At 47.4% G+C, this 128470-nt stretch overlaps 4 protein-coding genes across 6 annotated transcripts; all 4 read left to right on the top strand.

The window, feature by feature from the left end:
* The first annotated feature begins 7036 nt into the window (after nucleotides 1–7036).
* Nucleotides 7037–32286, top strand: LOC149371266 (troponin C-akin-1 protein-like). 3 transcript variants are annotated; one of them, XM_089585047.1, is made up of 4 exons: nucleotides 16609–16696; nucleotides 26307–26402; nucleotides 26510–26548; nucleotides 31101–32286. In XM_089585047.1, exons 1-4 carry the CDS (start codon nucleotides 16616–16618, stop codon nucleotides 31497–31499), a joined length of 615 nt encoding a protein of 204 aa, XP_089441173.1. In that variant the 5' UTR covers nucleotides 16609–16615; the 3' UTR covers nucleotides 31500–32286. The 3 variants fall into 3 exon arrangements, with proteins under 3 accessions (XP_089441177.1, XP_089441173.1, XP_089441185.1); XM_089585051.1 differs by lacking the exon at nucleotides 16609–16696 and adding an exon at nucleotides 7037–7151 and having other exon boundaries at nucleotides 26307–26548; XM_089585059.1 differs by having other exon boundaries at nucleotides 26307–26548.
* Nucleotides 32287–44673: 12387 nt separating this feature from the next.
* Nucleotides 44674–49116, top strand: LOC149371265 (gamma-glutamylaminecyclotransferase-like). Its single transcript, XM_089585038.1, has 3 exons — nucleotides 44674–45036; nucleotides 45369–45615; nucleotides 48522–49116. The coding sequence occupies exons 2-3, from the start codon at nucleotides 45406–45408 to the stop codon at nucleotides 48912–48914; spliced, it is 603 nt and encodes a 200-aa protein (XP_089441164.1). The 5' UTR covers nucleotides 44674–45036; nucleotides 45369–45405; the 3' UTR covers nucleotides 48915–49116.
* A 10851-nt stretch (nucleotides 49117–59967) lies between these two features.
* LOC149371264 (troponin C-akin-1 protein-like) lies at nucleotides 59968–62399 on the top strand. The gene is made up of 2 exons (XM_089579657.1): nucleotides 59968–60195; nucleotides 62007–62399. The coding sequence occupies exons 1-2, from the start codon at nucleotides 59968–59970 to the stop codon at nucleotides 62397–62399; spliced, it is 621 nt and encodes a 206-aa protein (XP_089435783.1).
* A 36478-nt stretch (nucleotides 62400–98877) lies between these two features.
* LOC149371263 (sulfotransferase 1C2-like) lies at nucleotides 98878–102473 on the top strand. The gene is made up of 3 exons (XM_089585027.1): nucleotides 98878–99259; nucleotides 101313–101634; nucleotides 102172–102473. The coding sequence occupies exons 1-3, from the start codon at nucleotides 98907–98909 to the stop codon at nucleotides 102457–102459; spliced, it is 963 nt and encodes a 320-aa protein (XP_089441153.1). The 5' UTR covers nucleotides 98878–98906; the 3' UTR covers nucleotides 102460–102473.
* Nucleotides 102474–128470: the final 25997 nt, after the last annotated feature.

The raw sequence follows: 128470 nt of genomic DNA, 5'->3' as shown, positions 1-128470 counted from the left end.
TGGTGATGTGGGACAATGTCTACCACAAAAAGTAAAAGGAATAATTTTTTTTACTTCTCTCATTTAGTTGCGAAATCGCAGTCACTTATGCTTACTTGTCTACACGTACATGCCACACTGCCCTTGAGCCCAGTTTGTGCCCACCTGTCACACTTGTCTTGGTGATAAATAGTGTCGCCTGAGGCATTTGACGACTTATTGTTTGGGTGGTATCAAAGATAACATGTAAATTATTGGGGTACAAATCGGAAGGAAATTTTCCTAATACATTTTTGTGTGTGTGTCTTAGAAGATTTACCAAATTAGGAGTCTAGGGCGAAGCAAAGCACCGAGCTGACTGTGGTCCATAAAGCATTGAGCTCAAAAAGCCCGCAGCCAACAAATATCTCGTAACATAATGTTTTGTGCTATTGCTAAGCCTCAAGGTACCTTGTAATCACGAGCAGCAACGACAGGCAGGCACAAAATTCTTAGCCTATTTTAATTCCGCCTTTGCCGTAATCACAGAATTTTCTCTCGTAATTCTAAATTATAGGTGAGACCAGCTGGCGGCAAAAAAGAAATAAGGCGTTCATCGTTGGCGGTTCTAGCTTAGATTCCGCAGGTGCCTTTGTTAGTGAACATTCGCAGCTGTCTCATCCTTGCTCGTAATGAAATTGCGGTGCCTTGGCAACCTGCCTTCCTGCACGGTAGGCTCATCTTGCTGGTTGTTCTCGAACTCCTGCGTTCCGTTTTACGCTATCGCCATGGCTGCATCTATTGACGGGCAATGCAAGATAGTTTTCCAGGGCACCTGAGTTATTAGGGCCCTCGTGCGAGGAATGCACTAGGATTATCAACAGAGCAATGTGAACAAGGCTCCCGTGTGGAAGTCTCGGGAGCAGAAAAGTCGGCGCTTTTGTATTTTTCATCATGCAGAATCCTGACCAGACGGGCTTCCGCCGCAGCGCAAGTTTCGAAAGATTGCCGAAAATATAAAAAGAACCACTTTTAACGCCTTTTATTCATCACCAGATCAGACTTGTTGTGTTAGTCACAGCGAGATAAAATAAATACCTCGAGATAAAAATACCACGAGATAAAATTAAAAAAAAAATAAATACTTTGTTTCATTCCTGCCAACAGGCCTCAGAGGCTTTCAAGCTGCATGACTGGGAACGGATTTGGTCACAATTTAAACAACCTAGAATTGACGTAGACAAATTTTCGCTTGTTTCAGTGCTCGGAAATGCTTCAAGGTCGCGTCGACGCTTCGACCAAAGTAACGACATCTACAGTGTACAGTCGAGCGCGATTTGAAGGTTATCGCGCGAGCGTCGACCAGCCTAGCACTCCAGGCACCTGGCGGCCGGTTTTGGAATGGGAAAAATCATGACTTCGCACTCTCCTCTTCATCGTTCGCTGTTCCGTGCAAGCTTCACGCCCGCGACGAGATCACCACCATTTCTCTCTATTCTAAGCTTTCCATTGGTTGCGATAAAGTGTGGACTTGGTTACCTCTCCTATCTTGCGGGCGATAACAAAATTGGTGGGAAAGAAAAAATGGCTGAGGCTTAGCTAAGGTTAAGCCTAGTCAGATGCGAAGCATATTGATGGCTAGGCTTGGTAATACATGGCTTTCCTTGGTTGACGTTCATCCCTGTTTCTAGGCGGCATCCCAACACCTGGCCGCCCCGTAAGTGCCCGGAGAGCGAGGCAAGCTCAGCTTTATACCGCTGCTGTAGCGTCACGTGGTCAGCTGCAGCGCCTCTGATGTGGAGCCTCCACCGCCGCGGCCGACCGCGCGAGCCGGCAGCCCATCTCTCCTCTGCTGTGACGTCATGTTGTCACGTGGTCAGCCGCCGCGCCTCTGATGTGGAGCCTCCACCGCCGCGGCCGACCGCGCGAGCCGGCAGCCCATCTCTCCTCTGCTGTGACGTCATGTTGCACGTGGTGTCACGTGGTCACGCTAAAGGTCAATGGTAGCTCCACCGCCGCGCTCGACGGGCTGTAGTGTAGCTCTAGTGATATGCTTCGCATAATAAAAAAAAAACTGATAGCCCAGAGGAGGGAGTGACAGCTGCTGAAGGAACAGCAAAAAGAGTGAGTGAAGCTGGCCTGATACCTCCCTCGCCTCGGCAGAGAATTCTGGGCCATGGCGCTGTTCATGTTCTCGGCCGACGCTCGCGCGATAACCTTCAAATCGCGCTCGACTGTACTCTGAAGGCATTCGTAGCAGCTACAACTCGTGTTCCGCTGTTATCACGTTCTTGATGATATCGAAATCAAAAGACGCATAAAGGCAGGTGGGAGCACGTGTAAGTGAGAAGTGGTCATACTCAATGCATTTGTTTGTCATTTGACCGCAACAGCGTTAAGGCTAGCGTTATGCAGGAAACCTGGAGTTATCGTCGGCGTTGTGATAAAAAAATCCCCGGAGGAACGTCGTAGATGGGTCAAATAGGTCATCTGACCTTGTGGTGACATGATCGGATTGTGAGAAAACTGACCACAGTGGCAGGTGTCAGTTACATGAATGACTGGTCGCGAAAGGTTGCTCGGGAAGAGTAACCCGGGTCACACAAGCACAAACCGGTAGCAGCACCTGCTATCACAAGGCAGTGGCGCATCGCATAACCTCTGCACCACTGCGCCAGGAGGGGTATGAGGGCACCTAAGGATCTATGAACGTACAGTAGAGAATGACCAATTGCGCATATATAAGCATTAACCCATTAACGCCTACGCGACACACCCTTGAGGCGGAGCTAAAGTGTCCGCTCAAATTTCCTTAATGCTCGATCAAATCTTGCGTTCTGAATAGTACTTTTCCGCCGAACTGTGTTAGAACAAGAGCCTGCAGACGGATTTCATGAATAAAAGCCCATCGCAAGTTCAGGGTGTTTATAAGCGATTTGCCTCCTTCAACCAAATGCAATCTTGTATACTCTGTATAAATACTAGGAAACGCGGGGTAAAGAGCGACCGATGCTCCTATTTTCGTGTTTTAGCGATGCGGGAGCATTCTTCGTTCAGCACTATATATATGCTTACCCGGGATCGTATGCTCAACGATGTTATCGTGTGTCCCTTTGTACTTCAAAGGCAGTTTATATGCTCCTGATTGGAACTGTATTATACTTTGTAATTAATTCCCCCCCCCCCCCCCCCCACCCACGCCACAACCTGAGGTCTAAACGAGACGAAACAGAAATGTCCATATACTTCTGCCAGAAAAGCTACATTGATTCACTTGATACGCATCTTTGGAGTTATTCAGCTGTGCACCGCGTAAGAGCCCTTTGTTCACACTCCTGTATTCGTTCTCGAGCGCCCACACCTTTTTAGAGTTTTTTAGGGTGCGACGGTCGCCTTTGTAATGGCGTGACCAGGGCCTTCAGGAAGCAGTTCTCGACGCCGACGTTAGAAATACACGCCTAGCGAGCACTCCCTCTCATTGCGAGGTCGTACTCTTTTATTTATTTATTTATTCATTCAACATACCCCTAAAGGCCCTCATTCGAGGGTATTACTTAGGGGGGGGGGGGGGGGGTGTCATATGTAACAGGAGCATTATTAACAAGCAAATGAACAATAAATAGGCTAAATATAAACTGGGAAAATAATTAAGCACCAGAGGATAAAGGAACGGGCTAATAGAAAGCAATATAATAATATGTTTAAGAAAACAATAAGGCATAACAGAAATGGAGAAATGGAAATGGACAGACGCAATCACATACATTTCAATCGACAGTATATTTCAAATGCCAACGTCGCTGCGGATGAGATCGAGAAATGTGGAGGCGTTAGATCCAGTGGCTATGTGTGCTGGTAGATCGTTCCACTCTATAGTGCGTGGTATGAATGACTTCGCAAATGCAGATGAACGACACGCGATGCGCTTAACTTTGTGCGGATGGTCGAGCCGTGGAAAGAAGGCTGATGGTGATAGGAAAAAATCGTGGTGGAACGATGGATGGTGATATAGTTTATGGAAAAGAGCTAGTCGTGATAATTTGCGGCGGAAAGACAAATCTTCTAATTCGCTCACGTCGTGCCTTGGCAAATTGTACGAGAGAAACGTCACCAGGCGAATTCAACAATACCTGGAAGACGAAGAACAGTACCCGCACAGCATGTTCGGCTTCCGGGCGAACCTGTCGACGCAAAACGTCCTGCTGCAGATCAAGGAAGAGATCATAGACACGGCACCTAGAACTGGCGAAAACATTATCATGGCCCTGGACATCAAAGGGGCCTTCGACAATGTTAGCCACGAGGCCATTATGGAAGGCCTAAACAACGCCAACTGCGGAAGAAGAACCCACGACTACGTAAGATCCTTCCTGTCAGAACGCACAGCGACAGTGGGATTGGGAGACCTGCGAAGCGACACCTTTACCACCCCACGTAAGGGCACGCCGCAAGGATCCGTAATCTCACCAGTGCTTTTCAACATTGCAATGATCGGACTGGCCAGAAGACTCAGCAAGATCGATGGCATCCAGCACGCGATGTACGCAGACGACATTACGGTCTGGGTGAATCGAGGCTCGCTAGGACAAAAGGAAGAGAGACTGCAAGAAGCAGCAACGTGTGTAGAAGAGTACGTGAGGGAAAGGGGCATAGCCTGCTCCACGGAAAAGTCAGAACTTCTTAGGGTAGGGTCCAACCCTACCAAGGAGGAACTGACAGTAAAGTTAGAAGGCCAAAATATACCAGAAAGGGATATGATTCGCAACCTGGGCATGTGGATCCAAGGAAGCAGGAGATGTACCTACACAATTAGCCTACTCAAGAAGTCAACAGAACAAATAAGCCGCATGATAAAGAGGGTATCACAGAACAGAAGCGGGATGAAAGAAAGCGACACGATCAAGCTCGTCAGAAGCCTGATAGTCAGCAGAGTCACGTACTCGTTGCCATACCACCGCATGACCAAGAAAGACAAAGAACAGACGGAGGCGCTGCTAAGAATGGCGTACAAGACGGCACTCCACCTGCCAGGAAACACATCAAATGAAAAGCTGCTACAAATGGGCCTAAACAACACATTCGAAGAACTAACGGAAGCCCAGCTAAGTGCGCAAATAGCCAGGCTCCAGCAGACAGCCACCGGCCGCAAGCTCCTAAAGAGATTAGGGCACAATGTAGAAGGGATCGCAGATAGAACAGCTAGCATTCCAGACGAGGTCCGCCAGACACTGGACATCAGCCCTCTGCCGAGAAACATGGATCCCAACATCCATGCCGCTAGAAGGCAGGCCAGGGCAGACTATGTGAAGCGGAACCTAGCCACAATGGAAAACACAGTATACACAGACGCGGCCCTCTATCCATGGGACCACAGGACCAGAAAGTTCCGAGTCGCGGCAGCAGTGGTAGATTACATGGGGGAACCAATTAGCAGCGCGACATTAAGAAACTGTACGGTAACGGAGGGGGAGGAAGCTGCCGTAGCTCTAGCGGCGGCCGAAGGTTACCGTAGGAACAAGTCTTTAATAATCCTAACAGACTCCAAAGCAGCATGCAGGAACTACATACAGGGCAAAATAAGCAAGGAAGCGCTGAGCATCCTCCTCGAAGCAAAGCTTCCAAATAAGACCTTAAGACACAGGATTTTCTGGATACCGGCACACACCGGGATAGAGGGTAACTCGAGGGTAGACAGCCTAGTTCGCGAGATCACGAGCCGAGCAGGGCAGTCAGAAAACCTGGAGGACCCCATGACGGTGGAACCAACGTATGCAGAAATATTAAACTACTACAGAGGGCGGAGGTTCAAATACCCACCACCCCACACATCATTAACACAGCACGAGGCGGTCTGCTGGCGGAGACTGCAAGCAGGGACTTTCCACAATTTATACATACTACATAAAATGTTCCCTACACAATACAGGGACACATGTGCGTGGTGCGGAGCAACCCCCCCGCTATATCACATCACATGGGAATGCGAACGTAACAGAGCATTTCACAAGCTAAATGACCCGAATGCGGAACAATGGGAGGGCCTGCTGACCAGCAGCGAGCTCACGGCCCAAAGGGCACTGGTCCAGCACGCCTGCGAAGCAGCAAGACTCAGCGGTGCCCTGGAATAGGGGCGCCGACCTTGTGAAGAGGCCGAAGACATGACGACATCGGCCCACCGCTAAAACCTGATTTTTGGAGCAATAAATGTTTTTCACTCACTCTAATTCGGCACGATTTTTTAGGGCAGTGACACTGGTGGTATGTGAGTAGTCTGAAAAAATAAAACGCGCAGCACGGTTCTGCAAGGACTCAATGTTTGCTATGAGATAGGCTTGTTCAGGATCCAAGATGGCTGATGCATAATCAATCTTCGGACGAATGAGTGTGGTCCGTAGTGGTCCGTAGGATTTCAGTGCCTGGTTACTGTACGAGTTAGGCTTGTTGCCCCACACGTAAATGTTGCTGAAGCGCATGTTTGCCGAGTACGTAACGTCATTTTTCCGGTTGCCGATCGCTTATGTGACCACGTACAAAGAACCACCTACTTGCTGCTTTTGCAGGTGCTGCGAACGAGAAATTCAGCTAGAAAATGCGCGTCCCCGGACAGCTCTACATGGGTGCTTCGTCCAGGCAACCCGATTTTTTCGGAGCACCCACCACTTTCCTTACACTCCATTTTTAAAACCAGGTAGAGGTCTATTGATAACGCGGTGCTTGCAGGCACGGCACGTGTAAGAACCGGGTATATCTGGTTAACCGAAGCAAAACCTGAACAGCGCGACTAAGTGATTGTCCGGACAAAACGCTTCGCTGCGCACTAATATTGTCAGACTCCTCGGCAGTTGTGCGAAAAGTAGAAACAACGTTAAAGCTCATTTATATTTTTCCCCTTTCTCCCCTCCAGGTCTGATAACAGGCTAACACGTAAACACAATTTATCGCCGACTGCCGGCCGGTTATTCTGAGCGCTTATCGTTTCGCTTCCGTGTCGCCGTCCATTGTCACTATAGCGTCTGTTGCGATTGCCAGATGTTACTGACGTGTGCAGCAGGATGCAGAAAACACTGCAACATGTCAATGCGGCTACAAAAAGGCTGGAGGTCACTCATTACAGACCTGCACAAGGGGCTGACTTACTGCCGCACCAGCGTGTCGACTTGCATAGGAGCCAGTCTACGCTGCTACAAACAACTGTAAGCTAAGTCTCAGCCTTATTATGTCCTGTGAGTCACCCGGCCTGGTCAAGGCGATGCGTTTAATCTTCACTTCACATTGACGAATAACTCTTATGCAGTGTCTGGATTGTGATTAGTTCTGTTCACGTTAGGGCTAGAAGATTAAAAATGGACACTTTCCTCTACGTTCGGGTTAGCTCAAGTATAGAGCTGCTAACGCTTAAAGAGTGTTGTCGCGAGCAGTACCTGCATCATTCATTTGTCACTTCGTTCTTTCATTGCTTCTGCAATTCATCAGTGCAATAATTAATCTGAAAAATGTTGCTTGATGATTTGGTATTTAGTTATTTAAAGAAATAAGCTAGCTGGAGTAAAATAACGTTAGTACCAGTACAAAGCTGCAAGTGCTCGAACAGTGTGGCGCGATTAGAATCTGCATAATTCATTCGTTCTTTTCCCCCATTAATTCGTTCATTAATTAATTAAGAAATTATTCAGTAGTTAAAATGAAATGTTACTTGAGGCTTTGCTGTGATCAGTGTACGAGCAGAGTGTGAAACCTTTTGTGGCTTGTGCATCAGTGAGGGTGGAACTATCATTAACAGCCCGCCGCGGTGGCTTAGTGGTTACGGCGCTCTGCTGCAGACCCGATGGACGCGGGTTCGATCCTGGCCGCGGCGGCTGAATTTCGATGGAGGCGAGATTCTGGCGGCCCGTGTACTGTGCGATGTCAGTGCACGTTAAAGAACCCCTGGTGGTCGAAATTTCCGGAGCCCTTCACTACGGCGTCTCTCATCGTCTGAGTCACTTTAGGACGTTAAACCCCATAAACCAACCAAACCATATGGACCATACCACATGTCCTTTAGTCTCTGGAGTCGCAGCATGACAAACACCTGCAGCTACTGTCGCCCTTGCTTACTAACTGCAAGTCATTTCTCCAAAAACGGTCCGGTGAAAAATCGCGTGCTTGAACACAAGAAGTGTGAAATTGCCTTCAGGACTCTTTGCTGACGTTTCGTACAGAGCCAATAACATCGCGATATCTACATTATTACCTGACTGCCCGGCACTCTGTTTTTGCTTACTTCTATCTGCATCCGCTGCTCCTTTCTTCATTGAACGACAATGGTTCAACGGGACAATGGTACGAGTGTGAATCGGCGCCGGAATTACTTTCGGTCCTTGCCGCCGAGCTCAGTCGGCAGCTGGCGCAACAGCGTCAGCCACGCACTGACTGTCAGTGCGCTTAGGGCATCCGGCTCAGCTGCGCTGCGGTAAAGGGTAGCCTTGAACGCAAAGCATCATAGCCAATCGATAACATTTGCGCGAATCAGAGCACTTTGGTATTATTCCACAGACAGATGGACGGACAGGCGGGTGGACGGACAGGCGGGTGGACGGACAGGCGAACGGATGGGCGGACGAGCGGACGAGCAGACGGGCGAGCAGACGGGCGAGCAGACGGGCGAGCAGACGGGCGAGCAGACGGGCGAGCAGACGGGCGAGCAGACGGGCGAGCAGACGGGCGAGCAGACGGGCGAGCAGACGGGCGAGCAGACGGGCGAGCAGACGGGCGAGCAGACGGGCGAGCAGACGGGCGAGCAGACGGGCGAGCAGACGGGCGAGCAGACGGGCGAGCAGACGGGCGAGCAGACGGGCGAGCAGACGGGCGAGCAGACGGGCGAGCAGACGGGCGAGCAGACGGGCGAGCAGACGGGCGAGCAGACGGGCGAGCAGACGGGCGAGCAGACGGGCGAGCAGACGGGCGAGCAGACGGGCGAGCAGACGGGCGAGCAGACGGGCGAGCAGACGGGCGAGCAGACGGGCGAGCAGACGGGCGAGCAGACGGGCGAGCAGGCGGGCGAGCAGGCGGGCGGGCAGGCAGGCAGGCAGGCAGGCAGGCAGGCAGGCAGGCAGGCAGGCAGGCGGGCAGGCGGGCGGGCGGGCGGGCGGGCAGGCGGGCGGGCAGGCGGGCAGGCGGGCGGGCAGGCGGGCAGGCGGGCAGGCAGGCGGGCAGGCAGGCGGGCAGGCGGGCAGGCGGGCAGGCGGGCAGGCAGGCGGGCAGGCGGGCAGGCGGGCAGGCAGGCGGGCAGGCGGGCAGGCGGGCAGGCGGGCAGGCGGGCAGGCAGGCAGGCGGGCAGGCAGGCAGGCAGGCAGGCAGGCAGGCAGGCAGGCAGGCAGGCAGGCAGGCAGGCAGGCAGGCACGCAGGCAGGCGGGCACGCAGGCGGGCAGGCGGGAGTACGAACGGACAGAGCGGTCGCCGGCAGGGCCGACTTCATCGGAGTGCTTACTGTTCCGGCGTCCAACAACGAACACGCAGCGTGGAAGCAACAAGAAGAAGAACGTTTATTCGGGATTGCTTGCTGGTATATATATCCTACAGGCGGCTGCATGATAACGGTCACGGGTTACAGATATCAGATATCACGGACCGGGCCCATACAAAGAGCGCATGCGCGACTGATACAATACATCTTCCTCGGTGTAGTCTTTAAAAGTCTGAGAGCACAATACGCGACACTTGCTGGAAATTCTGGCCGTAGTGAAGACGATTGGGCTGTCTCTTTTGTCGGGTGGATCGCCTTGGCATAAATTGCGTGGGCTGTGTTGTAGATAGTGATGCTCCCGAATTTTCCTGGGCTTGCGTGGTCTGTGTTGGAGACTGTGACGCTTCCGCGTTTTCCTGGGAAAGGTCTTCGCTATCAGAGTCATCTTCCGTTAACTCGCTTTGGAATGGCTCACGTGTGGCCAGATGTTGTCGGTTGCGTCGAAGCATTCTGTTGTCCTCTGTAAGCACGCGATAGGACCTTGGAGCCACCAGGCCCATAACTCGAGCCTTGCAGTCCCATGCATCCCCTCGTACTCTTACAACTGCATCTTTCTTGAGTTCGGGCAGATTTTTTCCTTTGGAGGGCATTTGCTGGCGTGGTAGGCGCCGGGACGTCTGTTGACTGGAGCATGACACGAAGTCTGGTAGCCGAGTGCGTAACTTCCTGCCTTGAAGAAGCTCTCCAGGGGAGCGGCCTTCGGCTAGTGGAGTCGAGCGATAACCGAGAAGGCCCAACCAGAAGTCCTCGTTGAGTTCGCCAGTCTTCTTCATTATTCTTTTGACAATTTGGACTCCCTTCTCGGCGAGGCCATTGGACCGTGGGAATCGCGGACTCGACGTCACATGCTTGAAGTCGTATCTAGAGGCGAACAAAGCAAATTCATGTGATGAAAACTGAGGACCGTTGTCGGTGCAGACTTCTAGCGGAATTCCATACCGTGCAAAAATTGAGCTAAGCTTAGCAATGACAGTGCATGACGTTGTGTCAGTAAGCTTTTCGACTTCAGGGAAGTTTGAAAAGGCATCGAACACGCACAGGTAGGAGTTCCCGCCGTACATAAAGATGTCAACACCCACCCTGTACCAGGCATGGTCTGGGATCGGCCTAAGCACCACTGGTTCGGTTTCTTGTTTGTACGCGTACTTTTGACAAACAGAACATGACTTCACCATGGTTTCAATGTCGGTGTTCAGTCTCGGCCAGAATACCAAGCGACGGGCTCTCGCTTTGCACTTATTTATGCCTAGGTGACCTTCATGAATGCGACCCAGTATTTCAGCTCTCATAATCTTCGGAATGACGACCTTTGTCCCCTTCATAATAATGCCATTAACCTCTGATAACTCAGGACCAAAAGGTTTCATCCAGCCTTCAATTTCTTCTCCATTCCTTAGTTGCCGCAACACTGTCTGCAAGTCTGGGTCAGAGGCTGTCGCTTCTGCCAGTCGATCAAACATTTTCTTGCTTACCAGCTCCGAAGTCACGCTCACTGCATGAACGTCGACGTCATCAGTGAAGTCATCACGTTCGCTTAGAACGGCTGGCGACGACCTTGAAAGCATATCGGCCAGGAATAGCTGTTTGCCTGGGACAAAGTGAAGAACGTAATCGTACCTTAGCAAGCGCAGGAAAAAACGTTGGAGTCTTGGTGGCATGTCACCAATGGCTTTCGAAGCAATTGCTATCAATGGTCTGTGGTCTGTTTCGATGGCGAACTTGCGGCCGTAAACGAAATGAAAAAATTTTTCACAACCGAAAGTAATGGCCATTGTTTCTTTCTCGATTTGCGCTTATCTTTGTTCTGCCTCCGTCATTGTGCGTGATGCATAGGCGACCGGCCGCCAACTATCACCGTAGTTCTGAAGAAGGGCAGAACCAATCCCATTTTTCGAAGCATCAGCAACGATCTTGGTCTCTCTAGCAGGATCGAAAATGGCTAGCAAAGGTGGACCGCTTAGTGTATCACAGACAGCTTGCCATTCTTTACAGTGGTTTTCAGACCATTCAAAAAGGGTGTCTTTCTTAATGAGGCTTCGTAGAAGCGTCGTCCTTTCCGCCAGATGCGGTATATATTTTCCGAAGTAGTTCACTACCCCGAGCATTCTGTGAACGCCGGCTTTGTCCTTTGGCTGAGGCATTTCACCTAATGGTGCGATCAGTGCGGGGTTAGGTCTTATTCCGTCTTTGTTTATGACGTCACCCAAGAAGTCAATTTCTGTGACACCGAATTTGCATTTCGCTGCATTGAGCGTCAGGCCGGCCTTTTTGGCTAGTTGCAAAGCTGTGCGGAGGCGAGTATCGTGCTCTTCCCTTGTGCTCCCCCATATCAAAATGTCATCGACATAGATTCGGACCCCTGGAGCCTGGTCGAATATTTCATTCATAGTTCTCTGGAAAACCTCAGGCGCCGAAGCAATGCCGAAGGGAAGTCGCAAGAAACGGTAGCGCCCAAAAGGTGTTCCAATTGTGCATACCTTCGATGTAGCTTCATCTAAGGGGATTTGATGGAACCCCGAATATGCGTCGATGCGAGAGAAAAAGGCGGCCCCGGCAAGCTCAGCCTCAATGTCATCACGTTTAGGCATTTGATAATGTTCTCGCTTCAGGCACTCGTTAATTCGCCTGGGGTCAATACATATGCGCAGTTTCCCATCCTTTTTTCTTGCTGCAACAAACGGGCTCACCCAATCAGTCGGTTCGCTGACTTTGACCACGATGCCAGCACGCTCCATCCGATCCAGCTCTTCTCGCAGGGGCTCGAGCAACGCCAAGGGCACCCGTCGCACCGGCTGAACTACCGGTGTTGCATCCTCGCGCAGAACCATGTGGTAATGGCGTGCTAGGCAGCCGATGCCCTGAAACAACTCGGGAAATTCCTGAACCACTTGGTCAGTGCTCTTCGTGTGCACAGCGTTCACAGAACGTGACAACAGACCTAGCGCTTCACTTGCAGAAAGTCCCAATATGGCCTGCTTGCTCTTCTTTACAATGAAGAAGTCGAAGTACCCCCTTTGGTCGTTCACAACCACTTGCAGCGTAGCCACGCCGATACGCTTTATAACGTCACCGGTGTATGAGCGGAGGACGGAATGGCTTGCTGTTAAACCAGACTTTGCTTTGAGCCTTTGAAAAACGGAGTAAGGCAATAAATTCGCTTGCGAGCCCGTGTCTACTTTCAGGGACACTACTTGGGAAGCCACCCTCGCGTGAATGACCCAATCAGCTCTGTTGCCAAGGCTGACGTCGAGTATTTCAAAACCTTCCTGCTCGCCGCGTACTTCACTTACTTGAGACACTTTTTTGCAACAGGCCGAAAAATGGTTAGCGCCACGGCACCGGAAGCATGTTTTGCCGAATGCTGGGCATCTGCCACGTTCGTGGAAGCGGTTGCACTTAGAACATTTGAACTGCCTGCGTGTTTTTATCCGGGCAACTTCCTGTTCTCGTTGGGCCTCGTCTAGCTCCGGACACTCTGAACACTGTTCACAGGCTGAAAATTTGCCTTGCTGGCGCGTTTCAATTCGTGCTACTTGCTTCTCCGCTTGAGCCCATGTATTGTTTTGTTCGGCGCATACCTCTTCAGCCTTGCAAATTTCCTCCCCCCTCAGTAGAGTAAGGTCCTTAACTTTCAGCATCTTTTCGCGCAATTTGGGATTATTTGTGCCAAAGACAACCTGGTCCCGACCATGGAGTCACTCAAGGTTCCAAAATTGCAGCTGCGTGCCAGTCTCTTCAAGTCCCGTGAAAAGTGTTCGAAGGGTTCGCCCTCAGCTTGCGTTCTTGAGCGAAAGACATAACGCTCGTACACTTCGTTTTGCTGCTGTTTGCAGTATTCCTCGAACTTCTTCGTAACTGTTTGATAATCTTCCTTGCTTTCGTTCTCCGAAAACACAAAGTTGTTGAATACCTCTAGGGCGTCTTCCCCGGCCACGGTGAGCAGCAGTGCGGTTTTAGCTCCTTCCGTCCGCGGTTCTTTCCTCGGCTCCGTGGCCTGCAGGAACAGCTCGAACCGCTGCTTGAAGAGGCTCCAGTTCTTCGCGGTGCTACCGGACAGCACCAGCGGCTGCGGTGGCTTCACTAAATCCATCGTGCAAAGCACAGGGACACCGCTTCGATCAGCGCGTTACTGCATACGTGAACGCGATCCCACTTCTGACACCATGTTCCGGCGTCCAACAACGAACACGCAGCGTGGAAGCAACAAGAAGAAGAACGTTTATTCGGGATTGCTTGCTGGTATATATATCCTACAGGCGGCTGCATGATAACGGCCACGGGTTACAGATATCAGACATCACGGACCGGGCCCATACAAAGAGCGCATGCGCGACTGTTACAATACACTTACTACTTGCTTCCGACAACTCCTCAACACGACGTACTCTTTATGTCCTTGCTTTATCATAACCTCTTCAAACATTTTAGACAGGTAGACTTCCAACGCCACCTGTGGCGATTCCATCGTCACCGCTGGTGCCCGCAAAACCGGTTGCTAGTATCTCTGATAGATATCGTTTATTATTCGCTGATTATTTTATTCTACTATTTTTAAAACGACGCTTGTGCTCTTAACTGTGCATGTCATAAAATTTATGCAGCTCGTTTAATATCTCACTCATTACACCCATTACACGCCGCCCAGGCGACGAGGTAGTCATGTCCGTAGCGTTGCATACGATGACTGTGTTAATGCGACAGCGTGAAAGGCCCCGTTGTTCAGAAAATGCGGTGTCGGCGTCGTCGCTGTTAGGGAAGAATCACCAGCATGACTCTGACAGGTGGTACCCAGAGAGTAACCTAGTAGGCAGGTGCTCAAGCTTGGTCACGTGACCCTGCGGCGTCATCACGATCTGCCCACCGTGGCAGGTGACAGTTAAATTAAGGATTGGTGCTTCGAGAAGAGCAACCTGGGCCGCACAAGGACCACCGCTGGGAGCACCTGCCATCGCAGGGTAGTGGCACATCGCTTTGCCGCGACACCACTGCGCCAGGAGGGGTGCGAGGACTTCCAGCGATCTATGAATGTACAGTATAAATTGACCTTCTGCATTTATAACAAATACGCTATCGTTTAATACACTTAAGACGGAGCTTAATGCCTCCTTCAATTTTGGACTATATTTCGGGTCCCGATGTTTGTGTTTGCAGACCATGATAAAGCGAAGCTACCACATGGTAAATACAGTTTTGAACTTTTCTAATTTGTTCCTCAGTGCCGCAGCCGGGTATTCATTCATTTGATCAAGGAGCTTTCGATTGGCGCGAAAAAAATGCACTGGATAAAAGTTAATAGACTACCTCTTTAAAGAATAGTTGTTTTGAAGTGTATTAGGCATATATCAGTAATTAGCGGCAAAATTTGTTTACGTAAACGAAGGCATTTGACGCAGAGGCAGGAAGAGAAAAAGGTAAATAAGGAACAAATTAAATGCAAATGAGGAACTGAAGTTTAATAGAGCATTTATAAAATCAAAGATGTAATGAACAAAGCTGAAAATGATGTAGCATCTCTGACTCGTATAGATTTCGACCCTGAAACCGACTGAGCACCTCCTAAACCGAATAAGCCTCTCCACAGCCACTATCAACGGCTTCCTCCTATTTTTACCCGCGGAAAATTTTATTTCTCTTTCTTCCGTTTTCCTTTTCGGCGCAAGAAATGAAGACAAACCACTTTTGGCATTGTGTGGAATGGAGTTTAAGGCTCCACCTGATCCTGGAAGTTATGCATGAACTGTGGACGACACGACTGCTAAGAGCTACGCATCTGATATTACAGTTGAACTTCGTTATAACGAAGTGGAAGGGGCTCAGTGATTACTTCGTTACAGCCGTAGCTTCGTTATAGCTTGTGTTGACCGAGGTTCCAAGGAGAATCGTCATTCCTTCGTTATATACAATATTTCGTTATAAGCCGTTTCGTTATAACAAAGCTCGGCTGTAACGGTGTCCCATTTTACGGCATATGTATTGCCGCGAATCCTTGTAGTGTTTGTTCTTTCTTCAAAGCTGCCGGCATGCCACTTTATCGCTTTGTTTGTGATGCAAGATGGGACCAGATTTATATCGGTTGATCGCATCCAGGCGGAGCCAATTCTACGTTGTTCCAGAATGTTCTAGTAACTTGGCATGCTTTGTCTCGAAAGTTCGCTGTCACCTTTAGATTGAGCGCTGCTGAGAGCGGCGGGCGTTCTGTTCGACGACCGCCGAGCACGCCTGTTGCTACACCGCCGCCGAGTCATTTAGTTGATTGCAGGCGCAAGTCAGCCCAAATAGAGAATTTCGTTTGGAAGCCATTCTCGCTGTTTTCCTGCGCTCCGGACTGCATTCACCACTAAGTGACAGCATGAAGGCGTTTGCGCCTACACTGGCTTGAAAACGTCTTGGTGTCGGCCTACAGCTGTGTAAGCGGACGCAAAGGTCAAACGGCAATGCCGACAGTTGTGAAATGCACTCTGCGTATTAAAAGGCGTCGAAGCTTGTAGACGGCTGCGGAGGACGTATCGATGTCTATTTCGGGAATAACTACATAGTGTATCTGTCATCGCCACAGAAACAGGGCAAAACAAACAACTCGCCCAACAAGTTTCAAATCTGTCGTTCCCCTCCTTACGTTCCTCGGGGTGCCTGGAAAAGCGGTTCGGAGAAGAATCAACAACTGAACGAGTTTTGGCATCCATGCATGGTTTTTCCGGAGCGAAAAATACCGCAAGGGAAAGCAGGGACGACAAAGCGCCTGTTTTGTCCGCTCTTTTTCCTTTGTTCCGGAAAAAAAAGAGGGGGTTAGCATCGCTGAGCACTCTTCAGCACTGGCTCTCCTAATTGGATTCTGTAGATCTCCCGAAGAGCAACGACCTTGCAGATGCCTTCATTTTTTTTCTTGCTACATTCCGCAACAAGCGCAACCGGTTTGAAATGCTAGGGGCAGCTTAAGAGCGTTGACATTGATCCCTACGGTCTTTAGTTTCCGGTGGAAAAGTGACAATAACAAGATTTATGACAAGTCCCGGCGGTGATCGTAAAACCACCTGTGCTCAAGCGGACAGCGCTCGCGAACTGAGATAGGCATAGCAAGAGTTCCTTTTACTTTTTTTTTTAGGTGCACATATGGCTGCAGCTTTTTCAAAACAAGTGGTAAGCGTGTGTAGATGTCGATGCGCTTAGTGACGTTTCACTTCTCCTCGGTGCGCCCGGGACGAGACGACATTCTGTCGACAACATTGCATACGGTGAGTGCGCTGTTATACTTCCATCTAACGCTCGACTCTCAAGCTATAGTGTTCGGTGCATACACCGGAGGTTGCTAATAATTTTGTCTTCGCTTTCCTGAGGGACCTGGAAGGATTGTAACAATATCTTCACGCCACCTGCCGAGAGGCGCCCCCCCCCCCTCCCCCCCCCAAAAAAAAAGAAAAAGAAAAAAGAAAGATCTTTCAGAAGCTGGGGTGCAATGATTCCTCGCTGCAAATTTTAGAGGAAGCCTAATGGCGAAACCTCAGCCTGGCTTTCTTGAATGAAATTTTGTGAGCGACATTTCCCGGAATAGAACGTGGCTTAAAGAACAACGTTTTTAAAAAGAGTTAATGATCATATTTTGGTTTGGAGGAAAGGTACTTCACTCAGATTGAGGTGTGAGAGTTTATTTTCACTAAGAGTGAGGTGTGAATGTTTATTTCATGCATTTCTTGCCATAGCAACTATTGCAAATTAAAGTACATTATTTCCACCCTGTTACAACAGAACGAAAAGAACAAATTTCTAAGGTTAGGCTTCCGAGGGAGGAGTATAGTTTAGTCAAACTTGTAATGCTTTTAATTTAAAACAAATTATACGAATATTGCCGTTGAGGTAACCGTGCCGACGTTCATGTTTTTCTGTTGAAGTTTAGAGTGAGGTTATAAAAAAAGTTATAAAAGCTAGGCTGCTCCTCGCTTTCGCAGCTTGGGTGGCGCTAGAAGGCAAAAGAAAAGTTAAAGAATTCAAGAAAATTGAGTCTGAGCAGCAACTCTTTCCTTCTGATATCAGCAAACGTTGGGCGATGACTTGTGATTCGCTATTTTCTTTATTCATTATAACCTGAGCCACGGGACATTGGAGATTGGAGTCGAGTAAGTATGGATAGTAGTTATAGAATGTTAGCGTAGGTATATTTCAATCTGGTAATTCTGCATAGTTGCTGTTGATAACTGAAGGCAATGTGGAGAGGCTCATGGCGAAGAAGCGAAGAAGGCTCAGTAAACTTTATCCCGTGCGATTCGAAAACCCCGCGCCCGCGGTGAGCGCTCGATTTTCGATTTGCGAAAAAAAAAACAAGGTCTTCGTTTTATTTTTCATGTCCTCATCCTATCTTACACTTGGTTGTAGGGTCGCACCTGCGATCTTCTATCAAAGCCATGAGGTTTTTCAATAAATTTTGAGTTGCAAGTAGCACCCTGCAGGTAGCTGTGGTTTTTAGTCGTTATGTCTCACCAGCAGGCCTACATCTTTACTGTCCTAAGTTCAACTACTACGTCGAGCGAGCCGCCTTCGTGATTGATACTGATCACGTGGCGCTGATGTAGCTGAGGCGCCTGGGCGAACCGAGCGGACGTCTAGAGAGATGGACGCTACTCCTCAGCTTTAGAGCTTCATCGTGTGCTACCGCGCCCGTCAGCCAGAGCAGCGCGACTGCCTCGAAGCTCACCCAACGTCACGAAGCAAGGGTCAACAATCCATCTTCCCAGGGCGAAAGCGTGAACCACTTGGACTTCGTCAGTTAATTGCTATTGGAGGCGCAGCGGGTGGATCTATTTTGTGGAAAAGTGTTCGAAGGGCTCAGGTAGCCGGGCGGCGCGGCCGCGGCGCACATGGGAGCGCTGGAACATAGCTGGTTATGATATGAGCGCGATGGATTCCTAACTGCTCGACTCCGACGGCATCCTGCTAAAATATATCTCCTCCGAGAAGGATACACATGAGTCAATCAAGGTGATGATTTCACGCACGTTGAGAGAAGCACTTTTACGCTCCTTTCATGAGACGCCCGCTCCTGCGACGTGTGACAAAGGTTGAAGCGGCTTGATGGACCGCCACCCGGGCTCATACAGCCAATCAAAAGCCAGGTTCCTTGGCAAATGGCGGCTTGTGACGTCATGGGACCTTAGCCCTGGACTACGAGTGGAAACTAATTTCTGCTCGTTGTCACAGGCCGTTTCAGCAAATGGGTGCAACTGTTCCCTCTCCAAAAGCTGACGGCACAAGTATTCATGGGGAAGCTGGTCGAGGTGGTCACACGATCCGGCTACCTCGGGCAGTTGATAACGAACAATGCGTCCTACTGCACTGCTAAACTATTCGCGGATTCCTGTGCGGCCCTTACAATAAAGTACAGGAGAACAACCACGTACCACGCCCTAGCGAGTCCCACGGAACGCATGAATCGCAACATCAAGCACATACTCGTTGCATTTACGAAGACGCACAGAGATTGGGCTTGCCCTCAGGTCGGCCGTGAACAGCTCGACTGGGCCCACACTTGCTGCTCTACACCTTGGTCGGGAGTTGTAGAACCCGGTAGAACTTACTCTGCAGGTTCGCAGCAACACCCTGATTGCTTCGTCGGCACACGCCGTCTACGAGACCGGGCTGCACACGAGGATGACTGGGGCTTTACACAAAGCACGAATGAATCTGCGCACTGCTCGGGCCCTGGAGAAAGCGCAATATGACCGCTCTCACCGGGATAGTCATTAAAAACCGGGTGACCTGGTGTTAAGGCTGAGTCACGTGCTGAGCGCAGCCAGTAAGAAGTTCTCATTTTCTCTGGCACCGAAATGGATGGGACCGTAACGGGTCAGGTTCGGGAGAAACTCTTCTCTCGTGTACAGGCTGGCGGATTTGACGTTAAGACCGACCGGCAGACCCGTCTGTGATCTGAAACCTTATTTTGACAGAGGGAACGAGTGGCTTGGGTGCAACGCCCTCACCGGCCACCAGGCAGCCGCCCCGAGAGGCGAGGCTCGACGACCGAGCCCAGCGACCAGTTACACCTTGCGCCCACGGCAGAACAAACTCTAGCTAAGGCGCAGGGGATAATTTCTTCTGCTTAATATGGATGGAACGCTCCATCGATATTTCGCACCGCAGCTCCCAGAGCAAGCATGCGCATTCTCTTCGGAAAACACCAAGCGTGGGTAGATTCTCAAAAAGAAAAAAGCAGAAGTAATAGAAAAATTAACCACAGAAAAAATACAGCCTTGCAGCTGCAGGCCAACCTTCATAGTGAGCCCGCAGGAGAGCCGGCGGATGCCGAGACTAGCTTTGTTGCTCTGAACATCCAGAGCCAGACTGTTTGGAGGATGGCCGCATTCCTGAAGTCATAGCCCGCTGTTACCGCCGAGCAACTAAGCCGAAAAACAGCTTCCGGTCGGCCACGGGACAGCAAAGTGCCTTAGGAGTATCTCTGACCCCGCTACTGTGGCTTCGCCCACGAGAGCTGCCCGGCGACCGGCTGCGCACGCCCTCGGAGACAGACGGAGGCCGATCGACAAGTTTCTTTCCTCTGCACCAAAGAATAGCCGCCAGGAGGGAAAATGGACAAACCAAGAGCGGGGAGTGTCAGACCAGCTGCTGTACGCTGTGAAGCTGGACTACACAGTGCGTAATTGCCCCGAGCCTGCCTGCCATCCGCGCTTCCCCAGAAAGCTGCCCTGGCCGACTGACCATCTGAAGAGGGAGTTGCGGTAATCGACCCGCTTCAACCCATGGCTCCACGGTCTTCCACGACCTTCGACGACGGCTCTGGTGGCTGTGAGGTGAAACTTTTTTCAATTGGTTTTAAAGTTAAACGGCGTTTCGCCGGTCCCCCTCGCTACACTCCTGGGTGAACACGGTCACTTCCTGGCTGTTGGGATGTTTTGAGGAGGGGGGCTGAGGGGAGGAGGAGGCGAGTTTCTGCCGAGGCTCGTGGGTCTTAAGGCCGAGTCACACTGCGGAAACAGTCCGCCAACCCGTCCGACAAAACAGTGTTTTCGTCGGGTTGGCGATCCTGTCACACCACGTCAACACGAACAGAGGGTAAACATGTCGCTGTCTCCCGCCAGCCTGTGTTGGCCACATGTGCGCCGCTTGTTCACAAACTCTCTGTCACACCGGAAAAACCACCTCAATCGCGTTCCCCGGCGCTTCTCTGCCTTCGCTCGCGCGCTCTCCTCCGTGCGTGTGCACAGCCGCGGAAACTGGAGACACCTTGCGCTGTCGTAGCTACTGGCGGTTTTGCAGAATGCCGGACGAACTATGATCGTGCGCGGCGGCTGAGGTGCAGCCTTGCTCGAATCTGACTCGGCCGACCAGTCGCCACCGCAGAGAAACCGCGCTGGATGATCGACTGGCTGAGAAGGGCGCCTGAGAAAGGCGTTTTCAAAAACTTCATGCGAAAGAATTAAACACGGACTACATGCGTCTACTTTCTGTGCCCTGTGTCTACTTCTACACATTTTGTGTTTTGCGCTGCTGTTCCACAATGCATTATCAACCCGGCCGGTCACTACAAATCACGCCACAATCTCGGCAGATTCATCGAGTTTGTTCCACGCTCTGAGAGTACTAAAAAAAAAGATATAATTGTACGCATCATTCTTGCAATCAAATGGGAACCCAGTAAAGTTATTCTGATTGCTATCTCAAAGAAAAAAATGCAGCACTGCTTTCTTCTTCATCTCAAGTTCAAAAATAGCAGGACAGGGAACTGGTAACTCGCGCTCACCTGTGAAATACAGTCCCAACTAGCGATCTCTTGAAACACAGATTCCTTCAGATCACACCGTTGATATTTTGGGTCTGTTATATCCCATGGAAAACGCCTCTCTTCAATCATCGCGATCAGGTCACTTTCCTGGCGGCACGAGTACGACGGCAGCATGTTCACGCGAGCAACTGGCACGCTCGTATGCCGGCTCCTGCTCGGGTGGTTCTCGCGCACAAAGCCGTCAAGAAACTTCTGGAACTCGCAGCCGAGGCAGTCCCTGGAACAGGACATTCCTTTTGGCTCCCTACAGAACCGCGTTCGTCAGAAGTGTACGCTTGCTCACAAGAATGCGACGGGGATCGAACGTGCTTCTCCACGGCGGCCGCACCTGCCAGCCGACGGTGGCCAGGGCAGCCTTCCCGTCTGTATGCACCCGCCTGCAAGACGCCGTACCGCAGCAGACAGCATTCCAACGAAAGGAAGCGCTCTTTTTTGCACTTTGCAAACGAAGTTTCCAAGCACGAAAGGCACAAAAGCGTTGAATCACCGCAAAGTGCTTGGTTTGTTCGTGCGGTGTCGCCAGGAAATTCGCCCGGCCGGCGAACAGCGCCAACCGTGTCCACGAACGCTGTTTGTTTGTTGTTCCGGTTCCCGGAAGCTGTCATACCGAGGGAACACCCCAGCAACTTGTCTCGTTTCCCTGCCGTTCGTGCAGTGTAACAAGAAGTTGTGGGACAAGTTGGTTGGGCGACTTGTTGACGGCTCGCTTGCGAACATGTTTGGTTCATGTCGTTGTTGTGTTTCCGCGGTGTGACTCGGGCTTTATGGCGGGAGCCGCACACACGGATCACACATCCGCTAAGGAGACCTCTGCTGCCGGCCACCATGTGTGACTTCACTGCCACGAGCCGTGAGCGACAGGCGACGAGAGATTAGCGGAACACCTCTTCCCCACGTTTCCTTGTGCATTCTCCCCTTTTGTGCTTTTTCACCCCCGTACGCAAGCGGAACGCTCAATCGCTACGGCGGTTTGTACGTTGCCGCTTGCATTGCGCGAGAGCAATAAAGGCTTTTCCGAGTAGACGACTCGTGTTTGTCCCCTTTCTCTGTAACCCGCCATGATGGCGACTTACCACAACGCGGTTTGGGGGTCACAGCTCTGACTGTTAGGGTTGCCAAGCTTTTGCTAGAAAGAGAGTAGCGTTTCTAACCCTTTGAACGTTATTACAGTAATTACCCCTGTAATGTTCGCATAGCACGCGTCACAGCCGGAGGCAAACGTTTATTGAAAAACAGCGTATAAGAACAGGGCACATATATAGTCGAGTGGGAAAAGGCGTCCAACGTCACATGATCACACACGCTAGCACACCAGATGATCTTTGGGCACGTGGCAGCAACACGGTACACAGAATGGCCATTTCGGCATGTTATCACACCCTTCCCCCTCAGTTAAAGCTGTAACGCTGCACAGGTCGTCGATCACGCGTAGACCGTCTAAGAACCAGTGGTGCCTCAGCGTTGGGTAGTTCTGGTTCTGCGCTTGGAGTCGCTAGGAACCTGAAGAAATCACCGGTTGCACCGGCTGGAGTTACCGGTTCCGACACCCATACCTTTCGCAGACGGTCCCGATGACGTCTAGCAAATTTCCTTGAGACGTCTGAATTTCGTACATGACGTGGCCTAGACGGCTCTTAGGATTGGGGCAGCGTGGTCGTGCCGGAGGAGGGGACGAGGAACACGGGAGACGGGGTTACGAAGGAGACAAGGAAAACTTTATACAGGCTATTTACATGATTTACAAAAGAGCAAATGAGAGTGACTCTCAGTGGAAGGGAACTTCTTGGCCAACGGGAGTCTTTCGGCCATACTCACAGCCGAGTTAAATAGGGCTTTCATTCCCTTGATTTCCTATACAGAGGACGGCCTCGCTCAGGAGGGAGTGGCCTTAACGTTCCCTTTCGCGCACAACCTCACACTTTCTCTCACTTGTAGCCACGCCCCTGTCACATGTTAAAGCTTGAGTGAGGAGAATGCCGGCGAGGTTGCGTGGGCTGCGGTAGGTCAGCACGGTGTAGTGCCGGAGCCCACATTTCGCTGGCGGGCCTGTCTAAACCAGCGCTGCGCGCCCGCCGGCGCTCAAAGCAGGCCCAGACTTTCTCGGACAAGTCGCGACATGCAGCGTGACTCATCCCGCCGCCGCGGCGCTGACACGGACCCTTCCTCCTCTCCTCCTCTCCGTCGGTGCGAACTCCGACGCTCGCCGGCTCTCGACCATTGGTCTAATTTGAACGGTGGCCAGTGATTGGAGGATTTGAACGGTTGGCTGCCGTAACCGTTACCAGCGGCTATAAAAACGGAGCCGCGCTGAACCCGAGCTGCAGACGGGCAGCAGAAGAGCCATCACGCCGGAGCTACGCTCGCCGCCGGGGCCGCCCTTCTTCTTTGTGCCTGCCCGTGGTGCTCTTGACCCTTGTATCATGTAAAATCCCTTGTACATACTGTACATAAACGTCCTTTTACTCACCGTCGCCTCGACCGTTTCCTGGCTCGGACACCCAGACCCAACAACGGGTTGTTCCATGGCCAGCTGATGGAAGACACGTGTTGCCGAAACCTGTGCTTAATAACACCCGACTCGTGGGGCAGGCACGCAGGAGGGCAACACCCGAAACAAGACCTTCGTATCCAGACCTGGCTGCGATCCCGGGGGAGATAACGCCTGACTGCTCGCTGTGGTGGCTGTCGGCACGTGGGGCTACAAAGGAAATTGGGTGCTTTTGAACCCCAAACTTCGGCCCGTCGTTTCTTTCAGTCAAAGAAAGCCGCGCATAGGGCTTGCGTTCCTCTGGTCGGCAGGTCGTTGCCCGAGTTGTGTGCGTTCGCCTTCGGCCTTCACCGGCCCTTGGCCTTCACCGCCGCCGCTGTGGTCACCCCGGTCGATCCGCTCCCATAATGCACTTAGGCTAAAAAGGGGGGAGGGGGGGATTCCCAAGAACAACACGGCGTAACACCCGAGCAGCTAGCCATGTAGGCCCTCGGCTGAAATTTCTCACGTATACAGCATTACCACACTCTAAAACCTTTTACGGCACACGTTGACAGAAGTCCGCGCTTTCCATGTCTGGGTGAAGTCTTGACATGGCTAAAGCGGAAGTTCCGTCCCAACATGAGCTCTGCTGGTGCCTTCCCGGTCTGAGAATGAGAGGTGGAGTGCTACTTGAACAAGAAACGAGAAACTGTACTCGTGTGCATTGTCCTTGCTTCTTAAGTGCACTCTTGAGCTCGCGAACCATCCGTTCTGCTCTTGGCATTGCTTGAAGGATGGTACGGTGCTGTGTACATAAAGTGGATACCGTTTAGCCTTAAGAATTCCTGAAATTCCTTGCTTGAAAAAGCAGTCCCATTATCAGACACTATCAGATCTCGCAGACCCTAAGATGCGAACATTCTACGCAACTTTTCGATCACTGAAGAGTACTGAAAGGATGGCATTATCTCGATTTCAGCCCAGTTCGAGAACGCATCCACTGCCACAAGAAAAAAAAAAAACGCCTTCGACTGGCCGTGCAAAATCGATACGTACCATGCTCTAAGGTCTTTCGGGTTTCGTCCAGAAATATGTAGGTGTCGTGGGATCACTTTGCCTGTCCTCTTGACATGGCGTGCAGTGCCGGACGAATTTTTCAATCTACGCGTCAATTCTTGGCCACCAAACATAGGACCTTCCGAGAGCTTTCATAGCCGTAATTCCTGGATGATTTGCATGTAGCATGCAAAGAATTCGCTTGCGTAGTCGTTCCGGGAGCACTACTCGGTTTCCCAAAAGGACGCAGTCGCGATCGGCGGATAGCTCATATCGTCTCGCATGGTAGGCAGAATATTCTGATGGCGCATTGTGCTTGGGCCAGCCGTCGATAATCCACGCCTTCACTTGAAGTAATTGAGGGTCTTGCCTGGTAGAGGATGCCACATGTTGTGCAGTTACTGGGGGGATACTTCATTGCCTCTAGCAGAAGAACGTCAAGTTTTTTTTCTGCCAGCAGCCGCTGCTGAACAGCGCTGTCCCTCAATCCGAATACCAGGCGGTCACGCCGCATTACATCCAAGGGCAGCTGTTTGTCGCTAAAGCCGTGGTTCTCGATTGCGTAAGGATGTGACATAGTCAGCTGCAGATTCGTCGTACTGCTGGTCTCACTTCGAAACAACGTACCTTGAGTACAACTCTGATGACGGCTTCGGATTGACGTAGTCCTTCAAGGCGTCGGCGATGACTTGGTACTCGACACTTGGCGGTCGTTGAGGTTTTACGAGGGTTGCTATTAGGGAGTACGCTGCCTCCCCTCAACAGCTCAATAAAGCTTCCCCCTTGACGGCGTCACTCGTCAGCCTGTTCACTGCGCAGCACAACTCGATACGCTCCACGTATTCTTTCCATGAAAAATTTCCATTTAGATTAAACGCGCCGACGCGAATGCCGAAAGCCATTTCAGCAACAACGTCTGTATTCACCCCGCATGGTTAGACCGTGCCTCGTCGCCACAGTAATGTTCGCATAGTACGCGTCACAGCCGGAGGCAAACGTTTATTGAAAAACAGCGTACAGGAACAGGGCACATATATATAGTCGGGTGGGAAAAGGCGTCCAACGTCTCATGATCCCACACGATAACACACCCGGTGATCTTTGGGCACGCGGCAGCAACACGGTACACAGAATGGCCATATCGGCACGTTATCGCAGCCCCCATATGGTGGACTAAGTATGTACTGCATCGAGGTGCGCCTCCTCATGCTTTAGATCCTGCTATGTACCTCTGTATTAGTCCCGCGTTGTATTTTTATACAGAATGCAATGCGCACAGTAATTGGCTAAGGCACGTTGGCTGATGTAGCCCACTCTTGCCTTGCTCCCTCCTTTTCTTTCCAGAGCTCCGTTGGCGGCAACTAGCCGAAGCACAAATACGTCCTAGTTCAAAAATAAAGGAGGCGCTGACAGGCCCTTTATATCGATATATCAGGACAACTTCCTTCCAGCGTTTGATAATTTGTGGTTTTCCGAGTCTATGCTGTTAATATCTTTCACTGTGACTTCGGCACATTGTGACACGCAGATCGCTCGACCAACCCGAACTAATCCACAGCTATGCCAGCAGAAGAGGCAAAAGGGGGTTGCCACTACGTGTTCGTCTACGGGACTCTCAAGAGCGGTGAGCGCTACAACCACTTCTTAGCGCGCCCATCCGATGGCCGGGCGTCACTGGTTGGTCCGGCGAGGACGGTGAAGAAATGGCCCCTGGTCCTCGCGTTTTCGCAGGAGATACCGTGCCTGCTTCCCTACGAAGGCGTCGGTCACGTGAGTAGATACAGCGGCGAAATGTCTTTGTAATCATTAGCGAATCGGTCACGTCCGTGGGAATCCACGCATAAATCAAAGCGTTGTTATCGGAAGTGGGTACTAGTGGGTATATTCGGTAGCGTAGAACATATAGGTAGCTGGTAATTCTGGAACACGGCGCACGACAAGATGGGGCAAAAATTGCGAGGACACTTTGACAACTAAAGTGTTGAGAGGCGTAGGCCGAGGACACTATGCCGTGACGACTTCCGGTGAATGTGACGTCACACCGTACCCGTGGCTATATCGATACCCAAAGTATACATTTTTCGGGGATCTTAAGCGTTAATTACGCTTAATTACAGTTTCCATCTAATTTGATACAAATCTGACGTTTTTCCGACCATTCTGTGATAATTTTCACTATGCCGTGACGACTTCCGGTGGGTGTGACGTCACACCGTTCCCGTGGCTATATCGACGTCCACCCTATTTCGACGCAATTTCGACATTTTTGCCTATAACTAATTAACTAATTATTTTATAGTCATAAAACTTGAATTCTAGGTTCATTTTTTCCTCTATCCTAAGCGACCATGATTTTTCTTCCATCTCTTTTAGTTCCCGAGGTAAACGCGTGTGACACGCTTTGTTAACGGACGACAATAGGAGCCATTGAAGATTTCGCCTTAAAAAAAAGAAGAGACGAGTTGAGGATAAATTGGTAGTTTGGACATGTTTGGCTTGAGAGGCATGGTCCTTGGCACAACTCGGGAACACAAGTTTCTAGGACGCGAGTTTTGGCCTCATCGGCAGCACTACGATGGGGACAAACTATGAAAACGCCATTGTGCTTACGTTCTTATGCATGTCAAAGGACCCCGCGTCGTCACAATTAATCCGGAGATGGCCACTGCTACACACGAGTGGTGGGCATATTAACGAGCCGGGAGGAGTAAAGATTCTTCAAAGGAAGGTTCGCAAACCCTTCCTCTAGTTAATTCGGCGTGGGGGAAGACCAGGAGGCATTCTTGTAGATGATGAGATATGTAGAAGAGCATATATTTCCAACATACATGTACAAAGAGTAACACTGGAAACAGCAGAATGAATTTACAAAAGGAAAACAAACTTTGCCCGACTTTACTCTTCGACCTAGCAGGTTAGAGCCTAAGTAGCAGAATGTTACATGCTAAGCATGGAGCCCCAGCTCAGGCTGGTCTCCATCCGTTTACTTCGGTTTTTATAACCGTAACAAACAAAGAAATAGGGGCGGTCATTTTCAGTGGCCCACCCCAAACATCAATTCCCCAATCAAGCATAGACCCACCCGTGGGTTGGGCACAGCCTCAAACCCAGGGTCTCGCTAAGAGAACAGAATCAAAAACAAACAAATACTACACCACTCTCTCGTCGGTAAGGACATGCACATCCTCTCCCGTCGGGGCTCTCCTTCTGACCTGTACCAAGCACACCGCCGCCCCCCTCTCCACTCGCACTGCAAGTCAAGTTCTTGGCACAGATGCGTACCCCCTGTCATCAGTGCGTGTCATATGCAAACAATAGATGAAAGAGAAACCGGTACGGCACAGACGGTGGGGCGCTCGGACAAGAGTGATCGATGAGCGGGCGGATAAAAGTGCGGAATGGATGTCGTTCCCCACGTCGCCAAAAAAACGCTCTAATCGTCCTTTTCTGGGGTCTCTTTGTCGGCTCGGCAAACCAGCTACGAAAGGGTTCCTGTTTTCGCCCACGACACCGTGAAGATAGCAGTGCGTCAAAAGACCAACTCCCTACTGCACTGTGCTTGGAGGGGCTTTCGTTCATAATGGACAGCCCCTTCCGCGGGGGCAGCGCCCTGCACAGTGGTTGTAGCTGGAAATGAGCAGCGACCTTTCAAGGCCGCTGTGGGCCATCGGGCGCCTTTCCGACGTTAGCGTATGCGTAAGGGGGGATAGGGGTGGGGGTGCCCTGAAGGTAGCGGCGGTGCTGTCGTTCACAATGGATAGCCACTTCCGCGAGGGCAGCGCCCTACACAGTAGTTGCAGCTGGAAATGAGCGGCGGCCTTACAGGAGGTCTAGCAGTACTTTATGTCGGTAATCTCTCAGTCCCTGTCTTGTAGTCCCGATAGCACGAGCATGAAGCACGAGCATAATAACTGCGCCAAATTGCATGCACCTAAGTATAGGTCACGCTGTAGCTATAGGTCACGGTGTAGCATGCGGCTGGATAGCAAATTCAGCCGCTCGTATTTAAGGCTTGATTTATGGAAAACTCTTGAGGAGTGTGGTTCTATTTCCTGAATGCATTCCTCAGACTTCCTCGAAAACCCTGGGGCCAGTGTGGTTTTCGGATATGAAATTTCTCGCTAAGGAGTATAGTCCTCTAGTCTTACTTAAAGTTGTCGAAAACTAGGCACACGTGTTTTTGCATTTCTACCCAATTACGCTTGTAAATTACCTTAAGACCCGTACAACCCCGAATCGTGTTCTATAACTCACGAGCCACTGCGGAACTCCGTAGTCGATGGACGACCGTGGCGGCTTCGAGATTTCTGCGGACCGTCTCTTCCGGAGTCGCCTTTTCCGGCATCAAAGATAAAGGGAATGCGCAAAGCTTCAAAAACTGGGTGGCATGGCGTCCGTCCTTGAAAGGCTTTCATGTTGCTGAACAGTGCCTGAGGTGTAGATTATAAAATTTTTAGGTAAAAAAAAAACACTAAATGTCGCAAAAAACAAAAGGAACGAAGGGCTGTGCGCGTATCGTGGGAAGTTTGTGCTTTGACAGATGCTCTCAGCGCTAAAAAAAAAAAAAACAACTAGAGGGGACACTGAAGCCCTCCCTTAAGGGTACGACGCGATAGCGTTCATAGGTTACTGCGCATATATGCGAAATTTGTAATTAATAATGCACTATCGGGTCAAAAGTGGTGTACTCCACGCGGTGGGAGCCGGAGCAATGAAAAATTGCGGAATTTTGGCGAGCTAAAGCACGAAACATTGAAACGAGCCCAGCGACATGCCTGCTGATGATAAAGGCCACGCATTGGCTGTCTCGATCCCAGATGACGCGTGTAGATGGCGTTGCGATTGCTCCGGCTCTCGCCGCGGGGAATACACCACTTTTGTCCCCGATAGTACGTTCATAGATACCTGAGAGTCCTCATACCACTCCAGGCGCAGTGGTAGAGCGGTTAAGCGATGCTCCACTGCCCTGCGATAGCAGATGCTGCAAACAGTGGGGCCTGTTCTACCGAGGTAGCTGCTCCTACGGTCAATCATTAATCTAACTGCTGCCACGGTGGTCAGTTGGCACACAATACGGTGGGCAGGTTGTGATGACGCCAAAAGGTTGCGTGGCCTAGGTGGCCCACTTAAGTTGCCGGTGCAGCCGCTTCCGCCGCTCAGGCTACGAGGCTTCAAACAGACGCCAACGCGGACGTCGGACAATTTTTTGCCAATGAGGACGCCAACGTTCTCGAGTTAAAATCATCGTTTTGCTGCGGGAGCAGCACATAGCACTTGGCGAAAATGCCGGCGTTGTCTGTGATTGCTTGGAGAGTGAAACCTCCACCGTACCTCTCCCGTATCGTACACCTTTCCCCCTCCTACCCTTCCCCGGCGCCATGCGCACCCCGCTCTTTCGGCCAGCTCCACGGCCCGCGCATGCGCTGAAGCCGCGGCGTAGATCCGCCCGCTCCTTTCTCCTCTTGGCCCGGCGCGCGTCCGTTCAAGGTCATTCCTGGCCATCTGGGACCTGCTCTTCTTCCGCTAGGTGCCTCTGGTCCTCCGCGGCGGATTATGGGCAATCTTCCTGAGGCCACCAGCACGAAAGGCACCCTGATAGCCTCATAGTATCTATATCAGCCTGACTACGCCCACTGCAGGACAAAGGCCTCTCCGATATCTTTCTAATTTACCCTGTTCTGCATTAGCTGCGACCAACATATCCCCGCAAACTTCGTAATCTCATCCGCCCAACTGACTTTCTGCTGCCTGCTGCTACGCTTGCCTTCTATTAGAATCCATTCCTTTACCCGTAAGGACCATCGATTACCTCGCCTTCACATTCATGCCCTGCCAAAGCGAGTTCTTGATTTGGGCTAGGATGCCATTAACCTGGTTTGTTCCCTGGCCCCCTCTGCTCTCTTCCTATCTCTTAACGTTGCACCTATCGTTTTCTTTTCCATAGCTCGCTGCGTTGTCTTCAGTTTAGGTTGAAAAACTCGTTTTGTTAGCCTCCACGTTTCTGCCCATGGGAGAGTATCGGTTAAGATACAGATATACTATCGATGAGGTTTCCATATGACTTCCATGTGTTGTTATGACGTTACATGGAGCTCATAGGTGTTTCGGCTTTTCCTCATGTGCTTTATATACGTATATTCCGTATATACTGAATATGTTCCATGTGCTTTTGATGTTAGGAATACGGGAAACACCCTGAATTATGGAAATATTTTCACAGAACGTTTCCCCATGACTGCTTGTTCTCGCGGTTTTCAATAGTTAAAAAAAAATGGCCAATGGTTCATTTCAGCACAAGTCATTCAATTTTTTCGCTACGCAGGAGGTTTGCGGCGAAGTGTACGAAGTTGACGACCGGATGCTAGAGCTCCTGGACCGCCTGGAGTCACATCCGGACTTCTACGTCAGATCGCTGGAAGACGTCTATGTGCTGTCACAGCCGCAGTCAGAGGACTCTGAAGTCAAAGCGACACTGGATTCGACTAAGTCGTCTCCTAAACCGCCCGGCAGCGATTCGGGCTTCCCTCTGCGACGAAAGGTCTGGATGTACTTTATGCGCAAAAATGAGGAGGATCTGTTGACGCTGCCCCACGTGTCCAACTACACGCTTAAAGCAGGCATCAAGTGGCCCGAGCTTACCGCAGACAAGGAAGAATCTCAGAGCTTCTTGGTCTCCGAGTTCCAGAATGTCCCCACGAACGACAGCTGCAGCAGCGGCTGATCGAAGCGCACAGCTGGTTTCTAGAAACGAGGCAGTAAGAAAAAGAAAAGAAAAAAGATGCCGCATTTACTGTGGGAGCAAAGGTTTTGAAAAAGGTGAAGGCGGAGTCGGTGCATAGTAAATTGCTGCTTCTTTTGCGACAATGCTCCATCAGACTGGCGTGAAATTCTGCTAACAGCTTTCTTCTTCTATAAATAAATGTGATTCTGATTATGTCTCCGTTAACTTCATTGTGCTAGCCTATAGCGTCACTTGATGTAGTTAATGCTGAGTATGCACAACAGAAAAGAAAATTTAAGTGAACAAGAAATCTGAAACCTAATGGCGACATATCAGATAGGTGCAATCAGAAATGCTTTACCAGAAACCATAGCAACACTGTCGGGAAGTCGCTTTCATGGGGTAGAAATCGGTCCAGATAGAAAAAGAGGCTTCATTGACGACATGCAGTGTACGATCTCTCGTACTTTCATACTTTTTTTTTTTTTTGCAGGCAGGTAAGTGTCTTTATATGGACGAATTCGAGCTATTTGTGCAGATGCTCACTTGCCAACGGGTGAACCCACCGCACGAAGTCAAGTTCACGGGACCCGTCCCGCCGCTAGCATTTCGATTGCCTCTGTAGCGTTATACATGCCCGAAACAACGAACTGCCATCGCAGAAATGTCAAGTATTGAATTCTTCTGGGTCATTAGAACGCTGCGGATGACGCGAGCTGGTGGCAATCTTGAAAATTAGATGGGTCCTTTTTGTGCAAGTATCGTGACTTACTAAGAGCGCTTGCTAATCCGAGAATACTGGAAGGCGTGATTGACGCTTTTTGGAATGTTCTTATGGCCAAATGGTGTGGCACAGCGTCAACAGCGCAACAAGTAACCCAGTAAAAAGGACGACTCGAGTGCGCTCGTCCTCTGGCCTGTGTTGCATTTCACTCTAACTTTTTGAACAAGCATTCGCTTGTCCAGTAGCATTCCATCCAGTAATGCGAAGACAGCTTAGCCAAACAGCGCCATGGCTGTAGTGTGTCGGCACAAGGTGCGGCCAAACAATCTTCTTATCTAGAGAGCGAGGCCGGGAAAGCTGGTACCCATCGCTAAACCGATGGGTTAACCTCTGGCGCTGGGGTTCGAAACCCGCACCTGCAACGTACGAGGCGGATGCGCAAATCCTTAGGCTGCCGCTACGGCACAAACAGCACAGCGGTGTTTCCCAGGCACTGGTGCATTATCTGGAAAACGTACACCTAGATAACCTTACAAAAACGAAGCGTTGGTATACCAACCTCATAAAAATGGTCTATAGACTGTCTATAGATAGACATCTTATAGACTCTATTGCCTTCCTATAGATATTTCGTTTTGTCGATTCATAGCCTATAGCCTGTCTATAGAAAAGGGTCTACCAAAACTTTAGGGCCATAAATCAAGATTATCTATAGGTTGTCTATAGAATTTGTGTTGCTTATAGACTAGTGTATAGGATTTTCCTTTCGAAAACCTATTCACTTTATAGACAAAAAGTCTGGGTACAGTAGAGTTTTACTTTTTGCATGGTTACAAACAGAATAAGCCGGGAACAGACAGAGACAGTCATAAAGCGTCTGCAGTGAAGCCTTCGAATCCGCGGTAGTGTTGAAAAGCCCTTGTTGTCATTCAGCAGCTTACAGCCTTGCTGCCGGCTGGTAAAGACTATTTAAATAAGTATTTCACATGTTTTATTCACGATGTCAAACGCATTTCCGAAGCTTATCCTGTCCTTGCGTGCAGTCGTTGCAAAGCCCCGTTCGTTATGCTTATGAACTAGCGCCGAAAGCAAAAGAAACCACATGGCCTCGAGCACATGCGAGGGGCAAAATCCTGATGTGAACGTTGGAACGAACACATGTCACCGGTGATGGCACACGCGCCGTGTTTCGGGCCCTACTTGCATCTGCTGTTTGCCAACGCCGAGCTGTCAGGTGAGGAGTTCAATGACACGAAGAACTGCACACACTTCTGACGCAGATGTTTGCTTCATACCCCCCGCAGACGCTTTGCCGGTAAGTGCTGAACTGCTTTACCATTACATTTAGGGAGCTCCGCTTTGAAATCGAAGACTCGAATGTAGCAAGTTTAAATGGTCACCAAAGGGAAACAACTAACTAAGCAAGACGGATAGATTATTCCCCGGGAACAGTGCCTGTATTTTTTTGCCCGGAAAGGTGGCTGCGTTGCCGAGAAAATATCAAATGAAAGTCCCAAAACCATTCAAGCAGACTGCGAGAAACGAGCCCAGTTACGTCATTCTTATGCAGCATTTGCAATGAAGCCTGACGACCAATCAAAGACGCCACTTACAATGAGAGGAAACGCGGCCGAAAGCCGTAAAACGACAGTCAAGACGTATCAGCAGTCACGGTGGAAGGGATGAAAATGCATGCCGTTTCGGCATCCTGCCCCCTCCCCCTCTTCACTGAAAGGTAGATGCTCTCCGCTGCATCGCATTCGCCTGCTTCTCTTTGCTACACACGCCTACCATAGAAATAGGCTCCATCGATGCGAAAGAAACTAAGTGAAGTTATCGAGGGCATCTGTAGTGCTGCAGACTACAGAACAGACTGTTTGTCGCGTGAGCTTATGGCCTTCGTTGCTCTGTTTGCTGGCGTGAAGTCTACGCGTAAGCTTCGAGGTATCCTCAAAAGCATGCAAGCAACAGTCGCGCTGTAACGTACTTTATTAAACACTCCATCAATAAACACCAAATTTTCTCCGACTTCACTATTCTAATTGGTATTTCACTAATTAACACGTCCACCCGCGGCATGGCTCAGTGGTTACGGCGCTCGGCTGCTGACCCGAAAGACACGGGTTCGATCCCGGCCGCGGCGGCTGAATTTCTTGAAGGCGAAATTCTAGAGGCCCGTGTGCTGTGCGATGTCAGTGCACGTTAATGAACACCAGGTGGTCGAAATTTCCGGAGCCCTTCTCTACGGCGTCTCTCATAGCCTCAGTCGCTTTGGGACGTTAAACCCCAATAAACCAATTAACACGTCCACAGTTTGCTCTAATCACCAGCAATCATTAAGCTTCAGTTAACACCACACACACGTCACCACTCTTCAACCCCAGCAAAGTCAACCTGATTACGTGGTCTAGTCGGCACCAGAGTTTCGATACGCAACGCCGGACGTGGAGCTTCGCCTTTCAATGGACATCGACGCAAGAATGCCTGGTTTTCCGCTGAACGGCAGCCTTAGAGCTAGGTTTAGTTTGGTTTATGGGGCTTAACGTCCCAAAGCGACTCACGCTATGAGAGACGCCGTAGTGAAGTGCTCCGGAACCTTAGAGCTAAGAGCTAGCGCTTTCTGCACGGGCGTTGCTCATCAGACGGCCCGTTGTGCCTGTCGATTATTGCTTGTTTGTTAACTGACTGCGCAGTATGTGTGATCGACTGCTGTTGTCGTTGCGATTTCTAAGGTCTTGTATTGCTCCCTGTGAGTTGTAAGGTGAAACGAATCAGAATACGTTGCTCCCAACTTTAGTCTGCAGACTGCAGACTATAGTTGTCAGCAGCGAATGCGCGCATATACTTGGACACCCGCCAGCTGCTTGAACGTTTTTTTCTCGTGGAAGTGCGTGCTATGTGCTGTTTTAATTATGAGTGCATCTTAAAAAAACAGCTCAAAGGACGCGGCAAGAAGGAGACAACCGGACGAGCGCCGACTATCAGCTGACTATCAACGGATAGTCAGCGCTGATAGTCTGTCGACTGACTATCAGCGCTGACTGACAACAATTGAGTGATAGTCAACTGCCTCCTTCTTGTCCCATCCTTTGCGCTGTTTTTTAAGATGAATGCACGCCAACTCATCTACGGGGCCGAAACGTGCAGGCTAACGAAAAGTGTTCAGCTTAAGACAAGCACAACGCAGCGAGCTTCGGAAAGAAAAATGATAGCTGTAACGTTAACAGACCGGAAGTGGTCAGAAATGGTGTGAGAACAAACGCGGGTTTATGACATCCTGGTCGAAATCAAGAGGAAGAAGTGGGCTTGGGCAGGGCAGGTAATGCGAAGGCAAGATAACCGCTGGTCCTTAAGGGTAACGGAGTGGATTCCAAGAGAAGGAAAGCGTAGCAGGGGGCGGCAGAAAGTTAGATGGGCGGATGAGATTAAGAAGTTTGCGGTGATACGGTGGCCGCTGCTGGCAAAGGACAGGGTTAAAGGGAGACACATGGGAGATGCCTTTGCCCTGCAGTGGATGTAGGCAGTCTGATGATGATGATGACACCAACTAGCCCAAATGTCTGCTCTTGCTAATTATGAGACCCTTAGCATTCATGGCTAAGGTGGCCGCGCCGATTTCCTCGTATTTCGACAGCGATTGTCCATTGACGGCGAATTAGCGTTCCTCGAGAAAGCTCATAAATACGTCATCAAGCGATGCTGCGCGAATCCGCAAGTGGTGGCGCCATATGTACTGCGCGTTTACGCGATTCTCTGGCTTATAAAAGATTTTTTTTCGAAAAGAAATGGAAATTTTGCTATCGCGTGTCGCTAAACTATCTGTACAGCCGGACTTAGTATTCTCCTTCAGTGAGCCTTCGAAGTGGCTCGAAGAGAGCGATTCCTTTTTTATGCTCTACTTTCACCCGCCCTTGCAAGGACTGAAAAATAGACTCTGGCACAGAATTAACAGCCCGGAGAATACCCAGAGCGCATCGTGTCTGCACTTTAACTCCTGTCCGCTTCAATTTTTGTGCTGGTTATACACTAGTCGGTTAAGCACCTGCTCTTACAACTTACGAGGGACTGCCCTTGCATCATTAAATACATCATAATCATCAACACCAACATGTGATGAGCACATAGCAATTTGTTTTAAGAATACAGGTGATTCTATATTCTGCAAGTTTTCTCGTTGTGATGTAAATATGCATATCAAAAAAGGCACCTGCTCGGAGTTACAAAACTGATATGAGTAGACAACTGCAGTAAACAATGCGTGATACAGGCGTTCAGTTTAAGCTGTCAGGAGGTCGTTCGCGCTAATCGGCTGATGCTTTCCCCGCGATCGAGTGCCGTGTGAGGAGCCCGTCTCAAGGAGGCGCAGTAGTGTTCGAGTCCATGGACACTTTGAACACTTAAAATTGTGTTCTTTATTAAAGTGATTTCCTCTCTCTCCGTGTTCCCACAACTCGATGAAGAATTGGTGGATTGTGTTAGTATGACAGCACTGCTATTATAACACCCCTCTGATGTGATGAAGTGATGAAGAATCGACGCGTTAAGCTAGTAGCGAGATAGCGAAGGGGCGAGGGCAGTAAACGTATGCCGGCACTCGTGGCAGCAATAACATCAGTCGAGAGGCGCTGCCGCGTTCAGGTCCCTGTGCCGCTCGCGCTCTAAAGCCCTTGATTGCTTGTGCAAGTGTATATTTCCACTTGCGAGAAGTGCTCGAACGCGCGCTTTGCCAGTCCCTGTTTAGCGCGCTGCCGGGTTTTAGCGCCGACTCCTCCAGCAGAGCACCATGATTCCGACGAGGAAGGATGTCAGCGAGGAGCCATAGGTGGATCGTTGGGCTCTCCGCGCTGGGCAGCGATGCGACAACGGCAAGCGTTAGGGTTAGTCATTGTCGCAAACAACATTGCGACAAGCCCAAAGGAGCCAGCCAATCAAAAGCGAATGCATTACTGCCGCAAGTTAACGTAAACTAAAAAAAAAGGAAATACGTTAACGTCTGACGCAGCCTCGAGCGTTTTAATGCGGCAAAATTGGAAAAGCATCCGAAGTAAAAACATCATTTGGAAAATAAGGGGAAACCACCGGTGCTCATGCACGTTGCTGGCATAGCACTGTCTGATGGTGCGTCCATTAGCAAGCAGCAAAAAATTAACGGCGATATGAAGAGACAGCCAGGTACGCATCGAGGGCGATTATGGTTCGAGCATGGCATGCTCGTTAGGGAGTGAGGGAAGGAGTACGAAATACCTCGGGTTACGATAAAGTGTTTGAATTAATTAGATCGGCAAGCACGACCGCCTCGACTGCGGAAAGTATACACTGCAGCTCAAAGCAATTTGAAAGAAGGAGGTTGCACTGCATCTTTTTCCAAATGGCCCTCGAACAGAACAGCGCTGCATTGTTTCCAGGACTTTTGGAGTGTAACTTTTTTTTTTCACGTTTTCCCCTTTGGCATTTGTTTAAAGATCTCTCTGGGCAAGTCTGTGCGCACAAGTTCGCCATTTCTAAGAGTGAATGAAATCCATAGCCGGCCGAAGAAATCGAGCATTTTCCCACTTCTCGTTTCACTATACACACGCACTTCGTGTTACTCGCATTTCTACAGAAAAGGAAAAACAAAAAGCTCCTCCTGCAGCTCTGATTAATATGTCATGGAAGTCGAGCTGAGCCATGCCTTAATACCTTGTTTGTGCGATGCATCCACAAACCAGCCCTATCATTAAAATACGTACACAACAATGAAAACGGCAGGGTGATATTCGCAGACGAATGTTACGCCACCTGTGGAGCAGTAGAAAAAATAGTAACCGAGACCCTGACAAACCGACTCACTAAGCATACGAGGTCTGTTAGAAAAGTATCCGACCTTTGGCCGAAGAAAAAAAACTGGCATAACTGGAGCGTTGGAAACCTAATAACCTTCAAAGTAGTCTCCTTGGGGCTCCATATACATCTCCCATCGGTGCTGCCATTGTTGGAAGTATTCCGAAAAGGCCCTTTTCGGAATGGAATTTAGCTCTGCCGTCGTTGCAGCCACAATGTCCTTTTTTTTTCTGAAATGGCGCTCCTTTCAATGGCCTCTTCATTTTAGGAAACAGCCAGAAGTCGTAGGGGGACATATCAGGAGAGTAAGGAGCCTGTTGATCTACAGGAGTCTGGTTTTTCGCCGGAAAAGTCTGAATCAAATGAGAGGAATGTGCAGGAGCAATGCCGCGAGGGATGCGCCAATTTCTTGTTGACCTCAATTCCGGTCTCTTGCGCCGCACAGCACCACGTAGGCGATGGAGGACACCCCTGTAGTACTATTTAGTCATTCTTTGACCCTGTGGGGTGCGTACTCGTGGTGTGCCACACAGAGGGAGTCAAAAAAGCAGTCAGCATCACTTTGACATTGCTGCGCACTTGGCGGGCCTTCTTTGGTCTTGGTGACGTGGAATGCGTCCTCTAGTGACGACTGGGATTTGGTTTCCGGGTCGTACCCGTACACCCAAGACTCGTCACTAGTGATTACGGCGTCGGTGAAGTCAGGGTAACTGTTTGTGAAATCCAGCATCTCCTGTGAGACTTCAACACAAAGCTGCTTTTTCTCCACCGTCAGCAGCTTCGGCACGAATTTCGCCGCATCTCTCTCCATGGCCAAATCTTCGGTGATAATGGAATGTGCAGAAAAATTGCTGATGTCCACTTCTTCCGCAATTTCTCGGATAGTCACACAACAGTCCCGCATCACCACAGCGTTCACTTCGGCAATTGCCTGGTAATTTAGGCATGTTGATGGCCGACCGGAGCGTGGCTCTCTCTCCACAGATGTGCGGCCGTCTTTAAACCAGTTGCACCACTGCTTAATCTGTGTGCTGCTCATAGCATTATCACCGAAAGCCGTGTGAACATTTCGAATGGTTTCCACTTGGCTATCGCGAAGTTTCTGGCAAAATTTGAGGTAGTAGCGCTGCTCCTCTCGCTCCGCCATTTTCCTTGCAACAAAAAACCGACGAGAGCACTGCGCACTGCCTCACTCAAACGCTGCTTCCCAGCGACTGACGCTATCGGCAGGCGGGAAAAAATTCGTGCATGCGCACGAGGGTTCAAGGTCGGCTGCTGTAAGCGCGCTTGTTTCACATCCATCAGGTGTTCGCAAAAAAAAAAAATAAAGTCGGATACTTTTCTAACAGACCTCGTACTCAAATGCAATCCCTCCGCTATTTGATGACATCATAAACAACATAACAACAGCCACAGCTCAGGGGCAAAATATAAAACAGCTGGGTACCGAGTCATGTTGGAATAAAAGGCAACGGTGCTCAAGCTCGTGACATGAAATTAAAAAAATTAAATATGCCCTTTAAAAATTGTATGAACTTAGTACATCGTAAATTAAGGAAAAAAAATGGCAGTGTGCTTGGAACAACGAAGTAAATAACAAACTGAGTTTGGTGTCACAAAATTCGGCGCACATTCGGAAGACTAATGCGGCGCGGGAGCAATCACACCAGTTGTTATGATTGCTTAGCGCCCAGAGTAAGCGGTCTGCCTCGCGGCACTGCCCTGCTCATCGTCGTCTTCTACTTAGCACAAATCCGTGCTTCCGCACTGAATAGAATATAGTAAAAAACTTACTCTGTATATATATATATTTTGCAAGATTTGATGTCTCGAAGACATGAAAAGTAAAAAATATGTGACACTAATTGGCGATTTTCACGAAATCGACGCCACACAGCGGCGCCGGCGCGAACTATAGGATCGGGATCGGGAAGCGGAAACCATGCCGTTTCCTCCGCTGCGTGAGTGGTTCGCCGGCATACTTAGACGTTGTTGTCAGAATTTTGCTCTAAAAATACACCTTAGGAACCCTGTTACGGGGATGCTTGCGTGCTGACGAGACAGAAGAGGCGGTAAATGCCATTGCGGGAGTTTTCTGGTGGCAGCAATACAGAGAGAGTACGCGGGCAAGTTATTTGCATGCTGTGCAGTGGAGCGCTTGCAGGACCATGAAAGCGCAGCTCTTATCAGGCGCCGAGCCTCTATGAAAGAGATGATTTGTGTCTATCTATGCATATATGAAGAGCTATTTGTTAAAAACCTTCGCTGAGCACACATGGCTAACGAAATCACGAGGAATTTATGCACGAATGTCCCTGTAATGGCAGTCCTTATTACGGCGTGCATGTATGATTTGTTATCTACGGATACGGAGGCTGATATAATGATTTACTCGAGCTCCAGAGACCTGTGTACTGTGCGATGTCAGTACACATTAAAGAACCCCAGGTGGTCGAAATTTCCGGAGCCCTCCACTACGGCGCCCCTCATAGCCTGAGTTGCTTTGGGACGTTAAAAACAAAGAAAGAAAGAAAGAAAGAAAGAAAGAAAGAAAGAAAGAAAGAAACAAACAAACAAACAAACAAACAAACAAACAAACAAACAAACAAACATTGTTTTTGCTCTTCGCTATTGGGCCAACCCTTCCCTGTGATCAAAAACGTGCATTCAGATGGTCGGATGGTAAGAGCCGAAGAGAATCGGATGCAAAGATTGCATAATATTAACGTTAGATTCATCACATGCCTTCAAACCCCTGCAATACGAACCAACAGAGGGCGTAACACGCGGTTGGCAGAAAATAGGGGGGGGGGGGGGGGGAGTAATCTCCTATTGTTCTCGCTGCTTGTACGCTGTAGGCACAATTATAAATTTAAGCTTTTATGAAAAGTAGCATGTATTCATTAAAAATTTATGAGGACAGAAAAAGGCAAAACAGGGGAAGCTTCAGGAGCTAAAACTCATGCGACAGAGAGAAGTTTTTAGCTTGTTTCATGCGCAAGCCGCATGGCATTCGCAGGGTGTCTCTTACATGTAGCGCCAATTGCGAAAACTTGCGCGTCTAGTCCTGTCATACACAGATTGTACAAGTCTTCAACGTCGGTGTTGTTGATTTTAAATAATCTCTCCAAAGTGTGCATCCACCGTCCACCGCTTGGCATTCACGCCAGCCGTTCTCGCACCTCAGACAGCGATTTCTAATTTGTACGTCGTTTAAACATTTTGTGCAGTCGCGCAACGAAAGACTGACTCACACGAGGTCACACGAGAAGCTATTTTTCGTAGCATCGCCATATTGGGTAAACAGAGGAGCCCCCTTTTAGGTGGTGAAAATCGCCAATACAACAGCATTTAGGCAATTATGTCAACAACGAGGAAATCGGAGTTGGTATGTATTTTTTGACTACGAGCAGCCTTTTTAGATAAGAGGCAGCCCGGATAAGTTCTGCTTACTTTTTGAAGGCCCCTATTTAGGGCTATTACAGAGCGAGCGCAAGGTTATTAAATGTATAATGCATGGTTTATTCAAAACTAATTTCAGTTAATTCCCCCCTGAGCCGCATCAATTAGATTTAAGACAACAGATTTAATGGCGTGAGATGAAGCAAGAATATTTTTACATGCCCACCCAGGCATAAGTGTTGGAATAGGCCACCTGCCACGCTAATTAATCTCCAGTACGCTCACTTCATTCGGGTAGCACGACTATCGCAGCAGATGCATTTTTTTTTTTCAGTAATGGTTACCGCCAGCGCACCGACAGCATGCCATCAATTTGCTTGCTGTGCGACTGCGCTGAAAACTTCAGCACCTCTTACATGGGAAGAACTAATGGAGAAACACCGTTCTCTCCTCGAGAGAAAACGTTACAGTGACATCTGCACTCCACCAACGGCCCCGACCCCAACTTGTTCTCGTACATTGCACCCGTGATAAACGTAGATAAGTTAGCGCTCGCCTGCCGTGTTTCTTCCGTCCGTTTCGCGTTCGGATTTTGAAGTGTCCACGGCACATTCTACAGGAGGCCTACTCCCCGATCTAGCGGGTAACATACGTATTGGTGAGCAGGCTTTCTTTTACCACATAAGAACTTGATCTACGCAGTAGCCACCATTACGCGTCCTCAAATGGCTTTGGTGTGCTGGTGCCCAGAACGTGTCGTTATGACTGTTCACCCAGGCTTCTATCTGCCTGTTCTTTCTTGTTGCTCGCAGCGATGCTGCTCCCATTATGCAGCGTAAAGCATGCGATTAAAAGTTAAATGGGATTTATTTTCTCTCTCTCGAACTCCTAGCATGCTCCTATGATGCGGCGTGAGCTGTTAGATCGACGCGGTTAGCCTCAAATTCCAGATGTGCTGCTACACGGCCGTGAACGCTGTACAATAAACAGGATAAGGCATGAATGGCTTGCAACCTACTGTTGCCCGCAAACTTAAAGGACAATGAGACACCAAATTTTCGCTTGCATGTTTTCTTCTTTGAAACGATGCGTTGGACATTGGTATACGTTGAGCACACCATGGTTTTCGTCTGTGACCGTGCAATAATTTATAATTGAATTACTGCTTGACGCTGCTTCAGTTTCGGTTTCAGCTTCCGAACGATGACTGTGACGTGTAGTTGCTGTTTAGGGCACGTGATGAATAAAAAAATCTGCGGCATAATGGCTGATAGATCATTCTTTGACATTCAAGGTCTTGAAACAGGCTGGGTTAAGTGCTGTAGTGAGTTAAAACTACGTGTCAGAAAATATATTAGCGTTCTCCTAGTGCATCACGTGACCTAAGCACAAACTGCACATCACAGCCTTCGTTCGACTGATGAAACCGAAACCGAAATAGCGAGAGATGAAATTCCATTAAAAAGTATTTAGCGGCCTGACGCCAATGCCACGGAACGTTGGCTTCTTGATCACACTTTAAGCGTTGGCAATTCAAGCATGGTTTTATGGTTTATGGTGGTTTAACGTCTGAGAGAGACTCAGGATCTGAGGATTCCCGGGACCTGGGATTCCTTACCGTGCACTAACAACGCACAGTACGCGGGCCTCTAGAATTTCCCCTCCATCGAAATTCCACCGCTGCGGCCGGGATCGAACCCGAATTCAAGCATGCCCTGACACCAACGCCGTGGAGCGTTGACTTCTTGGTCACAGTACAAGCATTGGCAAATTCAAGCATGTTTCGACGTCTAACGCCATGGAACAGTGGCTTCTTGGTCAAAGTGCAAATATTCACAAAATAAAGCATACACTGAAGCCAACACTATAGAGCTTTGGCTTCTTCGAGACAGTACATGCATTGGCAAATTCATGCCTGCCCTGATGCCAACGCCATGGAGTGTTGGCGTCCTGGTCACAGTACAAGCATTGAAAAATTCAAGCATGGCCTGGCCTCAACGCCAGGGCATGCCCTGAAGCCAAGGCCATCGAGCGTTGGCTTCTTGGCCACCGTCACAGTGTTCGCAGAATGAAGCATACCTGAAACCAAAGCCACGGAGCTTGGCTTCTTGGCCACAGTTCAAGCGTTCGCACAATGAAGCATGCCCTGAAGGCAAAACCATGGAACGTTGGCTTCTTCGTCACAGTACAAGCATTGGTAAATTCGAGCACGACCTAAAGCCAAAGCCATGAAGCGTTGGCTTCATCGCAGTTCAAGCATTCGCGAAATGAAGCATGCCTTGAAGTGAAAGCGATAGAGCTTTGGCTTCTTGGCCACAGTCCAAGCATTCGCAAAATGAAGCATGCTCTGTTGCTAAAGCCATGGAGCGTTGGCTTCTTGGTCAAATCCAAGCGTTCGCAAAATGAAGCATGACCTGAACCTAAAGCCATGGACCTTGGCTTCTTGGTCACAGATCAAGCGCTCGCGAAATGAAGCCTGCCCTGAAGTCAAAGCCGTTGAGCGTTGCCTTCTCGATCGCAGTACAAGCATTTGTAAAATGAAGCATGCCCTAAAGCCAAAGCCATGGAGCGTTGGCTTCTTGGTCGCAGTCCAAGCGTTCTCAAAATGAAGCATGCCCTGAATCCGACGCCATGAAAATTTGGCTTCTTGTTCGCAGTAAAAACGTTGGGGAATTCAAGTATGCCCTGACGCCAACTCCATGGAGCGTTGGCTTCTCTGTCACAGTCCGAGCGTTTGCAAAATCAAGCAAACAGTGCAAGGAAGCAGATGAAAAAACTGGATAAACAGGGGCACTTACAAGCAAATGAAAGTTTGTTCCGCATCGCGCTAATTTTAATGAAGGTAGCGAGGTGCATAAGCAAGAAGGAAAGCTAGACTGACGAAGCAATATATTGGCGACACTGAAAGGAAAGGAGTAAACAAAAGAAAAGTATAAAAAAACGAACGCTGTAAGAAGCCCTGTCAAAGATAAAGGCGTAGGGGGGGGGGGGGGGGGATAAAAGCGGCAGGAAAACAACCATGATGCCCTGACATCTAAATTGCTTTCAGATAAGATTGTCAGTATAGAATGCATCAAACACTGCACTGGCCTTTGTAACGCCCCGCTTCAAAGATGGCTTGCAAGCACATGAGGTGCAATACACACCCAAAGACAGTGAGAATATGTTATATTGAACTTTCATCCCTGCCCAGGGCCTTCGCACGGGCAGGTAGCGTCGAGTAGTGAACAGCAGACTCCATGCAATTGAGCTGCAGCCGGCCGTTAAAACGACATATCTGTCCTACACAGTGGCGGCCACAAGAAATGGGGACATCGTAAATAACTTTGGCCTTGCACTCAACAAAGCGCGTTTGGTTCCTCGCGCAGAGCGAGGCAGACTCCACAGCTGGCGCTACTGCGCAGTTAGCGGGTTTTGTTGGGCGCATAGAACGCGAGGCGAACGCCAGCGGGGTGAGCGGCTCTCGCATTTTGCTGCTATGTACAGATTCCCGTGCTCGCAGCTGGTGGAAGCATAAGTTTTGATCGTGCTGAATACTTTAATCCTGAATTACTTTTATCCTCGTGACAGTCAGTCGTACCGTCGAAATGAGTATGTATTTAAGCAGCTAACCAAGATTTCGTAAAACCCAGCTATCTCGCCTGCTCATCCTTCGTCAGTATTTAGCAGTCTTCTGCTAATTACCGCTGTCCAGGCTATGCGGCTAGACTACGCTAGTTCGAATAGACCTCTCCGACCTGTCATACCTCCTTGCCGTCCAGGAATGCATTTTGATAAGACTAGTAGAGGCACAACTTTGTCTCAGTTTGCGCGCACCTTCTTTGAGCCAGTTCAGACACTTTGACGCCAACACACTCATTTTCATATTCTTTGAGTCATTGATACGTATGTTTTTCAACGGCAATTTGTTCTGTTTGTAAAAGGCAGCTTGGCTCGACCAACCTGAGCTCATCCGGCACCATGGAAGGCTGTGAGGCGAAAGAGACGTGGCACTCTGTGTTCGTCTACGGTACCCTGAAGAGCGGCGAGAGCTTCAACCACGTTCTGACGGACGCCAAGGAAGGCCAGGCGTCGCTGGTTGGTCCCGCGAGGACGGTGAAGAAATGGCCTCTGGTTCTCGTGTCGTCGTTGGAGATACCGTGCCTGCTTCCATACGAAGGCCAAGGCCACGTGAGTAGAGACAGCTGCCTGGTGCCGTTATAAACGTTAGCGGTTCACTCAGTACGTTGTCAGGACCATAACTGGGGAGCAAAAAATATCGAGGAATGTATGAATGAATGCTACATGGGTGAGCGCGAAACATTATCAGGGATAACGGAATGAGGTATACCATGATAAGAAAGCATGCAAAGCAACGGGGAACAATAAGTATGAACTTCTGAGGGAGCATAGAAAGAAGTAATGACGCCAGGGCTTACTCTTGGGAACGCGGTATTGTATCCAGAGGCAAGAAGTGCAACTGGAGCTACTGAAATCATGGAAGACTAGCATTAGCTTTTTGTGAGAAGACCACAAATAAGCAAGTACAGGTACACATGGGTTGGACATCGCTTGAACCGCAGGAAGCTGAATAAAATACTTGGCGAAAAGCTCCTGAGGAACGTGGACGGGAACCGATGGGCAGTTAAGACATTGGAGCATTTGTACAGCAAACGTATTTACTGATGGTGGAAGAAAACAACTAGGCGACTAAAGTGGAAGCATACATTAAACCAGAATGAGAAAATTATGAGCGCTAAACGCATTTTAGAAGCGGTGGAGTGTGCCAGCTGGATCAATTTCGTGAATAAGAAATCGTCTATGAACCTTTACAGAACGAAAATGAGAAATCAGAAAGGAACTGTTTTATGATATCTCGAGAGGCAGGGCCCTAGTTTCGGAGCGACGTTAAAGAAACTCCGAACGTGCGTCTATGAAAAGAAATCTGCCAAATATAATGTGGTGTGCGGTAAATTTGAAGAGACAGTTGAGGATACTGTGTTACAATGTAGCAGAACCCATTCAGATGTCGATGAAAGCATGATCAGTATCCCTGAGGCTTTGGGGTCATGAACGACGAGGAAAATGTAAACTCATCCCCGTAAACGCCTGTAACACGGCTGGAGGACTGGCATTTATAAAGAAGGACAGTAACTTGATGTTGAAAACTTAAGATCCAAAGTCGGCATATCGTAATGCATTCGGACAGGTGTCCGGAATAACTGTGTTTACGTAGTGCTCTCAAGCGGCAATAGAAGTGTTCCGAAAAGGTTCGGAGAAAAGAACAATGCCTGTCTTACCACCTCCACTTGCCTTGAGTACCGGACTACGAGGTGCCAATTGCCATTAAGATAAATAGCTGGTTATTAATCTCTCAGGAAAGATTATTTCTCAGCCTCCTTCTTCAAGCTTGCACTCTATGGTTAATTTATTTAACTCTAGGAGGTTATGCACAGAAAGGAATTGCCGAAGTTGTCTTCTCTGCAGTTTTTGTACAATTTAAAAAGACCTTACAATGGTCCAATGAAAAATTTATGAAGCACGACCGTTGTTGTTGCTCCGTCGTCGCGAAATGATTCATGATACAGTTGTGTGGATCAATTTCCAAGTGATGATGCAAGGCCTTCTGCAAGCAGGGGGCTCTTAAGAGTGCGACCGGCAACCAATTCAAGTTGGGCACACCATCGGTACACCGTTGGTACAAACCCATATCAGTTGCGCTTAAATAATGGTTTTGCACCAAGCAATTTTAAGGTTTGAGTGGCATCATTATTTGTCAGTTTCCTACATAATTCCACACCGTTACCTATAGTCAGTTACCACTGAAGAATGGACTGGCAAATGCCCTCAAATAGGCCCTCCAGCCATAGGCGTAGACCGGTTGCCATTACGTCACTGTTAAGAGCAGGGGACATGCAGGTGCAAGGGGATTATACATGAATTAACTGGACGTCACAAAAATCTATGTATAATCCCCTTGCACCTGCATGTCGATTATGCATAGATTTTTGTGACGTCCAGTTAATATATATCGCCCCGCCGTGGTGGCTCAGTGGTTACGGCGCTCGGCTGCGACCCGAAAGACGCGGGTTCGACCCCGGCCGCGGCGGCTGAATTTCGATGAAGGCGAAATTCTAGAGGCCCGTGTGCTGTGCGATGTCAGTGCACGTTAAAGAACCCCAGGTGGTCGAAATTTCCGGAGCCCTTCACTACGGCGTCCCTCATAGCGGGAGTCGCTTCGGGACGTTAACCCCAATAAACCAATCCAAAAATCTATCGATGCCATTGGCTAGAGGACCTCTTTGGGGGGTATTGGTTGCTTCGTTCTTGAGGTGTATCCAACTGCAGAGGGAACAGAGCCAGGACCATGAGTGCGAGTTTCTTAAAGTGTGTTTCATACTACGCGGCAATGCCGTCAAGTGTACATTTCGTATTTGGCGTGGCTAGAGTTTACCCGAAAACATTGATTCTGCTGTGGAAACACAGCTGCGTTAGAATGCTTTTGCCTGTGCGCAGATTAAATATCTTTAAAAGAGCGCTCTCCTACTTTTATAGGCTTGTCGCCAGCGAATGTTTGATATAGGCTTGTAAGAATATTGTAGCGAAAGCTACATTGGCAACGAACTTGCGATTTCGCTGTGGCGGTGCTCCGAGGAGGCACAGAAACCGACTTTGAGCCGTTGCCAACCAACCGCCGCAGCTGGCGGACGCCGCGCGCTCGCGGCGCCATCTGGCATGACGTCACACCACGCGCCTCCCCGCGGAGCCACCGCCGCCGTTTGGTATGACGTCACACCGATTGCCTCGTCGTTGCGCTCGCTTTCGCTTCGTGTATCCTGGCATAGCCGAGCTAAGCCACAGCCAGTTTTTATCAATCTACCTCTTGGAGTTTTCCCTCGAAAAAAGTATTAAAGACGTTTGCTGCCAAATATTAGCCGAGCCAAATGCAACGTACACACCGCCATTATGGAGCATGAACGACCACGACTTACCTTTTCCGCCTAGACAATTTTGAAAAACTCTATGGAGTTTTCAGGACTTTAAAAGGCTTGATTTTTAATTTCACTGCTCGTTTCTTGATTTTTTTTGCTGCGCAGGAGGTGTTCGGCGAAGTGTACAATGTGGACGACCGCATGCTAGAGTTTCTCGACCGCATCGAGTCACACCCAGATTTCTACGTCAGATCACTGGAAGACGTCGAGTTGCTGACTCATCCACAGCCAGCGGACACTGATGCCGAATCAACACTCAACTCCTCATGCTCGTCTTCGACAACGTCCGACAATATTCCGCACTCCCTCGCTCGCCGAAAAGTGTGGATCTACATCATGCGAAAGACGCAGCAGGAACTGCTGTCGTTACCGCACGTGGCCAACTACACGGGCAAACGTGGCATCGAGTTGCCCTTCCTCACGGGCAACGATTCGCTGCGCTTCTTATCCTCGCAGTTCAGAAACGTCCCCATAAATGAAAGCTGTAACAACGGCTGATACTAAATGACTACAGCCGAATTCCAAACAAGATACTAGAGGAAGAAAAAGAGCACTCGTTCTGTGAGCAAAGAATCGGAAAAGTCAATGCAGAGTCGCTGTAAAATTTATTACATCCTCCTTAATGAGACTAGGGTGTTAAAATTGCTGTAGAATAAGTTTTAAGTTTCTATAGCTATCAATAAATATTTCCCTTGTGATTTAGACTGGGGCAACCATAAGGATGTATGGATATGGTGTCGTTTAGTGGGGTGAGGGCTCAGTGTACACAATAAAGCATAAAGCATTTTGGTACGCAAGTGAAGTTGATATTAACCAATATTCTTTTTACACACTTCATAAAAAAATCTAACCAGGAAACCTTGATCAGAAAGCAAAGAAATGCTAAGGATAGCTGTTTGGGCTAGCTGGTATCTAGTAATAAAGTCTGTAGCGCGCAGAAAAATGCTGCATGTGAGAAAGGGGCTTATGTGTCTGAAATGGGCTGACTTCCACGATGTCTTTCTTAGACATCTGTGGGATGTGTACAGACCAACGATGTGAAGTCTTCTTAACTCTTCGCTGTGCGACAGGTTAAATGTAAGCAAATTTGAGAGTTGGCATTCAGCGACTGCAGACTAGCACCGAGTACCTTCTAACTCAGCTATATATAGTGCGATTTTAATGTGCTAGTTAATCCTAACCTCTGCTACGCTTTCTTTCTCTTTCTGTTGTTGTTCTTTTTCTGTTGATGATATCAACACCTCTACGACCTAAAAAAAAAGACTACATGTTCACCGCTGCCGACCTATTAGTATTATTCGTGAATTCATGCTCACCAGCAGAAAGTCTACATGTCATCTCGATTGCTGCTCGGCCGCCAGCTAAGAAATGGGAGCATTCAGTGCGCGAAGAAATGTTGGCGTATTCAGGGATAAAAAAAAATAGTCCTTTTCCTAATATAACCCCGGCGCAACTGGTCAAGAAAAAGATGCCCCCCGGGCTCCACCACATGGAAGGATGCACGTGCCAACTACGAGTGTGAAACATGCCGAGTTCCGCTCTGCATCTCATGCTTTGCACTTTTCACGGAGAGAGAGAGAGAAAAACTTTATTTAAAGAGGAATTCGGGGCACGCCCCAGGGGCCCGCACGACCCCACTGCACTCAAGTGTTTATGTTCCTGAGGTCCACAACACTGGCAGCCCGGCCGGTGGCGATGGTCTGCACGGCCGGGTCCTCCGAGCGCAGCAGGGTCTCCCAGTCCTCCCCGGTCTTCTCTGTCCTGCCATAGCAAAACACTTCGATCCGAACACAGATGGGCCCTGCCCGCACTGTGGAGAGATCTGCGATATCTTTCACATGGTGTGGGCATGTACTCAGAATCCTCACCTTCCCCCTTCCCCCTTCCCCCACCCCCACCCGAGAGGCATGGGAGACTGCCCTCCTCAACTGCTCCACACTGGAGTCCCAAAGGGTTCTGGTCAAGCGGGCGCGAGACGGGGCCTCGTCGTGCGGTGTCCCGGACTAAGGATACCGACCATGCAGCAGGGTTTTTTGACCCTCAAGCTCTCTTTGATTAAAGTTTTTCACCACCACCACCACCCATGAGGTTCTCTAGGTCCCGCGGGGGAGGGCCCGCCGGGCAGGGGGAAAGGATGTGGAGGGAAGAAGCGAAGGGTTCTGGGCATAGCGCGCATGCCGGAGAAAACTGGTGTTTTCAACGTAACGCTTCGCAAGTTTCGCAAATGGGGGACTCTAAGACACTCCCCGATCCCTCCCGGTTTGCTAGAGCTCGGTTATATCGGTTCGCTCTCACTTTTTCCGCATTTCCCTGGTGTGCAGGGATTCAAATAATTTCTACTCGGCTTACTCTTTGGCTGTTTTTGATTAGTTCTGCAGCTGCAGAGCAAATCAGGCCTTCGATATCATTTTACATCGCAGACTTGGAGCCGCTAATTACTGTGCCACGCGGCCGTTCTTGAAGCTAAGGCCTCTCTCGGCTAAGGCTACTCTGCCTCTGTTGATGCGGCGACTGTCGCTCCTGCAAGGAACCTGGGCTGGTCTTCTGTCGCTCCCACCATGATGGGGAAGTATTTGTCTTCTTTTGCTCTGTCCGCCTCGACATAGACTGCAGCTGAGTCGCTACTGCATTTTTCTTCGATTCTTTGAGCGTGGTTTGCTCTCCTAGCTTTATGCCTTTCCACTGTCATGTTTTGGGGTACAGTATGATTTTGGTGCGCTGTCTGATTGCGATCGGCAGCATTTCCCTGATTCGTCTTAGCATCCAGCTGCTGATCTCAAAGGCGCGGGTTCGATCACGGCCGCGGCGGCCGTATTTCGAGAGAGGTGAAATAAAAAACTGCCGTATTCTGTCCTATCTCAGCGCACGTTAATATAAGGGCACGTCCCGAGCCCCCCTCTCCCCTCTCCCCCCTCCCCCTTCCCTGCTATGTCCCTCATAGCCCATCTGTTACTTCGTAACGCTAAACTTCGCAATATATACAAAAAGAATTTATCATTCGAAGCGTGAAAAAGAGAATGACCTGAATGGCGTCCATGTTTGACCATGTGTAATTCACAAAGAAAAATAAATGTCTGGAATTTTAAATCCTTAACCATGATACTATCCAGATTATTGGGAGAGCCCAGAAAGATGGTGGAGCCATAGTGCGGGCTGTAGCAAAGGTACTTCGAGTGCTAGCCGTCCGGCGGAGAATGCAGTGTATGCATTTCGGATCGCATACAGTGGGAGTCCACGGTCTGGAAAGTTCTTCGGCTTGGATTACTGACTTCTGTTTGTTTGCGCCAAATAGCCTAAATATCTTGAGTGAACTGCTCAACCATTAAATGGGCACACATTTACCTTGAACTAATTTCTCCGCTTCTCAGCATGCTTGTGGTTCCACACCAGTGATATATCGCTCTATATACAGCATGTGACTCTTGAAACAAGTATTCATAGACATCTTGAGCTCCTTTATGTTTATATGTCCATTGTATGAGTGCTAATTTCCAATACTTTTTTCCTTATATGACGCTTAAACCAGCAGCGCTTACTGCATTGCGTGCTGCACCACACTCGCATAACAACCAGCGGCGGTTTACAGACAAGCACCCATGCGAACGCGGACGTGGTCGTTGATCGCGCTGCCCCTTCGGCGCCTTGCACCCTCTTTAGGCGTTACACGGTCCCGATAGCATAGGTAAAATATCTGCTAGTGGTACAGAAACCCAAGATTTGACCGCCCACATTGTTGTGATAACTGCCAAAGCTTCTCGTCTTTCGTTCTTCTTTCAGTTAATTTTAAAAGCGGAGCTTCGGTATTGAAGAAAACACGGCACTTAGCGAGTGTGTAAGACCAGGGCTCGAACTTCCTTGCGAAGCATGGGACAGCTTTACGTATACTAATCTACTTTCATGAACAAGTTGGAAAGGGTGCAGAAACAGGCTTCAGAATGTGTGCCAGGTGCATGGTTATAACTTCATCATCATCATCATCAGCCTGACTACACCCACTGCAGGGCAAAGGCCTCTCCCATGTCTCTACAATTAACCCGGCCCTTTGTCAGTTGCCGCCACTGTATCCCCGCAAACTTCTTAATCTCATCCTCCCACCTAACTTTCTGCCGTTCAATGCTACGTTTGCTTTCTCTTGGAATCCAATCCGTTACCCTTAAGGACCAGCGGTTATCTTGCCTTCGCATTACATGCCCTGCCCAAGCCCATTTCTACCTCTTGATTTCAACTAAGGTGTCATTAACCCGCGTTTGTTCCCTCACCCACTCCGCCCTCTTCCGATCTCTTAACGTTACACCTATCATTTTCCATTCCATAGCTCGCTGCGTTGTTCTTAACTTAAGCTGAACCCTCTTTGTTAGCCTCCACGTTTCTGCCCCATTAGTGAGTACTGGTAGGATACAGCTGTTGTATACTTTTCTCTTCAGGGATATTGGTAAGCTACCGTTCATGATCTGAGAGAACCTGCCATATGCGCTCCACCCCATTCTTATTCTTCTAGTTATTTCCCTCTCATGATCCGGATCTGCGGTCACTACCTGCCCTAAGTAGACATATTCTCTTGCTACTTCCAGCACCTCGCTACCAATTGCGAACTGCTGTTCCCTTGCTAGGCTGTTGAACATTACTTTGGTTTTCTGCATGTTAATTCTTAGCCCCACCGTTCTGCTCTGCCTGTCTAACTGATTGATCATGCTTTGCAGTTCTTGTCCCGAGTGGCTTAGCAAGGCAATGTCATCAGCGAATCGCAAATTACTCAGGTATTCCCCATTAACTATTATCCCCAACTGTTCCCATTCCAGTCCCCGGAATACCTCCTGTAAGCAGGCAGTGAAGAGCATTGGCGAGATCGTGGAATTTTATTGCTGACTTTTATAGTAGCTGTGCAATCGTTATAAATATCTTCCAATATTTTCACATAACAATCTTCTACACCCCGATTCCACAATACCTGCATGGCAGCTGAGGTTTCCACTGAATCAAATGCTTTCTCGTAATCAATGAAGGCTATATATAGGGGTTGGTTATATTCTGCGCGTTTCTCTATCACCTGATTGATGGTGTGAATGTGATCTATTGTCGAGTATCCTTTACGAAAGCCTGCCTGATCATTTGGTTGACTAAAGTCCAAGGTTGTCCTGACTCTATTAGCGATTACCTTAGTAAATACCTTGTAGGCAACGGACAATAAGCTGATTGGTCTGTAATTCTTCAAGTCCGTGACGTCTCTTTTCTTATGAATTTAGATAATGTTAGCGTTCTTCCAAGCTTCTGGTACTCTCGAGGTCACAAGGCATTGCGTATACAGGGTGGCTAGTTTCTGTAGCACAATCTCTTCTCCGTCCTTCAACAAATCTGCTGTTACCTGATCCTCACCAGCTGCTTTCCCTCTTTGCATTGCTCCTAAGGCGTTCTTTACTTCCTCCTTCGTTACTGGCAGGATGCCCCATTGTTGTGCTCGACTGCCTCCCTCAGTAACTTGATGATTACATTCGCTACTGTATAGATTTGTGTAGAACTCTTCGGCTAATTCAGCTATCTTATCCATATTGCTGATGACATTGCCCTGTTTGTCTTTTAGCGCATGCACCTGGTTTTTACCTATGCCCAGTTTTTTCCTCACTGATTTTAGGCTACCTCCGTTCCTTAGAGCATGTTCGATTTTCTCCACGTTAAACTTTCTTGTGTCGGAGTATCACGCTAAACAGGAATAAGCCTATAAGGGTGTTAAAGGGAGGAAGCTTTTCCCTAGCGCACACTCTTTTAGGGGCAGGATATGTTGTCCAAGCCACGGAGTAGATTTCGATACTAGATATGCGGAATGCTGCACTTAGGCAACCTAGGCGCATTCCCGCTGCAAAGTATTGTGAACTGATGGAGTTAACAATAAGAGGAGGCTTCTGAACGTGCACCGGAGGTCTTTAGCTTAGCAAATAGAAGTGGTTCCGTATTCCGTATTTTTAGTGACAGAAATTTACACCAGGGCATGGGCAACATACCCTGCCACTAAACGAGACTGCGCCAGTGAACAGCTTATTCCCTTTTTACTTCTATATAAGCTGATTCGTGCTTAGAGTGATAATAGAGAGCACATATTTTCCTGACAGTACTGACGAGAGCACTGCGAGTATGTCGTCCAGGCGAAAACTCCTACGGCTAAATTCTTACACAGCATTTAGAATGGCTGCACAATTATTAATAAAAGTACATATCTAAAGCAGTCACGGTAAACATTAGCTAATCTGCACAGCATTGAAAATATAAGGAGGTGTGTCAATACCATAGTAATGCGTTTAATTATTCTCATTTCCGCGGATCTATACTTCGCTAGCATAATCTTCCGAATGTCGTGCTGAGTGCTTCTGATTTTCAGAGTGCTACTGAATTAGTTTGACGTATCGTTTTCTTTCCCTGGGTTGTATATTTAACTGTACTCTTCCGACAAGTGTTATCGTTGGCATGGTCTCGTGAACTTTTCTGCTTTCTAATTATCTTCCTTGTATGCTTTCTTACCTTGCTGGCTTGCTCCGGCATTTCGTTTCTATATCAGACTGCATTCAGTTCATCTGCCTACAATGACGTCGTGCCATTGGTACTTGTAATAAAGAATAAAAACACATCGCTTTAAGAACTGGATGGTGGGCCCCTGTAGTAGAACCAATTATAGGGACTAGATCTGCCTTGAAATCCTCAAAGCTCTGAATAAGTTTTGTGATAGAGATATCAAGACAGCTGTCCTCACAACTAGCGAGTTTAAAAACTGTATTTGGCATGCTTTTCTATGCCTGACTCAACCGTTCTTTTTCTAAAGTAACGAAAGTTAAGTTTCTCTTTGCGATCATCGATGAGTATTTCAAGTGATTCTTGTTTTTTCGCACTTTTTTTCAGTAAAGAAGCTGCGGCTTTATCTTCTCTACTTATGTGCCTATGATTATCTATTCTGACGTATCTTAATGCCTGCGCTACTTCTGTTCTTGTTTTAAATGTGGAAGCGAGTTCATAAAGCTGCCTTCGAGATACACTCGAGATACGAAAGAAGCAAAAGCACAGACATCAGAAGCGCTGTGGAGTGAACTCCTGCTTTTTTGCTCCTCTTTTTTTTTTGTCTCACTGCGTTTAAAACTTCACGAACCGCATTTGCACTTTCAATCCTACATAGCTGCATTTGCAGTGCTTCATATGTCGCACTCTGCTGCTGAATAAGCTTTTTTAATGCAATGCCGATCGTACGACACATATTGAGAAACTATCTCGATTCTCCCCGCTGAGCACAACCAACAAGAGTAGCCGCGTGCCAGCAGTGCACGTGTTGAACGCATGCTCCTCGACTGCTCGCAATACACGTGTCACGTACGTGCGGCTGCATACTTTACTATATTGGGCGACTAAATGAAAATCAGAAGAGCAAGCTTCATGCTTTGCAAAGTTTAAAGACTTATGCTGCAGACAGGAATGTGAATGCGCTCTAGAGAGTCGTACGTGATCAGTTTTGCCCATAGTTTCAAACGAGAAATGTTTTAGTGCGTTTGCGTTTTCGTCCAGTCGTTTCAAAGCGTGGGCTGCTTTCTGAATAACCTCATGAAACGACGGCGATCCAGCGAACGTCGTAAATATTTAGCGCCGCAAAAGCGTCCTTCTTCTGTAAGTCCCGCAAAGACAATGTCCAATAAATTTTTATTCAATGCAGTTTAGATCAGAACAAAATCAAATATTTCCCTGCCTGCGATAAAATAACCGCTCACATAAATGCTACGCTTTGCGGAACATGACAGCTCTCGTGGTCCGGATGATATGAGAGAGCCATTAAAAGCAGCCAAAATAATACGTGGCGTAGAATCCATTTTGACTCTAATACGTTAATAATCGAGCCGCAGTTCTGTACATTCGCTGTGTTTGAGGAATAATTAGTCGGAAATTAATGGCAAGAATACAAGAAAGAAATATAACCTGGGACGGTGGGAGTCCAGTTGCAAATAAGCATGTCCATAGGCATGTGATGATGTCATGTCATGCATGTCATACGCAACCTCCCACACAGCCATCTCCGCCCGCCCATCCTCACAATCAATCAATCAATCAATCAATCAATCAATCAATCAATCAATCAATCAATCAATCAATCAATCAATCAATCAATCAATCAATCAATCAATTAATCAATCAATCAATCAATCAATCAATCAATCAATCAATCAATCAATCAATCAACCAATCAATCAATCAATCAATCAATCAATCAATCTACCAACCAATCAACCAATCAATCAAGTGCCGGTCCTGCTGTCTTCTTTCTTTGTCTCTCGTCGCAGCGCTGTTTTTCACAGCAGTATGTACCAACTAGCTACCAACTAGCTCAATGCTCCGTTTTATTCATTCATTCAATCAATCAATCAATCAATCAATCAATCAGTCAATCAATCAATCAATCAATAAAAGCATTCATTACAGTAAAAGGATCAAAGTAATTATCCAGTGTACATTCAACTGCTATTGTAGCTTTCTCGCATCGGGTCACATGACTGTCCTGTTAACTTTTTTCGAATCTTGACAAGAGGTATATGTTTAGTTTTTTTATGCTATTATCTTTCTCTCATTATAGTTGATTTCCTACATTTTGTTGGTTCTTCTCTTTTCGACGCAACCAAAGTAAAAACGATGCATAGCCGGTGTTCTCAACAAAGTGCAAGTAATTCGCTTTTTTGCGTACAAACTGGACATAGCCTCTCTGAAGGCAATACCACTTCATCAGCGGCAGCATAGTTGGCAACCTGCGTGCATATGTATCAGTTCACAGGAGCGAGCGGATGTAAAATATAGAAGGCAATGGCTTCCGAAAGCGCTGAAGTCATTTCACGCTCCACGGTGTCTAAGCTGCCTGACACATGCAAACGATCCATCAATTTCGAATTGAACAATACAGAAGTGTATGGCAGTCATTGCCCATGATCAGCATAGCACAGCGCCCGACATTGGGGTTTTCGTCGGAGAGCTTTTATTTCCTAAGCGTCCATAACTTTTTCGGAAAAATGCACTGCCATACTTGAAGCATCAGAAGAATTGAAAAAAAAAAGTGGTTCAGAATTCGCCTTCAGCGACAGCATTGTATTCTCGGTATGCGCCATCTTAAAGACCGAAGACACTGCAGACACTAAGAATCGCATTGTTGTATTTTTGTTACTTTCCCCACTTCACGTGGCATTGTCGGAGGGCAAGCCTGCGCTTGTAACTGTGAAAAATTACGAAGCAACCTAACTCCGTGGCATCAATCTGTGCGCACGTGGTAGCCACGTGAACGGAGACCCTATAAAAGACTTAAGAGAGACTGCACTAATCTGTCGCTGAAGCCACTTGCATAGAGCAGCGGTAGTTTATTTTTCACACGCTTGCTCTGCAGCTTTCAGTGACAATTGAGAAGCGGCTGGGACCATTGGTACACTAACCGGCAGTTCAGTTTCTTTCTGAGGGCCCAGAACGTGCTTTGCCTCCGTGCCCACAGCTTTGCACAGCGGTAAGTATTGTTTCGCATTGACCAACCGTGTCTTGCAAGCGATCTTCTTCACTGACTAATCTCAGTCATGTCTTCAAACGTTGTTTGGAAGTTCGCGAGTAACGCCCACTTTTTTTGTTTAATTCTTTAAAACAACTTGACCGCTCTGCAGTGCCTTACCCTATATCCTTCGCAGTCTCGCGTAAAAAGAAAATAGAGAGGCATGTTCGAACCTACAGCACTTCGTAGCAATGCCTTTTCTTTACATTTTTTAGCTTCTTCGCTGACACCTAAGTAAGGTTATCAAAGTGGGATCAGTAGAGAAATTGTCGGCTCCCGCCGTGTCTTCCCAGGTGGTTCATAAATTTCGATGAAATGTGACGAGGTCGCAATAACAGGCTCCCGGTCTTTGTAAAGAAAGGCGAGGACACTTTGGCAACTAAAGTGTTGAGAGACGAAAGCCGAGGGCACAATGCCGCGACGACTTCCGGTAGATGTGACTTCACACCCTTCTCGTGCCTATATCGATACCCAAATTATACATCTTTCGGGGATCTTAACTGTTAATTACGCTTAATTACACATTTTCTCATCTAATTTGACACAAATCCGACGTTTTCCCGTCCATTCTGTGACATTTTCACTACGCCGTGACGACTTGCGGTGGATGTGACGTCACACCGTTCCCGTGGCTATATCGACATAGGCGCTATTTCGACGCAATTTTGACATTTTTGCCTATAATTAATTAACTAATTAATCTATAGTCATCAAACTTGGCTTCTAGGTTTGTTTCTTCCTCTATCTGAAGCAACCATTGGTTTTCTTCTATCATTTTTAGTTCCACAGTTAAACGTGTGCGACACGCTTTTATTAACGGACGACAGTATGAGCCATTTAAGGCTTTCGCCTTAAAATGCCGCGACCAATAGCAACTGCTACTGCAGTGGTTGATTTGTTCTGGTTTTAAAACGATATGCGGCGCTTGTAAGCTAACAGATCTCCCCTAATGCAGCACGCGCACAACGGGCACTTTACAGTATGTGCTGAGTGTCCCAGACACTGATACAATAAGACCATGCTACTTGACGGCACCAGGGTAAACGGCGTCAAGTGGGACTGTAGACGCTCAAAAATTATAAGAAATTAAAACGCGCACTTGCGCTGCTTGATAAGCCAGAGATATTATATCTTGCACAGTCTCAGAGACTTCTTGTATCTGAGGACGCGCTTCAGCTCATTTCAGTCCCCGCACTAGAGGAAAAAGAATATTTCCATCAGCAATGCATCATCCTGATAAGTTAACGCGTTAGGTGCTTTGTAGCACGAACACAGAACGCTTTGGTAGTGCCGAATCTTTGTGCTAGTGAATACCACACTGTACCAAGTCAAAACACGCGCTTCCTAATAAGCATGCACTTAACCAGTACACGATCATAACATGCCTAGAAATCCTGGACAATAGCGTGAAAGCAATTATTTTATATATTCCAATATCACCATAACAATCAGTTTACCCGCAGATAACACCTCCAAACGCCTGAATTTTTTGCTCTCAAGTTTTTGCTATGATCAAAAAACGTTCTCCATTGGTTTTTATGGCAGTCCTGACGACTCGATGAGAGCGATAGAAAAACGATAAAACAAAGAATTTGCTACGCATTGAAAGAATGGACCATTAGCAACAGTATTTTCATAATAGTAACTTACAATATTCCAATATCCAAAATTTTTGTCCTAGACTTGCCATCGCATGCTCGTAATTTGTCTCCTACTTTACATTTTTCATCATTTTGCTCACTTCTGCTCGTTCCTGTGTGCCGGGTTTAAACAACTAGAGCATGCTTTCTCAGGTCTTCCGACCTCACCTTTCTTCCGCAATTCTCTCTCCTTTCCCAGAGCCACATTCCGCGGAGTCTGACAGAGGCAAACATTTCTACTCGCTGCCCCCTCGAGCAATTAAGATAAATTAATTTCAGCGTAGGTATTTGGGGAGCCAGTTTTCTTTTGACTTCAAAACGTTTAAATGCCGCTTTGTTCTACGTCACGCAGCTTCGGTCGACCGATATGTGCCCATCCAATATTCTGCCAGCGGAGGAGACGGAGGAGACGCGGCACACAGTGTTCGTCTACGGGACGCTCAAGAGTGGCGAGAGCTACAACCACTTCCTGACGCGCCCAGCCGACGGCCGGGCGTCCTTGGTTGGCCCGGCGAGAACGGTCAAGAAGTGGCCCCTGGTTCTCGCGTCCGCGTACGAGCTACCGTGTCTGCTCCCCTTCGAAAGCGTGGGTCATGTGAGTAGATACAGTGGCACACTGTCTTTGTGAGCTCCGGTAGATGGGGCACTTGCGTGAGAATCCCCCATGCTCATAGAAACAGGTAGTTAGCTCCGGCAATCAATCGGTGGCTTTTAAGGCGAAAGCCTTTGATGCCTCATCGTTGTCGACTGAAGGTTGTCGACAGAAGGCTGTCAGCAGAAGGTAGTCAGCAGAGATGTCGCGCTTTTCGGTTGGTCGAAATGGTTATGACGTTAGAGTGCGCGGATTCGCAGTAATGAGGTCACCCACGGATGTCTTACGTCCCCTTTTGGAGCAGACGACAACTAATAAAATAGTTGTCGTCCGCTCCGACAGGAGGCGCAAGGCGTCCGTGGGTGACCACATTACATACCTCATTACTGCGAACAGAGCCATGGATACAACCGAACTCATCGAAGCAGAGAGAGAGTCGTGCTAAAGAAGCAGTCAAAGTCGGCAGTTAAAGTGTGTAGTTGTAATGTGTAGTCAAAGTGTGTAGTCAAATAAAGCACTAGTACAGCACAAACAGTCTCGCTGTCAATGCCAAACAGTGCACCAAGAAAGGCTTTCGCATTGCAGCACTTTAGGGAGCCAAAGTGACCCCTGAATTTTTGTACTCGACTGCTGAACGCGACCTTTCGTACCTCAGCGGGGGCAAAATGCCATCACCCTTGTGTGCTGAAGCTTCGATGCATGGTAAGAAAACCGCGGGAGTTAAACTTAATCTACAGCCAGTCACTAAAACTTGCTTCAAGATATCGCACTGCTCTAGTATACATGAAAATGAATTCAGACACAAGAGCAAGACGAGGAGAAAGAGCGAGGCAGAAATGGGTGGATCGATGGGGGGAGCATAGCCTTTCAGCGGAAAGGGGGCGTACTCCATCAAATTAAGCACATTTTACAATATTTTTTAAAGATTATTATCATAAAATTCCATCACAAATTTCTCTAATAATTCAGGCAGAATGTATTCCACTCCTACAATCCTCCTGTTGCTTTGGTTCTCTGCGAAACCATCTCCGAACCTCCGACTGGTTTTGCTTTCGACAACACTTAATCTGCGTTAGCGGTAAAAAATCTCAGGTGACTCTCTGTTTTCTTTCACCTCGCTCAGTAGTTCTGCACTTCAAACGATGTCCTGTTCATATCCCACTGTACATCTTTATATCTGCTTTTGCCGAGGGTTCCAAAAAAACATTTTGTTTATCCTCCAATAGCACCTCTAACGCCGAACACAATACCTCATGTAATGCGAAGGCAAGATAGCCAGTGGTCCTTAAAATTAACACACTGGATTCCAAGAGTAGAAAGCATAGCAGGGCGTGGTAGAAAGTTAGGTGGGCGGATGAGATTAAGAAGTTTGCGGGGACAGGGTGGCTGCCGCTGGCAAAGGACATCGGTTAATTGGAGAGATTTGGGAGAGGCCTTTGTCCTGCAGTGAGTGCAGTCAGGCTTATGATGATGGTGGTGGTAATATTCTTTCCTTACTCAGCCGCCGTGGCGGTTCAATGGTTATGATACTCGCTAGCCGACCCGAAAGACGCTGGTTCAATCCCGGTCATGGCGGTCGCATTTCGGTGGAGGCGAAGTACTAGGGGCTCATGTACTGTATGATATCAACGCACTTCAAAGAACCGCAGGCGGTCGAAATTATCTTGAGCCCTCCACTACGGCGTCCCTTGTAATCCGAGTCGGTTTGGGGCGTTAAAGGAAACAACTATCTTTTGTCAGTAAATGAACATTTTTATTCGAATAGACATTAAAGTTCATTTCGCCTTACGTGTCTCTATCTACGGACTACGCAGGAGGTGTCCGGCGAAGTGTATGAAGTGGACGACCGGATGCTAGAGCTCCTCGACCGTCTCGAGTTGCACCCCAACTTTTACGTAAGATCGCAGGAAGACGTCGAGTTGCTGCCGCAGTCAGTAAACCCCAAGACCGGGGCGTCGCGGACTTCTGCTAATTCGTCTGGCACGCCATCTGGCGACCTTCCACGCCTCCCTCGTCGCCGGAAGGCGTGGATCTACTTCATGCGCAAAATGGAGAAAAAGCTCCTGTCGCTTCCTCATGTGGCCAACTACACGTGCAAGCCAGGCATCGAATGGCCCGAATTTAGAGCAGAAAAAGGGGACTCGTTCGGCTTCCTGCTCTCCGAGTTCCGAAACGGCCACAAGAACGACACCTGCAGCAGCGGCTGAGCGTACAGCGCAAAGCCGAGCTCCATGAATAAGGCAATCTCCATAAAAAGAAACGCCACCTGTTGCGTTTAAATGTTAAAACAAGAACTTAATGTATGGCCAGGACGGCGTCATTACTTATTTTGGTCATTTATTTTTAGCAAGGCCACTTCGTCGTGATACGAAGTTCATATATATAAAATAAAGATTTTCTTTCCGTCCCAACTGTTGCTGTCATTAAATGGTGCTTCCGACATCAACAAAACACACAGTTTATTGGAAACCAATTGAATCGGTTTCCATCAACATGCCCCAACCAGCCCGACTAATCCCCTCTTTTGGCCTTCCCAGTTAATTGTTGGTTACACATTGTGCGGTGCAGAAACGAAAAAAATTTAACTCGCCATGTTAATTGAATAATTTAACCAATATTCTAAGTTATTCGACGACATGTTGAGATACTATGAGAACAAAAGTAACTGCGCAAAAGGACGGGACAAGAGAAAGAGAACCACACGGGACAAACGCAGTTGAGTGCGACCAAGATACTAGAAAAAGTAGGCTTTACATGTTTATTTTAGGGCGCATACCTGGCGCCCTAAAAAAACACCCGAATAATTTAAATCCGCAGCGAATGTGAAGCAAGATTGCAGTGGACAAAAATAATAAAATTCTTTGAAATAATACGCATTTGCAAGCATAAATAACAAGTGCACCAATGCACTGCAGACATGAAATGTAAAGTTAACAGTGTGACACTGCGATGCGTGTCTCCGGAGGGCCACTATCTGTGGCGTCGGGAGCCTGGAGGCGCATGAGCGAGAGGCTGTGCGGCACCAGGAATCGTTGGGTGTCGGGGGCCAATGCTCATTAAGGGTCCTAATAGCGACAACCTGGCCGTCATCTTTATTCGCAAGCCGACAATCATTCAGCAGGTCAAGCACACCCTGTAAGAGAGACAGGGGCGCCTGCAGGTGGGGAAAAGACTCAAGCAGGCGGGAGGCGACGGCGCTGAAAGGAAGGCGAGGGAGATGCTCCAGCCTGGAAGGAAGGACCACCCGAATAAGCAAAAAAAAAAAAAAAACGAGGAAAGTTAGCCGGTCGGGTGACGATCAAGGCCCGAGACGACACCGCTGTGCAGTGGATCCTCCGGCGCCCCAAGCGCCCAAGCCATCGAGGAGAAAAGCCTCAGCGAACGGACAAGGACAACGACAACCCCGCAGACCCTCCGTTCCTCCTGACGAGGAAGCCGACGCCAACGTAGCTGCATGTAAGTTTGGGCACCCCAGCCTCTACATCGTGTACTAGATATGTAATTCTTGAGTATACCTCTTTTGTTCACTGAGCTTAGCGGTGTCTCTTTACCTCTCCATGCCGTGTGGACCCGCGCAGTATGCGAGGTCGTCACAACAGTAAGTGTAATTTGTTTTATATATATACAACAGTAAAACGAGAAAAAGCACAGAATGCAAATAAAATATAATTATTTTTACGACTTCTGATGGCCATGTGTTTCATCTTTTCACAACTTTTATTTTTCGATGTCATTACACTTATGTAAGGATTTAGTAGTCGGCAATACGTACAACGGAACATTTGTTTCCTGCAAAATGTACGTGACCGAAGACTAATACTCTTGTCATAATGTGGCGTGTTGTAATACCTACAATTTTTCGCTAGGTTTAAAATGCCGTAGTCTTTTGTCGTCGTATTACGTTTTGATTAACCCCTATGTTACTAGTGCACTCAACGAGCAGGTAGATGGGCAAAAAGTCGCTCGGAGTGATACTATGAGGCAACTGGGACGGCATGAACGGTTTTTTTTTATAGTCAAAAAGGAATATTTATACAAGTCTTAAACGTTTCACTCTTTGAGGTTAGTATGAACAGAAACTAAGGAGGGATTTCAATCACTCCACTGAAGCTTTTTCTCGGCTAGGCGACTTGGTGCAACCGAAAATCCTAGCATTTTTCACGAAGAAAAATCTGCCATTTCCGCTCTGCGGGCAAGTGGTCAGTGATAGTGTTATGCGCTGCACAAAATTGCCCGAGAAGCACGCCTAGGTGATTTATAGAAGTCATTTTTTTCTTTTAAGGCGAAAGCCTTTAATGCCTCATGCTGTCGTTAGCAATAGGTGTCGGCAGCCATGTCTGCGTCCGTGTCGGCAGCCGTGTCGACAGATGTGTCCGCGTTCTGACGGGTGTCCACCGAGATATGTGAGACAGTTATTGCGTAATTTCCTTTCCTCAAATACAATTTTCAGTTTCTTCATTACGGCCCCTCTTTCTTCTTTCACTGCCACTTCCTCCTTCTTGTACGGTGCGGTTAAGGTGTCCACCGAGATGACTGAGAATTACAGCGCCATTTCCTTTCCTCAAAAAACGTTGCGTTCAAAGGGCAAGGCATCGCGCCGAACGGATGGTGGCGTTCCGTGGGCTCCCTGGCAGCGCTACAACACGCTGTAACGTTCCGCTCCTAAAGGCGAAGCTTAAGCGCCATTAATTAGCAGTGAATTAGTGCTGCGTGATTAATCAGTAATTAGTCATTATTTAGTAATTTTTGATTACTTCGTCATCAATTATGTGTGACGTCATCCAGTGGGGACGTCACTAGTGTCACATAGGCAAAGTGGTGCGGAAAACGCTTTCGCCTCTACGCACTTCAGACAGTCAAAGTGCCCCCTGAATTTTTTTATAGTTATCTGTGCGATGACCTTGGAGGACAGCTATTTCATAACAGAAAATAGAAAAAATCTGAAGGGATATTACTGTTGTATAAACAAAAGGGGAAAACTAATATTTGGACATTTAGTTCCTTGCTTTTGTTGTCATTTCCTAATAGTTGTTAGTTTTCCGCAGTGTCTCAGTGACAGAGGCTCAGGTGAAGGCTATAGTATTTGTAAGCAAATAAATTAGTGAGAATATAAAAGAGACAGAAGATCTGGAGTTGTTAGGGGACAGTGCAGTGCTTTTTCTGCTTCAAATACGAAGCTAGGGGCACGCAGCGGAAGAATGGAACCAGCATTAAACTGTGCAATCTGAATACAAGTTTTACGTAATGGTCACGCGTTCTGATAAGTTTGTATCCGTCCATGACGTTCCTTGGCCGCATGCAACGTTATGTATAAAAGTGCTTTGCGGCCTTGAATAAAGGCTATTTCAGTCTTCTCTTAATGAGGCGTTCGTCTGCTGCGTTAGAATGGAAAAACTACGTGGTAGTGATCCTTCGTCAAATCGGAGAAAGCATGAAGAGCTTTCCGTTTATACGCACACAAAGTGAACAAGGAAGGGGAGAGCCTCATGGTGCTCGCCAACGTTTCTACAAGAGGAGTCTTCATCTGGGCAAAGCGATCATCATTTGAGGGGTTTAGTTAGGGCCTTCACTCTGGGGTGGGGTGGGGGTGGGGGGGTAGAATGGGAGTAGAGAGGGAAGCAGAAAGGGTGTGAGGATGGAGGTTATGAATCTAGTCTTGGCATGATGGCCGCTAAAGAGGAATAACCTGTTGACCTGAGAAACTCTGAAAAGAAATCGGCCATCCCGCACTTTAGTAGCGCTGAGTGTTCGAATTTGATTACTAGTTATATTCAAAGTAGCACATGCAACAGGCCAAGGCGGGCTAGTTGGTGGTTGACAATGGAGTGCATATTGCAACCGCGCAAAACGACAAGGGACGAAGAGAGGAAAGCACAGGACAAAACTCAGAAGAACACGGAATGTGCTTAATGCTTAGGCACGTCTTACCTCTCGGTGTGCTGTTTCGTAGGCGCACTGCATCTCTGGTGTGCCGTTTTGTCACTAGAGAGATTTAGCATAGCGCGTACGTCTACGTCATCGCTTGCGGCGGCCGCCAATGTGCACGGCCAGATGGAGCCATGGTAAAACTTTTGCACTGATTCTTTTAATTCTGGGATCGACATCTGACTTTGTCTTCGTCTATTCATTGAAACCAAAACATCTGCGTTCGTTTTTTACTCTTGGTAGGAAGAGAAAGTGCTGGTAGCCGCGGACAACTGGCGATGTCGCTGGTGCTGTGTTCTGCAGTAGGACCACAGGGCTTGAGCGCAGGCATCGAGCATGCTGAAGAACATCAAGAAGGAGACGCCCAGGCACATGCCATTGATGCCGCAGAAACTGCTAAGTACGCGGTCCAACTGCGAAAAAAGAAAAGAGAGTAAACATCCCATTTAAACGCATCTTACAGTTAAGCATTACGGATGCGTTTAGGAGCGTTAAGGAGACATGTTTGCCTCTCCTGGTCAAACACGTTTTTCGCAAGCTGCAACAAAAGGCGGATGATGAAATACGGCTGCTGACCATTGGATGGTAATCCTCATAAATTGCTTCAGTAACGCATAGGAGATAGGGCTTATGAAATACGGTGCACAACAAGACGGGACATAGAGAACATGATCGTCCTTTGGTTCTCTGTGTCGCATATTTCTGTGCGTCGTGTTTGATAATGACGTGGCTTGTCGAGCGGGAGGGTGACGTTAGTAGCCGGAATCATGCTTTAATAACTGCTTGGAAGCAGCGTACATCTATAGTACTTGCACCTTGACTGGGTATTTTCAACAACAAACATAGATCTTTCTTTCCCTTTTTTTTACATTTTTCTGGAATCGGAGGCAAAAATCGGGCGCTGCTTTTTGAGTTGAAAAGCGAACATAGAGGTATCTACAAAAGATGTCACAATGCGTTTCATTTTTTTATTTATATTAACAAACGGAATTAACCATGAGCACAAGCTCTTTTAGAGAGCCTAAGACATCATATATCGCTGCTATCGTCGCTAACTGGCCGTGTTCTTGTGTGCTTTTGTATAGCTTTTCTTGTACAAATTATCTGATGATGGACAAACGTTTTCATCTCTTCTAGATACGTAAGTGCTTCTCTTGTTGAACTGATCGTGTCTTTCTTTCAAAAGAAGCCTTTCCTCCACTTCTTCCCGAGGCTCAGTTGTGAGGTAAGCGCAATAGCCAATACTTTCGGAAACTGCTCAAGCTAAGCCTGCTGCGTAGCCGTAGCGAACTTAAGACGATATGGCATTCTGTACTTTTGGAAGTGTACACCTGGCGCAGCGAAATTTGAGAAGATAAGCAGTTTCAAAATTTTTGTGTCCGAAGTTTCACGCACAAAAATTACTCAACACCCGTTACAAATGCAGGTTATTTGCGGTTTATGATTCCGCCTCCTGATTCGTTTGATGTTTGCGGCAGGTCGCTCACGCTAGACTTCGCTTTTTTATGCTCTGTTTTGCGCAGTTACGTGGTATTCTTTTCGACACCTATTTTTTGTAGCTCTATTCAAATTTCATAGTCATGCTAGCTTGCCTACCGTACCTCTGCTTCGATGTTTTTTTTTGTTGTTTATTGTATACGAATAGTGCATACTTTACGTTTACTTTTCATTGTATATTTTTGTACACTGGTGTCCAACGGGCGATTCATTTGTAATGAAATGTAAATTATAGGTCCGAAATCACAGCTATCCTTCGAGAGAAATATCAGAACTTTTTTTTTCGCGTGGTGACATTGCTAATTGTGTCAATAAAAAACTAAGTGCGTGGTGTGCTGCGTAGGTGGAACAGTAACTTCGCTCTTGTATTCACCTGGCATGTTTACACACTCAGATCGGGTGCCTATTTTAATTGATTTTTTGTGTGACCATTGTTTAATTTTGATTCTGGTTCGGGATAAATATAATGATTCTGTTCCTTTTGGTTCTAGTGACCGATTCCTGTATTCTGCAATGCTTAATGACAGGTCCGTGCGATAACAGGGCATGGCCGTGCTTTATCCACCAACGTAAGGTGAACACAATTGGAATATGAGTATAACAAGAATCTTTCGTATTGTCCCTGCCTTTTCGTGGGAACAGGACTCCTCTGAGCTCTTAGACACCGCGCTCGTCATGACTGCCATAGCTTGTAGAAAGTGCTCCACTGAGGGTAATTATTTGTCTTGTCTGATTACTGCATCTCGAAAAGAAAAACAAATACAAGTAAAGCACCCACTTTTTTTTACATGTGCTTACGTGAATTCTTAGCATCTTCACGCGGAAGTTGCGAGGTGCAGTGCATACAGGCCATACTTTTGCAACAACTTGAATGCAAGGTTTTTTTAGTGTGATCTTCCGAACTTTAGTCGTAAACTTGGCGTGGTTGATACTGTTAAGCGAATACCGTCGTATGAGCACAGCACCGCTGATGATGGCGGCCTTTGCAGGAGAAAGAAACTCACGTCGTACTTGGGCACCGAGGCTACGCTCTCGAACGTGAGCGTCTTGAAGTACACCACCACCTGAGCCAGCAGGCTGCAAGGCGGCAGAAGGAGAAAATCCGTTCATTAGAAAGGAGCCGTATTCAACTTGTGTCATGAGCGCTCCGCTGCTAGGCAAACCACACAAAGAAAAGAAGTTGGCAAACTATTTGCCCTTCGCGGGGGCACAGCGACTGTAGTAGTTGTAACGCTTCATAGTCTTATACCGTTTCTACAAAATACGCAAGAAACCTGTCGGTGCAAGTGATAAGCTTCGTCACAGATCAGGGGTTAGAAATACTTTTTCTGTTTTTTTTTGTTTTCTTTTGGGGGGGGGGAGGGGCGCTACAGGAATTTTCAATGAGCTGCAATTTTCTTCCCTGAATAAACCACAGCTCAAAGCTCCCCTTCTAAAATTGACTGGTGCTGGCGGAAGTCGCGCTTTGTAGAAAGTCGCCTTAGAAACAACAGGGTAGGGGAAATATTGTCCACATTAGTAAATAAAGTTCATTTTCAATACCTCCGCGTGCGCAAGGGTCGCTGATTTTCTAATTGAGTCTTTGAGTGACAAACTGGCTTTAGTCACGCCCTACAGTCTATTCGGGCTTCGCTCACCGTTTATGAGGTCCTGTTTCATTGTTGTGGATGTCCTGCAGGGGCAGAGAAATTGACCATGGAAGATGGCGTAACGTCGCAAAAGACATGAAAGCACAGAAAAATAAACTTGATGGTTAAAGTAAAAACTAATTTTTGATTATAAAAACGGAATGCTGGCACGTTGTGCACAAGGGATGCTTTAGGACTTGACGTGCCGCTCTAACGGATGCTTTGCTGTCCCTTCGCAATGAAAGGGGGGCCAATGTCGCCATAGATTCTGAAGCACATTTCAGCTTCGCATTTTGTTGAAACACACACTGCCTGGTACTAGATCAGATAAGTCGCTACTCCGGTGTGAAGCGAGGCATTTAAAGGCTCGTCTGTTGCTAACACGGGGTGACGACTAAAACAACAATTTGAGGATTCGTAAAACATGCACTACAAATGAATCAGCAGTTATGCGTAAACACTCAGAGAAGATCAAAAATAGGTTAATTTCACTTTGATCGAAACGCCGACATTTTACGGCACGCCGCAAAAACGATATTCTGATCTTCTTTGATAACATTTAAAATCAGGTTTTATAAGCTTAAGCTAGCTCTGCGCATATACATTGCTTCAACCATAACGAAGCATTTCTCCTTTGGGAACCTCAGTAGTTATTTTATTTGATGCAGAATTCGCAACGCCGCTTTCTACATTTTATCAGCGCTCTATGTACAAAATTCCTCTCCACTCCTATCACGTATGACATTAATACATATTCATAAGTATGTCATGACTGGCGTGTAGTATGCAGAGATGGGAGCAGGTTTGAGTGAACGGACTGGATAGAGCCGCATTTATTCCTGCCAGAAACGTGCTAACATTCCATGTAGATGTATTCATTTTTCATTACACATTCGTCATATTACGAGTGAAGAGGTGGTATCTAACTTTGTTGCCCGCGAGCTCGTTTCCAGTTCAGGCTACATGCAGTCACGTCGCGTGCACGCACAACGCACATGCACGTGCACATGCACACACACGCGCGCACATGCATTAATTCCTCATTGCTCAGTCTTTGTTATTATCTTGTAGCCATCCATCTACAGTTTTTCTTTTTATTTAGATGTGACGAAATGAGACGGTGGCATTCCTTGTTGGAACCGGCTACCCCTTCACTCGTAATATGATGAATGCGTAGTGAAAAATGAATACAGGTACATGGAATGTTAGCACGTTTCTGACAGGAATAAATGTTGCTCTATCAAGTCCTTTCACTAGAAAAAAGCCTCTGCTTCCGACTGTACATACCACACATATCACACGCAAGTCATGACATACTTATAGAGATGTAAGTAAATATCATACGCGCTTCCCTAGATAATACGAGCACCAAAGCATAACCATGATCTTAATTTTCGGTACCAAAACACGCACATACACCAAATACACAGCTTCAGGTCATGCTGGTTCACGATGTTAGAGGTGATGGCATGCACACCCGTTCTAAGCACCACCCCAACTCATATTCGAGAGTACCTATTTTTATCTATATCTAAAATTCATTTTATATTCTCTGCCTTCATTATCATCAGCAAGTTGTCTGGAAATTTTATATATTCCTTATATCACTTGTGTTTGCATGTTTTTTACTTAGGCTTGTTCTGTGTACTGTATTCTTAGCTCCTAATACTTGGAATGTAGTCTATATATGGAGGGCGAGGTTACCGAAGAACTGTAACGAAAGGTGGAACTGACCTCTACAGCACTGCGTTCGCAAGTCACGAGGATTGCTTAACGGCACTGTCTCTTTAGTAAGCAGTCACGGCAGCCAATTCATTAAGGTTACTGATCGGAATTTGTGCCGATATAGTAACGGCACAGCATGCGCCAATCCGCGCTCTTTCAGTGACACACAAAGCGATTAATTAGGCTGGGAGCGAAAAGATGATTCCGTGCGAGAACCAAAATTAAGTTGTGTATGCATGCGTTCTTCTACGCTTACCTCGGGCAGAGCAGAAAACGACACCTCCTTGTAGAAGTCGATGTCACTACGTAGAAGAGTGAGAAGACCGAAAGGCAGTCTTGTCAAAAACACGTTGTGAGGCGTTTACGTAAAATGAGACGAATTTCAGGGTCGGCTGTATGTGTGAAAGGCGTTTGGAAATCATTACATAAGAAGAAGATGGTTTTGGGAGTTCGCTTCAGTGTCTTTTGAGCTTCTTGAATTCTTGCGCTGCTTTACCAGAATGTATTTACCACTCTTCATGTTCTTTACGCTTCATTGGATCAGTCACAGGACTGATTAATCTGACTCGCCGCCGCTACGCCACCGCACCGCTTCTGATCTACGCGCTAACTTCTTGAAGGCAGTCGCCATGCTACTGCGACCCGCGCTCCGCCTTAAGAGTATGACACGATAGCTAATGGGTTAATGTTCATATATGCAGAATTTGCCTTTCTTTACTTGACATTCATAGATCCCTGGGGGTCCTCATACCACACCTGGCGCAGTTGTGTAGCTAATAAACGGTACGCCACCACCTTGGGTGGCAGGTGCTGCCACTGGTGTAATTTGTGCTATCGAAGTTGTTCTTCTCGAGCAACCTGCATTGACGAATCATTAATTTAACCGCCACCTGTCAACACACACACACAAACACCCACCCACGCACGCACACGCACACACACACACGCACACACGCACACACACACGCGCGTACACACACACGCACACACGTGCACACGCACGCACACACGCACACACACGCGCGCACGCACGCACGCACGCAGACTTTTGCTTAATGGGGCAAGTAAGGCTCACGCTTAAAAGTAAAGTCGTTGAGGGCAATAACCTCACCATCACCTTGTTTAAGCAGAAAAACCAGCAAACATACTTGCACTTTGTCGCCACATAAAAAACACCATCAGTGCCATTCGTAAGCTATGCCATGGGACGGAAAAGCTAGCCTACAAATGGCGCTGCAGACTCGCTGCGCGCCGCTGTGAGTAAAATTGTACAGTTTCGTGGAAGCCATTTGCGCAGCCAGGGACACTCTAGGAACTATTGTCACGCTGCTAATCTGTGCTGAACAAACTCGCTGCTAAGCTGACGCCAGCTACAGCTCCCGAACTGCTGTTCGATTTTTAGAATACCCCAAGGGGTTTTCGAGCTTCCTTTCTATGGTAAAGAGTTGTCAAGCGTTGAATTGTCCTGACATCGGTGTCGTCAACCTCCCTTTGAGCTGTAGCAGCTCAGAGGAAGAAAAGAATGTATATCCTTAATAAACACGGATACACTGGCTACACTTACGAACTGTGCCATTGTTAATAAAAATATTTTCAACTTTGATTTTGGTCCCTTCGCATTTGCTATCTTTTATTTTTTAGCTCATCTGTTGGCCTGGATGTCTACTTGGTGCAGACTTGGCGATGAACTGTGGAACTCTGCACGGGCTGTGCTGCGTTGCTTTAACAAAGCTATGCATCAGACTCTGGCCAGGTGTCCAAGTTCCTCTAGGCGATTTACCAGAAGTCAGCATTTCAAATTACAGGCCCTTGAGACCACTGGGTACGTCTCTTTCAGTTGTGGCTGTGCGACACGAAAAAATGGCACTCACACGCAAGACCGGTAGCAGCGGCAGAAGCGTTCCACTGTCTTGAGGTCCATGATTGCCCGCACATTCTGGACGCACTCCCAGCGTTTCTCTGCGTTGGAGCATAAGGTTCGAGGCAGGGGGACGGTAGGAGCAAACGGGGATCTTGCAGGTCAAAACCACGAATAACAATTGCATCGAAAACGTAAATTACCTAGCACTCTTGTTTCTTACTTTAGAGGAAAACAAGTCCGTATTTGTAGGATGTGTGACGTCGTATTGATGTCCTATTCGGCAATCAAAATATGTTTTGTTCAGTGTCGCGCGGGAAAGCAAAGTGAAGAAAAAGGGGATGAAATTTAATGAGGAGCCATCCGATTCTTGGCCAATTCCCCAGTGCGGCTATGTTAGGCCAGCAATAATAACAACTGCTACAAAAGCAGTGAGAATGGCAGTTAAAGAATTTAATGTTTAAACAACACACTGCATGTGTTAACACAGCTGTGACCGAAGTAGTAGGTGCACAAGTCACGAGTAGGCAGCCTTTTGAGTAGCACCTGCTCACTCAAACGCACTAAATGTTATTACCTATTCAAAAAGAAAAAAATGGCTGAGGCTTAACTTGGTTAACCCTGGTCAGATGCGAAGCATATTGATGGCTAGGCTTGGTAATAGATGGCTTTCCTTGGTTGAATACTTGGTCATTTTAATACAACCACTAGAAGCCTTCGTCGTAGGGGAAGACAACGGCATGGCTACAGCGGAACGCCGACTAACCCCGAGACGCGCGTTGGGTGGGCGCCTGGATTGCCACGGAAGCCGCGTCCGCCTGCCCGGTGAAGCGAGCGTTTCACCCAGGGTGTCGAAACGGAATTTTTTCGGGTTCGGTTCAGGTTCGGGTTCACGCCTTTCGGGTTCAGTTCCGGGTTCGGCTCCGGAGCGACATTCCGTTCCGGTTCGAACCACTCCGGATAGCGCCGAACCGGTTCAAACGGGTTCAAACGGGTTCAGGCTATAAAAAATTCTGAACGTAGGTTTTTATTCAACCTTGTTTTGCTGTTTATTTTTCTTTCTGATATCAGTATATAACTGCAAAATTTGCTCACTGCGAGATGTTTTACTGTCCGCGGCAAAAAGATTTAAATTAGCGCAAGAGCCGCGAAATCAAATGAACTCAGAATTAGTGTACACCGGCTATGTATACTAGACTCTATCTGATGAGATACATAAAAACAAACGCTGATGGATTTTTAATCTACAAAACCTTTCAACTTCAGCAGTTTCGGAGTCCCCGTCAGGCGAGTGATAGGTCTCTCTTGAAGCTCGTGTCAATCGGGAATTTCCCCGGCGCAAAACGCTTAAATGGGGGCCGTCAGGACCGCTGCATGCGCCCACTACGAGCGGAGGTTGCCTTGTATTTGCAGGTATATACAGCCAAGACATCCTTCTGTCACCACAAAAGCGGCTTGCCAGTCACCCTCCCACTCTGGCACACCTGCAGCATACATCTAGAGAGTTTACCAGAAATATTTTATTTTCATCACCTGCTCTACATCGCCTTTGTAACTCGCATTATATATCTCGACCACCTATAGCTGAGTTTCTTCAAAAACACAGCAAATCGTGGCTTGTAGCTTCTACAGTGTAAAATTAAGATTTTGGCCTATGCTGATGTCGTCTCCGTCTCTTGATCTGATGAAAAGAATGTGATAAAAAAGCAGGCTTGCACTGGTTGGGGGCACTACGTGTCTGTGCGGACACAAACTTGCGACGTCTTCGATGCGACGTTGCGTTGTGACAATGTAGCAATTGGTGCATTTCAAGAGGAGGACCATAAATTCGCTAAATAGAGTTTTTGTGAATTTTCTGGGGCGCTTTCAAAGGGAGCCCAAGCGTGAACAGAATTTCATGCTACCTTGTTACAGTATGGTGCGTCTTTCGGGCAGTTTGTGTCCACTAACCTGTTTCATGATTTTTATTTTTCGAAACCGAAAACCACCGCTTCCTGGCAGCTGTGCTTTTTAGGCGTCTAAATGATCATCTGTCTTTTATGTACATAGTCGTGAGGGAATTTTGTGCTGACACACTCCATTACCTAAATATTCGCTAATCCTTAGAATACCTGTACGGCTTCTCCAGAAGGCAGCTGACAAAGGTTCTGATCGGTCATTACTTCCTTTGCGTGCAGCCTTACCTAGCCTTTCTTTACAGCCTTATATTAAGACGAGTTCAGAGGATGTACATTCAATAGGCCCCAAAAACCTTTCTTAGACTTTAAAACGTCGACCTTACGTGTTAGGACATGCCATCGAGCCAAGTGGACGTTTGTGCCATGATCAGTGAATTGCTACATCTGCAAGCAAGGAGGAACTATTGAACAATGAAATTATTTGTGACGCTATGATCGTTTGAGGCATAGCTCACTTCAGCAGTCTCTTAAAAAGGACATTGAGGTCATGCCTTACACTATATGATTTGTGCCAGTAATGAAGGACACCGGAATTCCGTGTGAACTTTTCCTGTTAATAAGACTGCTTAGCCTGTGAAGAAGCTGCATGCTTGACAAACACGCACAATCGCCGCTTTCAGCGAGGTCACTGTTCAGAGAACAGTTCATTTTAGCTCAGATCGTATATGCTGCTAAAGTTCAACCTCCTGACTGTTCGCCCTTTCTTGACGTGTGCGCCTTCAGGAATTTTTATGTGCGGGCAGAGCAAGGGAGTGATAGGGGCATGAGGCCGTATGCCGAGGTCGCGGAATTCGACCCAGTCCAGTAAGGCAAGACGAGGTCAGGTAGGTTCCTGATATTCCATGAGGCAACAATAAAAATAATCTTCGAAGATGGTCGAGTAAACTAAGGCATCAGTAAACGAAGCTTCTTTGTTGCGCCGGCCACCACTGGCGCGATTGCCACTGAGGATTAGAATATTGTAGTTGGTTTCTTTACTGCGTTAGCAGTTTAGTCTCCTTTCTCAAAAATTTCCGTGGTGTGTGTGTGTGCGTGTGTGTGCGCGCGCGCGTGCGTGTGTGTGTGTGTGTGTGTGTGTGTGTGTGTGCGCGTGCGTGCGTGCGTGTGCGCGTGCGTGCGTGTGCGTGTGTGTGTGTGTGTGTGCGTGCGTGCGTGCGTGTACGCGCGTGTGTGCGTGTGCTCGTGTGCGTGTGTCCATGCATGCGTGCGCTTAAGCATGTGTATGCACACGCGTGCACAATTCGGTAGGCACACATCCGGGCACTCACTAGCAAACAATTGAGAGACGGTTGCAATTGGCGGTAATGCGAAATTTAAGCGCAACTCATCACACGCTACCTGGCATGTGGCGTATAATGCTGCTAGCCACTCCTGGGGTCTTCCCGTGGCAGCCACCTTCCAGGTGGCGTTCAATTCGCTCTGCTACTTGAACAACCGGTTACGCCGGCTACGCCGACTTCGACGCAGAACGCGGGAACGGGCGCATAATAGCTGCGGTCTAGAATACCCCATCTACCTGCAGTCGATCTACTTGAGGTGCAGGGCTGTGAATGCTGCACGTGTGCCGGCGCAAAGCGTTCCACAAAAGAACGCGAAAACGGTAGCGAATCCTGACGCCGCGGTGCAAAAACTTGTTTTTGAGTCGTCGCGGTGGTGAGCGGCGAGGTTCCAACAAGTTGCAAATTTTCGCTGGGTCGCGCCGCTCAGTTGCCCATTCGCTTGCATGTGAACCAACCTTAACAAACAACCCGAAGCGAGGGTTCTCCCACAGTTTTCGCCCTCACCGTTCGACCACGTTTTTTATGTGGCACTCTCGGTAAAAGAAGACGCATTACGTTCGCTGCTATTGACGAGGGTGGCGCTGGTGAACGCTCTCATGGTTCGGTTGCGCTACACCCGGGTTGCACCCCCGAAAGCATGAAAAATTAGACAGTCGTCGCCGCCGCGCGGAAGTAGCGGACACCTTAAATTTCCTCACTGTGCGCTTTTCTTTATAAGCTACCTGTGTAGCCTCTCCAAAAGGCAGACGACTCATGTACTTACAGGGTATTTGTTTCCTGTACTGTTGTATCGGCAACCTTTTCTGGAGTTCCTTAACAGTGCTTTAAAACGTGTTAAGCGAATGTACATTTATTTCTTCTGCTGCAAAAACGTTCTTCTCTAAACTTCACTCGCTGACGCTGCCTATCAAGGCATTACTTCATGCTGAGGAGATGTTTGTGTCATGGACGGTAAATTGACGCCTGCGCAATGCGCCAAAGACCACTGACCATTGTTTTATTCTGTGCAATGATGCTACGTTCTTCTGGGACATAATTACGGCGAACGTACACTTGAGAAGGACATTGGAATCCAGAATAATCGATTGGTGGGCGAGTTGGCACATGACGTGGTTACACAACGTGATTGGGTCATAGCGCCTATGTTTCACATATTTATTGTACTTAACACATAAAAAAGGCAACCATTCTCAGTCAGTGCTTTACGAGTTAAAGCAGTGCTAACAATTCGAGTAAAGCTGTACGTAAGCATGTGAAAGAGGGATACTATAAAATCCAACATTTCACGTCAATCTGGCGTAAAATACTTTAGAATTACCAAAAGCACATTGCGGAAACGCCAATTAGCTTTCTTCCTAGACACGTGACCTCTTTCAGTTTTGTTGTTGACCTGGATGCCATTTCGACTGGATGCCATTTCCGCACTCCATTGCGCCGACAGCTTTCGCTGAGTAAATCTACGCGCTGGCATATGCCACTTGGTCTGGAAAAAAATGAAAAAAGTATACCGCGTTGCACAAAATGTGCGGCTGAACCGAGTCCCGAACCGGTTCGGAACGGTTCCTTTGAATCGTTCCGGTTCGGGTTCAGTTCCAAGATGGCGAAAAAAATTTGGGTTCGGTTCGGTTCCAGTTCCGGGCAAAAATTCGGGTTCGGTTCCGGTTTCGGGTTCAGGTTCGGTTCCGGTTCGACACCCTGGTTTCACCTACACCGAGTGTGAACGCGCGTTCGAAATGCGCGGGAATGCCGCTCGAGGACATTCCGGTGTCTGGGCGATGGCATCGTTCTCCCTCTCCCAGCGCGTGACGCCGATCTATCGTGACGTCATGTGTCACGTGGTATGTCACGTGGTGTGACGTCACTGTACCACGTGGTGTGCACGGCGCGTAACCACGGCGAAGGGCTGTAGTGTACCTCTAGTAATATGCTTCGCATAAAAAAAAGGCGCGGCAGTGACCAATTAGTTGGGAGGAGCATCTGTTCTCTTCGCACCACCAGCAGTGGCTTGAATCTAGTTCGGAGCATAGTGGGATAGTTATTGTTTTATTTTCCGTCTGTCTCAATTCGTACCGAAAATTTGGCTTTGATAGTCTTCGACTGAGATTCGACTGAGATCACCGAGTAGAAAGCTAAAAGCACTTCACAGTTAACAACGTTTTGAGATTTGTTATATGGAAATCTTAGTTTACGGTAATGTGTGGGGGAAGGTATAGTACCTCCACAGAGGGGCATCTTGATGCGGTCCTCGCGTGACGAAAAGGGCAGGCTCTGGGACTCGCACTTGCACATATAACGAAGTATCTCCTGGTGGCATATCTTGAGGCAGTCCTGTCAGAGAGATAAAGAAGCAGTTGTGTGTCCCGATGTTTGATTCTTCCTGCTTTAAAATGAAATGATGCTATGCAGTATTCCAGCTTCGAATGTAATGATACAACTTCCACGTGATAACACAATGTAAGATGAGCTGGCAACATCTAATGTACAGTAAACGTCACGACATCATTACTTTACATGATAAGAAGTTACTGTTTGTTGATATCACTTATCATTACGTGTAATGGTTGTGTTATTAAGCTTTTTAACACGACTTTTCTGTATGTTTGTCTGCGGCCAGTGATATACTGCCCCTGTAGTTCTCTACAAAAGCTGGTTGAGAGACAGGGCTTGTCTTGGTCGTCCCACTTCGTCTCCATGTTTTATGTGGGTGCTTACTATGCATCACAAACTCGTCTTTTTTGCCATGGCGTTAAAGTTCTAATATTGTTCACATAATTCAAGATACAAGACAACACATAATATGATCGTAAATTCACAAGCACTACAAAGGAAACCTCCGCTCCAGGGAGGAATAATACGCAGTTATTTAGCTGCGCTTGGGTGGATGCTAATTTATTCATTTCAAACAAAAGCTATGCATCTTTCACGCACCTTTAACATCAACTTCGTTGTGTAATAAAAATTCGCCTTGTATCGAACCCGAAACCATAACATTTGGTTGGATGCTAATGAGTAATTCTTCCCGTAGTTGAAGCTTACATGCTAGACCTTCGAATATTCCTTTGACTCTGTTGGACTTCTCTGGGCAGGCGGGGACACAGGTTGAATTTCTGAGCAGTGATATGCCAATAAGTAATTGCCAATAAGTAATTATCGTCTTAGTTATTCCTCCTGAAGCCGCGTAAAGCAGGGTTGCTAGTGAAAATTACTGCGCACAACTATATTAATATGATCCACTAACTGATCCCGTCTAGCTGCTCGTTCCACTCTTGAAATCAGCTTGCTGCCAGCGCTAGGATGAAGTCAAATAAGTGAAATGTATTCCTACAGGAGCACTTACCGAGGACGGGAACCAGAATTACTGCGATTAAAGTACGGTGTATGAGTGAGGCTTATGTTTGCTCATAATGCTCCCTCCTACGCCTCCGGTAGGCAACAGCGCTTCCGATGTAGCCGATGTAGAAGCAGTTAAAGATTTGGATGGTCTTCATCACGCCAGCCTGCTCCCATGAATATATTTATTTATTACAAATACCTCAAAGGCCCTAGGGTGAAAGCTTTACATGAGGGGTGGGCTAGCAACCTGGTGTTAATAACAGATTTTTTCGATGGCTTTCTTGAAATTGTCCGGGTTTGTATGAAGGATGGTACTTGTGGGAAGACTGTTCCAGTCACGCGCTGTTTGGATGAAGAAGGATTGAAGATGGGTCACGGTGCGAGCAGGAGGTGGGTAAACGGCATTTTGGTGGCTTGTGCGGGCTGAAGAACGATGAGCAGGCAGGATAGGGCAGTTGTAAGAAAAGTTATGATACATTGTGTGATACAAGCACATCCTTGCAACTGTGCGACGTTGCTTGAGGTTAGGTAGGCATGCATTATTTTTGAGGGAAGTAACACTGGCGGAGTATGAGTAATTTGAGTAGATGAATCGAACGGCGCGATTTTGGGCAAGTTCAATACAGTTAGTTAGGTTAAGTTGAGCGGGGTTCCAGATGCGAATTAATGCTTTGGCCGAATTAATGTTTTATAAGCTAGTAATATAGTAATGGTTCAGCAGCTTTAAATGACCATCGTCTTTTGCAAGGACAACGTCGGTCGAGACACGATCATGCATTCACAAAATACATCCTGTGCACTTTCCGCTGTCAGAAACCATCTGTGCCTCAAGTCTGCAGACGGCCCATATAACTGCAAAGCCACGACAGTGTACGTGTGCGCTTAATACCTCGCGGGTGTAGCGCGTGCTGTTCTGCAGGTAGTGCTTGAGTCTCCGGGGCCAGGTGTCTCTGCACGACGGTTGGTACGGCTCCGGCAGGGCTGTGCGCCTCTCCTGCACAACGGGAGGTTGCCAGCGCATGCATCATCCCAATGGGAAAGAGAATACCGTTTCAGTATTCCGCACATAGAGGGTACTAGCTGCTAGGTGGATTGGTATTCTAAAAGACTTACCTTATCCATACAGCACAACATCATCAAAGCCAGGAGTGGAGTCTTAACCCGCCAGCCAAAGTTTTTATAAAAGGACTTCTCATGGTCTCTACACCCTCTACATCGTTGTCAAGTCTTCTGAAGTCCAGCCTATTGACAGTCTTGATGTAAAAAATAGCGCACAGGGAACACACGGGACGGAAAGTAAACGACGCAGACAAGCGCTAGCGCTTGTCTGCGTCGTTTACTTTCCGTCCCGTGTGTTCCCTGTGCGCTATTTTTTACATCATGAACGTTATCCAACTTGCCCAACTTTCCGCTTTATTGACAGTCTTCCAACTCCGATGTTACAAGGGTACGAAGTTGCTGGTACCGGCAACATTCGCATAACATTATGACTGAAGCTACGCGCAACATTATGTATACGAACGCGCAGCCTCACCATAAGCCTGTATCTATACCACCGGAGTAAGATCAGAACGAGCACATTCTGGGTCCAAGGCCTTTCGTTTTCAGGTAGAATCCTATTTTACCCGTTCTTGCACCCCTATTTTTTTTTTTGAAGTCGGGTTAAAACTGAATTTTAAAGCGAAGGCGCCTTCTAGAGAACGTTTTTTTTCCCGCACGACAGCGCTCAAAAAAATTGCCGGAAGGAGATTAGCTGATGTCTTGTACTTATTTCAGAGGGGTGCTCTCGGTTAGCTCGTGATATTTGGCCTCCTTTAACGCTTGTCATATATGGCTCGGCTCAGTTAGACGTTAAAGGTCTCCGCGGTGGCTCAGTGGTTATGGTGCTCGGCTTCTGACCCGAAAGACGCGGGTTCGATCCCGGCCGCGGCGGTTGAATTTCGATGGAGGCGAAATTCTAGAGGCCCGTGTACTGAGCGATGTCAGTGCACGTTAAAGAACCCCAGGTGGTCGAAATTTCCGGAGCCCTCCACTACGGCGTCTCTCATAGCCTTAGTCGCTTTGGGACGTTAAACCCCATAAAACAAACCAAACCAATTAGACGTTAAGCTTGAGTAGTACATTTTAAGAGCGAGAGGCTAAAACACGTTTACTGACCAGGTGTCTTTTTTGCATCACTGTATTAAGGGCTATAACATTAAAGGTGCCCTCCCAGGCTCTTGTTTGCGCAGTATACAATGCAGGAAGGTATTGCATGAATGCGGATGTGCTAAATTCTCGCAGCAGAGTCGTAATGTACGCGGCGAAATATATGTAATAGATGAGGAGAAAACAATCTGATCTGAGAAACGTTACCAGTGTCTTTTTAAGTGTGACCTGCCATTTCCAAGCTGTTTATGAAATAATAAACAAGAACCCGACCATTTTATGCTCCGCACAACATCAAAGGTGTATGGCAAATCATCGTTTGCTGCAAATCAAGGTGCGAAAAAACCCAATTTATGAAGCTTTTGCTGAACAACCCAATTTGTACAGGAATTTGAGCTAAGAAAGCAACGCGCAAATTTTAGCCCCCCCCCCCCCCCCCCCCAATCCCATTACCCCCCGCCAGAATTCTAGAGGGGAACAAAGCCTGAACAGAAGGGCCTACTTATATATGCGACAGCCACCAGCATTGTAGCATTTTCGTCTATGTCTTTGCAACAAGGGGGGACATTCGCAACATACAGGTGTTGTCAAAAGTAAAAGAAAGGCAATATTGTGTAAACATTTTAATTTCATCCCCCTCAGCTCATGCATATTTGAGGAGGTAATGCAGCCTTATTGCAACTGGGATAAGTACACAGCGCACCTATATGTGTTCGCCATTACGCTTTGGATACAAACTAATTTGTTTTCTTTTCCACGAGTCGCCTTCCATTTATTTTGGAAACTGGTGTGCAGTCGTGGACAAAATAATATCGACCACTCTGCGGCGTTCAGAACGTGGTGCCGGGTTGCGTAACTGAAATAAGGAAGTTTGCTGCCTTTGGGTGCATACGCAAAAGTAAATTTTACTTACATATGCATAAAACGTCCTTCAGTTTTCACTAAGTAATGCGCCACAAGTCTTTTACTGCCGAAGCGTGGTCCATACTCGTCTGTCGCCCACTGTATATCTGGCTTGTTAACGGTCAACGTTTTTAGGCCGGTCATGGTATGACCGACTTTAAGGGGCACTCTTCGCCGGCTCATCATGTAGCGCTTTCTGGATAAGTTGGTCGCTCTCGCCTAAGAGTTTTTTAAATGATCCTGCGCTTGCCTACAGTAATGCACTCAATTATACAGCATGGCACAGCTCATTCTTAGATAGCCTAAGCATTCAAAAGAGAAGAAATCGAGTTATTGTGGCTCGGCGTTACGCGTGTAACGTATACAGTATATTTTGGCGGCATATTATTAACAGACGTCAACTGCACTTGCACAATCTGAGGGCTGTTTCTCATCCATCATGCAGCTCTATTCTGGGCGCCAGCGCTGGGAGCGGAAAAAGCACCTTGTTATCGGGCCAAGGCACACAGTGCTACAGTCGCGCTGCAGAGGGAAACGCCGAGAACACTGTCGCGTGCTATTTTTATACTCGAAGGCCTTTTTTTTTGCTGCTTGGAATAGAGAGAAACCTGGAGGACACCTGGCTAACTGCTGCCTCTACAAGGCTGAGCGATTGGCGAAGAGAAATTGCCAGAATATAAAGCAAATCACTGCTATTCATTGCATTTAACGAATTTCACCCAATTGCGTTCAATAGAACGTTTTGCTTGATACAGTATACCATGTGCATCATGAACACTCGCCGCTTGCCCACTGCGATATCAGTGTTCTGAAACATTATGCTACCCACCATATTTAAGGAATTTTTCCGAATGGCGTTTCTACGAAATTTTGTGCCTCTATACACCAGCATGATTAGCCACTTGAACATTGAGGTATCAGGCTTCTGAAACGAGCAGCTTACGAAAGAGCTACGCAGCTGACCCCGTTTGCTGCCGCTGAAGCAGTGGCGGGAGAGGGATGAATGCGCTGGCGGGAAATGCGATCGAGCCGCCCAATTGCATTGCCAGTGCAGGTTTTCGGCATTTTCGCAGTTACGCGACGCAAGGGCGCGTTTAAGAGAAAGAGAGAGAATGAAAGCTGGGAAGGCCAGTTGGGAGAAAGTGCGGCTTTCTTCTGGTGCATGCGCTATGCGGGAAAGGAAAGAGGTGGTATAAAGGGGGACGAGAAAGAAAGATGGCTTAGTCAGAAATCACTATGGTGAAGAAAGGTAGTACGTCGGAACATCCAGCCCAAAAGACGTCCTCAAGAAAAGAACGCTTGAGGAAAGCTGTCTTAATCACTGTATACATCAGGATCAGACCCCGATGGAAAGGATAGAGGATAGGAGAGATGAAAAAGGGAAAAAAAGGAATAAAAGATAGTGTGAGAGAGACAATGCCGCCATAAAGAAGAGTGCCGAATTAATTTCACCATCTGTGGTTCTTTAACGCGCACTGGTGCCGTTCAGCAGACGGGCGTTTTTGCACTCAGCCTGTTTTTGAGCACTGCCGCGGTTCGTTCGTGCGACCTCGAGGTCTGAACCGCCATACATAATTGGTATTTTCAACCTGTGCAAATTCGGGGATTCATCTTGATCCGTCGAATTGCAAGAGATAAGCTCAAAAACTAAACCACCTCATACGGTTTCACCATACTGCGCAAAGAAATGACAGCGACCACTGCAGCAGTTTCACCAAGGAAGGAGCCATTCAGTGATTGCATTCACAAAGAGAAAACAATTGTTATATTTCAAAAAGCGGTCGCGTGCTATCAAGACATCTAAAATAGCACTACATAGCTGGAGAAAACGCTGAATAGAAACAAATCGTCGTAAGGTACTCCCATTTTATAAAGTTGCGAATACAACACTGATAGACTACAGAGAAACTAATTTTCATTAGTAAGAAGGTGCTTACATGACCTTGTAATGAAACCGGTGAAACGCTTAGTGTCTGCTGAGAAGTCCAGCGTCATCAATCGGATTGTGGCCACTGGATGCTAGCGGCCTTAGAGAGTTTTCCGTTATTATACTATTGCGGGAAATTCTTGATACAACTACGATTGTAATAACTCCCTCTGCAGACTGCAGTACCTGACGCAGGCCGATGTAGGTGACATAACCGGGTTGAGCGAACACAGCATCCTGGCAGACGTCCGCCCTGAAACCGTGGCCGTGCACCATGACCAAAAAGCCCATGGAGGTACTTGTTGGCAAGTACTCGAATGGCTGCAAGTCCAGCGTGAGCGTCAGACCTGAAGGGGCGGCGGAAGGGTGAAAAAAGTAGCAATGTAAAAGGCAGTACACTGCGAACTACAAACAGCTAGCGCGAATACAACACTAAATTAGACATAACCACATTTGCCCATTGACTTAACATCATAAAAGAGCACATCGTCTCGCAAAATCGAAGTACAGACATTACACCTGCCCAACAGTTCCTTTTCCTGCTCCACACTGACCCCTCCTGCCCAAGCTGCCCTTCTCCCCAGGCGTATACAGGATACTGACTTTTCACCTATCCTGCCGTATTGCCCGACCTCCTAATTCTCTTACCATCACTCCTCTTGAAAAGTGACCGGCTTTCATCCGCGCAGCTGGAAGAACAGCTCACTTTGGTCAACGAGGGGCAAGGTTTTAAAAACACTCGATTTGTATTCTTAATTAAAATAATTTTCCCTGAGTCGCCGGCTACTACATGAATGATTCATTTTTGCAGATCCCTCATCGTGGCCTGCCAAAATTTTGCAGCAGCTGATCATGCTCTTCTTTCAGCAAGAAAGTAAACAGCGCTTCCGTGTTGAAACTTGAAGGGAAGTGAATGTAGCATCGATGGGGGTGAATTGATGTTGATACTCGTTTGACTTGCTTTGAAGAGTGTGTTTTTTAGTATGTACAATTTTTCCCAACGCCATTCAAACTTGCTTAGATGAACCTCCTCCCCAAACGCCCATTTCCAAGGTGGCGCAAAAATTTACAGAAGAGTAAGCTTTTTGCCTGGTGTCTAACTCTGACACCGGTCCTGGATGCAGGTTATAAGGAGGTTGTTGACGTCTTTGGGTCAGCACAAGCGAAGACAAGTCGGCCACAGCTCGAGAAAAAAAGGTTTTCTTCCCGCGGTTCGTGAAGGGCCACCTCCTTTTTACAGCGACAGCTGTTAAGCGCCCGTTCCTGGGTTTCGCGCCGTAGTGGTATGTCGTAGTCTGTCGTCTGTCGTAGTCACCGGTGTAACTACTCGGAGGGTGGTTACCATGCAAGGAGGAAGGTATCACGTGAATAGATAAATGCATACCCCGGCGGTGGTTTTCACAGGACCCACCGGGAGGGGGGCTACCGCGGAAGGAGGAGTGTGTCGGGTGAGCGGAGGAATCCTCAACCGGAGCTTGGTTTCCCTGGAAGGAGGAGGGTATGGCGAGATAGTAGGAGGCGCAACCGGACGGTGGTTGCCATGGAAACCACCCGGAGGGTAGTCATCTTCGAAGGACGCGGAGGGCTACCATGGAAGGAGGCTTTATAGCGAGAGCGTAAGAATGAGCAACCAGAGGATACTTAACAACGGCACCCGTCCGGAAGATGTTTACCGTGGAAGGAGTAGGGAGTGGCGACAGCGAAGAAATCCTCAACCGGAGGAGGAATACCTTGGAAGGAGGACGGTATGGCGAGACCGTGAAAAGGCGCACGTGGTACGTGCTAGTCATGGGGGCAAACCAGAGGGTATGAACTGGAGCAAAATGGTGGTTTGAGCTAGTTGGTACCTCTTTATACTATACCAGAGGGTATAGTCATCCGATAAGGAGAAGGAAGTTGCTGGGGAAGGAGGGTACGGCGAAAGGAGGGGGTTATGACGAGATTGTAGGAAGGCGCACCACGGTAACCACTCGGAACGTGGAACCCTGGAAGGAGGAGGAAGGGTACGGCGAGAGCGGAAAAACGTAGCCCGGTTCATCTGCGACAGCTAATGCGAAACGCTCCGCCTGAGGAGAGGATCATCGGCGGCTCTGCGCTTCTCGAGCGGCGGACTGGACAGCAGACCCAGATGTCAAACTATCATGTGTGGAAAACTAAAAAGAGTGCCCTCCAACTATAGAGATGTTAGGTCGCTGTTATATTTTCCACCACAACATGTCGTAAAGTACAAATACCTTAACATATGTGGCTGAATCTCGCGTTTAACAAAGGGAACCATCGTCAATTTTTTTCAGCGCAATCTCAGCGCTAATTGTCCGGATTATGGTTAACGTGAAAGTTAGATAACGCAAAAAAGACAGTTTGAAGAGGCTTATAGTAATGTTGACACTTCGACGAGTTGGTCTGCCACTTTGTGAAGGAAAACAGCAAACAAGTAAGGACGATATCTGTGTGATTTATCTGCGGTCCTTATTTGGCGTGGACTGTTCTAACTCTCTGGGATGGCTATGCGCGTTTTGCTGACCGCGTCGAGTTGCCCGCAGTTCGGGTCCGCGATCACGGGACCGCCAACGTACTACAAGCATGCGCAGATGACGACGAAGGTTTACGATGAAAAATAGGTGACAAACACGAAGTTCGGCCATTCTTTCAGCCACCTTGGCTACAACTGCGGTGCCGAAAAGAACAGATTTCTTTTGATGGTGTGCCCTCAACACTACTCGTATGAAGACGTCGAGAGCGTTGCCAACGTAGCCGTGAGAGTATGTGTCAGCGCAAAAAGACGATAAGGCACTATCGGGGACAGAAGTCCAAAGGAGGAGCGCCCGACCACCTAAGCACATAACTCCATAACAACACAGTTGATGAGGCGAAAGTCAGAGACGCCTTGACGAATATGTGCAAGTTAACTCAAACACTCGCTCGAAGACATCTGTGGTATGCGCCTGGATCCCCACTGGCACTCCATGGACACGTTTTTCCCGGTAGTGCATACCATTGAAGCACGTCAGGAGCAGGACCGACAGAACTATCCTGAAAATCCATTCTGAGAGATTCACAAGAGGTGCCAGCGACAACACTCTGAGGCACGTGCCAGTGAGAATGAAACGGCTGGGCTCAAGTGGAAAGCAAAGAATGGCGCTACTGGGACGTTCCGGCGTGGATTCAGTGATAACCCGTCTGATTCCCCGTGTTGTGTCCGTGATACACTGCGGCTTTACAAAGGCGGTGCGCCGCTCCCTGAACACTCGTTCATTTCAGTACAGCCAGGCACAAAAGAAATTGGCGAACACACTGCGTGGTTAGCATGGCAGCAGGACTGGCAACATGTAAAGAAACAATTTTCGATTCATGATACAGGCCGTGGCTCTTCTCGTCTGGGAATCTTCTGTGTATCGCTGCTGCCCAGTGGCAATCTGCACCGAGCAGCTAAGCCGGACCGTGGCGTCAAAGTCATTTTCCGAGGACTGCGGCGTCGGTATTGATCAGACAACTTTGATCATCATTACACAGCCCTGGGACCAACCTAAAGTGACGTAACCTTACGTCACCACACCGAACAATAAAAAAGACCCGTTGAGGCCACTTCGAACCAGTGGGCATAGCTGCGGCAGGACTGGACACATGCTGATAAACCCGCTTGTACTGCATGATCCAGGTTAGTGGATATTTACCTCCCGAATATTATCGTCATAACAACAAATTTCTGTTGCTGCTGCCTTGCCCACCGCGCGTGAAATACTTGTTAGGCCTGCATCTGTCCGTTCCATGCCTTTTGACCTACCAGCTTACTGGGACATAGAAGCTTATATTCGCCGTTATGGAAAAGAGATGCTGGAACAAGTACTTGCTGGTCAGACCGCAATGAAATCAGCAATTCAATATGTACAAGCCAAAATGAAAGATATCATAGCTAAAATCATCTCCTTAACCGAGCGAGTCTATACCATGGAGCGCCAGGTTAATACATTTAGCCTAGAAACTGCTCAGGTCAAGAAAACGGAGGAGAATATAAATGGAATTCAATCTGAACTAGTCGCCCTGACAAGCATAACAGGAAATCATAACTTAAAAAATTTTAGGCGGAGAATTAATCTAATAATTTACAGGACAAAAAAACTTAGCACTGAAACGCCCCAGGAACTCCTGAAAACAATAAATATGCTTTTCGTATCTAAGCTAGCAGTAAAATCAACAATGATTCAAATGTATCATGTGCTTGGGTGAAAAAAAAATGAAACTAAACCCCACCCGTGATTCTTGAATTTCTTGATTATCATGAAAACATGTCCATGTCCGTGTTAGCGGCTGCACAAAAGCCAAAAAGCTTGAATGTGCCTGTTTGTGGAGGTTTATCTCTTAGAATTCGGGAAAAGTACAAAAGCCTGTGGAATAGCGGCCGAAGCCTGCGGGAGAGCCTGCGGAAGAACACCCACACGTGTTGGTGCTCTTTTCAAAGCCTCCCAAACAATGTTAAGGATGGATGACATACCCGGTGTCGATGTATATTATGCAAGGCCCATTATGGTCACAGTAAGTATTTTATATGAGCTAGTCATCGGCCACCCAAATCTTCCTTTGAAGTTCTTGATGCGATTAAAAACTATTTGGTTAACATTTAAAGCCTGGTGATCGGATTATTCTAGCTGGAGATTTTAATTTACCGCACTTATATTGTTTAAATTGGAAAGCTAAAACTTCGAACACCTCGCTATACGGGCTTCGAAAGTTCTAAGCTCGGCAAAACATATTAATTATGTAAATAATATCGCTAATCAAAAACACTTTTTTTCTAAGACGAGAGTTAAAACTTTCCACACCGACTGTTCGTTTTTTTTTGCATATAGATAAATTGTACTTCCGACGTTAGATAATGTGGCTAATATTTGGTACCCATATACTAAAAAACACGTGACTGATAATTTACAGGCAAATGCAGTTCATTTTGTCCACAACAAGCTTTGGGCGAACTTCAATAACATTTCTTTTAACAAAGGCTGAATGTTGTACTCTAACTTAAAGAAACAATAAAAATTTCATTGATGATGATGATAGTGAATTTTTATGGCGGATGGGAATCTGCGGCCAAAGAGCACCATAGCAGAAGACCTTTTTTTTCTTCTACTCAAGGCGAGGTCCGAGACCAATTCCCCAAGCCTTTCACCCTAATGAAGCCGAGCACCAGGCAGAGGAAAGCTTGTACCCATTGTATCACCGGTGGATACACAGTGGCACTGGGGATCGAACCCAGCACCTCCGGTTTTCGAGACGGATGCTCAAAACAACCAGGCCAGCGCTGCGGTTATTGGAGGCTTATTGGAGGTAACTAAAGGTCAGTAAAAAGTTGACATTGCGCATATAATCTCTCTTTCTGTGGTATATAATACACAATAGACACACGCCATAACAATAAGTCCTTATTCCCCACGCAATAACTGCTTCATATATACCTTCTTTCCTAGGACTATCTCCTAATAGAGCAATCTCGACAGTAAGAGTGTACTATTATTACGACCTTCTTTAAATCTCCAATTACCGCCTCGACTCGTATCCTTTGCTATCATCATTCCTTTTTTTTTCATGAATCATTTTGTTTCATTTCATGCTTCGAGCAGAAATTTGTGCACTTCTTATTCTTTTTTTTCTGCTTGCCTATAAAATTTTACCCTATTGAATCCCATTTGCGATTGTAATACTTGTAAATAAATTAAAAGATAGCACTCCATAACTAAGGTGCCAGTTGAAGGTCATCCCATTCAGCTTTGCGTAGTTACATTTGTGGTCTGGGCAAGTCAGCTCGGTTTAGGTCCGTTTTTTTCTGTAAGTGTGCTTTCCGTCGTTCTCGCTTTTTTGCGTTCTTTTCACAAGTTCTGCTTTGCATGTTCAATGTGCGACAGATTCTAAAAAATGCTGCGAATATCAGGTTTTGCTCTGCGCTCATCTTCCTCGACCACCAGTGGCATAATAATATCCAGCCATTTTTAGAACTACAGGCAGCCCTGGAATTTGCGGCATCTGCGATGGTCTCCCGGAGATTTTTTAAAATTTATTTAGGAAGGAACTGAATACAGAGCTGGGCGTATGTCATAGTGCCCCTGCGCACTGTAGTACCCCTAGACTTGTACGGAGCTAAACCCCCTATGATATGTGCAACTAGAGTTTTTTTTATATATATCCAATGCCATCTCAATATGTCACTGACATTTTGCTTGAACGTTTGCCGCTAAAGCACTGAAGAAAGTGAAGCCAGCGATGGCCTTCAGCAGAGACCCTTTAGTGCAGGATGTCGTTACCGGCTCTCGCCCACTGCCATTCTCACCGTCAGCCGGCGCCGACACAGCCTCGTAGTGGATGTGGGAGCTGTCCTTGCCCCTGTGTCCGTGGCAGTTGAGACAGAAGCAGTTGCCGTACCGGGAGTCCACTCGCCTCCGAAACATCCTGCGTGCAGCGCGTCCACTCCTGTACAGAGTTTCTTCCTCTATTTTGAAACATTGCATTCATAACAATGAAACTGCAAAAACTACTTCACCATTAGACTTTTAGTTGGCCGTACGCAGTGAGCTAGCACTAGCGTACGCTAGCTGACTGCGTACGGCGTACGCAGCGACTCTGCGGGCAAAGAATGCGCATGCGCAGAACACTACGTGTATCGCACAGTCTTGCGGGTCTACAAAAGCATTAGGGTGCCTTGATGTCCGCGCGCCTCTGAAAGCGGCGCTGGCCATAGAGGCACCCTAGCAAGCATATGGTGCGCGCGCTACGGTGCCGTTACGGGATGCGTTTATTTATTTATTTATTTAGAACATACTGCAGGCCTACAGTAGGCACAAGCAGGAGGGGCGAATACATAATATATGCAAAAAAGGACAGGTTTAGCAAAATTTGAAAAATGTTAAATACAAGTTGTAACACAAAATACAGCAATAAATACAAGGCTCAGATGCAAAATACAAAAAGTAAACGTAGAAATAAATGGCTCTCAAATTAAATACTGTGAAGAAAACATTGAGTCAAAAGAATCAGCTCTGTTCAAGAGATCTGGCGGACACCTGTTCCACTCCTGAATGGTGTGTGGAAAAAATGAGTATTTAATTAAAGGCGTTAATCCTAGCACTGTAAGGGGTTAATGATTGTGTATGATGATTTCGTGTTTGGCGCGTAGTGTTAGGTTTAAGGAAGGGGTCTGCATTCATAGACAGTTTATGTTTTTTTAGTGAGAAAAGTAGTTTCAGTCTTTGAATTTTCCGGCGCGGCGTTAATGTTTCAATACCGTGAGTTCGCATGAGGGTCGTTGGTGAGTCAGTTACACGATACTTTGAAAAAATAAAACGGGCGGCTTTGCGTTGAATCATTTCAAGGGCCTCGATGTTACGTTTAGTGTAGGGATCCCAGACGGTGCACGCATATTCTAGTGATGGTCTTATTATTGAAAAGTAGGTTAATCTTTTAAGTTCAGGTGGGGCAAGTTTTAGTTTATGTCTAAGAAAGCTGAGTTTACGAAAGGCTGAGGAGCATACGTTTGATACATGTTTATTCCAGCTAAGGTTTTTCGTTATTGTAACTCCTAGATACTTGTACTCGCTGTCTTCGGTCAGAAGGTGAGATGAAATATTGTAAGGAAATGAGAAGGAAGCCTTTTTGTTAGTTATCGTCATGTATACTGTTTTCTCTAAATTTAGCTTCATGTCCCATTTCCCATTGACAAGATGGCGGCGCCCTGCTCGCCGGCTTCGTGTCTGCACTATTTACAGCCTACGCGACGCAGTAAGTGATGCATACGCAAGCTTACTGCGAACGCTCAACTAAAATTTCTACTGTCTTACGTTATATGGGTCGCCCTGCATACTCCACTGTAACGAAAAAAATCTGCTCGTAGAGAGTAAATGTAAGCTAACATGCAATGCAGAAAAGGAGTAGCACATTCTAGGCCTCCTCATACATGGCAACTGTAATTTGCCAGGCCTTTTGGCTGCTGAACGGGCCACCCCCTTCCCTCGGTTTTATTCTTAGACCCGGGCAGCGTTCACGGCTTCCTTGGACACTTTTTAGTGTTGGGACGTGCAGCCGCCATCAGCTGCTTCTCTTCCAGCTAACGAAGTGCCATTGGCGACGGAATTTCAAAGCATCAAGCTAAGGGGATAACACATGACGAAAAACCCAAATTTAAGCTCTTGGACGAAAGACAATCATCTTGAACACACTGCGCTTAAGACTGTAGCGTTGGTCGAGTAGTCTAAGGCTTGCTTTGAAGTTATTTCTTTCTTTGAATGGCTGAAGTTTTTCCCGCTGTACATCATTCGGACTGAAGAATACGCAAGTTTCAGATAAGTTTAGATTTGCGTGCGGCCTCGGATTCGTCGCAGTTTCCGGATCATGTTCGCCATGGGAGACAAAAGCCTTTCGTTCTTTAAAAAAGAAACGCTTGTGAGCGGTGATAACTACGGTATTTCTAAGAGAATGTTTTGGGGAGAAATGCTTTGATGGGCTTGTCTGCATAATTACCATCGAGGCGAAGAAATTCATTAAACAAAATGGGAGGCTTGACACACCTTTGCTCTATTCGTTTCCATAGCACAGCATAGGACCCAGCAAGTGCTCCGGCTGAGTACACGTGGAGCGACGACCGGAAACAGAAACCTTGACAACATGTGCACAAAATCCTTTTTTATTTTTTGTTTATTACAACGACTGCGTTCCGCTACGCAGGTTAGGTGCTGTGCGTCTGAAAATGAACTCTATGCGTGGGGTAACACAGAGAAGACTGGACGCTCTGTACACGTGGACAGAGTGATTTAAACCGAGTTTTTGCAGCCACTGCTGTATAGGGAACGCTTTCCTTGGCGAATGGCATCACCCATTCAGCATTATATACCATGAACTAGAACACTCAGCGTTACGTGCAAAGCAAGTCAAAGGCCTTTGAGGTGGGCCCGCACTACAAAGGCCAGTTTGGTGCGGTTAAGTGGGAGGTGGTTCGCGGCTATCTCATCGACTGTAGCCCGTTCGGTGACAAAATATTTGTGCGACAAAATATTATAAATTTTCAGAATTTCAGAAGGATCGTGTTAAGATATATCGGGGGAAATTCCCACCTTCTCATATGAATAATGACTTGAGTTTTGTGATCACCCAAAAAACCCACATCGCGGCTCTATACACTTCTTTCGGGGCTTGAGTTATAGATCTGTTCACTCATTGCGGTCGTAAGAAGTCTGTCTGGCCAAACCAGCATATTTTGGACTTTTTAAAGAACTGATGCTTGCAAAACAAGCAAATTAAAACGTGTACTCTAGGCGCGAAAAGCAGAGGCGTGCACTAAAAGAAAAAAGCCATTTCCCACGTTAATTTCTTGCTGCAAACAGTGTCAAACTTAAGTTCCTGCTGCCAGTATAGGCACATTATATCCCAAGAGTAACTGATACCTAACACAAAGAAGGAATGTGCACCAATGGTGACACTGCGACCTATAGGTTTTGGTCGGTCGGTCGGTCGGTCGGTCGGTCGGTCGGTCGGTCGGTCGGTCTGCAGTTCTTTAACATGTACTGGCCTTGCACAGTGCATGGACCTCTAGCATTTCTCCTTCAAAATGCGACCGCCGCGGCCGGGATCGAAACGGCGCCTTTTGGATTAGCGGCCGAGTGTAATAACCACTGAGCCAAAGCGGCATTTAAGAGAGGTTGTGGCCTAAGGATGCATTCCGAGCTGAAATATGTTACAATCATCGGCGCTACGTTTTCCAGATTTGAAAGCATAAAGTCTTAGAGAATTAAGATCCTCGAACTAAATAGAGGCTCTTGCGGTGCTTTATGATAACTGAAAAAAAAGGGAGCAGGCAAGTATTGAAGTGCCACGCCGTAGTGGAAAACTCTGCATAAATTGTAACACAGGTGGTTTTTAAACCCTGACATAAATCTCAGAACGCAAGGTTCTTTCTTTTTTTCATTTCATCGAAAGTGGCGCTGCAACGGCAAGAACTTAATCCGCGAGCTTACATTCAGTATCAGGAAACCGTATAAACAGCACGGAAATTACTGCTACTATTTCTTCTCAAGGAACGAATAATATGGTCACGCTGATGTGTTATCAATGTGAGAAATGTCGTACAGAAGATGTTTTTGCTTTGCTGTTTCTGTCGAAAAGCATATGGAAGAAAAAAAGATGTAAACAAGAAAGTATTCACATGGGGATAAGCTTTTCTTTTTCTACGATAGCCAGAAGTCTAGAGACATTTTATCAAATGGTACATACAGTGCGCTGAGAAAGCATTCTCATGAATGGTCTCTAGCAGTCCACCTCGGGGACGAAAATTTCATGCTCGACGGGAATAACGCAACAGCTCTTTTGTGAGAAAACTCTCGTCCGTCGGTACGGTACCACATCGTTGGCAAGTTTTTCGACAGCTTATTAAATGGTGGAAAAGCTGCGAGGTATTAAGCATGTCACCAAAGTATACTCTACGTCAAATGTGCAGTGAAAGGCGCCTGAGTGAGGGCTGCGTCTAACAACATGAAACGTAGACGTGTTGCGGCATCACAAATTTACAATGCATGCTAAAAGAGTTTTACGTTTCCTTTCTCAAAATTTCCGAAAAATTCACAAGAGATTGGAGTTTCTAAGCCACCCACCATCAGCTATTGCATTTATGCGTTAAAATATGCACAAGGCTGAAACCTGTGGTCGCATGGCAATCCTAGCGCACATTAGCAAACAAACATGATACAGAATAGTAATATTAAGTTCATAACAGTGAGGACAACATTTGTGGTCCTATATCTGCGGCTCTATATTTCGGCTAACATTGCGAGTCGCCTGAAAGCTTTTCGCTAGCTCGACATTCTTTGTTTTTCTCATTTAATCTAGTTCCACGAAGCCGCAAATGTCGTTACCGGAGGTAATCCGCGAGCACAGCTGGGGCTGCAAACGGATGTGCGTCCTCGACCGTTTTGTCCTGGAAATGGAGCACCACGTGTTGCGGTAGTTTTCTGAGGGTGGTCGAAAAGAGAAACAAAAAAGTATCTTTTACGGAAGAGAAACACGTGGACGTACAGGCATCCTTTTTTCCACCCCTGTTTGTTGAAGTTTTTTCGAACTGCACACAGTTTTGTGAGCAGATTAACGCTGCGTACGTGGAAGCGCAAGTCACGCATCCCTTCTTGGTTGCTTGAGTCGTGGATAGCTTTTCACTAATACTATCAGCGTAACGCAACCAGCTCGACTCGAAGACTGCGTCTTCGTCTTCATTTTCGTTAGGTAAGATAACACGCACGCTGCAATAATTTCTTATTTCCCGGTTGCGTTTATTACTCTGTTCTTTTTTCATGTATTCATGTAATTTTTCTATATACTACATTCTTCTTTTCATATCGTTCGGCCTATTGTTAGAAAGTGTCCAGAATGTGACGCCCCTTTACGTAATATCCTTCGGGCCTGTAAGGTATTTCAAAGTAGTAGTAAAAGACCTTTATTCGACCATAATTTATAGGCCGAGCATGTCGACCGGCTGGGCGACCAGAAGCCGCTGTTCTTCTTCCCCTTCAGCGCCAAGCCAGTCGAGCCAAATAAATGAATTAAGATGGCGACTTCGCGTTACTAAAACGTTGGCACTTTACCCTTTTGCCACGTATTAGCAGGATGACTGGTTTGACGTCAGTCACGCTTTTATGAAGGCGATTTGTCGAGAGCAAAGCATGCGAGATCGGCATGTGGCAGAGCTGCCAACGACAAACGTTAAAAGTAGAAAGCTCTTTTTCCGGTCAAAGCCGTAAGGCAACGTTTCCGCTGAATAGACGCTTGAAGCTGTTATTGCACGAGGCAGCCTAGGTCTACCTGGCTGACGACGCTTGTACTCAAGCTTAACTGGCGTCCGCATGAATTTGAGGTGAAAATGCCAGTGAGAGAATAACATTTATTAAAGGCGTGTCTCAGATTTCGCGGAAACTGTCTCAGGGCATTCTGGATTCGTGCATCTAGTGGCTTGCATGAACTGGCCATTTTTCTTTCGAGAAACTGTATTCGGCTCTGGTGCTTGACAACGCCGGGTCGAAATTGGTTAAAGAGGGTCTTAAAATAATAGTAGCTGTAAGTACAGGCGAATCAGCACCACTTTACGGCTTTAAAAGCCAACACTCAGTGGAACACCAGAGTGGCAGTTTTAGCGAAATGCTGGGTGTTTGTAAACAGGCAAGCCAGAGGCAGTTAAACGGGCATTTAAGAGCTGCTGACAAAGCAAAATGTTTGAAATAAAACAATTCCTGTGGGCTTGCTTCAAAGAGCGTTTCTGCCCAACAATTCTGAACGAGAATATTTTTAAGCGGGAAACCGTATATGAAAGCAATTTTTTTATACAATGTAAGATTTCACTGTAACAATCAATATGTCCGCAGATCGCCCGACGGCAGTACAGAATTTATTTCTATTAATGCTTTTGCTATCGTCAAAGCGTTCCCTATTGGTTTCCTACGGCAGCCATAACTCTTCGATGTGATCGATAGAAACACTTTAAAAGGAAGATTTTACTACCGACCAAAAGAGTCGACCATTAACATTAATATTTCTATAACAGTCTCTTACAATTTTCCACTTTTCGAAATTTTATCCGAGAATGCTGGACATGAAACAAAAAAGTAAGTGTTAGAATAAGTGTTCTTCGCAAGGAAACTAATTCGAAACGAATTAAATACTCGCCCTAACGAGTTTTCTTTTTGTTCTAAGCGAATCTGTAAGGAAAACAAGTAAAACCGGAAAGTAGTCAGGGCGGCCGTCCAATTGTCGCTGGCAAAAACAGAGTCTGCGTTAGAAACACAAGCACATTACGTTAGAAAAAATTTGGCACGGCAGTTAAAGTGGTCGTAATTTTTTGGGGGGAACTGGTGGAAACTTTACGTCATCAGATCACGAGTGTAGTTGGTACCTTTCATAGTTTACCAGCCCTAACCTGCGTCCCTAAAACGGCCTACCTGGGGCCGTGTTCTCCAACGGTTCCCTTTCGAATCCATTATAATCTCCATTTGCCATTGTCAGCTGTCCCCTATGAGGTCGTAGCTGATAGCTAGCAGGTTATTAGCTTGTCAGAAAATTTTTAATGCCGGCTGAAATCTCTGCTTTTCAAAAAGGGTTTCTCGCACTCTCTCTTTCTGCCGGCTCGGTGTCAAAAGCGGGGATGGCGCTTTTGACAGCAGAGGCACAAAACAATGGATTGAGATATCAATCATTAGAACATATGGTACCCTTTGTGATCGTAAAAAGGAAAAATCACAGAGACACCCAATTACGTAATGTGCTTGCAATGCAATCAGCATTACCTGTTGATGCCTTTAACAGAAGTGACGACACTTTCTTTATGATGACGTCACCTGTAGTCTAGTAAGGTCGCTTCCCTCCAGCCAATGGACGAATTTTACGACCGACGACAATTCTTTCGTGATGTGGTTTTTACTGTTATCGCAATAAAATGACGGCGTCAACGTCCCCTAGCAGGTGAAACAAAATAAGCGCAAGGAAGAAAGCGGATATTTTTTTTTTTACGGTTTGGTTTGGTTTGTGAAATTTAACGTCCCTAAGCGACTCAGGCTATAAGAGACGCCGTAGTGGAGGGCTCCGGAAATTTCGACCACCTGGGGCTCTTTAACGTGCACTGACATCGCACAGTACACGGGCATCTAGAATTTCGCTTCCATCGAAATTCGACCGCCGCGGCCGAATTTCGATGGAGGCGAAATTCTTTTCACCTCCAGGAATATGCCTTGCCGAGATTTTTGAAGACATTTTTTTTCATGACACGCATGTAGTCTTCTCAGTTCAAAACACTTATATTTCCTTCGAGACGAGATCACGCTTTACAGGAATGATGAGTTTCGAAATCGTTAGGAAGACAGAATGCGCCTGCCTTTTTGGACCACGACCAGTGCCAACCAAAAACTTATGGTCGATAAAATTAAGTGGAATAACCATTTCTGCATTGAAATTCGGCCTGGTCTTCAGTTATTTGCTAACAGCAGAGAAACCCGATCTTGCTCCTTTAATTTTGACTCATAAACATTCATTGGTAGTGCTCGCGTACCTACGACGGTTTGCTAATAGGCGAGTAGCCGGGTCCCTGTCTATAACTTAAACAGGCTGGCTGTGGCAAGTTATGGTATAGTGAGGACTTTGAAAGCGTAATAAACAATAACGTCATTTGTCATTCACCATTTTATACACAGCTGAAAAAGTGCGCAAACCATTGCAAAAAAAAAAACAATAAATGTGGATACGTATGCAGACTAATTGGCACATCGAATGTCATAAAGGGAAAGGCAACGATGAACCCCTTGTTCGAGAGCGCAGAAATCAAGATGCTGCGATTTCGGGCAGTAATATTAAAGAAACGAATAAACACACTTTTCCTGTCGTGGGACGTGGCGTCCATCCCAGGGTTTGCAAAACGCGCACTTGATTTTGGTCTAGCGGCTGATGTAGATTTTGTAATGCTGTATAAAAAGTAGAAGAACTTTCTTTGCAGACTTCCAGAGCAAGCCGCGACACACAGTACTGATGGCTGCCACCACCGCCGGCAAAATGCCGACGCTTCGCCCTTTCGAGGGCATCCTGATCAGCGACATGTTCGACGAATCGCTTTTGCGCTCCGCAATGCATTACAAGCCCCGAGCTGACGACGTGTTCGTCGTTGGCTTCCCCAAGACGGGCACAACGTGGCTACACTTCGCTGTGCGCTACCTGCTGAACCGCGGCAAGGAGACGCCCGTACAGAGCGCTGTCGCCTGCCTGCCCTTCGTGTCTTTCCTCGAAAAGGCAGGAGCCGAACAGGTCGAGTCACTGCCGAGGCCCGGCGCAGTCATCAAGACCCACCTGCCTCTCGAAAGCCTGCACTTCTCAGAGGAAGCAAAGTACGAGACTCCTCTTCTTGCATTGATCATGGTCACCATCATCAGCCTGACTATCTCAATGCAGGGCAAAGGCCTCTCCCATGTCTCTCCAATTAACCCTGTCCTTTAACAGCTGCGGCCACAGTATCCTCGCAAACTTCTTAGTCTCATCCGCCTACCTAACTTTCTGCCGCCCCTGCTAAGCTTGCCTTTCTGCCACTCCGTTACCCATAATCCACTCCGTTCCCGTAAGGACCAATCCACTCCGTTGCCCGTAAGGACCAGCGGTTATCTTGCTATGGCATTAGATGCCCTGCGCAAGCCCATTTCTTCCTCTTGACTTCGACTAGCATGTCATTAACTCGCGTTTGTGAATACCCTCGCCTACTCTGCCCGCTTCCGGTCTCCTTAACGTTACGCTCGTCATTTTTCTTTCGATAGCTGGCTACGTTGTGGTTAACTATAGCGCCTATATGTAACGGTTAAAAAGTTAACTCTGTGTAGGCGTCAATGCCGCTTCGCGAGCGTAACAATACTGCAGTTTCTTTATGCGCCACATGACCTAAACACTTCTTACACGTCACAACCATGGTTCGGTCACTGAAATCGAAACAGCGTCAAGAAGAAATTCGATTATAGTTTTTGTCTATCGCAGAGAATACCACGGGATAAGAATACTAATGCTTAACGCATCATTTCAAATAAGAAAAAACGCAAGCAAGAATTTAATGTTTATAGTCTAATAAGTTCCAAAATATACTGCTAAAATGCTGACCGTGTGGCCTGAAAACTTTTTACGCACCCTGAACTATGCTACGAAATGAAAGGGTATTTTAATGGGTGATAATACTACAGTCTCTGCAAGTAATACTCAGAGTTATATGTGAATGCAATATACAAGAATAGAACTTCGCTCAGTGGGCGCTACTCCAGGAATTTTAGGGTTTGGACAAGAACTGTATGCAAGCACGACAAAAAAAAATATTTTTCCTGCTCTCACAACATCTCAAGATGATATGTATGCGCCTCCTCGAAAGCAACTTAAGAGAAAGGAATGATGTTGAAGTTTTGCTCTACGCAACCACAAGCTAAGCAATGAACTAGCAATAACTCAAGTCGGAAACTCGGCGATCCAGATACCAAATAAACGGTGTCTTCGTGCGAATGAAAAATCAGTATTAGCGAACCGCTTCTGCGTTGAGCTTATTTTTCATCACTCCTCATGAATTAAAAATGTTCGGTAAAAAACTTACAGTTCTATTCGCTTCTGCGTAAGTTCTCTGATACATAATCCATTTTTTTAAGGTGAGCCTCCAGTGATGATGATGGTGACCTTAGATTGGGAAAAATGAAAATGACGATCCTGACGGTGATGGTGATGATAGAGTATAAGCTTAAGGACGCTGGTGGACCATGTGCGTACGATGAATGAGTCACCGACTGCCAAAGCTCGAAACACGTGTTTCATCTGTTAACATCCTGTCGTAATTCGCGTGTCAAAATCACGGAACTGTAATCAGCGACTTAAAAATTACATCTTTTTATAGCAATAAGAATGGACTTCTCGAAAATACCGCCCGAGTACCTCTGAAGTTTATTATGAGCGCTTAAAGTGCGAGTACCTCTTTGAAAATATCAGCTTGAATATCGTGGAAACATCGAGGAGCTCTAAGGCTTTAGATGTGTCCTGCAATAACATGGCGCTTATCACGTCCCTTGCAGTTGCTCAGCGTGGACGCTGCTACCTGGCATATACTTGTATGAGCGACTATGACACCACCCGATCCTATTTCCTCAAGAATAGGAGACACACCGACAAACACAGCTGTTCTAAAACACCACTTTGTCTGTGCAGATCAACTGCTTGATCGGCAGCCGGAGTATAGACATAAAATGGCCGTGATCATTAATATGATGCTGATTTCACGTACCTCTTACCATGATATCCTTTGTATGCGAAGCGAATGAAATCACCCCGGGCCAAGTCGGAACACGGTTTCAAGCAATAAGTGACTTGGGGTCAGCGATATCGATAGAGATCCGCCTAGTGATACCTCCGCTCTTTTCTGTCCAGGTACATCTATGTGGTGAGGAACCCATACGACACCAGCGTGTCGTACTACCACAATATACGACAGGTGGTGCCGGGATGCAGTGAGACCAGCTTTGACGAATTCTTCGAGCATTTCATCGACGGCCAGGTTCACCCCAACGACTACTTCGACCACCTGGCCTCCTGGTTCGCGCAGAGGTCTAGACCCAACTTTCTCTGCGTGGCGTACGAGGACGTGAAAAGAGATCCCCGTTCTGGTATCTTGAACATTGCGGCGTTTCTAGACAAGGACCTTGAAGAGGGGTTACGTAAGGACCCTACAGCGCTCGACTCGATTGTGCAGGTAAGGGGAAGAGATTTTCTTCTCAAAAGAAAAGGGTTGAACGAGTATTAACGATCACTAAACTGCAATGGCGGCTGAGGTTGTTTTGCTTATCATTATAGTAACCGTTCTTTGGGACGGTGCTATCTGCACGTCGCTCGTGCTGTATAGTGACTAATGCCATGGTAAGAACAATGCAGGAGGAGGTGTAGTTGGAGAAATAGAAACAGCCGGATGTAGTTTTACAATCCTCAGTACTGGCTCACAAGGCGTCTTGTCGCATGGTGGATGAAATTTTATTGCAGTACCGCATTACAAGGCACGGCCATTAAGAGAAGCCTTAGAATTCGCCTCGGTACTGGTTTCGCGGCCTATTTGTTGCATTCACAGTGGTAAAGTACGCAACCACCGTAGCTAATAGAATTGTGCGAGATGAGAATTAGGGACCGGTACGATGGTTTTCGACATTCTTAGCTGCACGAGGTCCATCTCAAAGTGTTCAGTTCGATGCACTGCGCTGCACTGCATGTTCTTTATTATTTTTTTCTCACAATTTAGACGATCTCTGCGGACGCCATGAAAAAGAGTTTCGCTGATGCCAAGACAGAATACGACAAGAGTGGCCGTGGACCGTCAAAGGCAGCGACACGGAACAAACAAGACAAAGGTGCGGGAAATACGGCTAGAGTTCCGGGCAGCAGCCTTGTGAGGAAGGCGACCGTCGGCGATTGGAAGAACCATTTTTCGGCATCTCAGATCGAACGCATGAGGGCCAAGATGGCGTCAAAGACGGCGGACTTTCGAGCAGACCTGGACGCCCTGTGGAAGGACATTGGTCTGCCATAGACAGTGTTGGTTAGGCCTGGGCGTGATGGGTGAAAATGTACATATCCTAGAGAGCGGTGGCGGCAAGAGAATTCTTTTCGCAAGCACATACAGCCTCAGAATAAAATTACATTCGGTGGCTTTGTTGTTTTGTTACCTTTAGCGCTTGGCCAAATATGCACGTAACTGTGCCCCAAATGTCACTTCAAGAACCCAAACGAAAGTGAAAACTGAGGATCGACACCTTGGAAAGGGACGCAATGAGAGTATTTATTCAGAGCCAGTGCGCTCCTAGCTTGAACCCTTCGGAATTATTGTGTTCCAGCTAAATCCGAACCATCTGTCTCTTCAGGTGTCGTACACGCCACTTCGTTTTTCGCTAGGGCAAAGCTGACGATCGATTGCGCGAGCTCCAAAATTACTCGGGTACCGTATTCTGGAATAACATCCAGCAGGCGTTATATGCAGGGGGCATCAGATGAAGCAGGCATGAGATGCCGGACTACAAAGAAGCAATATATATGATAGTTTTTTTAGCGTACAGCTTCCTTTCTCCTGCCTGTGAGCCCGCCAGAGTGCCCTTGTAATTTCAAGTGGTTTTCGGCAAGTCCAAATAACAGTGATGTTAGCACTGCGTACTCAAGAATTAAAAGCGCGATGTCTTTCCACGCATTAGCAACTCGGGCTACAACCTCACATGTCCCGATACTTTTTCACAATGGTCCCACGTTGCTGAGGTTGATGTGATTTCCTCACACTTGCTCGTACCGTCTTTGTTCTACACTCTGTTTCCTTTCGTCCAATTTTTCATAAAAGCTCTTTATTTAATAACAGCAGTGTCTTGGTATGGCTTGAGGAAAAGTGTCTACGAATAGATTCGTGTTCATGGCTTGTACAGTTTGTCTTTTGCAGCAACACGCAAAAATCAGGTTTTTTGTGTGTATGTGTGTGTATGAAATGATATGTAAGAGTTCTAGAAAGTATATATAGCGAATGAACAGCAACCATAGTGCTCTCAGCGAAAGTGATAACATATTGATCAGGCAGGATGAGGCAAGGAGACACTATCTCTCCAGTACTATTCACCGCGTGTTTACAGGAGGTACTGAGTGAACTTGCCTGGAAAAGATTGGGGATAAAATTCCGCGCGGAATACGGTAATAACCTACGGCTAGCTGACGACATTGCCTTGCTGAGTAACTCAGAGGATGAATTGTGAAGCATGATCGAGGACCGAGACAGGCAAAGCAGACCTAGCTAGACAGGCAAAGTAGAACGGTGGGTGTAAACATTAATGCGAAGAAATTTAAAATAGAGTTCAACAACCTCGGAATAAGACCGCTGTTTACGATTGGAAGCGAAGCACTGAAAACGGTAAGGGAATGCATCTACCCACGGCAGGCAGTGACTGCAGATTCGGACCACGAGAGAACAATGACTGAGATTAAGAATGGGTTTAGAGTGCATTTGGAAGGCAGTCTCGGCTGATGAATGGCAGTTTATCAATATCAACTGCCAGGAGAGTATGCAATAACTGCAACTTCTCGGTGAACAACTATGCAGCAGAAATGCAAAGGCTAACGAAAATGGTCGAGGATAAATTGAGGAAAACCCACTGAGCTAGGAAAAGGAAAATACCTCTATATTCATGCACATACTCACTACTCTCGGGCCCTATACACCGAATGTTGATTTTAACATGTGCAAATTTTTTAGCCTGAGACCTAACATCACCATCATCTAAAATATCTGTAAAGTTTAGAGAGAATATAGGGCAGACTAGACCAGGGAACAAACACGAGTTAATGACATGCTCATCTAAATGCTGAAGCAATTGGCATAGACAGTACATGCAATAATCCGAAGTCAAAATAACCGATGGTCGCTACTGGTAACGGAGTGGATCGCAAGAGAAAGCAACCGTAGCCATAGGCGGCAGAAAGATAGTTGGGTGGATCAGATTTGGAAGTCTGGGGAGATAAAGTAGCGGTAGCTAGCAGAGACAGGGTTAATGGGAGAGATATGGGCGAGGTATTTGTTCTGCAGTGGATGTAGTTAGGCTGATGATGACTATATTTGAGTTTTAGAGTGACTGAATAAAACACACCCGCCTGACTAGCGTCCTGGGCGCGTAGATTTTGTTGTAAATCAGTTTATACCACGTCTGGGCAGCAGTAACCGCTTGAGGCTCATGAAGCTGCGTAGAGCAAAGCTTTCAGGAGGAAATATTCGCAAAATTTCTCCTTTTTATTCTCGCATTGGGATGGAAATTTTTAAAAACTAAGAACGATCAGGAATCAACTTAACTGTAGAGTACAGCCATAAACCTGTACTTTTGGCTCAAAGCTTATTGATTTAAGGGCCCCACTGGTTACCTCTCTTCGTGCTTCTTTTGCGACTGAACCTGAGGATATAACGTGTTGCTGGTGACCGCCAAGGCTAGGTGCAGCATCAAAGAGTCTGCGTGTTTAACTTTTTAACTGCCGAATCAAATCTCCCCAAAACAAGAAAAAAACGCAAAATTTTGGCTACAATTCAATTTTAAAACTTTTTTTTATCGTCGGAAAGAGCTTGGTGCTAAGAGGTCGCGTTAAGTGGTCGAGAGTACATAGCCCTCGACGACTTTGTCAGCCCACACGACCGCCAGAACTTGGGTTGTGGGGCCAGAGCAAGCCAGCTGTAAATGGCAATAACCGGCCAGCTTTAAAACACGCGCTGAAGACACAAAACGCTTTTCATAGACAACTAGCACTCTAGGGACTTGAAAATTTCAATCCATGCAATTTCCGACCATAACTCGTCTTTGGGGATGGAAGCAGGACAACATCCGACTGCACGAGTGTCACTCGTCATTGGCGAACTTGGTATAGTCTCCCATGACGGCTACAGCTGGGGGTTAGTGGTTAAATGGTTAAAGGAACCTTCAGAACAATTCCACATAACTTGTTATCTCTTGATTAAAATGTTCTTGCTTGTTTTTTTGGGCTGACACTAGATCGCCAGCAAAAGTTCTGTTCTTTCCTAAACTACAAAAAATTTTAAGTTAAGAATCAAGAGTTTTTCTCTGCATTCGGTTCAAATTAGGAACAATGGGGATGAAGTCGATACTGTTATGGGCCACGTAATCATTAGCCAAGCGTTGTTGGCTGGTGCAGTCTAGCCTCAAAGACTAGATGCTAAGAAATCGTAAGCATCATTATAGTTACCTTGTGAGAACCACTGGAGGCAGAGGCGGCTGCATTTCATTTTTCTGGCCTTTTTTTTAGCCTATAAGAGCGTCATTCTTTGTTTAAGTAGACTCTCTGTGATTAGAACGCGCTAACCAATCGATATAGGCAAACTTCTATGTATTTTTCCATAGTGTGCCCCTTAGGAGGAGGGGTTGCAACCGCTAACCCTGGCCCACGTCGTTGCGTGTGCGCATGCGCGGGGAAGGTGTCACGTACGTACCTGGTGTGCATGCAGCTGTTGTGTCCCAGCCGGCAGCCGACGAGCATGTGGCGCAGCTGGTGGCCCAGGATCCGCACCAGGCCCCGGTTGTGGCGCTTCGTGCGCGCTATCCAGAGCGACAGCTCCGAGCGCAGCGCAGCGTCCTCCGAGTTCGGCTGCGAGTGTTAGCATCAGCCTCTGGCAGGAAATGTGGTGGATGAGATGCTGCTGGCAATGAGCCTCTACCCAACTGCAGCGCAGTTGTTCCCACAACAGAATAGAACTTAAGAAGGCAGCGTCAAATACCTGTATCTTCAGCCAACGGCGTCGACGTATTCTTACGATGTAGTGGTCAACCGCCTAGCACTTCCTATCGCGGCACTGCCATCGTGAATAGGTCAATAACATCGGCTGGAGACCCTCAAATGAGGGGCATTTGCTGCAGCGTTCCTGAACATATTCGGCTGTAGAGACCCTGAAATGCCGAAAGACGTGACGGCTTGCAAAAACTTCAATGTATTCTATACAACCAAAATCATATGGTGTGGGGAGTTTGAAGTCCCGAAGTTGATCGTCGTAAATGAGTGACGCCGCAACGAAGGTCGCTCAATTATTTTCGACCACCAGGCGATACATAATGTGCACAGACATCGCACAATACGAGTGCTTTTGCATGTCGCTTCGGCCGCCACGATATTGATACGATCCCGTTATTTTGATCTCAGTTCCCGAGCGCAAAAGCCACTGAGCCACGGCTGGGTTAATACTATACTATACTATACTATACTATACTATACTATACTATACTATACTATACTATACTATACTATACTATACTATACTATACTATACTATACTATACTATACTATACTATACCATACCATTCTATACTATACTAAAATATACTATACTGTACTATACTAAACTATACTATACTATACTATACTAAACTGCGTGCTGTACTGTATACTATACTGTACTGTACTGTATAAACTGTACTATATTACTTTCAGTAAACAGCAAAATTCACACAACGCAGATGTGCAAAAATTTATCCTGGCGAATTCGCGCCACCCAGTGCCTTGAAATGACTGCAAGTTTAAGGAACCGTGCATACTCCCTACCTGCTGGTATCGTTGTCAGGCGATTAGGCGCTAGGAAGTGCCATAGTAAAGATGCAGATGAGCATACGCATCCCGTCAACTTTTGGTGCCAACTGTGCAGTACAATACTATATCGTTGCGTTCCGGTGACGACAGGTGTACATGAAGGCGGGAGTATGCTTTAAAAGCAAACTGGATTTTGGCGCACTTGTATCCAGAAGAATAAGCAACTCAACCATGGCGACTATGGCACGCGCTCTGATTAGTTGTCGAGACCATAATTACAGCCGCTAATTCACAGTACGATAGTTTTTGTTCCCAACTTTATAATTTCCTATACTTTCTTAAATAAAGCTACTTAACTATAGGTTCTCAAATTCCCAATCCATCTAGTTATTGATAAACGCTGCCACAATGCCCGAAGTACTCTAACTACGAACTGTTACAGCGAGAGTTGAAATAAACCTCTGGCCGGAAGCTTGCGTGCAGCGCCGTTAGATGGCGGCAGTTACTATGAATGCAGTAATAGTATCCGGAGTAGGCGCAGTCGGAGGAAGTCAGCGTTCGACTCGTAATATATAGCACTGGGCGCCAAGATCACAGCGGAAAGCCTTTTTTTTACTCCGACGGTATTGGATCACAGCTGTTGAAGTGGCTGAAAGCCGATATTGATAAGGGCTCCTAGAAGCCGCGATTTAGTGATTCCAATGTCGGCATAGCATAGTAGTCGTGAGAGAGAAGTCACGCGTCGACTGTCCTTGAAGCCAACCCAACGTGAGAGGCACGAGAACCTTCCCATTTCCTTCAATAACGGGATGGCCAGTTAATCTATTCACAGCTTGGCGGAAGACCTAATCTGTACTTATGTTTGCATCGTATTCAGTGTGATAGGCGCGATTGCGACAGCTTAAAGCTGAAATGAATGTCAATTCAGAACTGTGTTCTCTCTGTAGAGCGATGAGTTAATAAATGGCAATGATCAGACATTATTTAAAACTAACGGAGGAAACGTTATTGTCTGGAGACCGACTCCTGGCTTATCATGATAGATCAGAATAAATGTGCCATTCCGTTAATAGCTCCATTTCATGAAGCTTTTCTGCCCCCCCCCCGTGAAGTTTTCGTCTCGTTAGCTATCGCGATTTACCTGAGCGAGGACGGGTCATAATGGCCTGGCCTCTTCGTTTTCATAATGCTGGTCCGTGAGATCGGTTAATGAGCCAGTAACAGCCGGATGTAGCTAGGTTTCAAGATTTCAAAGTGTGTGCAATTTTTTAGTCTGGTCGCTGAAAATCTTAACACCATATTTTTGCACTCTAAAGTTGTGAAAATTGCTAGGAAATGAAAATACAAGCTGGACTACCTTATTAAACAAGTAAATAACAGAATTATCGAACTGATGGTTTTCTGAGCACACGGAAATCCATCTACAAGACGCTCGATGGAGTGGTACACGCTGGTGTTTTAGTGCGAAAGCATTACTTGACAAATTACGAGGTGTACGTTTGTTAGTGCCTGCACTCGCAGATGATGCAAAAATTCCCGGCGATGGCAAGAAAAATACGATAACGTCATCACTAATCAGTCGAAAAATAGGTTTCAAATATTCATTATCGGATGATTCTAGACGTTATGCAAGCCACACTATATTTCTATACTCGTTCCGAGTGTCTTTTAGAAGCTGATCGGTGCCCGTCGCGACTGCACAAAAATGGACCCTACTGCTACTGTACCCAAAGACAAGACGCGTCAGTCTTTGCGCGTGCCAGCATCACCGTAGGCATCGACGAAGTCTCTGTTAGTAGACTTTACACTTATTGCAAGCTGCCAACTTCTCGTCCCGTCAGGGTGCTGCATGCCGTTCTGGAAACAAGAATATACCGACAGCTTGGACAGTCTTGTTGCTTTCAGGGAGCAACAAGTCTGCTAGAGAAAAGGCTAGAAAGTGCTATTCTTTCAGCAGCGAAGCGATAAACGCGGTCTTGGTAAGTACCGTACGTGACATGCGGAGGCTGGGGGTTTGGACCAAACCCCTGCCAAGTGGCTGTTTTATCTTGTGCAGACTTTGTCAAAAATATACAGCCCGAGGGGCTTGATTCCAGGCCGTGTAGTGAGCCTCTTAAGCACATTTGACAGTCCTAAGCTTGGGAGGGTTGAGGACCTAAGTTCCCCCGCCTTCGTGAGATTAGGGTCCCTGAGTATGCAAGAGGAGCTGCGCTGCAGGGCCCAGAAGCAGACCCCTTGGGATGCATACTTTTGACAGAGACTGTACTTCCCAATTAATTATCGTCCATTTAGAGAAGATGGTTACGCTACTATTTTCTATTTGATCAACACCACATGTAGAAGATAAACGCTTCTCTGAATACGAGTAATAATTTCTGCGCTTTATTTTGTGCATTCTCACTGAAACGAGGTAATTATCGCTAAGTCACGCGGAAGCGATTTCGTTTACTCCAAAGTGCTTCATATCAAGATTTCGTTTTAAATTTCTCACGGAGGTTTTGGCGCACCCTGAGAACGCCGCGAATAAGAAGGTGGACCTTGGCCTTCAAACCGTAAGCAAGCTGTGGCTACAGCGTCAGCAAGGAGCAGCACAATCTAGAACTTTCCCTTACTATCAATACAGTTTACCTAATTAGCGCCTTATTCTTTGTCCTCGGTGTAGGGAGAACCTACGTTTAATTGTGCTCGGAAATTGGTAAATTGGTTTTTGAGGAAAGGAAATGGCGCAGCATCTGTCTCACATATCTCGGCGGACACCTGAACCGCGCCGTAAGGGAAGGGAGGAAGGTGGGAGTAAAAGAAGAAAGAGAGAAAGAGGTGCCGTAGTGGAGGTCTCCGGAACAATTTCGACCACCTGGGGATCTTTAACGTGCACTGACATCGCACAGCACACAGGCGCCTCTTGCGTTTCGCCTTTATCGAAACGCGGCCGCCGCGGTCGGGTTCGACAATTCCAAATGCGTATTTTGGCATGCCGTCGATTGCGGCGATTCCGTTCAAAGTCCTTTCCCCCTGCCCCAGCTCAGGGACGAACCTCGTAGTAGAGGGCCGGCTCGTCGCACTCCCTCCTCCAGACCCTTTCGGCGAGTCCCTCGCGGCGGGCCAGTCTGCGAGCTCGGCACAGCGCAGACCTCCGGAGCGGGTTGACGTTGCACACGGTCACGTCTGGGAAGGGCAGCGACGCCTTGGTTCCGTAGCGGACGCTGGTGAAGACGCGGTACTGGGCGTGCTCGCCGAACACCCGGGCGCACTCACGCAGCGTCAGGCCGACCAGTAGTGAGACCACCACCAGCCAGCAGAGCCGGCGGAAGGCACCGCCACGCAGGCCCAGAAGCACGATGCAGGCCGGACCTCCGGACGCCGCCACGAGGTTGCGGTTCCTGGAATTGCAAGTTGCGCGTTGCTCTCAGTGCGCCGCCTCGCTTCGAGCGCGTGCTTATCAAGGCGAGAACCCTGGGCCCACTGCCAGTTGCGTTAGCTCAGAGCGCCGTGCATGTGCGAGACGTTGTAAATTTGCAGTATGCACCTTCTTAACCGACCTCCTTGGTCCTTACTTGGTGTATTCCTTTCTCTCTCCGTTTCCCTGCAGTGCAAGGTGTAGCCACCTGGACCACTCTTCTCGTCAATCCAATTCCATTCCTCATTCTCTCGCTCTCTCTTTTGGCTAATGGCAGCTGGATAAGGAAGCCTCAAAAGAGCGCAATCAATACGACGACTGGATTCTATTCCCTGTTCAGTCTAGCGAAGAGCCTATGGCTTCATCTCAATGGTTGTGAACTTTGAGCAGTTCTGTTTAAATCTTTACAAAACTTCTGGGAAAGTCTGCGGTTATTCGTGTGCCAGCAGTAGCCAGCCATCTCTCCCCTAAACGCTTACAAAAAGAAACGTGGAGCTGTAGTTTGCCTCCTTAGATGCCGTTCAGTTAGAGCCCTGCTGCTTGGGCCCCAAATCCCTTGGTTAGATAGGTTGAAATGTCTTCTGCGCTTTCGTGGCCTCTGCAACTTAAGGACAAAATTATTTAGGTGGGCGACGCTTTGATGTGTATGTGCTATTCGATATAGGATTTGCTGCCCTCTCACACTCATTGCTGCACGTGATTCCTCCCGCATAAAACCGAGTACTGGGCTACTACTGTCACGCCTACCTTGATATGCCTGACCATCAACTTCAGGCTTGAATTCTTATCTGATTAAAGCAATACACCTCAACCACTTAAGCGCCGCCGCGGTGACTGAGTGGTTATGGCGCTCGGCTGCTGACCCGAAAGACGCGGGTTCGATCCCGACCGCAACGGTCGAATTTCAGTGAAAGCGAAATTCTAGAGGCCCGTGTACTATGCGATGTCAGTGCACATTAAGGAACCCCAGGGGGTTGAAATTCCCGGGACCTTTCACTACGGTGTCCCTTATAGCTTGAGTCACTTTGGGACGTTAAACCTCCAAAACCACAAAGTATCAACCTCTTAAGCTATCTCAGCTTCTGTGCGATTGGAATCGGCCTGAGGCGTATTGCAAATGGTGATTCGAGCCATCCCTTGGAGGCTTTGGAATATTCAAAATCTTGAGGGTCAAACCTACACAATTTTGTCGAGGAAAAGCTGAGCTAATACGACAGAATTAAGGCGTTTAATTAAGAGAAAAGAACATTTTAATAAACTAGGGCAGTAACAATCACGTGAACATTTTTTTCAGTTATGAAATTGCCTTCTTCAGCAACCAACTCAGCTCGGAAAACTTAGCTGAGCTCGTATTTATGGGCACGTGAAAAGTCTCAATTCATGATGTGCAGAAGTCACAAGGATTGTTGCTTCTACAAAGCATTCTTCAAGCTTCAGCTCTTGTACACGATCCCTAGTCACAGCTCTGCGTAACTATACGGATGACGACCAGGACCAATTGGTGAGAGACCACTCGCAGTTCTTCGGAGAGAAGTATTCATCAGGGAGATGTGATGGTCACTATATCTTATTTTAAACAATGCGAGACAGGCCATGAGTACGCGTGGGAAATGCCAGGCTAGATTACACGCCTTTCTTCATTCCTCCATATCTTCCGGTATGCCTATACTGCATAGCTTCCTCCCTTTCCCGGTTCCTGAAGAGTTCCTAATATGTACAGCCAACCTGTATTGAGGAAGATTACGTATTTATGTTGCACCTCTTCTCCCGGGAGCGTAGATTTAAACAACGTCAAAGTCTAGAAAAGACAGCACTTAATGGCAGCAGACTTGTTTGACCATCAGCTGACATTTAGCCGGGATAGTCAGGCTTAAATGGCTGTTTTATGGACTAGACTCTTCTTTGGGCTCCCTATCTTTTCTGCTGTCCTCTGACTTTGCCTAGGCTATTGTTTAGCCTAACCCAGACTCTGCACTTGAATGTAGGATATGCTATTCGAGGTACACAATTACTAGCTTAGTACACGGGAGAACGCCGCATCCACACCTCCTTGCTGTTCTTCACGCATCTTGTGGTAACAGACGTGAGAATATGCAACCTGCGGTAATAATCTCCGTGATCGATTTGCCGTCTGTTAAAGGTTCCCTTCTATTCCCATCGATGCACTCCAACGGCTACAGGTAAAGCAGTCGAACTTGTAAAGAAAGATTTGGAAGCCGCTTCCCTGTCATGCCACTATGGTACTTAATGCGTAATGTCGTTGGTCATCATCTGTGGAAGTGAAGTAATAACTGTGCAATAACTTAACTGTGCAGTAATAACTGAACTGTGCAATGCTGGCTCAAGAAAGAAAACAAGGAATGCGTGCTAGCACCAGCTTTTTTTACGGAAGCATAAAAGAAAAATTTTAATTTCTGGTGGCAGGAAACAAGGCTAGAGCGCCGGTAGTGCCTATCGTTGCTGACGCTCATTTTTATACTTACTGACGGTGCGCCCTATTGCAACGCGTGTGAGGAGTTGAGAAGATATGCGGGGAAAGCGTGCGGACTGTCTGCATTATTTTATGCGTTAACAGAAGTCGCAAATTTCTGCTTACGTAGCCGCCGCGGTGGCTCAGTGGTTATGGCTCTCAGCGCTCGACTGCTGACACGTCAGACGCTGGTTCGATCACGGCCGCGGTAGCCAAAATTGAATGTAGGCGAAATTCTATAGGCCCGTGTACTGTGCGATGCCAGCGGCACGTTAAAGAACCCCAGGTGCTCGAAATTTCCGGAACTCTTCACTACGGCATTGGTCATGGCCTGGGTCGCTTTGGGACGTTAAACCCCGATAAAATCAACAACCAAAAAATTTCTGCTTCCAAGTTCAAGCGTCTGGAGGTCCATTATCTCTGAAGAATGTTTTTATAGTATTTGAAGAGAATAGTTTGCTTTGATTTTGGTACAAGCTAGCATACATAGCATCAGCTACTCATAGCATGCAATGACTTACATTGTCGCTCCAAAGGCAGAAATGCTACTGATGCTACGACGAGGTGGGCACGGAAAACTTATTTCTTGGAATATGTTCCCCGTGTTTTTTTCGTTTTTTTTTTTCAGCCACGTCCAAGGAAAGAAGGGAGTGAGAACGGCCTTCTTTTCCATACGAATTGTCTACCTTTTCCTCATAGCCTGTGAATCGATGGAGTCTTCTAGAATTTCCTTTTGACTGCCTGGAAGAACGCTCGGTTTGAGTTTTTTTTTTTTTTTTGCTGCCAGCCAGTTCTTTTTCCTTTTGCATTTTCATTCTACAATGTAGCCCGCGAGAAATCAATCAGCACTAGTTTCAATCGTGAATCAAAGTCCGGAAAGGCGTTGCCGCATCAGATACTGCCGTTATAGACGGGCGTCAAGCCAAGGTCTGTTGTTACGAAGGTTTCCCTCACCGTATCTGCGAAAGCCGCAGTTAATGGATGTTCGATCGGAGCGCCACTGGCGTTCAGCAAGAGCGTCTCGGCTTTCACGTTCCATTTTGCTTCTCTCCTGCAACCATGATTACTTCCTTGTCGCATGTGAAGTAAAGCCGTGCATGAACCGGCTGCGAGAGTCGTCCATCAAGATAGGTTTATGGGAGTTTAACGTCCCAAAGCGGCTCAGGCTATGAGAGACGCCGTAGTGAAGGGCTCCGGAAGTTTCGACCACCTGAGGTTCTTTAACGTGGTTAGTTGGTTTATGGGAGTTTAACGTCCCAAAGCGGCTCAGGCTATGAGAGACGCCGTAGTGAAGGGCTCCGGAAGTTTCGACCACCTGGGGTTCTTTAACGCGGTTAGTTGGTTTATGGGGGTTTAACGTCCCAAAGCAACAGGCTATGAGGGACGCCGTATTGAAGGGCTCCGGAAATTTCGACCACGTAGGTCTCTTTAAACTGTACTGACATCGCACAGAACACGGGCCTCTAGAATTTCGCATCCATCGAAATTCTAACACCACGGCCGGGATATCTAACTCGCGTCTTTCGGGTCTGCAGCCGTGCGCCGTAACTACTGAGCCACCGCGGCGGCAAGATAACTGTGTCGTTATTGCTCCGGAATCTGCTGTTTAGAAAAAAAAACGGACCATTTACATGCTATAGCATGATGTGCTGCTAAAATTCCCGAAATAAGAAATTTCGATAGCAATCGAGCAAACTACCTAACCACCGATTGATTCTCGCAGTTAAAATGTTAGGAACTGAAACATAGGAAAAAATATACCCGGTGTTTCAGATAAGCCCGCCTAATATTAAAAAAAGTTTTTTTTTTTAAAGTAAAGAGAAGTTTTTTGCGGCATACTAAGGCAAGTATTGGCGGGCTTCAGAGAGCGCTGATTAACTCAATTCTAATACTAAACTTTATAACTCTTAATGATAGGCACATGATTGCAATAACAGATTTGTAGCCGGCTGTTAGTAATAGGCACATCAGTTTTTTTAGAATTTCGAAAACTCTATTGCCCTCACCGCTGTTCCTCAACAAATTTTGGCCATTTAGGACACGTGTGAGTGAAGCTGTTTGATGGACGATACTGTGTTCTCCCCTCAGACACGCGGTTTTTTAATTGCACATTTAATGCCTTAAATTTGTTCAACCCCGGTGAAGAGGGTAATCGCATTTAAGAAATTCAAAAACTGACACGACTATTACCAATGACCGCCTGCAAAACTAACTGCAACCAGACGCCTATCATTATTACCACTATCAGCATCAGCCTAACTACGCCCATTGCAGGGCAAAGGCCTCTGCCATGTTTCTTCATGTTAACCGTCTCCTTTGCCAGCTGCGGTCACCGTATCCCCGCAAACTTCTTAATCTCATCCGCACACCTAACTTTCTGCCGTCCCCTGCTACGTTTGCTTTCTCTTTGAATCCACTCCGTTACCCTTAAGGACCAGCGGCTATATTGCTTACACATCACATGCCCTGCCCAAGCCCATTTCTTCCTCTTGATTTCGACTGGGATATTATTAACCCGCGTTTGTTCCCTCACCCACTCTGCCCGCTTCCGGTCTCTTAAAGTTACACCTATCATTTTTCTTTCGGTGGCTCGCTGGGTTGTGGTTAACTATAGGTGCCTATATGTAATGGCTAAATAGTTAACTGTTAAAATTTAGGTGTTACTAGTTTACGTGACTCGGCAGTTTTCTGATGCTCGCGAACGCTGTATTATTATACCGCAAAATGCTTACCTTTATTTAAAAACAGCTATTTTTAAGAATTTGTAGCGGGCTTTTCCTGAACCACCTGGTATAAGCAACTTTAGCACTATGCTTGTGAATACAATGATTAAACTCGAATGTCCGTTGCGAGGCTGCATACCAGCGGCTCACTCACCCACTTCAGTGTTTCGTGTAGGCGCACTAGTGGTCATCTCCAGCGCTATGTAAGAGTAGCAAGAGCATTCGGAAAGCAACGTACAGCGAAGCAACAGCGTTCTGAAATCACCGCGACTAAACGAAGCTGCTGGTACGGGGCATAAACCCTGTGAGACCGCTTTGCTTGTCTCTCAGCTAACACGGATATTTTGGTGGAAGTAAGAACGCGAAGACTGAGATTTTGAAAATGCCGCTTCTCCAGCACTCGCCCTCTCTCTCAACAACAATATCTCCAGCTTCCCCGGCAGCCGTGGTCATCATGGAGGTATGAGCCGTGCAGTACTAGAGCAGAAGAGTGATGAAAGAGGTAGCGTTGTGGCTTCACTGTTGCGGACCTCGCGAGCAGTGTTACCTGTTTGTCTCCGCTTTCTTCTGAGCGCGTAAGTACAACGTGCCTCATAACTCCATGACTCCATGACACACAACCAACTACCCACCTTTGTAGCTTTGGTAACACAGAGATAGAGAAAAAATTTAATATACAAATATAAAGGAGTAACAGTATCTTCTGCTGCACCGGTCACAATGAGTTGAACGCCAGCGTCCCACACTGCACGGTGATCACTCGCTCTGCATGGAACTTACGCACCATACACACTCATAGCGTTCCGCTCCAAGTGTCACAGTTGTCACAGACACGCGCTGGCACTCAAAACGCACATACCTGCCTGACCTAAGCGTCAGTGATTGCAGAGGCACTCACGAGTGAGAGTGCCGGTCTACGCATGTTGAACGGTTAAGTAATGTATGTCGTGTCCAAGCGCTTCCCACCTTTTGTGCAGATGTGTCTCTGGAGTGCATAGCAGACGTTGAAAATCTGCTAGGTCCTTAGAGCGGAGTGGAAGAGAAGCTCCGTTACGGTGCGTAGTAATCGCCGAAGTCATAATGCCAATGCACACAGAAACTGGGCGGGCTGAGTGAGTTCTACACCTAATGTGTTAACGAGTAAAGCACGCAATTTCGCGGGCTGTAGCGGACGACAACCAGCGTTCGGCTCACGGACATAGCTTTGCAAAATTTTCTAGATGAAAAAAAGGGGGCGAGGAGGGCACTCCGGCCGTTCATGAAATAAGGACAGGCACAAGAGGGCCAAGAATTGTACGCTTCGTATTTGGCTCGGCTAGTGATTGGCAGAAAACATTTACTGAGTGGTAACAATCCAATTTTTCTTGTTGAAAGCTTCAAGGAATGCTTTGGCACTTTTCGCGCATACGCATAAAGAATTCACTTGCATTAAGTTTATTTAACAGCGGATAAAATTCCCACTACTATTATGATACTCGGCAGTGCATTATTGCAACGAATTTGTTGTGGGCGATTCCTGCGATTGACACCGCCGCGGTGGCTCAGTGGTTACGGCGCTCGGCTGCTGACCCGAAAGACGCGGGTTCGATCCCGGCCGCGGCGGCCGAATTTCGATGAAGGCGAAATTCTAGAGGCCCGTGTGCTGTGCGATGTCAGTGCACGTTAAAGAACCCCGAGCCCTTCACTACGGCGTCCTCATAGCCTGAGTTGCTTTGGTACGTTAAACCCAAATAAACCAAATAAACGAATCGTGCGATTGAATACTGCTCATATAAGTCTTTAGGATAACCGATCGCAGCTGAATCTTGGCGGCGCCGGCGGTTCGCTTGTGCAATGACGGCGCGTTTACGATTGCGATTACCGAGAATCGCACAGCCACTACTGCTTTACTGCTGCGAAATAACCAATTACCGAGCATCACAATCATCCTGTGAATGTCTTACTGCATTGTAGTAAAGCATAACCGGACATCATAATCGTGCCCTTTTAGCTCTTTCTTAATCTCTTCCTTCAGGGTCTCGTCCAGGTGTACGCCCGCAGTGCGGCTGGGACGAGCCTTTCTTTAAACTGCTTTTTAATCCCCCACATTTGCGCACAGAGCATCCGATAGGCGCTTCGAATCGTCGAACGCGTCCAATGACCACGCTCCCCACCAGACCACAGCGTAAGGTGCATAACAAACTAGGCGCGGACTATTTGCACGGCCCACGAAGCGGATAAAGGGAGCTCAAAACGCAAGGGATGTTTACGGGGTCTGTTACAGCCACAGCGGCGCCGCTGAAACCACTGACGAGTAACAGCTGCTCTGCAAAGCCCGTACCTTAAAAGGATGCGTCTTGGACAATACCGTGGCGCAGCTACACCTAGAAATAGCCAAGCGAAATGTGAAGTGTTCACTTCCCGGTATTCCCGCACTGTACAAAGTACTCTTTAAAAAATTTGCATATACGATGGCGCCTCTTTGTCATCTAGGTGGCCTTTAGATACCTGCAGACGTGGGTCAACCCAAGCGCTAGATTACACTCGGGGCTACTTATGGCAGCTCTTAAACTGAGTCCGAATATCTCCCTCTGTGAGTCACCACCTGCTCATGCATACGAATTCATTGGCTTCGTATTCATTTTGGGCCCTTACCTGAAACTTCCGCAGGAAAATGGCACACTCTCTGACTAGAAGTGGCCGCAACATATAAAATAACTAATTACAGAGAGCATACAATATTCTTGATTGATATAGAATCTCCTTGGTAACGTGAATATCGCCCTCACCGTCTTCTTTCTGGTGCAGGCAGCCATTGTTTCCCATGTTTCCTTTTATTACAGCGCAGATATTAAGATCCCGTTCCTGGGGCTGAACGTCAGCGCGTCCGTCGGCACCATGGAGGAAAAAAAAACTAGGAGAGAGTGCGCTCAGCCTCTGCAAGCCATCCTCCTCTGACGCCGCTGCCGAGGGCCCTTTTGCGCGCTGACTCTTGGGAAATAGGCCCTCCACAGTTACCAGACTGCCAACCAGCGGTGCTTTTTAGTGAACGTCCGTGCTCCGATGTAGCGCAGAAGCGCAGCGCCTGTGTTGCAGCTTTGGCGGAATGCGTACCGAGCTCGAGGTTGTCTGAAGGCTCCGCGTCTCAACACTTCTGTTGATTACACTCTTGAGTTTTTGGGTGCACTGCAGAAAACTGCAGGTAAACTTTTCATCAAAGGGTACGCCCGCGACCAAGTCACTGTTCAACTCTGGTTCATAAAGAGAATGGAGAGGAATTCCTTTCGTCGTTATACACACATACGGAGCGTTTATTTCAGCGCACGCTATAAGCGGAGAACTCGAGGGTAGGCGAAAAAACGAGCCTCTAATAAAGGGCGCAGTGGCTTCCAGAGCGCTCACGGCGGACGGACGTGTTTAACGAGCGCTCAGGCGCGCTGCACAAGATTCTATTTCTCGGGCAGGCGGACTTTGGCCCGCCCATGGGCCCGCCGTTCTCCGCTATTCTCGAGGCACAAGTCGCGCCGAATACGCTCGCGCACATACGCGGTTCCGACGTGAAATGCAGCAGTGAAGTATTTCTCTCTCTCACTGACGGGAGAGAGTGCCAGCGGCTTTACGTCTGCCCCTGCACGGGGTCTCCCGGCCACTGCGCACAATCACAAAAAGAAGTAAACTGTATGTACTACATAGTCGCGCGCACGTAGCGTCCTGTCTCGGACTAATCGCGCGCGCGGCACAATGCACTAGCGGCTGGGGTGGGGCGCCCGGCCGTGTATACCGTCCGAGGTACCCACGGAGCGTTCGTGTCACGCGTGCACTACATGGCGAAGAGTAAGCGAGAAGTCCGCCTGCTCGATGAACGCACAGAGGCTCACCATTGTTCTGTCACGGGTGCGCGCACTGCCGCGCGCCACAGGAGCGCTTCGAGACTGTCCGGGATGATTCCCAGCGCCCTGTAGGCCGCGAGCATCTCGCGACGCGGCACTGCAGAAGCGGCACAGCGAAGGAGCATGTGCTTCAATGTCTCCACTGCGCCGCAGTCAGCGCATGCGTCGCTCGGGGATGGTGGCCGCTGCGGCGAGCGAGCAGTTTCTGCTCACCACGGAGCCGTCAGTGAACACAAGCAGATGGTCGCGCAGTTGCTCGTAGAGCGAGAGAGCGAAACCGAAACCGAAATCCGGCTAAGAGCTACCGCTGCCTTGTCACGTGAGGGCCTTTTTCCCATGATGCTTTCCACTATATTTTTTTATGACTAGGCTTCAAGATTGCGACGTCATGCTCCCTCCTAGTTTTTTCTTCCTCCATGGTCGGCACCAGCCCTCACCTCACATTCGGAAAGATCACCGTCAGTCAATGGCGCAATACCGGGCAGAACCTCGGGAGGGACTAATAGTTCGCCACTACCCTTTCCACAGTCCCACATCATTGCAGGTGTCGCCCTACCCTTATCACCGATTGGAACAAATTCCGCTCTTCTACGCCCAAACCGTCACGATACGCGTCGACAACCTGGACGAATGGCTTTCTGCCCACCAGACAGACGTGCCCGTTACCACTCATGAAACAGCCACATCCAAGGACACCCAATATGCGGACAGTCGCCTACTCCATCTCTGGCAGGCGCGTTCCAGCTTGCAAACTCGCTGGAAACAGCAAAAACACAACTGCGCACTCAGGCTGCTGATAGCTCTTCTCGAAATCGAATTTGAGGCCCACACCCTCACTCTAGTCAACCAGCAGTGGATTCCTGTGTGGGATCGTACGAATGGTCAGTTCATTGCAGGGCAACAGCGCAACAGTGGGGCGACGTATAGGTATACGTCCCGCCGCTGTTGCACTGTTCCGCTACTATAATTACATACCAACTTGCCCAAATTTCAGCTTTACTCAACGGTCAACTAGGTCTGCCTCGTACGTGGCACCGCCTCCGCTGCCCCCTTTACCCCGAAGGCAGTAAGACGTCCAAACGATACAACAAATTGCAGGGGACACTTAAGCTCCACCTTAAGGGTATGACGAGATAGCGTAATGGATTGATTCTCATATATGAAGAAACGCATTTTATACTTTAGATTCATAGATCTCTAAGAGCCCTCATACCACTCCTGGAGCTGTGGTGCAGCGGTTAAGCGATGCGCCACTGCCCTGCGATGGCAGGTGCTCCCAGCGGTGGGCCTTGTGCGACCCAGGTTGCTTTTCCCGAGCGACCTGTCATTAACTGAACTACCACCTGCCACGGCGGACAGTTTGCTCACTATCCAGTGGGCAGGCTGTGATGAAGCCACAAGGTCACGTGGCCTAGGTGGCCCGACGTCGACAACACCGGCACCAGATTTTCTGAACAGCGCTTTTGGCGTTATCGCGTTATTACAGCTATAACGCATACACACAAATACATGCATACATACATACATACATACATACATACATACATACATACATACACACATACACACATACACACATACACACACACACATACATACATACATACATACATACATACATACATACATACATACATACATACATACATACATACATACATACATACATACATAATTCTTTTTTCAACAACTTTCTTCTTTTCCGTTCCCAAGAAGTGTGAATGGTTGGTTTGATTTTATGGGGTTTAAAGTCCCAAAGCGACTCAGGCTACGAGGGACGCCGTAGTGGAGGGCTCCGTGTAATTTGTACCACCTAGGGTTCACTAACGTGAACTGACATCGCACAGTACACGGGCTCGGCATTTCGCCTCCATCGAAATGCGACCGCCACGCCTGGGATCAAACCCGCGTCATTCGGGGTAGCAGCCGCCTAGCACCATAACCACTGAGCCAGCGCGGCGGCCTCGGAGTCAGTAAGAGTGTCAATGGTTGGACGCAAAAGATATCACCAACGGCCGACACTGAGCGCTAGTATTGTTCGCTGGAGCTCGCTGTTTCAGTACCCGCGCTCAAGAACAATATGTGTATCCAGGCGTTGAGTGTCAGATATGAAATAAAGGCTTCAGCGCACGGTCCTGGCTATTTCCAGGTATTTGCTATTAGCTAGGATTGATTTAACATCTCTATAGACAGCAAGCTTCGTGCCTGTACACCTTTTCACGACCCTAGGAAGAATCTGTTTTTCGAGCTGTAGGGAGAGTGTGCTGGCTCTTAATTCTCAGCTCTCTACGAGCACAGTCGAGTCTCCAGTACGGCGGTGGCGTTCGGCCTCTTGAGAAACAGTGAGAAAATTTTTCCCTTGATCGACCTGTTCTAACTCTACGGCAATATTTTAAAAAATTTTGCTATACTTCGACCAGGTTTGTGCAAATGAACGGCAAATTTGCAACGAAATGTTTTTTTATTTTACTCTCAGCTACTAATCGTCAGTGTTCAAGCACCGAAGCTTCTAGCGCTCGCATGTACGGAATTCGAAGAATTTACACTTTATGCGATTATGTTTCATCGTTCTTCATTCTCGCAAGCAAGAAGACCACTCATTGTTCCGTTATTTTATGATTATATGATTCGAATGCTCTTGTCTTTTGATAAATATGAACTAAATGCAGGGATATACCCTTTGCGTAGAGTTGCAAACAAGACTGTTTTCTCAATCCCTTTTTTCGCCATCCTGACGAGACCTCACGTTGTATTATCGAGCGTTTTATATCTGGGGTAAACATTTTTCTTGCCTGTCTTGCTCGAAAATGTGCCCAGATAGCTGGCTAACCCTGTGCCTCCCGCCAGAAACGTAGCTTTCTTCTCTCACTCAGTATCGAATCATCACGACGCAAATGGTAACGGAAAGCGTTCTCCATTCTCTCTTAATGCACGCCGTAATTTTCACTCTTCCCTCGCCCTCATCCCACTTGATATTTTGCTGGCCACAGGTTGCGAATTTTACAACTCCACCAGTGTTGCGGTACTGTACACGAGAGGCGAAATCCCGGACGACTGCCAGCAGCGCTGCTCCGAATAATTCACTCTTTCGGACTGCACCAGAATAGTTAATGTTTAAGACGAATTTAAACAGTCGTGCGTTATGAAAAGGAATCTGCTAACCCCTTTGCCAAATTTTAAAGACGTATGCATAGTCAATGCGAGGATACTGGTCTATGCAAGGCAGTATGCTGGTAGCAAGACACACGTTTCTGCTAGGTTTTTATTTGCCACCCATTAGAGCCGATCACGCCCAAGTGACTGAGGAGATTACCTGAGCGAGGCCTCTGAAGGAGGTTTAACCTCGCGTTATCTGACGCGAAAATGTTTCCCTTGGAAGGTGAAGCTCTTGATAGGGCCTTTGTGTCCGTCTACGTGTAGTCCAGCAGAGCGGAGAGCGTTGCGCACTGATTCCCAGTTCCACTCGCCGCTGGAGAGAGTCTTGGCCAAAGTGCCGAGCTCGCCTGGAACTCGAAACGTCCTGCTTGTCCTGTCGACCTTCACCAATATGCGGAACTTCCGCGGGAAGACTACGTGACAGCCATTGAGGCGGTAAGCGTAGAAGTTGCTTTCGGCGTCCGACAGGAGTGTCGCTCCCTTGTGCACGAGTGCGATGAAGAGTTCGGCATATTTGAAGTTTGTGAGTTTCTTGGGCAAATCCGCCATTTCGGGAGGCAACCGGAAGAACTTCCCTCGTATCTGGACGTCAATGTTGCACCTTTCATCGTAGTGTGCGCTAGCAGAGCCTACATGGCCCAAAATCTTGCCACCTCCGGTACCTCCACCACTCCAACTACTTCCAGTGCCCTTGCTTTTATTTCCGCTGCCACTGCTTCCGCTGCTGCCCACGGGGCGCCCTTTAGTGGCGCCTGTGGCTGCGCCACCTTCGCCACTTCCGCTGCTGCCGCTACCGCCACCGACTTTGTACGACTTTCCCTTGAAATCGATGGAGCTGATATCGCCTTCGGGCGAACGATTGACCTTGATTCCGTGTGACTGAAGGAGGTCCATCACTAAATCAACGGCGGCACGTCCGCTCTTCTTCGCATGAGCTACAACATGGTCAAGGTCCCTAGGAATCTTGAACGGCTTGTTCCCGACAAAAATCTCCAGTTCGACATTCCCTCCGCTGCTTTGGGGAGACTTCAAGCGCACTTCATACTTGATGCCATTAAACATGATTACTAATCTGTCGCCCATTCTGGAAACAATCACTCCATATTGGCTCAGCTGGTTCATTATCACTTGTACATCTTTGGGTGCGAGACTGCGAACGACATCCAACAGACGCGGAAGGTCGCTCGGCATCCTATACTTCACGCCATCTATCTTGGCGAAGAGCCGGATATCCAGGCGAGTGTCTATTCTGTCGGCGCCCTTTTGTATCGATCGCAAAACGCCATCTGGGTCTGGAATGAAGGTGTAGCCTGCCAACTGCAGCACCTGCATGAATCGAATAGGAGTAACCTTTTTGTTTGCTACGGCGGTGGCCATCTTGTCAGCGTCCGTTGGGAGGAAGTACTTGTAGCCGCCGAGAAACACGACCGTCTTCGGCTGGGCTTTGATGGGGAATTTTTCGCCGTTGAAGGAAAGCGCCGTGACGACATTCTCGGAGTCACGAACGGGAACGACACCGTAGCGAGTGTACAAGATGAATAAGACTCTGCTGGGCATCTTCCTTTTTTCGAGCTCGGTGACCAGCTTGCGCAAGTCATACGGTATTATGTACACTTTTCCGTCCATCTTGAAGCGCAGGTCGAGTACGACCGGAAACCGGAACATCACGTTGCTCGCGGTAACACCCCGAACGAGTCCGGTGTCTTTGACGACCTCCACGGTCATGTTTGCGTGCTGCAGGGCTGAAAGTATTTCGCCGACTTGCAAGCTTTGCGGGCCCCTCAATGCGGACTCCAATTCGGTGGGAATTTCATACTTCTTCTCAAGGACAGTGATGTGCCTGACGGGCACATTTCTGATACGGTAAACCTTCTCTCGGTACGTGGCGCGAGGATGGCCGTGTGTTGGATTCTTATTGAAACGAACTCCGAACGCTTCCAGGAGCATCTCTGCATTGTAGAGTTCGGCTGGCTTCTCTTCATAGGCTTTGAGAAATTTCGCGATGCCCGGAGGAAATTGAAAGTATTTTTCGTTAACACTCATCGGCTTCCACCTCAGCGCCTGTGGGAAGCGTCGTGTTTGACCAAACACTTTAAAAGCGACAATTTTGCCTGAGCGATCGTCCAGTGAGAACACTGCCCCGAGCTGACGGAGTCCGGTGAGTACCTCAACAAGCAGTCTGTCGCTGTTGGATATATGGTCGAGGAGTTTGGCAGCTTCCTGCGGCAGGATGAAGTTTTTTCCAAGAGTAGTGTTAAACCTGAATCTCACCGCAAGCGCCTTGGGTAATTGGATAGAGCTCCCCCCGACTGAGACACTGGTAACAGGTTTTCCCAGGTCTGGAAATTGCACTCCCATATCGACGAGCATTTGGTAAATGGCAGCAAAGTGATTGGGAAAGTTGAGCAGGACTTCGAGTGTGCTGCGGACAGTGTCGTTTACGCCTTTGGAGTCCGGGGGGATAACCAAGGGCTGAAGGACGTCGACAATTTCTGTTTCTGGGTAAAGCTTGAACCATGACCGTTCGACAGAAGGCTTAGGCCTGGGCGTGGTCGTTGTCGTGGTCGTGGTCGTGGTCGTAGTCGTGGTCGTTGGTATTGTCGATGTATATTCCGGCGGCAAGGTGGTTGTTTCTGCTCCGTCGGCTGCGGCCTTCAGCCCTAGAAACAGACCGATCACCGACAACACGGTATGCAGCTGCATCCTACGTCTTCAGTTACAACTTCTTCAGTCACAACTAGTTCTTCTTCAGCCACAGGTCCTCTCGATCTCAGCGTCTCCTACAAGAAAGCAGAACTCACGTTACTAATATTATCATTAATATAAAACCTACCAGGAACAACTGAACTGTTTGTTGTTAAATTGTTTAAGTTTGATGTATTCTTAGTGCAAACAAAAATTATTTTGGCGCGCCAACTTCCCAGGCCGAGTCCCACAAGCCGCTATTGGCTTAAACAGGCCTGCTGAATACTGTAATCAGAAACTTTGCAGTAAGCGCTCGTATATATTTTCAATCGCATACCCAACCTACCAGCAAGGCCCCGGCGTTGCTGAACCTAGCCGTGGAAACCCTTGTACGTTGTGACTGTCCCGCAATATGTTATATTTCTATCGCCTATCGGAAATGAACAAAATTGTGATTTTGGGAATTGTTTTTAGATGACTTGCTCTGGTTCACAGGTGACCTCAACGTCGATATTTCATGCCCAAGCAAAATTTGTTTCAGATTTCCTGTCCTCATTTGAACTGAAGACATGATTATTACCCCTACACGTGAAGAATTCCTCAACGGTCGACTGAAGTCATGTCTTGATCGCATTGCTGTTCGTGCGCCGAGTCACACTTCATTTGCTTCATCCGTCATTTCACAGCGGCTGGCTGATCATTTTAAACCGCCTGTCGTTCTTTTCCTCAGTAAAGGCTGTCTGTACCTGTCTATAGCATAGCATTTTATTACAACAACTCTGCCTACTGGGAGTTCGAGGTCCCTTTTGTGCTATTATCATTGATTTTTTGTGTGGTCGTTCACAAGTTGTCAGATTAAAAAGCAAAACCAAGCACAGTGGGAAGTTGACTGTGAAGGCTGGAATACAGAAGGAATTCGTTTTATCTCAGCTACTCTTCAATAAGCATACAAATGACGTAGGTTGATTAACTTCAAAATATTTAATCTTTCAATACGTGGACGATACAGTTTTGCTTATAAGTCACATAAACTGTGAGATTGCAGTAAATGTGATGCTGGAAATTCTAAATAATATAATAAACTGTTCTCTGCCAATGCAGTTTCTCTGAACACAAAGAAAATCAAAATGATATATTTCAGAAATCCTTTACAGACGTCACTTATACATAGGTAGGTATTTTTTAATGTTCATGTTTCACTCTCTCGTTGTAAACCAGATGAATACCTAAACTCAATACAAAAAAAAATTGGCGGTGGTTTGACCAATGCCATCCCGAGTAGAATTGCGGAAGCAACGGCGCGGCAGTCGCAGCGGCGGCGCCTCTGAGTAACCCGCTTAGAGGAGGACTGGGCGGTGGCCCCAGCGCCGCAGCTGTGAGCCCTGTGACGTCACTCCTCCTGGAGAATGCACTGCTGGCGCAGCGGCGATGGCACCTCTGAGTCACCCGCGCAGCGGATGAGTCGGCGGCGGCTCCGCGCTGCTCTGGCGTCACTCGCTCCTCGCGCATGCGCAATTGGGGCTCTCCGGGGCTTCGCGAAATCGCTCACATTTAGCTTAGAGTCGTTTTTGCAACAATATCTCGGTGTGGTATTTGGTAGCAGCTTATCATGGCACGATCACTGGGATTATGTTTGTGCCAAGCTACGGAAGGTTGCATGATCGCTAGTAGACGTAGACTCTGGCAGCAGGGTCCATGAAAAAAAAAACATTTGATGCACTCCCTCAGAGCGTCCTTAATTATTGCATCACTATATATCGGTCATGTCCCTCCAGGTGGCATTGCCGTATTGATAATGTTTTAAAAATAACATGTCAAAGTGCATTGCTTACAATTCTTCGCTGTCCGGTACGGACATTTTTCAGTTCCTAGGTCTTCCCTCATTCCATTCTCTGTTTGTAACTAGAGCTTGTTCATCACCATTTTTGGATCTGAGACTTTTAAACCAAATATACTACCACTAATAAAAAGATGTGGTAAACATTTCGCTGTTATGTGCCACGGAATTTAACTATAGGTACGGCATATCAAGACTCAATCTCTATGCACCCCTCATATTTAAAGAAGTACTAGATGAAATGGCTTATGGTTTATGGAGGTTAGCATCCCAAAGCGAGTCAGGATGTGTGAGGGCCACCGTAGTGAAGGGCTCCGGAAATTTCAACCACATGGGGTTCTTTAAGGTGCACTGGCATCGCACAGTACACGGGCCTCTAACATTTCGCCTCCATCAAAATTCTACGCTGCGGCCGGGATCGAACCCGCATCTTTCACGTCAGCAGCCGAGAGCCATAACCACTGAGCCACCGCGTACAGATAGACTGTTTGTGATGACCTCTGTGCGTCACCTGAACATACACTTGAAAGCACTCTGTAGGTCCTCGTATTCTCTTTATGTTGATGAAGCTTGAAGTACTAGTGCTAATATCTTGAGTTATGTTTCCTCGTAGTTCCGCATTGATTTCCTTGGTGCTCATTTTGTAACACGTTGTTTTCTACATATTCACTTGGAGTTATTTTGTGTTGCAACAATTATTGTTACTTATTTATATTCCTGTCGCCATTTTGTCATTGCCATGAATGCCAGGCCCAGTCCCGCAAGCTGCTTGTTGGCTTTGACGGAACTGATTCTTGTATCCTCTACGAAGAGTAAGTAAGCATTATTATTATTATTATTTAACTTAAGACCCAAGGCTGAGATCAGCCTTCTTTTCGTATTTTAGTCCTTTACATGGCAATAAAAGTTACAGTTGTTATCATTAAACTCAACACTGTTTGACAGCTCGACCAACCTGAGGGCCTTCCGCGTCAGCTATTTCCGTGTTAGAAGCACAAAGAAGCATTATTAATAGTAGTAGTGCCATTGTGATAGTTGTGGTAGAAGTGATGGGAGACTGAGGTAGTGTAACTGTGTCGAGTTCGTAGCAATAGTACAGGGCAGAAAATGTGAGCATCACAACTCATTTATCTCTGAAGCGAGCCAGAGCTAATATAGATGCACCTAAAACAGTATTAGAGAAGCGGAGAAAATATTTGTGGTCTGCGTCGTCGACGAGAGAAGGCTTAAGCCTGAAATGCATCGCAGTAAAAGCATATCACATCCTAAAGCAGCCTCATAGACTGTAGCCACACGTGGTTATTAGCCAGGTCCTTTGGCTGCTGAACGGGCCTTCACCTCCGCGTAACCGGTACG

This window comes from Amblyomma mixtum, chromosome 1 (genome assembly GCF_055824585.1).
Source record: "Amblyomma mixtum isolate Tamu chromosome 1, ASM5582458v1, whole genome shotgun sequence".
Lineage (NCBI taxonomy): Eukaryota > Metazoa > Arthropoda > Arachnida > Ixodida > Ixodidae > Amblyomma > Amblyomma mixtum.
The sequence above is the reverse complement of the archived record's forward strand: the minus strand, read 5'-3'. Positions and strand labels throughout refer to the sequence as shown.

Coding starts and splice junctions, on each gene's coding strand:
- LOC149371266 (XM_089585047.1), top strand. CDS start 16,616: ATGTCGATGCGCTTAGTGACGTTTCACTTCTCCTCGGTGCGCCCGGGA. Junction 26,403..26,509: donor CTACGGGACTCTCAAGAGCG/GTGAGCGCTACA, acceptor GCGTTTTCGCAG/GAGATACCGTGCCTGCTTCC. Junction 26,549..31,100: donor CCTACGAAGGCGTCGGTCAC/GTGAGTAGATAC, acceptor TTCGCTACGCAG/GAGGTTTGCGGCGAAGTGTA.
- LOC149371265 (XM_089585038.1), top strand. CDS start 45,406: ATGGAAGGCTGTGAGGCGAAAGAGACGTGGCACTCTGTGTTCGTCTAC. Junction 45,616..48,521: donor CATACGAAGGCCAAGGCCAC/GTGAGTAGAGAC, acceptor TTTGCTGCGCAG/GAGGTGTTCGGCGAAGTGTA.
- LOC149371264 (XM_089579657.1), top strand. CDS start 59,968: ATGTGCCCATCCAATATTCTGCCAGCGGAGGAGACGGAGGAGACGCGG. Junction 60,196..62,006: donor CCTTCGAAAGCGTGGGTCAT/GTGAGTAGATAC, acceptor CGGACTACGCAG/GAGGTGTCCGGCGAAGTGTA.
- LOC149371263 (XM_089585027.1), top strand. CDS start 98,907: ATGGCTGCCACCACCGCCGGCAAAATGCCGACGCTTCGCCCTTTCGAG. Junction 99,260..101,312: donor CACTTCTCAGAGGAAGCAAA/GTACGAGACTCC, acceptor TTTTCTGTCCAG/GTACATCTATGTGGTGAGGA. Junction 101,635..102,171: donor CGCTCGACTCGATTGTGCAG/GTAAGGGGAAGA, acceptor CTCACAATTTAG/ACGATCTCTGCGGACGCCAT.